Raw genomic sequence first — 116,400 nt, forward strand, 5'->3', positions numbered from 1 at the left:
AGGTTGAGAAAGTGTGAAGTCGGAAGGGAGGTATAGATAGGCGCTCGGAAGGGATTTGTTTTGCGATCGACTTGTTTGCGATGGCTACAAGACAAATTGTGATACAACTTCCGTTGATATATTGAGGTAGCAAATGCGATTGCAGGGTAAGTAAGAACAGAGGGAAGAGGTTCTTCTTGCGATTGTAGTATGCATGTATGTATGTGTGTATGGTAATGAAATCGATTTATTCATATGATGTGTTGTTGTAAGCTAGAGTGATAAGAGAGGGTTGGAGTGGAGGTGGGACAGTTCTTTTGCTTTGCGATGCTTTGCAGAAAATGACTGGGGTTAGCTCTGTTGCTAAGGTGACAGTCATGGTCATGTGGGGAAGTGAAGTATGAAATTGAACCTGAAAAGAGGAAGGCTGAGGGTGTGGATGCGAATGAGGCAGCACCAAGCCTATCTGAGATTGATGAGAGAAGGCTGACAATGACTGTCTACCTTCTACCTACCTAGTACCTACTCATCCCATCTACTCGTCGGGAGCTGGAAAGTAAAATTGAACGTGCCATTATATATAAATCAGAGAAAACAATTATTGCTCTACTCAAGGAGGAGGTAGCATGTCATTGCCTACATAGGTATGTATATATGAAGATCATCAAACATCAACATACCAACAAATTTCTCACGTTTCTATTGCTTTTTCGTTGCTATTATATCACTGTGTGTGTGATAGCTATTATCTCTTTGCCTATGCTAGGTATCTCACGCACCTACCGGTATCATATACCTATTATTCATGTACGATGCACCTCTCTACCTAGCATCCTTGGCTCTCTTCAAGCTCGGACAATGGGACCCATTTGGGTATTATTTGATGTATTATTATGAACCATACATACCTAGGTATGCTATGAACCATCAGGGCTTCATAAGCTTAAATTGTGCATTAAATCCCTACCTGGGTACCTACCTACTACCTCGTAATGACCCTGTCTCAACCCGACTCAAGCCATGTCCTTCGTATGTAGCACTATCAATCAACCCTACACAGCTCACATCCACTGTACCTGCGAGCCTACCTAGTGCTACCTAGCTACCTACTAATCATCTCCCAATACCCATAACCCCCGAGCGCACCCCCCCCCCCACCTCAGACCATCAGTTCTCCTAATCAACGATAAATACCCACAAGGTAATAAATAAATTACCTACTATTCTCCGGAGAACTGAGCTTCTATGGCGATTGGGAAATGAAATTTTAATAAAAGATCCGCTTTATAAAAGCAGCTCTTGACACGGTCACTCAATCTATTATCTGTTGATCGGGAGAAGGAGAGAGAACCTTTAGAAGCCTCTTATCCTTTCGCAGATACTAGATACAACACAATTCGTGCCATCAGAAGGTAGTTTATCAATCGCTTTCCCCTTTCCTTTTCTGCGGACTTTGCGTACCTTGCGTTTGTTTACAGGGGAAGCCTGTTTGTTTACTTCGAGCGTCATCTCCGTTTTTTTTACGAATTCATAAAGCTCTGGCAAGATATGATTGTTGATTGAATATATTACTTTCACGACTACATTCACAAGCATGGACAACACTCCAGTCAACAAACCAAGGCCATCTGGTCTTCCCAGACCTTCGCGTCTTCCGCGGCCTTCAGCCTCGGGGGAAAACTTGCGGCAGCAACAGCAACCTTCGCGGCCTTCGAGTACTATAAGCAACCCACGTTTGCGAACCACACTGTCAAGAGATCAACTATCTGCACCAATATCCTCGAGACAACGTATCACAGCCCCTGCTGCCGGCCATTTACACCCGCGGCCAATACAGCCCAAGACAAGCTATAGTTCCTTTCGAAAGCCGCCAACAATTGAACAAGAACAATTTCGGCCAACTTCAAGTGAGGATGAGGATGTGAAGGAACACAGATTCTCTCCAGTAATAAGCGATGATGAAGAGCTTTTGAGTGGGAGCTCGTCTTCTCGACCTTCCCTATCCGAACGAACGATGGAAACATTACAGCATATTCCCCCATCGCCAGCTGTTCGGAGGAGGCAATCGAACTTTTTCAATCCCTCGGCTACTCCACGTTCCGCATCTCGCGCGAGTTCATCATCCAGACCTGGATCCAGTTACCAAAATGATGGGTTTATGAGACCACCATCTCGCCGTTCTGCCAGCTCAAGGCCAACATCCAGTGCGGATTCTGCTCAATCAATTACTGACTTCCGGTCAGCTTCGGGCACCTTCCGACCTCCACCTACGAATTATCAAGCTTCTACACCGATGAAACGACCAAGTCCTGCAAAGGCACTCAAGACGCCAACGGTTCGAAGTAGCTTCAGTCCTGGAAGCATAGCACAGCTTCCATCCCCTGGTAATGCGTTACAAAGATCTCCAAGTCCGGTCAAAGCAGAGAGACTGCCTACAATAAAATCTGGTAGCAAGACATTCAGTGCCCGATCAGTGAAGGAGCGTGCCTCTGTAACTGGTCTGTTTCGCAAACCATCAATGCCTTTAATGGACCAATCGTTTGAGGCGGACAGCATTGGTTTTGGTTCAAGGAAGAGGTCATTGAATTTCAGGGATATTCCTCCTCAGTCTGTCACATCGGCGCCTAGTGAAGATGCTACAGAGAAACGCACTGCCATGGACAACATCAGCCCCATTGAAAGAAAGAGGTCAATGAACATTAAGAGCATTCCTCATAGACCTGTGACATCAGCTCCCAGTGGATCTGCTTCACCCATCAAAACGGAAGAATCTGCTGCGCCGAAATCATCTTCATCACTTAGAGATCAGATCGCGAAAGCAAAAGCAGCAAAGCGAGCGGCAGCAACCGCAAGTGCCGCGAGTAATCATGAAGAAGTACCTGTAGTTCCCACGGCGTCTTTTGATTTCGGCCTTTCAGATGACCCTTTTAATCAGCGTATTGATCCAAACGCCAGTAAAGGCCTCCTCCGCAAACGAATTTCTGCTGCACGTACCGATGGACGCCTCAACATCGCTGCCATGGGCCTCAAGGAAATGCCTGAGGAGGTCATGTCCATGTACAACCTTGATGCACTTGGGGATCAGGGTGGATCATGGGCTGAAGCTGTCGATTTGACTAGATTTATTGCCGCTGACAATGAGTTTGAAAATCTTGGTGACAACATTTTTCCGGATATCGACCCACGTGAAGCCATGGAAGATGATGATTTCGAAGGCAACATTTTTAGTGGCCTTGAGACATTGGATCTGCATGGCAATCTGTTGAAAGAGATTCCTGTGGGTCTACGTAGACTTGAGAATCTGACATCTTTGAATCTGGTATGTTGATTAGCTAATATTTGATGCACTAGATTGATCAGTTACTAATTATCAATAGGCAAACAATAAATTAGGCAATGAATGCCTCCCAATCATTACACAAATCAGTTCTTTGCGGGAACTCAAAATAGCAAACAATGGTCTCTGTGGGACTTTAAGTCCAGATATAGAATGTTTAAAAAACCTCGAAGTTCTAGAGATACAACACAACGCTCTTGATACGTTTCCGGAAACGCTATCACAATTAGATCGATTGAGGATTTTGAATATCACCGAAAACAGATTTCAATCATTACCTTTTGACATTCTTAGCCGTCTAAACCTTATTGAGCTCATCGCTGTCAAAAATGGCCTCGTTGGTATTCTCGTAACAGGAGCTGTGAGAAGCCTTCCACAACTTCAAGTTCTGGATGTCACGAGTAATGCAATTACTGCTCTGTGCGAATCAGAGCTCGAACTACCTTCACTTCATCAGCTGAGCTGTTCCTCAAACCGCATTGCAACTTTTCCAGATTTGACTTCTTGGGTATCTTTACGTACACTTACAGCTGAGGACAATAATCTTTCTGAGCTGCCAGCCGGATTTGTCGACCTCCTCAAGGTCAAAAATGTTAATTTTAGCGGCAATAACATCAAGGTTTTGGATGACAGAATCGGTCGAATGGAAAGTCTTGATATCTTTCGAATAAGTGGAAATCCACTGAGAGAAAGAAAGTTTTCTGCAATGTCCACCGAAGACCTGAAAAATGCTCTACGAGCCCGAATTACACCAACTGAGCAAGAGAAAGACGGGTTCTTGTCTGAGCCAAGTACCCCAAGCATCTCCAGCCGACCTTCGTCTTCTCATTGGCCTGTAAAAGAAGGGGGGATTCTTGATCGATCTAGCACGACTTCTCACTCCCTCAATCCAGTGATAGCTGCAGAGGTGGCTGCACGGGATACAATCAGAGTTTTGCACTTGCAACATAACCAATTCAAAGAGATACCCAGCTCCATCGCTTTCTTTGCATCTACTCTCACCTCCTTGAGTATCGCGCACAATGAATTGACGAGCGACACGTTCCTAAAGGACGACTTAGATCTGCCTGCACTGAAGGAGTTGAACCTTAGCTCCAACACCTTCAACTCTCTACAACCACTCATACAGCATCTGAAAGCACCCAATTTAGAGAAACTTGATATCAGCTTTAATCGTCTAACTTCTTTACCTGTTCTGAAGCCTCATTTCCCTAGCTTGATATTCCTCATGGCATCGAACAATACGATCCGCGAATTGCTGCCGGAAGCAGTTCAAGGCTTGAGACATTTGGACTGCAGTAGCAATGAAATAAATAGTTTAAACTCGCGAATTGGGCTCATGGGTGGACCAGATGGGTTGCAGACTTTGAATGTCAGTGGGAATCGATTCCGTGTGCCAAAATACACGATATTAGAGAAAGGTACAGAGGCTACACTTGCATGGTTGAGAGATAGGATACCCTCTGCAGGTATGCCTTTAGAGGAAACTAATCCGACAGATGTCGATTAGAATGTGATTTATTGTATTAGTCTAAATTATCAAGGTACTTAAATGGGCGTTGAATGATATTGGGTGGAGGAGTAATATTCCCTTGTGGATGGGGAATTGGTTATCATATATCGTATAGTTTTGTAATCAAGATTGTCCTATGGACTATATGTATGTAGTATTTCAACGCTCTTTCAAATACCTTGTTCATCTCAAAATCATGTTCATGGCCATACATCTGAGAAGTAACCTCCGAAATAGGTCACAGGAGAATAGCAGGTAGGATTCTCGAGAGGCGACACGTGACATCGTTGAATTTTGGGCCCCAATCCAATCGCGACTGACTGACGAGCACCAGCTGTCCTCAAATCAACCCAATCCCGAGAAGAAAGCAAAACCACAACTTTCCTTACGAACCACACTCCTTTGCCCACCCTTGAGAATCTGCCAACTCATACACGCATCACACACCCCGAAACCCTAACCTTATAAAACACATCAACCCCGAACCTGAGCAATCGCACACGGAATCGCAAAGATGACGCGCGCACAGCAAACTATCTCTATTGGCTTACTCGTCACTTCGGTATGTTCTCTGCCTCTGATTGTGTGAATTGGTCATCATGTGTTGGGATTATTCTGTGTAAATTTGCAAACACGTAGAAGGATGTTACGACAGATTCGGGGGGCGAGATTGGAATTGGAAGGAGAAATGGACGAATTATCACTGATTCGAGGGATTCACTTAGTTATACCTGGCAGTTTACTTGGAGTTAATATCTCTTCCTGGAAAGGTTTCTGAGGAGGTTATTCCTGTGGTACGTTATGTTTGCGTTATTATTTTATCTACACCCTTCACCTATCCTCTTTTCTCTTTTTTCCCCTTCATGAGCACGCACCGAGGGAAAGGATATGGCTACTTGTACCATAACCATAACATCTCTTCCCGCTCACGATGCCGAACTTCCTCTTCCTGAGAACTGGGAGAAAGTTCCTCTCTCCCCTCTCATAGGTGATTCGACATACGAGTCCTTTCCCTTCCCTCCGCCCGCTTCTCCCTCCTCGACTTTGTTTTCCCGTCGTGATGGCTCGATCAAATCGATAGCCACAATATCCCTCGTCGCCCACATCAAGAATATTATCGCTGACTTGGTATTGTTCTTGCGCAAATAGTTGCCATTCTGGGTGTTGGTTTCGTTTGGAGCGTATCTTTTGGGGAAGTTGGGCTATGGCGTTTTTACGTTTAACGATGTGCCAAAGGCGCATGCGGAATTGATGGAGGAGATTGAGTTGGCGAGGAAGGATCTCAGAACGAAAGGTGTGGATGTCGATTAGAAGGTGAAGGACGACGTGTTTCGGGCAAGGAGAGGCAGCGCGAATGGATATTGAGTGTCATATTGGCAGCGGGTCGGAGTCGGAAGGTTGAATGGATGGAGTAAATTTGTCGAATAATTGAAGGGATATTCTTTACATTGGCGTGCTGTTCGTGAAGGTGCCGAAGAATAAGTGAAGAGTGTTCTACAAGACCAATCCGTGATTGAACAGATCTATCTACGGTATGTGATATACAGACACCAATGAGATCTACCGCATTCCCTTATGCGTCTGCGCTCTGAGCGTCTGGTTCTTTCTCATTTGTACTCTAAAGAAGCATCTCTATTTGCTTCAGGTGTATCAATATTCTTCTAGTACTTCCTGCTCTTGTTCTTCTATTTGATACCATCTAAGTGGCGGAAAACATTGGTCTCCATCTATCCCCCTCTCCAAATATCCATTATCCCGTCGTGCCTTCTCTTTGATGCTTTTCCTTCAACTTCTTTTCTTGCGCCATAAAAGCTCTTATGCCAACCGGAATTCCCTCAAATAAATTGTCGCCATTCCCTTCCCCTCCTATATCCCAATTTCCCTCACTCCCACCACCATCATCATCCATACTCGTAGCCGCCTGTGCCAAAATCCCCGGACTTTCTTTCCTATTTTCTTTCTTCAACGCTCTATCCGCATCTTTCTTAGCAGCAGCCCATTCCTCTATTTCATCCCGATAGCGATCCCAAACACAATTCACACACCCACTCATACAACAATTATCTGGTTCTTCTGGGCGCGGCGGAATGAGTACTCCTGCAATACGTTGGCTTTTGCGCAAAATTTCAGAGCGTCGTTCTAAGGGGGAGGATAAACGAGAGGAGAAGAGAATTGCGGGTTCGGGGTCTGCGGCCGATTCTGTAGGAGGAGGAGATGCAGTTATGGGCGGATTCGAGGTAGAGGCAGTAGTGGGGGGCGCGGACGATATTTCTGGAGAAGAAGAGGAGAGGAGTAAGGAATAGTAGTCGCCTACAGGGTGCGCTTGGTGGGCTGGCTTATTGGATGTAGATTCGTAGCGTAAAAGGGAGGGGAGCTGGCAGACTGAGGGTGGAAGTTTGAGGCGTTGTGCTAGTCGGAGTAGGGTTCTTTGTCCCATGTTGTATTGGCCGATTGTTGTATTGAGAGATATACTCTGTAGAGTAATTGGTAGACTTTATTTTATCGTGAAATCATTAGAGAAGTAGTTGGATTTTTAAATGGGCTGTTAATGTTCCGTAGGTGAAGAATCGTGTGGTGGGTGCATTAATTATTTTTTGGGATTGAAGCTTTGGAAAGTTTTTGAGGAACGTCATCGCTGTGAATTGGAATGGTCAGCATCCGCAATAATATTGAAACTTCACTCCACATTCACGCAGCAACATTCGTTCCACGTTTAAAATTGCAATATCAATTATGAGTGTCTTTCAAGAATTGTTATAACCCGAAAAGACGATATGAATTTATTAATGTAACCATATCTGTTTAGTCATGATTGTAGTGAAGTGGTAACTTTATATTTCTAGCTATCTCGCAAAACCCCTCCCGTCGCGTCCTCCCAATACGCGATCCCAATTAAAATAAATATTGCATCACAACAACGTATTTTTCGCCAATTGGGACAGCAATGGGATAGCACAAGACACCCGCGGATATGGCAGATAACACCCCTTCACGTCGTTCGAAAACTCCAATTCCAACTGCGATTGTCCCACCAACTCCGAGTCGCATCCCCGTCCTTTCACAATCGTCGCGTTTTCCTTCATTTGCCTCTCCAACGAAGGCAAGCTTAGCACGCCACAATCCTCAAATACTCGCGAGGGCTACTTCTACAGGACCGGAAGTCGGCAGATCTCCGAGTAAGGGGAGAGTACAGAATGTTTTCAATAAAGCGCTGGGAAATACACCGCAACGAGAAAGAGGAAGGAGCGTCACTGCTGGTGCAGAACGGTCAATTCCAGGGTCGACTAGGGATGGAGGAGATGATGCGATTACTCGGACACCCACGAGAGCTCGATCGATTGGAGGTGGAATGGCATCGAAACCGAGGAGATTGTCAAGATCTCCGGCCAAACGACCAATTGCAAACGAAACTCCAAGGAGCAATTTCAAACCCGCGGCAGAATTTGAGAATATACAGGGAATCACAAATCCATTCAAAAAGACGGGATTAAGAAGATCACCAGTACCGGAGCAAAGCAGCCAGCCTACGGCAGAACCGCAAGAACAATCGCAGATTGATTTCAATCCTTTCAAGAAAACTGGGCTGAGGAGATCACCACCTGCTGCGGTACCAGCTTCAGGAACAACTGTGCCTCAAACATCCATAGAAATGGATGAACCTGTTTCTACCACTCCAAAAGATACAGCACCTCTACCTGTGTCTACTACTCCAAAAGATTCAGCTCCTTTACATGCCTCTACTACACCAAAGGACCCAGTACCTGTATTCCCTTCAACGACACCCAAAGAGCCGACACCTGTATATGCTTCAACCACACCGAAAGATCCAGTACCTGTTCAAGCTTTGGAGCCTTATCTAAGGGCTCCAGAAGAGGTGGTCATTAGGAGCCGAGGTTCAAGTCAACTTCGTTCTTCTCAAGCTTTTGGGTCTATTAGTGTTCCAGGTACACAAGTTGCACAATCAGCTGAATCTGCTTTGCCAGCGAGCCCCGCCGAAGCATCTCATGCTTCAGAAGAGGAAGAGATTGTGCCTGACTCCCAAACCGCAGATCAGGTTGTTTCTGCAACTCCAAATGATCCTGTACCACCTCAACCACGGACCTTACAAACAAATGACCCTTTCGTAATTGATGTGCCTCAACAACAGGAACCAGAGGACGAACCTAAAGTTCCCCAGCTTCCAAAGTCTGATGATGTGAATCCATTGATGAGCGATGACTCTCCCACCGAGCGTAAAGCGCGGCAATTATCTATGTCTAGGCCAACACAACGACCACTATTTACATTTTCGGAAAATACATTTCTATCTCCATCCAAAGCAAGGCAGAAACCAGCAACACCAGAAGAGCCAGACTTGCCGCCAACACCCACGCAGCGTGGTGTCGCAGACCCAGTCGTCACAACACCACCAGTTGGAATCCACAATACCCCAAGCAAGACTGCCAGAAGGAACAAGGCACTAGGCGCAAGGATGAAGTCATCTCCATTGAAACCACCTGCAGAACCTCCGCGAGAAGCAGAGATATTAGAAGAACCGCCGCCTAAGAGACGAAAGTCGGCTAGATTTTCAATTCCGCATGATCCACATGCAGCCAAGAAGAAAGTGAGAGATGATCTTCTCAAAGAATTACAGCAGTTACAAGCCGATGTCAGTTTAGCTAATCAGGAGAATGAGAGGATACGTTTGCACTACGAGTCAAAAAGTACAAAACCGCTAAGAGCATCAAATCCCGAAGAGATACTAGATTTACTTTTACGATCAACTGCTGTTGAGAAACAAGAGATACCAGAAAATGTAAGCGCTTTGAAAGCCACTAATTTTTTCTTGCCATTTTCTGGACGGCGTAAAGCCCGACAAACGGTTATACCACCAATCCAGAAGCCTCTTCCATCCCATCTTCCTATAGCATTGGAAGATCCACTTCCGCATTTGCAACTATTCAGTCATCTGACATACACATCGAACATTACTCTCCTTCCAGCTGCACCCATTTCATCTAACGAATCTACTACGGAACTTCTCGTACCGATCTTACAACACCATCAAATCTCTGCATCTCATCCTTCTGGACTCTTCAGCGCACGCCTTTCTATGATAGTCGATACATCTTCTCTGACCATATCCTCGCTTAACGTGGATTCATTAGATCCTAACGCGGAGCCCGAACTCGGGCCATTTGTCCGGCGACGAGCAAGTGGTGATGGGCCGCACGCAAAAGATATCGGTACAGTGTGCTGGGCGATGGGGAGGTGGACCGAAGTATCCGTGGCAAGAGCGAAGTTTTGGTGTGACGCTGAAAGAGAATTTGGAACTGCGGAAGCTAGGAGGAAAAGTATAGAGAAGCAAGGGAAGAAAAGAAGAAAGAGAAAGGCAATTGGAGATGACGAGGTAGATGATGGGGAGGGAGAAGAAAATTCTAGAAAATGGACGAGAAAGGACTTGTTTCGACAGATGGGACGGACGAATATCGTTCTTGATGGGGATGATGTCCAGATTCGAGTGGGGTGGAAGATTGGTTTTGACTGGATCGGTGATGTAGAGAGTCATCTGGATCTTGATATAGGTTTGCCAAATAGCTGTAAGTACCATTCTCCCAGGCATCTCATCGGTAATTTCGTGATACTAACACTCGTGTAGGGCATAAACAAGACGATCGTAAGAGTTTGGGTAAGATTAAAGATATGTTCGGAAAGCTAGTCAAGGAAAAGGGACCACTGGGAGCTCTGAGAATTACTGTAGGCCTTGTCATGGCGGAGTCTTCGTGATGGTAGGAACTGAAATTAATATTATCTTTTTGATACCCTACTGATTGATATGCAATACTATTCGACTGATAAATTGAGGGGTTTATGTGAAAGTCTAGAATTAATGTCTTAGAAACCTTTATGGGGAGGAAATAACATGCTAGTTAGTGAAGTAAATATACTTTGCAATGACTTCCAGTGAAGGTCTATAAAGTCTGCCTTTAGTGCCTGTGAGCATGACATATAATTCCAGTTTGCTTTAAATTTGATCGCGCTTCATAAACAAAACTCCGTATCAAAATGGGTGGACATAGGTTACTTGTAGTGCGGGCTTGTATCTGGCGATGTTCATGATTTTATTTATTGTCTTTTAGTCTTTTAACGTTACAGTATTCTGCAATTGTAAGTTTAGTCTAATGAATAGTCGAGCTGTTGAACACTGAGTTTCACTGAATCATAATTTCTAACACATAGCTACTTATTGTGCTCTACATACATGACACAAATGACTCGAGGCTTTTTAAAATTACAAGCTGAATTTGTGTATTGATTTGATTCGAGTTTATAACTGCCAATTCTAAACTTCCTTTAATCTAGTATAAAACTCGCTTCCAGATTTTTTAACCACAAGTCTAAGAGAACCCTATGATTTTCCTAGGTTGATACAACTCATCAATGCTCGCTATCTCTTCCTTGGTTAACTCAAAATTCACAGCATCGACCGCCTCTTGAACCCTCTCAATCTTTCCTATTCCAACGATAGGCGCGGTAACATACTCCTTGCTCAAGCTCCAAGCCATCGCCACAATCGCCATGCTAACTCCTCTCTTCTTCGTAATCTCCTGAATCTTCTCATTAATCTTCAGGTCCGACTCGTTCAACTCATTCCCCATGAACTTCCCATTCATAGCCTTCCCTCTGTCACTTTCTGCAGCCTGATCGTGAGGTCTGGCTAAGTAGCCCATCATAATCGGACTCCAAGGAATCATACCCATACCAAATTTCTTCAAACTCGGCACCATCTCCCTCTCTTCCTCCCTATAAGCCGCATTGTGCAAATTCTGCATACTGATAAACTCCGTCCATCCATTTAATCGCGCCGTATATTGCATTTCCAACAACTGATGCGCATACATACTAGACGCACCAATATATCTAACCTTGCCACTTTCCACCACATCATGCAGGGCCTTCATCGTCTCTTTGATTGGCGTGCGTGGGTCAAATCGATGGATTTGTAGTAGATCGATATACTCCAGACCCAAGCGCTTCAAACTCGCATCCACGCTATCGAAGATATGTTTGCGACTCAATCCATAGGCATTAACATATCCGTTTGCATCTCTATCCTCAGGTGTCATCTGAAGTACATTTTCCCATCCTTCTTCCTTTCTCTTGCCAACCGGCGCACACAGTTTTGTGGCAACAACGATGTTATCACGAGGAAATGCATACTTCTTGATGGCGGCACCGAGAATCTCTTCGGATGTTCCGTTGCTGTAGACATTTGCGGTATCGAAAAAGTTGATACCGGAATCATAGCAAGCTTTGAGGATAGGGAGAGCCTGGGCTTCTTCGACAGCCCACGTTTTGAAGCTTCCGCGACGATCGCCAAAGGTCATGCAGCCTACGCAGATGCGGGAGACTCTGAGGCCAGATTCACCAAGATTGGTGTATTTCATTAAGTTCTTGGCCATGTTGGAAAAGGGGTTCTTTTGCTTGCTGATATCTTGTGTGCAGCGATGTAGAATGAAGTACTCCTTTTACATGGAAACTGATGCCTTTATACACACTTGTGATAGGCAAGAGGACTTGACGTCACCCGGAGTTTAGACTTAAGTCCAGGCTTTAGTGCCCAAAAACTCCAGTTGTATGCAGGCTGGCGGGGGCAAGGATTCCCCGAGTAATGTCAATTACGGTAGATACCAAAAAACACATTGGAAGATTGTTTTGACGGCCAGGTTTTTCATGAAGAATAGTCATTTCACACGAAGCTTAATTTTAACACATCGTTTTGGCCTGCCGATACCTCACCACTGCGAATCTCCACTTTCCAGTCGATAAAAGAAAATGGCAGGGACAAGTATGGAGTTAGGTTATAATATCTTTGAGGCCGAGAATGAATAGAGTTACAGGATATATTCTCGTGTAACAAGATCTTCCATTGACAAGAGAACAAGGGGATTAGTCCTATTCATTCCGGCGACTAGTGATGTACGGCGCCAAAATACAGAATAAGCATGTGTCTGATAGAATCAAACAGCAAATATAATGGTAAGGTCGCCCAGTGAGAAAGATGGAAGTCGCAGAATATAATTTTCCAGCATAACTTTTGCTCAATTATTGTAATTGCACCAAGAATAACGGTATTCTAACCGAAGGAGAATATAAAAACTACGCCACCCGTATAGCGCCTAGTAAACTCCACGCATTTCATTCAGTCTTTGCCCGCTAAATCAGCGATAGTCCCTAGTTTCTTTCCGACCTGAGTAGCTGCTCCAGCTCTTCCACCGGGCGTTTTTGCTGCCGGTGCAGCAGGGACCTTGTGGATATTGAATGGTGAGTTCTCTGCTGCGGTATACGCATCAAATGAGAACAGGGAATAGAGGTAGAGTCCGAAAAATGCAATAATATCGTGGAGTAACCTATCAAAGCTGAATTGTCTTGCCATCGTGGAGCGCGTAGGCGCAGATCCGCCCAGTGTTTGTCCTGGGCTGGAGAAGGATGGCTTTGGTGCACCGGCAAGCTTCACAGCATTCTCGATGGCGGTCGTGAGCTTACGAACATCTGCGCCTTGAATGGTTTCGATGACCGCGCCGGATCGAAAGATGAGGAAGGTTGGCATGCTAGTAGGATTATGAGAACGAGCTCTAGTAAGTATCAAAGGGCCTTGCTTACGCTCTAACTCCATATCGCTGAGCTATGGACTGCTGGTTGTCTACATTAACTTTCGTAAATGTAACACGATTTGGCTTCGAGTGCTTGGTAGCTAAAGATTCATAGGTTGGGGCGATGGCTTTGCAGGGTCCGCACCAGTCCGCATAAACTGTATGTATTGTTAGTGATATGCATCTATTGCATTGGGGGAAGTCAAATTACAATCGGAAACAACTATAGTTGATGAGCCCAGCAGTTTGCTAAACTGCATGGAAGATTCGATATGTACCGCCATTTTTATCTAGTTATACTGATATCTTGCAAGTTCTGAAATGTCAAGTAAGTTAGGTCGTAGGAATGTTCGCCTTGTTGCTTCAAGTGGAGATCTGGTCTGGTCTAGTTCTTTATCGGGCTCATGGACTATCAGATTCTGCCGCTTTATCGGGACAACCTTTGACCGCCTACATATATATTTCGGAAAGAAATCCAAAGTTTCCAGATTATTTACAAAAATGGGTAGAGGAGAAACAAACGCAAAGGTATGTTTTCTTTGATATCACTAATTGGTAAATGGATACTGACGAATTTAATATTAGAAGCGGAAGCGCCAGGCCGAAGCCAATGCCACTGGGAATGCCAATTCCACTGTCAATGGACAAACTTCTAACGGGAAAGTGACTGCTCCTGATGCGGTTGATACTTCTAAACCTACAGCTGTATTTCAACCCAAGAAGGGTCGAGATTGGACAGTTAGCGTTGCTTTACCGGGAAGTATTATTGCAAAGTATTTTACCTCTTCGAATAACAATGAATAAATCATGCTAACTTTTTCAGCGCTCAAAGCCATGATCTAAAAACATCTATGGCGGGTCATATTGCCCGCGCCCTCGCAGTTTTCTGTGTCGACGAAGTTATTGTTTTTGACGATGGCAATGCTCGTCCTGCGAAAAAGCCTAAACATCCACCCACTCATTCCCATAGTTCTCAGCAGAAGCCGCCTCTGGAAGACGAGTACACGGCAAAATCAGATCCCGATCATTTCCTTACCCATTTACTCAGCTTTCTAGAGACACCTCCAAATTTACGAAAGCTTCTATTTCCAATGCACGAGAACTTAAGAACGGCAGGTGCATTGCCTAGTATAGATTTACCACATCACTTGAGGGCAGACGAATGGTGTATGTATAGGGAGGGCACTACGTTACCTGGCGCAGATGAACACGGAACATTTGTGGAAGCAGGATTAAGAATACCAGTTACAGTGGTGGAGCAGATACCAGCAAATAATAGGGTCACTCTAAAATTTGACGCGGAAGGGGAGAAGGCCGCAAAAGATAAATCCCGTGAAGTCATTACAGCAGAAGCTGTGAGTCCAGAAGAGCCAAGAGAAGAGGGTGGCTACTATTGGGGATGGAATGTTAGGAGAGCCGGATGTCTAAGCGACGTTTTCACAGAATGCGGATATGATGGCGGCTATGATATGACTATTGCAACCTCTGAGCGAGGCGTTGATGTCCAAGATCTATATGATGATGAAGAACAAAAGGTAGGGAAGTTCAAGCACCTGCTAGTCGTATTTGGCGGCGTTGCAGGCCTAGAAGTGGCTGTGAAGAATGACAGAGAACTCCAGAAATTGGGTGTTGTGGAAGCAAAGGATGTCTTCGACAGATGGATAAATGTTTGTCCTGGTCAGGGAAGTCGAACTATTAGAACCGAGGAAGCTGTTTGGATAGGTCTAATGGGCCTGAGACGATTAGTTGTTAACAACGAATAAAGTGTAATTCAATACCCAAGGCCTTTTGTTCATGGCCTCAACTATCGATCTTTGTTATCTCAAATTAAACATTAGGCGGAATTGTGAATACTCTACGGCGAAAATTAGAGGGATCGGAATCTTGAGTCTGCATCATAGGACTACTCTACTTTTAGACAATCAGACTAGGGGCATGCTCATCGACCTTTGTCTTTCTTTGTCCCCTATTTAGAATCTTTTCGACTTGCACAAATGACTTGTGAAGCTTGTTCCCTTGCTTTATCTAACAACAATCTTCACTTATAAATTTTTTGATGCTTTGTCTAAGAGAGAAAGAGGAGATTCTTTTGACAAGACTTCATGCCTTTGTTACTGCTATTGCTATATAGGACCGCTTGACCTGGCAACATCATTTCCAATTCCACCGAAGCAAAAGTTTCAAAATCATATACATACTTCAAAACTCCGTTTTCTACGAACTACCTCAAATTACAAAAACTGCTCATCACTAAATCTACCACAATGCAACTCATCAACTACCTTCAAATCTTAGCCGTGCTCTCCCCAGCACTCGCCCTCCCAGCTCCAGCCATCATCTCCACAAATCCCAACACCCTCACCCCCATGTGCATCAAGCAACTCGACCCTAAAATGTGTATCCTCAACTGGAACACCAACACCATGGCCGTCAACAACGATCTATCCAACCCGAACAACCTCGTTGCTTACGCCCGCGCAACCGTTTACTCAAATACCTGTACCACGATCGCAGCCATCAGAAACGGGCTCGTCCAAAATGTCTTCATCGATGCTCAGGGATGGAGCCAATCGCTGATTCTCCAAAATGTCTTCGATGAGGTGAAGGGGTTTAAGGTTCCTCGCTGGAGCTTCAATGGAAAGGCGTACACGGTTAATAACTGTGCTTGTTTTGATGGTCGTTTGTTGGGTGAGCCGGAGGATACTCATGTTTGTGAGTGTTCATTCGAATGTGCATAAATCTATCATTCATAAGATGGTTAGTTGAAGAGTAGACTTTGAGAGTCTACTCTTGCGTTTTCTTTCCGCTACTTCATTTCTTCATTTCTTTCTTTCTTACGTTTTTTTGTACTTCTTTATCTGAGAAGTATATCACACTCATTTGGCTTTCAATTTTCTTTTCTTTCATATATTTTTTCTCTCTAAATAAAATATTTTCAGTCACTTCAATCTATACTCTCATATCGTGACCTTTTCTCAGTGAGACTACAACTGCTTCTTCTCCCGTTGTATTTGGTGATACTTCTTTCCTTCTCGGTCTCTGCTCATAAATTCCCAATAAATCATACACAAATCTAGTTGAGCTCAAATCTACTCTTTTCTAACGAAACCGGTTCATTACGCTTGCATTCAATATGCGAGTTTATGTAGATAGTAGATGGAAGTAAGCGTTCCTACCATAATACACAAACATATAGTTTAGGTTCTTAAATCCGTCCGACCCATAGCTACTCAAGTGGACCCCAGACTTAGTAATATCCAAGTTGCTCGGATAGATATAGCGACCAAACAGACATTCACAATCAAACTTCATATAAGGAAGGAAGATGCTCCTCAATAATCGAGGTAGATTGCATTGTCTAAAAGTACTATCACGATCACTATCACGATCACTCTCAGAATTCAAATCACAAAGATAGAAGACGGACCCGAGCCATAGCATTGCAATGATAAATCCAAACACAGAAAGAAATCTTCACTATCGAAGAGGCTAAAGATTGAAACCCTCATCTTCGATTTCCTCATCTCAAGCTTCCTACATATCGATAGCCGTCTAAGCGAGCTTTATTTCTTCACCTGCCCCTTTCCCACGTAACCTATATCCAGGAACGAAAATGTGCCCTGCGAGCTTGTAGACATTTACACAGGCAGTTATAGATTTGTGAAGCCAGGTCACAAATTCTCTCCAGCACCAGAAGCAATCTAAATTCCATACTCATCCATCCATCCATCTCCCACCCTCCCTCCCTCCCTACCCACCAGAAACATCTCTCTACCCACCAAGAGCGCCACCCATCTCAATCCCCCCGTAGCAAGTCCTATAAAACCCCAACGAACTCTCGTTATAAACACCATCAGGATTCCCACAAAGACCCCCCTCCTCTAGCTAGCAAGCTCGTCAAGTGATCAAAGCAGAAACATAAAGTGACGTTAAAACCTAATCATAGTCTATCTCCCATATCCCGAGATGAAAAGAAAAGACCCTACCAAACTCCCTAGCAAAGATAGCAAACAAGACAAAAATGAACCCCTCATCCACCCCGTCCCTTGCTAGCATAATTCTTCCAAGTCGTTCGGAACACTTGATCGCAACTTCCTTCCTTCCCCAAGCCGTAGCTACATATTGAGCGAGCTGACTCATCGCAACTACCACAAACAGAACAAATCAGCACTTCCACATTCCGCTTCATCCATATCCCATTTCACCTGCACTTCTTTCCACCCCGTAACTCCTCTCCATAGCCGCGCATAAAGCGCAATTACAGTGAGAAAGGGGTTGTCGAAAAGAAGAATCCAAGCCGTTGCGCGATCTTGTCTTGCTCAAGAAGAGTTCGATCAAGATCGCCGACTAGATACTGGTCTTATATTTCATCTTTCTTACCTGAAAGGTTGAAAGAGAATTCCTAAAAAGTTTATCAGTACATCACACTAGGAGTTAGTTTATTGAGTTGCAATCAGTATTTGTTTTAGGACAGCATAAAAGAATAATAAATTTGTATTTGCGCGTAATGTAATGTATTCGTATCATGACTGTAGAGATCGATAGCGCCTCGTCTGTTTGTCATTGAAGATCCATGGCATTTTGACTTTGACTTCGTGTCGATCATCTAGGGTAAGGTCAGTGGTCAGTTGAGACAAATCATCAGAACCGGTCCAACTCAAGTCTGCCAAAATAAAGAGAAAATAAAGGAAAGCAAAGGAATCTGCGAAGCTATTTTACAAGTCAATGACTTTTCGTGCATTGAACGCCAATTGGGTATCTTGATCGACTTTAACCATACGCCTTGATAATAAAATAACCACCCCTTTGTACTGCATACTCGGCGACCTGGAGAAATGCACCGAGAAATGAACTAAGTGTTACACGGCTCTGGGCCTGAAGATTACGTGAACTCATGATTACTCATCTTCAATTGGACCAACTATTTGTTCATGTAGGTGGGCAAGGTGGTCTCTCTGAAGCTTGAAGGATTCGTAGTTCCCACCAATGATACATCGAAGAAGACTTTGGTTTTGACGAGTTTTAAGGTCAGCGTGTTGCAATGTGTTCATGCTCTGCTGCAAAGCAGAATAGGCCGCAGAAAAGCATTCTTGAATTGCAGGGGTGTTTTTTGAACCACCTGAGATATCATTGTCGGATCTGTTTGGGTCGATTATAGAGAATTTCGGACTATCAAAATCTCTGTAAAGACCGCGAGGAGCTGAAGACTGGTGATAAATTAGTATCATGACAGAATCGATCGAGAGGATTACTTACTTTCGGGAAAAGTTTCGGTGGGTTAACAGAAATGGCAGTGGTACGCGTGTTGAACTCGTTGCCATACAGGTCGAGGAATTCCATCAAGATCTCGCCGAGATTATGCTCTGGTATCATAGTTCCACTCTTCACCTGTGGCAAGTTCTGTAGAAGACTCACAACAAGACAAGTAATAGAAAAGCCTCCTATGCCACCATTGACAGGCTCATTAAGACCTCTCATTGCCAATAAATGCTTGATAATGGTAACCAATATAGGCATTGCAGGAAACTGAGCCTTCCACTCTTGAAAAGTTTTGTTTGCGATGAGGCCTGTGTCGTTTTCAAAAGACATATCAACCTTCAGTCCTGTAATAGCATCGACCCATTTAGCAAGAGGCACTTTAGCACTGGTGATCACGTCGATTCTACCAGTATTCAGACGATCTCTTTCAATGTTACTCTTGACCCGCCAAATATGACTTTTGCTGCTATATTTAGGCCATCCACCGTCCATGAACTCATCTGACACCATAACGACATCCATGTCAGCGGTAGGCAGATAGAGACCTGCGGGGAAAGAGCCGAAAGGTAAGATATCAGCATCGGGATAGTATCTGCGGAAGTTGTTCCTTAAGTCAATAAGTAACTTCTGTCTGATTACCTCTTCAAATTTGCGAGGTTTTACATGATAGTAGAAATCCATTATCTCTTTATGTAGCCTTGAAAGTAGTATTAGCTTTGAAGTGTCTTTTGTTGGTAGATGAATCACTTACCACAGACCCATGTTAGAGGTATCAGAATGGTCTTGAAGCCAAGGGACTTCATCCACACCAGGTCCGGCACGCCACTCTTGAAGAAGAGTTCCACTGGACTTGGGTGGTTTACCAGGAATCAGCTTATTCACAAGTGGTGGAGGCTTGATCACATCGTTGGCGGTACGCTTTCTGCTGCCTAGAGCGGGATCGGTTGATAGATCTAATGGTTTAGATGATCGCTGGGGAGTTTGAACATCATCCTTGGGCATGCTATTTATGCTAGTTGATTGGGTAGCGGTATCTGCTGATTTCTGAGGCATGTCAAACTTTCGAATGTTTTCGAGATGACTGAAAGATTTGGCTGAACTGGGTGCGGACTGCTCGAAGGGGTGAGGCTCGTAATCATCCTCTTCACTATCAATACTTGCGGGCGCATCGAGGTCAAAAGAAATGAAGTCGTCCTGAGTAGCATCTACTTTAGTAGCGCCTTCTTGACCAGTTGCGACACGAGCCTTCCTAATAAGTTTAACGACATCCTTCTTCTTTCGGTCAGATTCACCTGGTGGTGGAAGGGCCGTGTACGGATCGGGATTTGACCATTTTGGAACACTATCGCCATCTGCAGCCTTTGCACTAGTTCGAGCAATCTTCTTCTTAGGTTGATCGTCATTATCGTCATTATCCGACATGTCCATCTCAGCTTCGTCACTATCAGATAAGTCGCCGACATCTCTGTATTTGACATCAGCAGAGGCATTTTCGTTCATACCTGGCATGAGTTCAGGCGTAGGCGAGCGTTTTCCTTTCAAGAATACTCTATCTGCTGCCAATCTTGGACCACCTCGACCGCGATAGCCGCCACGTCCTCGATTGTTGTCGCGTCGATCTTTTTCGCGACGGCGACGAAGATGATCATCATTTCTATCTCTATTGCCGGCAGAGTTATTATTGCGACCTATCCCATTGGATTGAAATCTATCTGAGTTTTCGAAATTGATAGACTGCGGTGCATCATAACGGAAGTCGAAGCTGGGTGCCGGGGGTGGAGCGCGATAACCATCATTCATACGGTAAGGATCTCCAGCTCCAGAAGGACGACGGGGAGGTTGTACACCAGGAGCATAATTTCCATAGGCTGGCGAAGGAGGATTGTGACCACTAAATTGGTACATGTCGCGATCGCGGTTTGCAGAGTGGGGAGTATAACTATCGTATTGAGGAGCAGGAGCAGGGCGATAAGAATCACGACCCATGTCGCGACGATTTCTTTCGGGTGTATGATAATTGTTGTTTCTCTCATCTCTATCTCTTTCCCAGAAAGCACCAGGAGGTCGAGGTGGAAGGCCATTGGGGAGAGGAGGTTGACGCGACATTTTCAATTAATATTTTGCAAGTAAAATGACAAGGTTGAGGTTGAGGATCGAATTGTTTGATGGAAAAAGTTTCCTATGAGATTGGGCTGGAGCGTCATTGTCTTATTATTAATTTTTGAACATTCATCGGTTAATAAATTGTTAGCACCTGACGATCCGACCAATCAGTTGTACGGCAATCTGCCTAGCTCGAGCCTTCAAGGCGGTGCGGGGAGAGGGAGTGATTAGGTAATCATGATTACCTGAGGCTGATGCGTCCTACCGAGTCAGCTCAAGAAAGTATATTACGATCTAGCAGCATGCATCAGTGGTGGTGGTGGTGGTGAGTACGATGTACGGTAGAAGTGGTGAAACTCTATTGTATGGGTATAGACACGAAATAGAATTAACATAAATTTGGAATCAGGTCACTTATTATATGGCTTCAAATCCTTTCTTCCCTTCTCCAATGCACATATATCAGTCCTAATCTATACCTCACTATAATGATTTGGGAGTCTCGTTCATTGGCTGCTGGTGCCGTTCAGCGGGATAAAAAGAGATGCGTTCATGAAGTTGATTGATAGTCCATATTGATTGATATTCAAACATTGATCATTAATTGATCACTTATTATTAGCTGAGAACTGGTGACATGTGATTGTACCGTACCCCAGATTTCGAACCGAGTAGAGCGCTTTTCATTCCTTCCATTGTTCAATTGTAAGTCCTCGCTCATCTATTACATTTCGACTCTCCTTCCTTCAAAACTCTTCTTTCTACTGTTCAGTCGTGAATACTACAATTTATCAAATCATTATTTCCTTTTTGGGAAGTTCTAACGCAGTCCGTTGATCTTCCTCCAACATTTCCTTCCCCTGGTACAGCCTGTGAATAGAAATGACGTTGTTGTAAATAAATGGCTGCGTTCGTATGTCACCAAATCTTGCCCCATGCTTATTAGCCTTCTCCCAACAATCCGCCTTTCGAGATCTTCAGAACCTCACATCTAACCAGATCAATAGGATACTCCTTGGTTGGATCAAATGTCTGGTACTCCAAGTTTAAGAAAAGATGACCATGGTGGATCCATAACAACTCCTTCTGATCCGAATCCTCCGACAATAGCTGCATTCTCTCCAGTTACTCTATCACATGCCTCATCCGCGAACAAACAGAGATCAACTATCCTGGTTCATCACAAGTCCCCCTTATTACTAGCGACTCCTCCGCAAATTACAAGAGCTTTAGCATACTCGCATCCTTTTCTATTGCCTCTCAATAAACTTGTAGGGTTAATAACATGGACGAGTGGAGATCCGTGGGAGAGCTTCTTGCTCGTCGCTAGTTTTTGGGCATTTGTACTGTATGGAGATGTTGTCATGCGATTTGCTGGACCGTTGGTAGTGGTTATTGGTTTAATACTGGGGATGTACTCAAGACGATATTCCCCTTTATCATCAACGAGCTGGACAGGAGAGAAACAGAAGAAGGCTCACAAAAGGGTCGACTCCGAAATCACAAATACCAAGCACCAGAAAACTTTGGACGAGATTGTGGAAACCTTGAAGATATTCACGTCAAGATGCAATGTGCTTTTGGATCCTCTTTTACAATTGACGGATTTTCTATCGACTCAGCGAACAGCAACATCTGCCACGACTCGCCCGGCACTCACAACACTTTTAATACGAATCCTTCTTATCACACCCGTATGGATTATTCTTACTTTACCTCCTTTACAGGTTATCACCACGAAACGTATCGCTTTGGTAACGGGAACAATTTTCTTGACTTGGCATTCGCGTCCGAATCGAATAGCAAGAACGATACTATGGAGATCATCCCTCGTTCGCCGCATATGTACCGCTTTGACTGGTCTACATTTAACAGATGAGCTATCACCAAACACAAATGGGGCCAATTATAAGCCTCCTCTACCACCTCGTACGGCATCTTCATATGCCGATGCATCGTTAGCAGCGAACGCAGCTATAAAGAGAAGACCAGAAGCACCAGGGGTAAAGTTTACATTTATTTTATATGAAAACCAGCGTAGATGGGTCGGACTAGGATGGGCAACATCATTGTTTGCATATGAGAGGGCTGCATGGACAGATGAACATTTGAATGCTGTTACTCCAAAGGAATATTTTGAATTACCAGATGTAGAGGGTGGCGGTGCAAGATGGAGGTGGGTTGAAGGTAGTCGCTGGCGTGTAGAAGGAGCTGCCGAACATGATGAAGGTGGATCTAAACCAAAAGCTGAGAGCGACGGCGGAACAGGGTGGATATATTATGACAATAAGGTGTGTACAGTCATATCGTCTTTACTTACCTTTTACATGTAATGCTGACCTTCTACAGTGGCAAAACGGTCGCCGAGGCCAAGATGGATGGGGAAGATATACCCGCCGCAGGAAATGGTACCGTGACGCCGAGCTTGTCGAAATAAGCTCGAGCACGGAAATAACGCCCTCGCCAACCCCTACCCAAGCATCCGCAAGTCTGGATTCAAATTCTGCTTATACACGACTTTCATCGTTCTCAGGTTCTGGATCGAGAAGCCCCCCGCCAGAATATTCGGATCGGGATGATGCTAGTCTGAGGAGTAACAAAAGTGGCCGGCTTAGCAGCAAGAAAAGTAGTTTGAAGAAGGAATACTTGGAAAGGGGAAGTAGACAAAGTAGCGTGAGCCTACAATCGGAAGCGGATGATGAGAGGCCTTTCACGAGGCCGAGAGCAACGGACTGGGGGCTAAGTGATGATGCCAGGATGGGACTGGAGTAGACGGATGGTAGGCGGCGGACTTTCGGTATGGGTTTTGGAGTAATTGTGAAACTGGGAAAGGCATCTGGAAGGGGACAATCGGGTTTCTGACGGGGGATTAAGGGATAATTATACCATAGCGTGTGTGAATTGTAATCATTGTATCCTTGCGATATTGTATCCTTGAAACAAGTTGTAACTGATTTGGGCTCGGGGAATATATTTTTGTTCTTTGTCTATTCATTTGTTCGCTTCGGCTATCCACCCCCAATGCTTTTATCTCTCAAACGAGTACTTTGAGTTGTGCTGTACAAGTAAAGAAGAACATATTGTACAGATCCCAGACCCAAACCATTCCGTACCATCCTTCTGACCCACCTGTTCCCTTCCATTCCATACACCATGTAAATTACCACTCGAGCTCTTTCATCCCGTGCCATTTGTAAACCGCGACTTTCCTCCCACGCGCCTCTGGATATACAGAAATCGTCTTCCAATTCCTTTTGTGTATTTATGCTCCCGCCACTTTTCCCAATGTTCCAACCCCCCTGCTTGAGAAAATACCCATAATTCCAAAGCCAACGTAGAATAAGGCTAGAGGATAAGCGACTAGTCCTCGCATCCCCTTCATTCTGCCGACTGCACAGAACATCCCACTACTACTGTATGTACACCACACAATGGCCAATGTGGTTAATACATACCCAACTAGTCCATCCATTGGCATGATGATTCCCACTACGCTCGTGAGCACTAATGGCAATAAACAATAACCCAGAACACTAGCACTTCGTGGAAATGTAAGGGTAGAAGAGAGATGTGAAGGACCGACCGGTTGCTGAGAATTAGGATCCGTGTTAAGAGGTGGTGACATGAGAGAAAGAATTAGGTGGAGCGAAGAGGATCCGAGAAGCGCCAGCCCGTATATGTATCCGAAATGTACTTTTCCGGAAAAGAGGAGGAAGGTTCCAAATAAGAGGAAAAAGAGAATCGGTCCCGCGAGATCAGAATCGTCCATTATGTGTTGATCGATATGCGCAAGGGGATTCAGTACTGCCAATGTCTATATATTCAAATCAGTATCTGCGCATTCCATAAAAGCGAATGATCATAGGAAGAATAACCATACCTTACTCCTGATATGCCCGAAATTCACTCCCAATTCTTCCAATAGCGGTGGTTCCCCATCGTAACCCTCGGTTCCAAAGGCAGCCAACCACCCCGTTCTCAATCCACCACTTTCTCCCATCCGCCCACTCACCCCCGAGGGTACATTTCCAGGGAATCCAAATCCGCCGGCTCCAGCTCCGGGATATGCTTGTGCGGCGGGAGGAACTCCATATCCATATGCAGCCTGTGGTGTTGCGTGACCGGAGACGGGGCCGGGAGCGTATGTTGAGGGGTAGAATTGGAGGTTTTGAGCTGCGGTATTGGATGCGCCGTAGGGGTTATTGGGGGGAGGGGAGGAATAAAATTGCGACATCTTTTACAAGATGGGACGATATGAAGCTCGAAATTTGTATTGAAGATTGATCGATATAAGATTTATAGAGTTAAAGAGCCGGTGTGGAATAGGAGAAGCATTTGTGATTGTTTTGGTTACTTGCAGCGTAGGTATCTTAAGGTGTCTTTTTTGGGGGTTCCAGCCAGCTAGAGGACTGATGACCGTTACTAGCCTTATTAGGCATCAATCGACTTCTTGGAATCCCTGCCACTTCGGCCGATGGCGAAAGTTTATTCCGGGGAAAAGTCTAGATATTCACATTATCTCTCGACTTCTGGTGAAGAGTGAGTAAGTGACATTTCCACACCATAATTTATTTTCCAATTGTCTGGGTTCTGTTGTTGACTGTCGCAGTTCCATCGTCATGGTATGTATATAATGAGTCTTTTCTCACAAGCTGCACGTACATCTCCAAAGTGCAATTGCTCCAACTATGCCACTCTTTCCCTCCAAATGGGAAAATCCTATAACTGACTCAATAAAAGGCCCATCGCATCATAACCCAAGTTGTCATAACCGGCTCACGAGTTCTCGGACGCGCCCTCACCGAATCCTGGAAACAAGCGAAAGCCTCCTCAGCATACCAGAAAGCGCAACAAAATGGTTCTGCCTCGGGTGGTCCAACTTTCTCCTCCAATGGTCTCACATTAGACGAGGCCTGCAAAATTCTCAACGTAAAACCACCAAAAGAAGGCAAAATGGACATGGAAGATGTGATGTCGCGGTTCAAGAAATTGTTCGACACGAATGATCCGAAAAAGGGAGGAAGTTTTTATCTCCAGAGTAAAGTGCTGAGGGCGAGAGAGAGGCTAGAGGGCGAAGTGAGGGTTAAGGCGGAAGCCTTGGAGAGGGAGGCCGAATTGGAGAAAGGGTGGAAACCGAAGGTTTTTAAGGACCGGTGATAATTGTTACTGAGGCGCGGGGCTGATGGGTGTGTAGGATGGATAAATTCGAGGGCGGCAAAACGGTCGAGGGACGATAGTAGCTCGATACAAGCTTGAACTGATGGACGACGTCGAACAAACCCCGAATGAATCTTCCCTGTGGATAAATGGATGTGCAAACTCTTCCCTCTTGTATTAAATACATAGCATGGCGTTTTGGGGTGGGAAAGATTATGTGGGTATCCTGGTCAGCATTTCTTGCGTGGATATGAGAGGTTATGTAGATACTGCATGCGAAAGACGGTCAAATATGAACAAATGTTCCAATCTACAATATATATTGTGGCAAGATTGTTATTTTGGTTTGCATCTTCGAGAGGGGCGGTCTTTACTTCATCTCGCCAATTACTATACTACTTCTCTGTTTAGATCATTCTACCATTCAAAAGTCTCCGTGAATTTGTTCCTGACTAAAGGCCCCCTTGCTCTGTCACTTCTATTATATGTCAGTGTCACTCGTCTTCCCTCCTCGAATTTAGGATCTACATCACTAATTCTGGCCGAATCCGGAATATCGGCTGCTTCCCTCACATTTTCTATCCCATACTCTTCGAGTTCCATTACCTTCCTAGCAACTCTTGCCGTCATACCAGCATTCCAAATTCCTTCTTGAAGACTGGGTACGCGTTCCATTAAGGCAACAGCTCTCCTCCTTACGACCGGGTGGCGACATGCGCTTACGACTTGATAGAGAGGTCCGATGACACCCATATCTATTTGGAATACAGTCGTGGTAAATGCAGGATTGGAAATAACCTCTTCTGATAACACGGTGATTTTCTCAAAAACGGACAGAAAGGGATCCCATAACATTTGGTTATCTCTGACGTCGCGCGGTACATGCGCATTCATGTATCCGGAATGGCTTTGTATTTGTAAAATTGCAACGCCTATTCTATCAGCTTCGGAAAAGGTATCACTATATTTGAGAATGAAGGCTTGGAAGGCGAATATCCATTTGTGGGCGAATTGAATGGTTTCCATTTGCCAATTGTGGAAACGCTGGTTCAGTCCCGGGGAGTCCGGTTCGGAGTTGAGATTATCTAGATCGGTCCGGAAACGAGACCAGAAGAAATGGAGCGTGTTGCGAGCCTGGGAAAGAGAAGTAAATATTACTGGAGGGTGGGCTGTGAATTGAGAGCCTTTGAACTTGTTGTAGAGGGATTGGTCGTAAGTATTGATCATCTTTCGGAGGACTTATTAATATTCAACCATTATATCCTCTGCAAGGGAACGTCTCAAACTTACTTGAGTATAAACAAAATCCGAGCGCAGATATAATTCTTCAAGAAGTGGCATCGGCAAGTATGGGTAGTTGGAAGTCGTGAGCGAATCGTGATAGTATTTCTGAGAACTTTCATCATATGTGATCTCGCAAAGTATCTTACTTCCACTTTCCTGATGTGCGGCTCCATGGCCATAATTACCTTGCATCATCTACAATTTATGCAAATTAACATCGATACATCAGCATCCAATAGAAAGGCACTGACCTCAAAAGCAGAAAATAAAACGCAATTGATTAGACAGACATCCATAGCCTGTCGTTCCTTCTTCGCAAAAGTTTCCACCAAGCATTCAATGGCTCGATTGTACTCTAAAAGGGGAAATTGTTCTTCGGCAGAAGAGAACAGGTTATTCGATGAAGTAGACCAGGAACTTCTTTCTTTGCTGTGATGTAGAGCACCCAACGCAATAACTGCATGACGAATAGAAGGCTCGTGATGTGCAGCTCGAGGAATCATTTCTGACCAACAGCTTTCCTTACCAAAACCGCCCATCATCGGAGCCGTTATATTAACAAAGAAGTGAAAAGCCTCCCGCTCTCGGTCAGATGTGAGCATCGCTGAAGACGAAGGTGATTGTATAAGTACAGTACTCGCTTCGTGATCGTTGAAATCGGAATTCGAGCTTGTAGGAGAGTCACTGGACTCCTCAGCATAGCCGTCACATTTCCGGCCGGTGGATGCACATCTTTGACATGATGGTCGTCCTTCATCACATTTCACTCTTCGGACTGTGAGAATTTCAGTTATTTACATATTCTATCTACACTAAGATGCGAGAGAATCATGGTTTCTTACTTCTACACAATAGTTAGATATATGACATAACGAATAGCATTGGAAATACATACTTACAAGTCACACACCCCGTCCTAGTCTTCGGTCTATAGGCACGTTTTCTTTAGCCTAGAGCAACTCTAGGCATGATGATTTATCTATTGTGATGTTTTTTGAAGAATTGTGAACACAAGTTCGAGAGTAAACGCGATTCGACATGTTGTCGACGGTTAAATCAGGGAGAAGTACTAAAGTATAAAGTTGACGGAAGATGACTTGAGGCTGTGAGTGGGTCTGGGCTGAGTAAGGTTCACCTGGTGGTTGAGGATAGAAAGCATATGCCAAATCCCTGTGATACCTTTTGGCGGAGTAACCAGGCGAAGAGCATTTGGAAATACCGAGTAGAACAGCATAGATAGTATCGAACTCGATCAATATATCATCTTTATGCAGCAGAGAATCTGTAACAAAAGTTATTATCACCGTTGAACTTATACAATGATCCTAGTATATACTAACCATAACTGGTGTTAGATATATACCGGTACATAAATACACCCGCTAATTGAGCATAAAGATAAGGTTAAAATCATACACTGTAAATACTTGCATTTTAACATCTTACAATGATATTAAATTATATCGAAATCCGAGCAGCATTATCTTTATATTAAATTAACAGTTTCTAAATTCATAAATTAAGGTTTTAATTCAGAACAATGATTTTTTGATTTGATGTTGAGTATTGAAAATAGTGTACATTTTTAATTACCCAAACTTTTCATTCCAATAAGCTTTATAAAGTTGAGAAGGAATTTGCACTTGTCGTTTGTCATTGTCACCATTGATGTGGTTCATAGTTCAACTGACTGTCACCATGTTGACGTACAATAGCCTGTTGAAGATATACTTCTCCTACAACAAATCCTGCTTGATAATGAATACCAAGGATTCCAAAATGATACAATATACAATCTTTAATAGTATGTAGTTATGAATAATGCTCTTGGAATAATTTGTGTTGACACACTGACATGTAAATATCGATTTGACAAACATGACATATACATACATTACGTATTACAACCCAAGTTTCCATCCAATCTCATAAGTCTATTTCAACTCCTGAAGGGTAATCAACCTTCCCTCCTCGAATGTCTACCTTTGGCCTGGAGGTATCTTCCCGCAACGTGTCGAAAACGAGACCCAGTGACCACAACAACGTATGTCAATCGTTCAATCATGATAGTAACTCCAATTCAACTTGTGATCTCTATATTCCAACCCCTCATGCAGCCCTAAAGGGCAACGCGAATCCTCTTTCTCAAGTCGGGAAAAATCTATTTCCAATTCCAAACCTTGAACTGTTCATAACAACTTGAAATATTACACCATCTGAACTTCGTCAATGTCGCTATTTCCAATCTTCTGCATCTTTGTTCTGAAGTCGACGCCCTTCCTCTCTTTCCTCCCTGGAATACTTGAATCTTGACCCGCCATGATGCGACCAGGGTGAAAGATGTTAAGAATAACGAGAGCAAAAAACATTGGTACAGAGTCGAGAGAGTACTGGAATGCTTCGTGATTGGGAATGCTACTTTTGAGGCCTTGGGAGTATTCAGCAAGACGGAAAATAATTCTGATCTATGAGGTAAGTTAGAAAAGGTATTCGAAAAACTGGGGGAGGGGCGTGCCCTACAGTAATCAGTAATATGACTGCATATAAGGCATAGAGTAAGGACCATGCTTGTCGTGGAGTATAGGAGTTTCGACGGGACTGGTCGCGAAGTGTCTGATGAAACTTGAAGGCGAAGAAGAGGAAAACAAAGATGAAGAATTGCTGTATTCCAACACCAACCATATAGACATGAAGGCCTAGAGCAATGTTAGCTAGCTCAAGTAAATGGATTCTGCGGAGACCACACACCATCTAAGATTTCACTTTGAGTTGCGGTGTCACTGGACGCAGACGCAGCTCCATAAACTTGAATGAGGAGTGCTCTGAAATCTGTGTTAGTGCTGGATTAAAACTTATAGGGATTTGACTAAACATACACAATATCTAGAATCACAAAGTAGAGTCCAAATCTCCATGCCGTTATTTTCCATATCGTAGCATCTGTGATATAGTTCCAGATCATCCTTCCCATGACCATATATGTGAAGGCATTTGTGAAAAGTGGTGCAATCTAGACACCTAGGTTAGTTTTGTCAATCAATGCTGATTGAGGGAATCACTCACCAAAATCAGAACAAACCAAGCTGCATAATCTCCAAAACTGGCAGGACTTTTTATACTAGCGACTCTGAATATATACGCAAGACTCTGTGCTAGTCCTGATGCTACAACGACCCAACAGTATGCCTTTCTATAGAAGATAGCTTGAGCCAAGTGAACTAAAGTGGTGAGAAGGAATAGGACGGTAAACAAGTAGGCGGCACCGATGTTGGGACAGAAGCTCCATTTTGTATCAGGGGTATAAAGGGCTAGATAAATCAGGACTTGCGAGTGATGGAAGAAAGGGACATTTGGGGCTCACCAGCACAAGTTCCGTTCATTTTGGACGACTTAAATATGGTACTCTGTTATGAGTAATGTGTACAAAAGACGAAAGATGCAAAGATACAGATCACTACAGATACTCTGGACGAACTTTCGGATGAGATTGAAGCCGATTATGATAGTGAAGAAGTCAATTGAAAAACCATTTCATGTTCACCTGGCATATCATACTAAGTTATATATTTTGAACTTCGAAAACCATCCAACCCCATTTGCACTTGTCGCTGAGGTGCGGACAACTTGCTCGTATGGTCAATCATACTGATCATAACACTACTAGAGTGTCTAATGCAAATATTGGCACAGAATCTTTAATATGATTCGGTGATTTCGTAGAGTAATTCCCCATAGTCCTTGCTAAGCTTGCTGAAAGGCTGATATGGAGTCAGACACAGGGACACGTTTGAGAAGGCATGATTCGTTGAATCGTAGGGACGTGTTCATCGGATCAGACTTCGCAATTTGACGTAGAAGGAGTTGAACTTGTTCAAACAATGGCATGCGTCTATCCTGCCGCCTGGGGCAATCACCTCGTTCGGACTCCTGGGCGAAGGGCAATAACCGGGCCTCGACTCTTTCGCCAGTATTCCATTGGTCTGGTCGTAGGTACACCCTGCTTGTGTCTGTGCTTAATCCTTTGTTCGTTTGACACTCTCGCGAACGACAAAAAAAGCCGAATACCAAAAACCTTCGGAGTTTACGATATACAGTACCTCGATCGAAATTTGATATCAAAACAATGAATGAATACCACTTCTTCAAACTCTCGACAATAATTATTTGTTTGATATTGATTCGTCAAATATAATTTTGAAGGATTTGATATATGAAATCAATTTGAAAATCAATTTTGAAGAAGATTTATTTTAAGATGTTCATTAACTTTTGCGAGTTCGGTGTTCGGGGGTTTCTGTCCTGGTTGACCATCAATCATACACTCCATGGCACAAATCACTTTGAATCCTCCTTTCTACTCGAGCAATTTCCTGGTAGTCTGTTTGTATTTCTGTACAGCTCTGCCTTTGCTACTGGCCAAGGCCCTTTCTATCATAAGATCCATTGCAAACATTTTCTCCAATGATTGGAACAAAATATTAATATTCCTAAAATCACTATATTCTCAGCATCTCTACACTTCCGAACGGTAGTCGTTCGCCATTGAATTCAAGTTTCGCAACCAAACGAAGGGTGACGGCACTTTGAATATCTATGATCATACCTATGAAAAGTACAGCATCAATAGCTACAAGATTCGAGTGGGTCAGGTAACTTGCAATGCCGTGTTGAATGAGGCAACATTGTCGGCTGTAGCAGACACAGAACAAGAACTCAGCAGCGGAGTGGTGGTGATATTGTAAGAGCAAGATAGACCATCTGAATTCGACAGATTTACAAAAGTTGTTGGGCAGACTTAGTAAGGTGTGTATACACAATATGTATGAGTAAAAGGGTTGTTTATTTCTGTCTACCCTCTTTGTACAAAGAGGGAATTGCTATATCTATATACGTGTACTACCCCCACTTACACACTTTGTACGTATGTGAGGTAAAGCGTGACATTACATGTCACGCCGCTGGTCACGTGTTCCGACAAAAGTACATGAACTCATGCGTTTTTGACGATAATTGACTCTATCTCAGACTTCATTTCAAGAAGAACATCCGAATCTTTGGACTGAGTGATCAATATTGGCTGTGGTGGTCGCAAGATATGTTATCAAGCAAGTACATCTGATGTTGCAGACACTCCTATAACTGCACATCAACTCTTGAAGCACAGTATTTATACTCCAATACAGGCCCGTAGGTTTCGTGTTATTCTTGCTGTTAAGAAATGGTGTGTAAGAGGACAGCTTATGTTTCGCATGGTGCACATGTTGTTACGAACAATCTCTCTAGCAGATCCGAGTGATGAAGTTCGCTTCCATCTTAGCTCGCCCCCTTCCCCCCAAAAGGCCGTCTCGGTCTCGCAGCCGAAATAGCATGTACGGCCGACTTCCACCTCTCTGATTAGGCAACTTTTATTACAGCGGCTTGTGTTCATGAAAATGGTTGTTGGGATAATCATTGGATTTGATTATTAGTTTCATTTTTTGGGTAACGTGGAATCTAATCTAGATGACACTACGCTGGAAGACCTTTGGGAAGCATTCAAAGCACGAATAGTCATGTGGTTCAATGAATGTGCGAGAATTTCAACAGGTAAGGTTAAGGAACAATAAACGTTATTACAATAAAGAGGTGATTGCTATTCAATAACCTATTCCTGGGCTGGATTATTAGATTTCCGACATTTCCCTGTAATACGCAAAATAGACCAGACGATGTAGGAAAACCCACTCATACGCCATATTTTTCTCCTATCCCTCGAGCCGAAACAAAATTTGTAGCAATTACTAAAAAATGAAACCTTCACGAACTCCCAAATATCAGATTGTCAAGAATCAACCCAAACCCACTCATCTCAAACCACCACTTCTAGCACTCTCCCCAACCCTAACGCTCTCATCTTCCTCCACATCCTTGTTCCTTAAGCTATCCCTACTCCTTCCAATGCTCACACTGGCCGACGTACTAACACTCTCACTTCTTGGTCTGTTCAAACTTGCATCACTCTGTCTTCTATCCCTTATCGTCCTCTCCAACTCCCTAATCCTCTTCTTCAACGCCTCATTCTCTCTCTTTACATTATCTAATTCCTGTCTCTGAAGTGCTGCCTCCTCATATCTTGCTGTTGTTGGCACGCTCGTCGCACTACCAACTTCACCCGCAGTACTACCCATTGTTGGTACATTGCCCGATGAATAGTCACGGTGTGGTAGCATACTAGGTCGTTGTTGGTGATAGAAATGCGAGAATTGATCCGCATGTCCATAACTGCCGCTCAACGGTGCAGGACTACTAGCTCCGGATCTGTGAACACTAGTTGTAGAGTTTTGGCGACCGAGAGAGATAGCTTGAGGTAGTGAATCGACACGTCGAGCGGCAGGGGCTGCGATTCCACTGGTCGTGCTGATACTACCTGCTGTGGCAGTAATGCTTCGAGTGGAGGTGCTGGAAGATGTGCGGTGATGGCGACGATGTGAAGGAATGGGGTGATTGGGTCCGGATAGGAGATGGTTTGAGTTATCTAACCCATCAGGATGACCTGCAGAAGTGGATGAGGCATTTGAGACGACGGAGGCATTTTGAGCAGCACGGAGCATGCTCAGTTCACGGGTTAATCGATTTACCTATTATAGTACCATAGATATTAGTATAGATAACCAGAATGCAGAGTTTCCATTATCTGAAGGATTACTAGACATTTGATAAACTATCGGAATGTACATACGACAGCTTCTTGTTCTTTCTCCAGTTGTAGATGTAAATCGGCAGCCGTCAAAGGCCTTGGGTGTCTTAACGGTCCAGGTCCCATTCCTACACCGGTATTATCTCCTGAAGGAATCGTGCCAGTTGCAGATGTCAAAATATTATTAGAAGGCGACGCCAAAGGAGGTGAAGCTGCAGCGACAGCACTTTGGTTCGAAGGAAGAATATTTAAGGATGAACTCGATAGATTATTTGGGGAAGCCATTGCTTGGGAAGTACGTCGGGAAGGAGTACGAGACGTAAGTTGTGGAGATGCTATAACCTCCTGAGGTCTTGGAGATATAGGTACTGAGTTTAGATCTGGTGCCATCACTTTCACCGAAGTGAGCACGAAGTGGATTGTAGACTTTCGAGCGACAATAAATACACGTTTATGTGTTGCTAGGTTTCAATAGTGCGGGACCATATTATACATAGGAGTAGAATTAGAATAAGTTTGGGAATCAATCAGTTAATCTAACTGTGACAGAAGTATAATAAGGCTGTAGCACTATTGTTGAGGACGGTTTGATAACGCATAATTTATAAAGCTTGAGGCTACCTAGGTAGTCTTGGCATGTGGCTTTTGACTGGTGGCTGATGCCCGAAGCATGTTTTAATCACGTGATTGCATCTGAACCTTGAAGTACCCAAAAGCCCCGAGTTCATGTCACAGGTGAAGGGGTGAAGTGGGGGGGGGCAACTCTCTCTATGACGTATGAAGCTTAGAGGGGTATATAGAAAAGGAGAAGCTTGTTTCTGTCAACCCTCATATCTAAAACTATACACAACTTTACCATCCATCTATCAAACTCAATTCCTCTTCATCAATGTGAGTATACTTGATCACTTACATATTCGACCATTGCATCAAATTAACGTCGTTGTTGCTTTCGCTTCGCACAAGCTAATCTCACGTCCTATTCTATCTCCCATCTAACAAAGCTCAAATACATTCGTCAGGCAAACTAATTCTCTATAGAACTATATAAACACACATACACACATACATCATGCCTGAAGGACGTCAATCACCACCACCTGAGACCCAATCCGGTGCTCAAAAAGGTGCTCCCTCCGATGCCAAGGGAATCAGCCAAGGAGGCAACAACCAACAAGACAGCAAATCTGATATCGAGGTACGTAAAATTCATACCTGCTCGTTGATTAAATAATAGACCAGATCCATTACTAACACTCTTTTTACAGAACCTCTCCTCAAACCCAAAGGGACCTCTCGAGGATCACTCAAACGAGACTCGCTCAAAGACTGAGAACTAAATGCGAACCGATATGAGGGTGTTCGGGATAACCAATGGAAGCATGTATATTAGTCGCACTTTCAGAGGAGGTGCACGTATTGATACGATATAAAATGATATGATACCGTCATGAAATGGGAGGAGTTAAATGAGACAATGAAACAAATTCGTTATGAAATAAAATCTTCATGAAGTAGCTCTAGTGTGATGCTGGTTTAATTCTATTGTAAAAAATGTGTGATGTGTATCAATATTTGCAAATATAATGCAGACTTTTGGAAAAACACCTATCTTCACCCATTATTTGGTTCAATGAACGACACAGGGGCTCAATATTCATGGACGTTCTTGTTGACCTGTATGCGGATCTACCTATCCATATCCCAACAACAGACTAGTACATAACTTATAGCCATCAACAAAATATTGTCATGCATCAACATCACCGTTTCCTGAGTAATTATGTGGACACAAGTGCCACTTTCTACAAAAACTACCAGTTAAACAATATTCTTTACCGACACCAATAATTTCAATTCAGGGAGGCACGTAATTGTTGTAAGAAACTTATGATATTTAATTCGCAAATTGATCATTAACCTTCATATTCCCCCAACGCATCGCTTGCAAACAACCGTCCAACTTAATCTGATAATTCATCCCTAATACCTATCCGTTTTCTGTAGCCATTCACACCAATACCAAAATTGCCACTCTCATAAGAAAGATCAAAGTCCCAAAACGCTCAAGCAAAGGTTGACTTCTCAGATTGAGGATCGAGAGGTGCAACCTTGGTTGAGTCCACAATAGCTGCTGAATCAGCTGATTAAAGAGCTAAGTCAGCAGGTAACTAATGATACAATTTGATTTCCATGACCAGCAACGAAATAAACATAAGAAATTGATCTATTTGCAACATCCAATGCAAGCACATTGACCTTCCGCGCAGGGACAGTCTTTGCTGTCTCCACCACACTTGCATGTAGTCTTGTCGCTACCAGCAACCTTCTCTGTTTCGGCCTTGGGACAGGAGTTGCAGCTGCACTGACCAGGAGCACAGCCACATTTCGAGGTGTTACCGCCGCAACCACAGGTTGTTTTATCAGAACCTGGAACCTTCTTGACATCGGACTTGCCACAGTCGCTGCATGCGCAGGACCCAGGGGCACAGGGACATTCTCCAGAAACTGAACCACACTTACAAGTTGTCTTCTCGGTACCAGGAACCTTTTGTGGGCCTTCTTGCTTCTTGATATCTGCCAAACGGCGAGCCTCGGCATGGATATCCTGGACTTGGCGAGAGGTTTGTGTGTAAAAGTTGACAAGCTTTTGACCAGTTGGAGTTCCAGCGGCCTTCTCGTAATAAGAGGTCAATCCAGAAAGGAGAGAGCTGGCCTTCTGGGTAACACCATAAGATTGGTCGACGCCCTTAGCTTTCTCAGTGGCATGGTACTTGCTGTCGAGACTGTTCAAGGTGGCGAGGAAGCGGTTAGATACTCCATGCTTTTGGTCCAGATCGATCGCACGTTGAGCAGCAGTGTCTCCAATGGCGTATCCATGGGCAAGATATTCTGCGATGATACGGCTTCTTGGCTTCTCCTCCTGGGTAATATCGTCGCTGTCACGTTGTTCATTGGAAGTATAATGGCTTCCATCATCCTCGTTGGATCCAGATGCACTTGTAACCTTAACTTGAGTAGATCCAAGTTGAGTGTTGTCGAGTAACAAGGCAGTCTTAGCTGCGGTTTCCTTCTCAAATTGAACGGTGGCGTTTTGTGTCTCTCCAACGGATCCGACCTCAAGGCTGGTAATCTTTCCACTAAATTGGTGTTAAAGTCTTGCAAAGGAAGCTGAAACTCAAGGAATGGGATTGAAGCTTACCAGAAGCTGAAGAAGTCTTTAACTTCTTTCTCGCTGGTCTGCGAGGAGATGTTCTTGACGTGTACTGTGTTGGCAGACATGATTATGAGGATGGATGAAGATGGATTGTAATTTGTGAGTTTGCTTTGCTGTGTTCAAAAAAAGGGTTGGTTGAATTGTGTTAAGAGTAGAAAAAGTTGATGGAATTTTGTTGAACTGTATCGTGGCTCTTGGAATGTATTTGTAGCATGCAATGAAATGGGAACCAGGGGCGAAAAGTGGGCAGATCAATATGACCAAAAACGAGAGGGGTAATAGCGTACGTCACTGTGGCGTATGTGGCTTGTGTAGGACAGCAATGCTAGCTCACCTTATATAAGCAGTGGCACCCAATCAAAGCTCACTGTCTGTCGCCTTCAGTCTCTGGTAACCTACTCCGTGTGAGGTAGGTAGCCAAGGAGAAACCACTGGAATCTTCCTGCCATTGTTAATAAAATTTCTACCATTTTGAATATCATCCACTCGCGTGAAGTTTGATATAGAATATTGGCATTCACGGTATCAAGAGAAGTAGGGGAACGAGAGCGTAGTAGTTACTAGTTACCTTACGTAACACAAGAACAACAACATGGGGAAAGTGAGAGAGTACGTACCTATTTATCGGCACATAGCAGAGGTCTATTGACATTGGAACGAAAGTACCCGGACGTGAACGGAAAGTACATGCCACTTATCTTCACTCATCGCAGGAAACTGCCAGATGAGAAAGCATTGTTTTCTCAACGAATAATAGCAAGCTATTAACATAGGAAAGTGCGATTGCGAGAGAGTGTAGATAGAGTAGAAGACGCTTGCTTCATGAATATCACGAAATATGACAACAACTTATAACGCACAATAGACCCTATCACGATTCTAGTGAGGTTATCATTCTATCGGCCCCATCGACAAACAGAATTGGTTGGTTAACGCGCACCTTCAACGTTGCTCATTATGGGGTTTCAACTAGACTTGGCGGCTGCCGAAGACGCAGATATACTTGCGGATATGCATCTAAACGCCTTCTCTCGAACGCTGTTGCAACGTACTTTATTTCCAACAGAAGAAAGTCTTGCAGGCTTGCGTGAATGTCTCAAACAAGATGTCCTCCTAACCTTGAAAGAAGGAAACGTTGAGAGAATCAATTTGGTAGTGCGAGACACAGACGACATGAAAAAAATCATTGCAATAGCCAAGTGGGATTTGCCAGCGAAGATCTCACGGGCTGTTTGTCCTCTTGCTCACATATTCCCTCCAAGAGATGCCCGCCGGGACCTTATCAAAGAGTACAGTGCGAAGCAGGAATCTAATAAGATAAAGGTCATGGGTGATGCCCAATGCTATCGTAAGATTATCCCGATCTTGTTCATACTAGTAATTCCCCATCGCTGTACTCTGTGTTTGAGTAAGCACTCAGAAGCATCTGTTTATTGAATCTTTCAGGTTTCATTTTTGGCCTCAGATCGTATCCGCCACTCGTTCTGACATCGCAAGATAGGTCTCACTTCAGTCATCACTCTGCCCCAATATAGGAGGCGCGGAGCTGGAACTTTGCTGACTAACTGGGGACTCTTAAAAGGGGAGAAAGAAAAAATTCCAGTATACTTGGAAAGTCCCGTTGCTACTGTGTCTTTCTTTCAGAATTTGGGCTTCATCTCTGTGAATAAGTTTTCAATATCCTTACCCCGGAACCGAGCCTCTGTCTTTATTCACGAAGAATCATGTATGATCCGAATATTTCGAGAATGTGATGTTCGAGAAGAAGAAATGGACTACTGGGACTCAAGTCTCGATATTGAAAGTCTAATGATCGATTACAAAGCTGGTGTCAGACCTCAACTCGTAGTGCAAGCTATTTATGACCGCATCGAAGCATATCGAAATATACAACCATCTTTGTGGATTTACCTTCAGCCCATTGAAGATGCTATGGCTTCAGTCAGAGATTTGTACAGGCGTTGGCCAGATGAATCTAATAGGCCGCCACTGTGGGGTGTACCTTTCAGTGTCAAGGATAGCTTTAACATTGCTGGGATTCCCACCACGATTGGATGTCAAACACTTGCATACACTCCTAACTCTTCATCACTAGTCTATCAACGATGTATCGACGCCGGTGCACTATTTATTGGGAAGACAAACATGGATCAGCTAGCCACTGGCATGACAGGTTGCAGATCTTCATTTGGCACGCTGCACTCAGTTCTCAGCCCAGATTACGTTGTTGGTGGATCGAGTAGCGGTAGTGCCATAAGTGTTGCAGAAGGCTTAGTGTCATTTTCTTTGGGCAGTGATACCGCAGGCTCGATTCGAATTCCCGCAATGTTTAACAATATTGTTGGATTCAAACCCACCAAAGGAACTGTTTCAGCTCAAGGTGTTGCGCCAGCTTGTCTTCATCAAGATTGTGTCTCTTTCCTGGGTGTCACTTCGGAAGTCATTGAAAAAGTTTGGAGGGTAAGCCAGGGATTTGATAAAGAAGACTATTTTGCCAAACCTCCACCATTCCATATCTCATCACGATTATACTCCGAGGATGCAAGAGATTCTGAAGATACTTTGCCATCTTTTAAGTTTGGTACACCACCGGACTCTGCGCTTGAAGTGTGTCACCCCATCTTTCAGAAGCAGTTCAAACTTGTAATTGCAATTCTGGAAGAGCTGGGCGGCCGGCGAATAGATATAGACTGGACGCCTTTCGCATCCGCGAACGAGCTTCTTTACGGCGGTACGTTCGTTCTGGAGCGACTTACAACACTACCCGATGGCTGGTTCGACAAGAATAAAGACACACTTCACCCAGTCATTCGCTCTGTTTTCGAGAATGCTCTTGCACGTAAGAGCACGGCCATTGATGTATTCAAAGATCTGCAAAAGCAGGCAAAATACAAAAGAATGGTCGAAGACATTCTCACGCTAGATGATTCTCACGAGTTGACTGTCATGGTAGTTCCCACTGCACCTTTTCACCCCACCATTAAAGAAGTATCGAAAGATCCCATTCGCATCAATGAAAAACTTGGCGCCTTTGCTCATTTTGCCAATGTTCTGGACCTAGTAGCTGTAGCGCTTCCTTGCGGGACTTATAGGGTTGAAATGGGTGACACTGAGTTCTTGCCGTTTGGTGTGACGATCCTGGCAGGAACGGGACTAGATCGTCATCTTCTGCATCTGGCTAAAAGATTAGAAGACCCGTTGAGAGATATTGAAGACGATTTTGGATCAAATACCTCGCTGAGAGGGGCCGAGGAAGATGCAGCAAGAGCTTCTGAGGAAAATGATAGTTTGGACAACACGGTTACCGATATTGAGAAATACGCGCCGGCAAAAGTTGAAGTAGATGCGAGAAAAGGCGTCGAGAATAATAGCAACTTGGAGGAAGTGTTGAGGAATATCGAGGACGAAATGTTGAAAGCTCACTCGGACAGTGATGAATTGGAGGAAAAGCTGAGAGACGCCGATGAAGACGTAATGAAATCTGCTAAGGAAAGCAGCTTGATTTAAAGGATACATCAATGGCAATCAAAAATCATCCGGTGGAAGCTAGACGCGTATATGGTATATTGCAAGAAACATCGAAAGAGTTTCGAAGCAGAAGTTTCAAGGTCGACGAGGCAGCGCTGATTTTTGATTTGGATGCGGACGAGGACGAGGACCTTAGCTAGATTCACATTCTTCGGATACGTTATTCCAGTCTCGGTTCCTGCAGGCGAAGCTAGGCCCGTGTAGCATTCTATTGACAATCCTGCAATTGTAGACAGCCTTGAGATATTGATTGAGAGGATTCGAAAAATTTGCGCTAAGTGGGAATGAAATAGATTGGTGTGGTTAGGATCTAGATAAGGTTGCAACCCATTCATCAATTCATTTTTAATGTTCACATCCAGTTATATTAGACACGAACTTTGGCTACAAATTCTATATCCAAATATCAGTCTCTGCACTCAGTAATACACTAAAGCAGACGTCACAATTCAGAATTCGATTGAGTATGCAAGCATCTTCCGTATACAACTTATTGCGTCCGGGGATCATTCGCCTTTCGTGGAACCTATGCAATTCATTAAAGGAAATAATGATATCCCATTTTGTTCCACTCGGATACCAATAGTGCTGTGCATTATCGTACCAAATAACTTCAACCTCCAAAGGTATCAATCTTCAAACACCGGCGCAGATGCTACCCTGAATGCTTAATGACAATCTTGAGAGGGAAAAGGGCTGCGTGGATGTCGTGTATGATTTGTGTGATATAGGTTTAACATTTCTATATGACGGCAGATCTAGCCAACGGTTTTGCGACATCATCAGTTGTGGCGGATATCTTGTCCGGCGGTACTAGTCTTGGAGCCAAATTTTAGCTTGTAGGATAGGGTTGACTGTATCTCAAACCATGAATCATAAACATGAAGACAATATTTGAACGGAAAGCAATGCTCTGAGGTAATGTAACTTGATCATCTTTCCTCTACAACACGAATACCGTAAAGAAGATCGCTACATTGACTCCATTGAAGATACAAAGTTGCTTCCGTAAAACTCAACACACGACAAATAACAATCACTGCTAAATCCAGAATTCGACCCCCCTGTCAGGTCATCTACCCTCTAGCAGAACAAAGCCGCTTCTTCCCTCCATTCGTGCATGTGCTATCTCAATCAGCGAGAGCACAATTTCCAGCATCTCCATTTACTTAGCTCCAAGTGCTAAGAGTGTATCGTTGATCCCGTCAACAACAGGCTCTAGCCCAAAGGGAGCCAAGAATGTCCACAAAAGTTGACGTGCTCGGAGAGTGACTGATGTGGATGCAACCCCCTAGGTTTACTAGCGTGTTAGAAATGACTTTCTAGTTATGTAGATAAAAGTGAGCGGCTGTGGGGAAGAAGACTTGCATCATATTTGTCATTCTGTTGGATGACTTGAGAGTTCTTGTTCTGGCTCGCGGTATTCTAAGGTGGTTGTTAGTACTTGGAAGGTGTGAGCATGCTAATCAAGACTTACAGCGATGGGAGCCGCAATAGCGAGTGGGAGAACGATTGCTGCGATGACGAATCGTTGGAAATGCATCTTGAGGGGCTGGACTGATTTGTTTATGATGACTGTAGGCTGTAAGCTAGGAACTTATATGTTTGGAGAGATAAATGGATTGGATTGAGGGAATAATACCGTCAGCGGGGGCCCTTTATATATTCGTCTCCCAAGATTGTTACAGGATGAACCAGATTGTCATTTTCACCTTTCAGCTTCCACGAGGTCGAGCAAAGAAGCGTCATCTACGATGTTAAAGTCCAGGAGGAAAGGGGACGCGAAACTATCCAATCTCTGTACATTCAACGAAGAAAGAACAACGTCCAATAATGGGGCTCTGAGGACATTTCACATGGGTTCCTGGAAGAAATAATGGTCCCGCCATCGTGGTATTCAGTGACATTGAAACGATCAACTCGCGCCAGCGATCTGAGGCTTTCATGGAAAGGGTTGCAAACGCTTTGTGTATCTGTTCCATTAATTAAACGTAGTTGGCAAAACTTACCAATATATTTATCCCAGGTAATGTGATGGACCGCCAAGACGATACATTACCTTGTTGAGGGGTGTTGACTGGCTAGTTGAACTACTTGGGTGATCATTTTCTAGTGATTGTCAGAGGAAATTGTTAGTTTGAACTCATACATGAAAGGATTCAAGAAGTCAACGGTCGACAAGCTGATATTGTCAGTCGTCACAATTGATCAAAATTCGTAAAGATACGCTGATGCAATATTCTGAAAAGAACACTGAAGTTTGACAAGGTGGTAGCGATGTTTCATTCCTCGAATAACCATGCCACGAGCAAGGGCCAATTTTGAGTTGGTGAAAGGAATATCATCCGCAAAGAGGTATGTATCGGCTTGGAGTTTTCGGCCATTCCGTGCCGACGTCACACTCATGCTATCGGCCGGCAGCACTATTACAAGCCGAGATCAACAGATCAAGAAAGTTTGCAAGACATGAGAGGACTATGAGAACAGTAAGTGTATAGAGTGACTTCAGATCTCTCGCGTGTAAAGCGCATCCCCAAATAAGATTGACGGAGCGAGCTCCGGACGGACGACTTGTCACAGCATCATAAATCAAGACAAATAATCTGCTAGTGCACCCCCAAAGAAAATTATTTGCACGAATGACGATAAATCGGTCGAGATTCGCTATTGAGTGAGAAACTTATAGGGCGAAGGACTCGGAAGGAGGAGCCGGAGGTATCTCTCTAGGCTAATGTCTGTCTACCTACTGCTCAATCCAGTAAACAGAATATGATATACAGACTCCATATGATACGATGCACAATCGTACAATTTGCGCATAATCTCAATGTCGTGCTAGTCGAGTTGTACTCCTCCATTGCTGATGTTGTTGTTGTTGTTGTCGTTCGTTATTACGAACGCCTGATGTAACAGAACAACTCTTGTCATGCCAAAAATTAGTGGGGATGAATGGCATGACGGAGACATCTCCTGTTCATCAAAAGCGTGACGTAGCATTGTTGTCTGTCTCTAAGTTAGGTAACATTTATATATGGCAACAAGAACATATGTTCCATACGCAACATACCTGATCTGTATATCTGAATAATCTTACCATTTTGCTCTATCTCTAGACTGTTTTCCCTTTAATCTGTAACGAAGATTTGTACTCTGTACTCTATATTATATGATCCAGAATATCCTAATTGCCTACCTCCTCTCGAGCTCCTCCTATCTACCTCGTATACCTCGTATGTCTAGTACGACCACCCCGCCTGGGCAGAGGTAGTGCTTCTATGAACAACCTTAGAATAACTAGATGTATGACATTGTGATGTCACCGCTATTCATTTAGTTCTTGCTTTCGTCGTCATGAACTCCATTAAAATGTCATTAAAATGTCATTATCATTGATGATAAGCCCTCAAAGAAGTCAAAGATGGTAAAGAAGTTAATGGATTAATAAGAACTATTCAACTTCGCCTCCTTGCCCTCTCGCCATTCCATGTTTATGGGCTTACTCATTGCTTATGTAACGAAGCTAAGTTGAAGGAACCCTTTTGTTCCATATTACATAAAAGAGAACCATGTTCTTTCATTGAATTAGATTCAAAATCGGTATAAATGCCTTCGGAGGCGGACATCATCACCGGTGGTGTTCAACTTGATCAATCTCCCATGTTGTTTGATCGGAGGCTTTGATCGGAGGCATCTCCACAGAATTCAGATCCCTTTTATGCAACCTTGCAATTTGGAATAAATATGATAGACGAATAGTCAATCCGTCAATTCGTTTTTGTGATGCAATTTATACATAGTAGTCGTCGCTAAGCCCGAATATCATCACATTTTTTCTTTTGACAAAGCGAGAACAAAGTTTATAATCCTTTTTGGGGAGAAGAATCACTTTCGCATATCATTATACATGTTCCCATCATTTGGGTCAATTCTTTCGAAAAAGTAACCCTGAGTACTAGGTACCCGGTGTCTAAATGATCCAACAGCGACCGTGGATAACGAAAGTGGCAGCAATATCGACTATAATATCAGCATCAAATATAACTTGGTTATCCAGCAACGATTCCATAAAAGGCAGTCAAAGAAATTCTTTTACAGAAGTTATAGCGCTATGCTCTATCCTCGTTGAGCGGACTGGAAACGAATGCGACACAACCCCGAAGGGATACGATAAACCACCTATCAAGAACACATCACATAATCCTTTGCATCCACGGAACCCCTGGGCGAAAGAAATAAGTTCCAATGAACCAAGACTCTGTATCTAGTTCCACTCCCGGGGCAGCTCCAGTACGGAAGGACAGAGGACCGATCGCGAGCCAGGTTGGTGCTTTTCCATTCGCCACATTCTTCATGCGCCCTTTCTAAGAAATGCCTAATGCTATGACACCTGTGAATGTATTGTGTTATTCTATTGTTGGAGGACGGCTGACGTTTGACTTCTCAAGGCTTGTGATGTCTGTCGACAACGGAAGCAGAGATGTGACGAGAACCGCCCAAAGTGCGGTCTTTGTACGCGCTTGAAGATAGACTGCAACTATAGGGAGCCCGTACCGACAAAGTAAGTGCTGCAAGGCATACCACGGACGATTCGATACTGCGAACGGAATTTGAAATGTTTTAGTCTTCTCATCTGTATTTGACCTGACTGAGAGCGTCATAGGAAAGACAAAACCATGGTTGAGATACTGGATCGAGTGAAAAATATAGAAAGTATACTCGAACAATTTCCTCAACTCTCGATGGGCATCCCAGAGTTCAAGCCAAGTCAGACGCCACATACTCAATCATCATTGAACGAACCCCTTAGCTTAAAAGCCGAGGGACATGCGTTCGCGACCTCGTTCTCACACCCAAACGAAATAAATACAGGTCGAATACATACAAACTCTATATACCGTCACCATACTGCGTCTCACAAGGTTTTGTTATGGCCAGCTATACAGCAACTTCTTCTACAAGCTGCGCCACCAAACAATGGCAGCGGCACATTTCTGGAAAGGGGGTCAGTATTCATGGTCAGAACACAGGCCCCAAGACCTCCACTGTCCTTAGATATAGATCTACAAGAGAAACCATTTGTAGGCATGCAATCGTTGGCGAGTAGAGTTGTTGGAGGCTCGCGAACAACATTTCCGGGCTTGTCCCAGGAAGCTATGCTTCAACTGGCGGTGTCTTATTTCGATACGTTCAATTTTCTATACCCTTTCATGGATAGACAAACTTTCCTTTCTGATACTTTAGTGAAAGTGGTATCTGAGGGATTCGATAGAGATATGGAATCCGTTATTGCCTTGCTAATATTCGCGCTTGGAGAAGTAGCGCTTGAAGGATCTTGCGGCTCCCCTGTCGATATCTACCAAGCACGGCCTAGTGGCATCAGAGGCGGGTCGGGGCCGTCCAAACCACCAGGACTATCCTTTTTTAATGAAGCGATGAAAAGAATTGGCTGTGTCTTGACAGAATGCAGTCTTGAGAATGTGCAGATGTTTTTCCTGACAGCGTGCGTTTCAATTTCAATTGATATGAGTTTGTCGAACTCGACTAATTTAATACTTGACGTAGACTATATTACCAATCCTGTTACCGCCATCTGGTAAATATTGGAACCAAAAACTTGAACGAGTGGCAGTTGATGTAATCGTAGGACTTTTGGAGGACGATGGTTTCTGCTTCATCAGCATGTGATACGCTTATCACGTCGTCAGCACACCAATTCTCCTTCCTTCTCAAAGCTTGCTGACCGAACTATAGGGATAGCTTTGACTGGAAATCTCCGAAGGGCGACCTTATCAAACGTGCGTATTGGCATTGTGCCACCATGGAGACGTGAGTGCTTTGATACTTGAATTTCCTTTCATTCTATTGAGAGATAACAGGACTTTACACCTCGACATAGATTTGCCGCTTACCTCTATGATGAATCTCGAGACGCACATGGAGATGCCACTTTTTCCCATGCCGTTTTGTGAAGACGATTTAATGGGGGACCAGGAATCCAACTGGCAAGCACATAGTTCTTCAGTGCTGGCATTACGAAGAATTTGCGTCCAGATGCAGAATGGAATTTCCGAGAGTAAGCACGCGATTCGCGAACTTTTTTCACCATTTTGGATAAACTGACTCCTCAACCAAAGTGGCCAAGATGGACGCCAAATCCTCTTGCTCAGAAGGCTACACCTTCCTAACCGCAGCTGGAGTTCGGCAGCTCGCATTTCAGCTAACTCAATGGCGCGGCCTACTCCCCACTGCACTCCAATGGGCAGAAGATGAACCCGCGAGTTTTCCTTACGTGCAAACGCCTGAACGAGATATCGGGAATATTGATCCAAATTTTACATCTCCAATATCACAACAAACTCCTCGTCCGGCTCTCTTCTCCACTGACATCGACGAGGAACCGGTCAGGTATCCTTATGCATATGACATACAAGTTGCAACACTTAGGACTAGATACTATTATGCCAAATATATGGTTTATCGACCATTTGTGTATAAAGTATTACATTCTCCGGAATTGGTGACGCCGGAGGATGCCCAAAATGTCGCGGAATGTCTACGAGTATGTTATCTCTACTTCCATCTTTCTCCCTTTCCATTTTACTATCACCTTTGTCTGCGTTTCGCCCCTATTAACAACACCCACCAGTCCTGTCTCCTGTGGCCCATTCTCCTCTCACCCCCATCCCGTTGCAAACGTCTAATACCCTACCTCTTCACCTGGTCTCAGATATTCCTTAGCATCTTACTCATTGTGCATCTGTCGAAAGGCAACTTGATGCTCAAGGATATCTGTGATAACATGTGTGGGGAGCGGTACCATGCAGAGATTGATGACACTGTGAGCTTAATGTTGGATTGGATTCGGGACTTGAAAGACGTTGGGGATCCAATTGCGCTTTGGTGTTGGAATATGTTAGAGGGCATTTATTGGTAGATCCCTGATTTACACTTTATCAACACTCGTCGGTATAGGCGATGGTGGGGAAGAAAACTGAGTTTGGGTGTGGCTTGGGGATTACGTATGACCCAGTGAATGAAACCTTGGAAGGGAATTGGAGGATGCGGCCGCGTGCTTTTTTATGATGTGGCGGAAAAGATCAAGGCAGGTATTCATAATGGATGATGCGATGCCATAATGATGTTACGATCATATAGAAGCTAGAATAGACATCGGAACCTGGTAGTTAGACGAGAATCGCCAATTAAAGACCCAATTCGGCCAGAATACAAAATGTCTATCGCATTACATGTCTCAATCCCAATATAGCAGCTCACCACAGCGTGCAGCGTGTACTGTAACCCCGCATTTCACAACTTCGACTCCTTTCTTCGCACGAATGTATCGTCTAGTAAATAATCGGGGTATCTCTTTGCTCCCGCCATTCCTCCCGGGTGCCTCCCTATTTAAACTCGGTTAGTAGAAATAATTCAGCGAGGGTGAATGAAGTGGATGGGGGAATGAAGTATTAGGAAATAATAAAACGTACAATTTCCTCCGTCAATAACCAAAACTTCACCATTGACAAAGCTGCCTGCATCGCTGAACAAGTACACAGTACCATCTGCAATTTCCTTTACTGTGCCATATCTCCCCAATGGATTTCTTCTTTGCGCATCTCCGCTAGCTTCGCTCTCCTTATCGCCCAGCCTTGCCATTCCCTCCGTTCCTTCTATGGGTCCTGGAGTAATCACATTACTAGTTATTCCCCTTGGACCGTATTCCAAGGCGGCCGTTGCAGAAATAGCGTCGACGCCTGCTTTTGCTGCTGCTGCGTGTCCCTGAAGTGCCATTCCAGTGAAATGGAACGTGGCAGAGATGAAAATTATGCGGCCTCCAGTGTTGGGGTTAGAAGCTTTGTTTGGATGGGCAGAGGCGGATTTTATGAGGTGTGGGAGAGTAGCTTTGAGGGTGTTGAAAGAGCCGAGAGTGTCGATTTCAAGGACAGTTCGGAAAGCGTTCGAGGAGAGACCTTCGAGGGGTGAAATAAAATTTCCTGCTGCTCCAGCGCTGTTGGCGTGGTCATGTTAAAACACGTCATTGATACAAGTGAGGGAAAGGGGAATGGGTTAAGCAATCGTACATAACAAAGTCAATGCTCCCTAATTCCTTTACGCATGTCTCTACCGCACTCTCCAAATTCTTTATGTTTCTCACATCCACACCGCCGATTCCAATGACTTTCGATCCGGAACGTGCAGTCTCAATGGATTTGGCCATAGATTCAGTCTTGGATGGATTGCGTCCGATAATACACGCGTTGGCGCCTAGGTGAACCATTGCGCGCACTTGAGCGGAACATATCGTACCTGCTCCGCCAGTACAGAAGACGACTTTGTTGTCTAAGGAAAATATGATTAGCGTGCGCAAATAAAGCAGATTGCGCTATCTGTGAGAACTCCATACCGAAGATACCGTCCCGCCAGACGTCGGAGAGATATTCTGATCGAGGTAGAGCCATGTTCGTTTATATCTTTGAGGATCAAAGGGGTTTGTTTGGAAGTTTGAGGCAGAATTGATGATATAAATGTTTGGTTCCTGAATACACAACAGCTTGTGATCAATGGGGAAAACTCAAGTCACTTGGATTACTGAACGAAAGTAAGACATGAGCTATCTACGTACAAAATCCGGGGTTTCAAGCCTCGGTCCAGCGGTATTCATTGACAAATTCCGGAAGCCAAAATGTGATTACATAATGCCATACTTCTATTTCCACTAAGCTGATTAAATAAACACCTAATCGAATCAACAACTTATAGATCCCAGTTTATTTTCATCACACTATCTTTGTGTATTGAACAATCCTGCGGTAAGAACATATCTGAGAAGGATATTAAATCGGTGACAAGATGTCTACAAAGTCTGTTTCGACTCTGAAGTTTGTGGGATCGATTTCCCTTGGCCTACTTACTGTAAGTTGCTTGCATCACCCCACTATAGCTTGTCATTCCAGACTTCACAGCTTGTTCATATCTATTACTCTATTCTCATCTCCTATCCTCTCAGTCCATTGTTGAATTCAGTAGACTGACAAATTTGAAAAACAGGGCGTTTCTTATACCCTTTCATCTCTCACGATTCCAGCCTTCCTAACCCTCCCCTCCGCCACTCTCGCATCTCGTTCCTACAGCTCCCTGACTACTCTCGCCACAACACATACTCGTGCGCTCACATTCATTTCATCATGGTCTTTCCTTCTCGCCTTTTATTTCTCACCTCGAGGACAAAGACATCCATATCTCCTCTGGACCTCACTCTTCGCCGCCTCAAGCTCAATCGTTGATAAACTCATCCCACTTGCCATAGGCTCCACAGGTCCAAGACGCATTGCACAGAAGAAACGATCAAAGAAACCTATGAGCCCCAGACAAATGGATGCAAGTTACGAGGTGTTGAGCAAGAGCGCGAGGGATTATGAAAGTGCGGGGTTGGCGAGCAGTGAAGAGGAAATGGATGATAATGTCAATGGTGAAGAAGTGAGAGAGGAGATGGAGGGCTTCATGGCCAGCCAAGTCGTCAGGACTGTCGTTGCCGGCTTGGGCTTTGCGATGAGTGTTGTGGGTATTTGGGGAGATGGAGGGTTCACTGAGGTCGTTTTAGTGGATGTTGTGTAAGTGAGGATGAAATGGGTGGGTAATACGATTGTGAGGCGCGCGATGTGAGGGAAATATAACGAAGCATATGAGATTGACGAAAGACGAGAGGCGTTTTTGATGCGAGCCCTGGGTTAGCCTTGAAGCTTGTGGGATGGGGTCGAGAGGTTCATAGGGGCGCGATGGGGTGGCATAGTAATAACCTCCCCTTCTTTCGTTATATATGAATTTTGAAATCTCTATTGATCATAAAACTTGCTCTTATCTTAATGTTTGAAGTTTAGGCCTCTTTGTCAATAATCTGACGATAGTCCAAGAATTTTGGGGGGCAAATGATTGAACGCTGTCTGTTCAGTGTACTACGAATATTTCATGAGAAGTTGATGTTTGAGGGAAAGATTCTGAAATTTACTTGTTGTTATGCTACTACCGTTCCTCACCCCCTAATTGCCTCTTTTAGTCATTTCTCTGTAGAATTTCTACCAGTAAAAAGTCATTTCAATAGCCACCTTTATGTTACATTTCCACAGACTTTTGAACATCGTAAATCTTCCGAGTGTGTGAAGAAATGGATGTGAATACATTCACATTCCATCTGCTTTTAGCTATTTACTCAATACCTTTCATTCTTTCTCATAAAGAGCCGATGGAGGTGTGTATGATAGTGGTGCTTCCGTACTTGCGTCAATCAAACGCCCTTCCCCGAGAGTATCATATAGAAGCTCGTCATGGATCGCTTCTGATATATTTCATGTCATATACGTATATATAAATTGAACATTATAATTAGTATTCCTCTGGGCGTAGGGCTTAGCAGATGTTAATTGCAAAGCATAGATAGGAGTCCCGTTACATTGTAGTGCAGTTTGATGCCCGATGCTTCCAGATTTGTAACGCAACTGAATGATTCGATTAGTTTAAAATACTGCATCCATTTAGACTGTTGTTTCACTTCTGGATATCGAAGCTCATAACGGGTCGTCCAATAGCTCGGACTATGAGAAACCTTGAGTGTAAGGGTATATGGATCTGATTCCAGAGTGTAAAGGACAGAGAGAGTTAGGGGTAAGGTAGGGAGAGCGTCTGTCAATTGACGAGTTTACTTTGATACAAGCTTTTAGTGGATGAACGAATGATCAAAAGCGTTATGCTGAACTTTAGAAAATCTTTTTGATGAAAATCGTGAGGAGAGTATGTTTCAGGACTCTTGCGACCTACCAATGGATGTTACTTTATGTGCAAAATGATGTTGATAGAATTGAAAAACTTGTCTCCATAATGAATGGAATAACGAGCCCGGTTTTATTTGCATGAAAGAATATATGTACTAGAGTAAGACTCGATAATAATCTCTGAACAAGAACCTGACACCTAATCACAATCTTTAGACTAGCTGCAACTCTCATCGCCCCCGAATACAGGGCTAGCCCAGCACGACCTTCAATACCATATCCGAAAAATACATTTTGCAACACAAAGACCACATCACCAAATTTGAACAGACACACTCAATCCGAACAGCAAATCCACGTCAACGAAGCCACTAACACCAAGTTCTCATCCACTTATATTGTATCGTTTGGGCCGTATATGGATCCTCAGTTGCCCCCATGTCATAAGGACCAAACGACTTATAAGGTGTCTTATATTCAATCAGCTTCGACTGCGCATTCGGTCCCGTCTTGATGAATATTGTTGCGCTGTAACCCTCATCACAGCCTGTGAGAGTAAAATTCTTCCCTGTCGTTGCATCGGGCACGACGTCGGAGGCAACCCATTGATTATAGCATCGAGGCCAGGAATTGTCCATAACGATACCTTGCCAGCCTTCGATCAGCCATTCGGAAAGTACGGTAAGACAAGCGTTGGCGGAAAGGATAAGAAGTGGGAGAACTGTGAGGAGTTGTGGTTGGATTTTCATTTTGAGAAGGATGGAGTAAGTCTATGCGATTGTGGAAGCAGAAGAGAGGCTTTCGTGATGGTAGAATGACGAGTAATGACCTCAAAGAGTAGAAGAAGAGTTAAAACTCTAATGAGCGTAATTTGATTCTCATTCACCTACAAGTTGTGGAGCAATGATCGATATATATCTTCATCGCAGTACACTTGAACGAGCTTGGCGAACAGGAAGGGAACTCCCCCGATAGCGCCATCCTATTTCCGCCCTGTAGACTACCACTAGACATTTCCTCATCACTTCATCCTTTTGAAGTCTGTTATTGACATTTAATTCATGTTCAGACGAGATTTAGGTTGGGATAACGGGCCATGTCTGGCGGTAAATGATCCTTCGCGCGAATACTTATACGATGTAATACCCAAAAATGGGGTTAAAGTGAGGTAAATTCTGCACTTGAAGCAATCATCAAAATGGATTATTAATTGCTGGGGTTTTGACAGCATTTTAATATTTAGATTGAAAGATACAGTGTTGTGCTATGCTTTGTGACAGAGCAAACTAGACGCCTTGAATATTCTAGACCACTTTAGTTCCAGGGTACAATGTACACTTTCCATTCGACTTCGAATGGTGAAGAGATGCTTTTCTATAAAGCCCTAGCAATATAGCCCTAGAAAGCAATCATTTATTCCATGTAGCGCGATGTTCAACGTTCGGATGTCTGCGGATTGTGTGCGGTAGTTGTTTGAACAATGCCGAGGAGTATGCAATCAACTTTCACCATAAAACGTGCAATAGACGACATTGCCTTGTCCACACTAGATTACCTAATTAGTCAGCAAGAAAGTGGTAAGCTGGTTTCGATGTAGCAAGGGTCTTCAAATGCTTGGGTTCTTTCAACTAGTTGAAATCCGCTAAAATGATAAAATAGCGTCAACTCGATGCCGCTAATCAGCTCTGATACGATGAACTTACAGACCATGAGGTGCTGCCGTGTATTCCCGTGACACATTGACTCGGTATGAAGAAATATAAAGAAGAAAGCCATCTTTCAATGCCTCAAATGATTGTCCATCATATTGAAAGTCGACTTCGTAAAGACATCTCAAGAATATGTAGGTAGGTATTTTTGCGCATGGAAATGTTCTTGCGTCTGACTGCCTGTAGATGTTTGAGCTCGACAACCACACACCCACTGTAACCTCGCCAACGACCCTTCAATACGGACACGAGTAGCGAGTACCTAGATACTAAATTAGGTGTTTAGTGACTACCAAAGTAGAAACATCGTCAGTGTGCGTATCGTATATGTCTTCTTCTTCGTTCTTTCTCCTAACTTTCCCTTTGCTTTTTTCGTTTCTCCCTTTTCTATATTTCCATGCATTGATGCATCGACATTCTAGTCACTACTACATGGCATGGCTCTCGTGGGTGTATACTAGTGATCATATTTTGCCTGTTCAGAACCACTTCAGTCTTTGGCTATCTTCAGTTCGGCTTTTAATGCATTATTCCATCAATGATCTTCCACCTCTCCAGCTCCAAACATTCTTAGGTGCTGGTATGTATGGTGCGGGATGCGACCGGGGGAAGTTTCTCTGTCAATCTCCGATCTTATCATGATTCTCTTGGCATTCCTGCATGCTCATACTTTTGCAGCTTTCGACTCATCTGAGGGTCCTTGGGGTACACAAACCACTGCCCATGAATGTTACTTGACGAGTGCCACACCATTCTTCCATATTTTGGATAAAGGGCATTTGCAATTATCTCGTTATCTTGTCAGGTATGCAGTATTTTCTACGTCCTTCGAAGCATCCTTTGCTATATTGTAGATTCGTCACCAAGAATTGGGCTGCATCTATAGGTATTTCGCAGGCCAGCTTCTCGCTGCCGTCTGATACTGAAAATACCCTCCAAATCCGGCTCACACATGCTAACTCCCTCCTCAATCCTTTCCGCATCTTTATGTGTCTGTCTCCATAGACTTTAACCTTACTTTCCACTATTGCATCTCACTCCCTGCACATCTGCATCATGCATGAAAAACGATTCAACTTTAAACCCTTCGGGCACGGTCGCAGAAACTATTCGTCTTCTCATGTTACATGGGTCATGTGATCTATTCATCCTTATTCTCACGATAATGTGAACCCCATCACCTCTCTAGAAGACTCGGTATGCTAGTGAACCTGTTGCACTTTCTATCTTTACATTCTAAGTTTTATTCAAAATTTAGATAATCTATGAACAAATGTGTATCTTTTTGACAAGTTAAAAAAACGTGTATGGGGTACGTATTCAAGGTTACTTCACAAGGAATTCTATACCCGGGATGGAAGGTGGCGGTTGCATTGATACGTGACTGATCCGAAGAATCCTAACAATGGATTGAAATCGTAGTAAGTTTGATTCAACCTGTCAAGTTATTTTAATGCTAAATTAGCGATGCTAACAACATTCTAGGAAGCATGCTTCCGTGAGTTTCCTATGCGGAAAACAATGGCCTTCTTTCTACTCACAATATACATGGATTTTGACCAAGAGGAAATGAGAGAGTTCATCATGGCGTTTGGTTGGCAAAATAATACACGCAAGGAAACCTTGGTGGCCGATGAATATCCAACGGCCCAGCATCAACGATCTTTTCTTAGAATGTATGTTCTTCTCCTGTCGAAGGAAGCGCCTCTCTCTGCATATCCGGGAGAACAATACTTGTATTCTAGACAGCTTGCAAAGATGAATATCAGGGGAAGTATTGGCACTCGGCTCCACGCGTGAGATCTAGTATCAAAATTTCCCTGTCCATCTTATCACAACGATGTGTATTGTCGTATTTAACGGGAGTCGATGAGAACGTGACATACACATTATCAGCCTCACCCTTCCACCAGATAGAGAGTCGTCGTCAACCTGTTCGTTACAATGTCCCGAAGCATCAAATTGCCCTATGCAGAGTTAACTTCTCGTAGCATGAGAACTTTTCTTATGCTTGGCATAAGTGAACGGGTCCGTGAAGTCTATCACAAAAGTTCAAGTTGACTCTGTAGCTGCATCGTGAACTTTCTGTCAGGTCTCTTGGCGCCTGGCTAATGAGTATTGGGAAGGAAGTTTATCGCCAAAGCAGCAAAAATTGCTTCAAGTGACAAGTTTACGCTTCCTACGAGATAATCTTTGAGCGCGGTGCAATACACATTGCTTAAGCAATATTAACGCACGAATCAGCCAAAGTTTGACCAGCATAGACACACATGAAGCAGGCCCCTGTGGATGCTTGTTCTTTCATTCATCTGACGATCTAGTTGTTCCAACCACAATAGGTTCACGAGGTATTGTTGCAATCGCAGCTCGTAGCGCCGCGGGAATAGATGTATGGCGTTTTCCAATATGATACAGGTAACCCCTCTCGTTACCCCTTGCGCTAACATGAAGTAAGCTCTGCATCTACATGGCTATCAACACCTTTTCTTCAGAACCTTGGGAACTCAATCCTACTAATATATCTCCAAATATCATTGCGTAGATGTTGCGTAGACATTGCGTATACGGCGAAGATCTTCAAGTTGGTAAACTATAGAATTAGGTGAGATGTTCTCTGAAATTTTCGAAAGTTTTGCTTCCTGAGAAGACTATACTGAACGTTCTCGATGACAAGTGAAATTAACGGTTTTTCGTCAATAAAGTACGAGCTAACCGCGCTTACATGAGCCAAAACTTAGCTTCCATGTTGCCAAAATCCCCGAGAAGTGCAACCTAAGATGCTAAGATGGAACTTCATACTAACGAAAATATGCAGCTCGCATCAGTGTACGCCTATTAGCGCCACTACTTTGAAAAATCTCATTTTGATATCCATTCTGGAAGATATCACAAGCATCGGTTAGCTTCAATGTTATCGACATCAAGGGTTTCTAATCAGGTACAAATTTCGATATTTCGCAATGCACACCCCAAGCCTTTCCACTGCATTATTGAAAATACCACCTATCAAATGCTATTGAGTTTTGGCTTAATGGAGCTCATGAAAGAGTTTACTTTGTGTGGGAGGGGGTGACAACCTCGTCTGCAATTGCGAGATGCGACCTTCTCCCTTCGACGTACAGACGTGGAGACGAAAGATGAGGATATCGTCGTAGTATCCGAGGTTCTACTCATCTTCACAAGGAAAGAAATGAAAATTGGTAGTTTATCGGTGATAGTTAAGCAGACAAGTAGCATCTAGTCGACTACATAAAGAGTGTGAATGATGGCGTTGTCTTCAGTTTCCAAATCAACCAGCTCTTTCTCTCTTCTCCCGAGTCTTGTCGAAACCCCCTTATATTCATGATGAAGAACTCATTCTTTAGTTCAATGGCAAAGTTTGCCTCACTTTCTTTAGCTGTGGCATTGCCAACAGCAGAAGTTATCCCATCCGCTCTTGAAGCACGTCAAAGTTGTGCCAATATTGCAACAACCAGGAGTTATTGGGGACAGTATTAGGCATCTACAAATACTTACACTACTGTACCACAAACAGGTGTGACTAGAGGGGTAAGATTGACAACTTGAACCTTCTTCCCTCAGGGATCATAGCTCATTGTAATGTGTAGTACTGGCTGGTCGTCCAGAACACAACTCTCAGTGCTGATGGAGTTGCTTGCCCGACTCTTAACTTCGATGGTACCACCCCGGGACCTCAAATCACGGCAGACTGGGGTGATAATGTTATCGTCCACGCTACGAATAAACTCACTGACAACGGAACATCGATTCACTGGCATGGTATCAGACAGTTGAACAACGCTCAGTATGACGGAGTTCCAGGTAAAAATGGCCATATTCCATTCTAAATCATAAAATAACAATCTCCGCAGGTATCACACAATGCCCAATTGCTCCTGGGGATACTCTCACATACAAGTTTTACGCAGGCAACTATGGTAGCTCCTGGTATCACTCCCATTTTATTCTTCAATATGGTGATGGATTCTTCGGCCCACTCGTTATTAACGGCCCTGCAACCGCCAACTACGATGTTGATCTTGGTATGCTGTTTTGGAATTACTGGAATCACGTACCTGTTCAATCACTCTGGGACAAAGCCAAGACTGGAGCACCACCAACACTCTTGACTGGTCTTATGAACGGCATCAACACATATAATGGAGCTGGTAAAAAGTTTCAAACTACTTTTAAATCAGGCATGAAGTACCGCATCAGAGTGGTCAGCACAGCTGTCGACGGCCATTTCCAATTTTCTACCGATGGCCACAGCTTCCAAGTCATAGCAATGGACTTTGTACCGATTGTTCAAGGCACCGGAGTCTATACCGCTACCACCGCACTCAATCTCGTGAACCCACCCCGTCGCGACGTGATGACACTTCCCAACGGCGGACATCTAGTCATCGCTTTCCAAATCGATAACCCTGGTTCTTGGCTCATGCACTGCCATGTCGCATGGCACGCATCTGAGGGTCTAGCTTTACAAGTTGTCGAGAGCGAGGGTAAAATTCTACCGACGATTGGAACGGCTGGTGTGTCTACCTTCCAAGACACGTGTGCAGCTTGGAATGCTTGGACTCCTACTGAACCTTTCCCACAAGATGACTCTGGAATTTAAGTTTTCCTTCTGGAAATGAAGGATTTTGTGGCGCGGGGCTTGTGGATGGTGGATGGTGGAGGGCTATGGAGGGGCAGCGGATGAACTTCAATCCATGCAAAGTTGATATGGATTTTTCTTGATACAGAAGGCGGGGATTGGTGAGGTAATATACGAACACTCTCCAGGATTCCTACTTCGATGCATTTTGCAGTACAATGCTATTTGATGGTTCACTTTTCTTCTTATTTCTTTCTCCGCTGAAGGACCTTTTGATTTGTGGGTTTTGAGGTCGCACGATTCGTGTGTTGACTTCCATTTGAGATTGGGCTATCGGTAATGAGTACCGTGATTGTATGTAGTTCAGTTCTTGATTTGTGGATAGTTATTACTATGTTCGGAAAGTTGTTCTTGTGTTGTATTGTGAATGAAGTCGGATCACCGACCTCTGACCCCATGCATCCTGTATTACTCTTAACTATTCCATCCAACTACACATAAGATATTTGTTCTTTCGATGCTTGTCATATTGCCCGTTCTTGGTGCTCTCGAAATGCAAACCCATCAGGTCTAACAAATCCAAGATTGTTTCAAAACCTTCACGCTGGCTTGATGTTTGCTGTATCAGAGACCCCCTCACGAACATATGCATACCGTGATTAAATCATGAACGAAACGTCATAGTTTGTGATATTATGGTGCTACAGGCGGGAGATCTACAGATCAATCCTAAGAAGGCTGGTGAAGTCATGTGACGATTTTGGAGCGCCGATGATCACATACCTTAACAATCAGTGGCACAATTCGCATAGGCAACACCGGGCCAGCTTCATTAGATATTGCAAGTCTCCTCACACTCTCGGCCGAGAGGAGAAATATCCAAGACTATCATACCATTTATATATCTATTCATCGTCCACTGATCTGCTATCCCTCGCCTAAAGACAATTCGCTTATGGATAGATAGCTACCTAAGTAGGTATCTTCGCTCCCTCGCTTCTACTGAGAATTGATTAACCATGTATGGTAAAGACGGTATGTTCAATTAGGAAAGCAAATTGTAAAACAAATTAAAGGATATCATCATTTAGCATTTATAGTGAGATCCCAGTCTAAACCAATTTTATCGTATAGAACTAGCTTTTACCGCAACGATTAAAGCATTTTGTTTCTGTCGGACACTTTCGCTAGTCATATCTAGATATAAGTAAGTTCATTGTAGACAAACTGGCCTATATCAAGATCTGCCAGTATTGTGAGGGAGTCGATTATTGGCCGGACTTATTTTGGAGGTTTCCTTCTGGCTCGAAACTTTAATCGAGGAGGGCTTGCTGGGAAAGAAAGGTGTTCCATGAAGTATTGATCAGTATCTATTAACGGAGTGGAAAATGCCTGGAACTAATTATGATTTAGGTCTTGTTGATGTATCGACGTTGCTCTGACTGGGGGGGTTGAAGCTGACTGAGCTATCACTACTGCAAAGATCTCCTAGACCTGTGTGTCAAGCTTGCTGGTAAAATGAGTAACTGCTTAGATATCCCCCATGATCAATCCTCTGCCCTCTGAGCAAGATGGATTGGTTTGAAATCCTGCAATGAAATAACTTAATAGGTGAAGACAGCGCACACTGGACCGGAAACTTATGATTCGAATCTGAAAAATGTTCTTCGCAAAGGCATCTGAGAAGCAGCTTTGTATATGATGACTGATCTTTATCGAATGCCCTCATTGTACTCTAGATATTGGCCTTGGCATTGACATCTTATACGCCTGAGTTGATATCAGCCTATCATTTGGCTTTAGATGGTCTAATGAAACTAGCTCACCACAAAGTATGAGGAATATCCAGTGCTTATACCACTGGCGAGTCAAGGGGAGGCTCAAGTACTTGTGCCAAATGATACCTTCTACTTAACCTCTAATATTAAAAATTCCTTGATACAAGTGGATCGGAGATAGGTGTCTAAACATGTGTGTCTAGATGCGCTTATCTGTAATATGAATCTCAGATATAAATGTACTAGAAACGAATATCTAAACATGTCTATTCAAACATGGTTACGTAGAAGTCAATCGGCAGAATTGAATGACTAAATAGGACTCTTTATTTAAAGAGAATAATAAGTATTTATAAGAATATTTAGATGAATGATACACACATATCGTATAAATTCCATAATCAATCTTAAGCTTTCATCTGATAGATAACAACGATTCTCTTAACACAACTCTAAGCGCTCAGCGGCTACCAATCATAGCACTTAAGTTGGTTATGCACTGGTATTTTGTGATTACGCTAAACTCTTTATAGTACCAAGATGCTTATGTAATCCCTCCTAAATCGATCAGAATCAATGATACACAACACTCAATACATCTCGCACCACAACTGACATTCTGGTTCGCACTTCAATGCCAATAAACAATTTCCGCAATTCAATCAATTAAATTTTAATCCTTGTATCAAATCTCATTTTCAAATACTTCCCCGAAAATCTCAGCAACCACGTTGTCCAATACGCAAGGAGCCATCGACGGTCCGTCCGTTGGGCTAGATAATATTACAGAAGGAGAGCACGAATTGAAGTTGGAGGAAGAGCTAGATCGTACTCAATCACCACCCCCTAGATACCCTAATTCAGAGCCATCGCATTCTACGCCTTCTTCACCACGACCCCCACCCTTTTCTTCCCTTTATACTTCAACTGCCGAAGCTGTCGAGGCTTACAAGGTTGCCGTCACTGAAGCAGGCGCATCTCTATCTACATCTCCTGCTGCTCCGGAATACGTACTTGTCGCGTCCGATCAAAATCGACAACCTCACGAAGCTTCTACTTCCTCAAGAGACGTCGAGGCGGAAACAAAAGCTGCACTACCGCAGGACACTAAAGGCGAATCCTCAAAGAAAGACGAAGAAAGCGAACCACCACCTGCATATTCGGAAGGTTCAAGTCCACTCGACGGATTCACATATCTGATGGCGGCCGCTGGAGGAGCTGCGAGTATTATTACTCAAGTGCAGCAAGGTGCAGCACCTATAAACACTCTCGGAGGTAGGGTTTGATTATCATCAATTGTTGGATGAATCAATTATTGACGATCTCTAGATGTCGGCGCAGATGAGAATATCACCATGGACCTTCGGTAGGCTATACATAAAATATATAAATCAATTGTCCGCATCTACTAATCTCATAATTTAGGGGCACTCGCTTTACGTTGTCTCGAGATGAGCTCTTAACACTTCCTGAATTCGTCCTCCTATCTCTCTTTCCCAATGGTTTACTACCGGATGGCCATTTAAGTACTTACCACGAAGGGGATGCTTTCCAGGTTGATGTCCGTGATACTCTATTATTTATTCGCAATATACTGTCAAATTTAGACATGCATATAGCTGACCTTTTCTCTCAGTACGATCCTGCATCCTTACAATACATGCTTGAATTCTTTCGCAACGTGGCGCAAACCATTCCATCGGGTTCGAACTCACCGGGACCAGACGCAGACGCTATACCAATTGAGCCAATGGCAGGATCCGCTAGGGAAATGTTACAGGATAGAGCCGGCATAATTGTTTTGAGGGAAGACTTGGACTTCTATGCAATTCCACCGAGACCTGATATCGAACAACCGGAGATGATAGAGGTGAAGAGAGCGGCTGGGAAGGCATTGTTGAAACAAGATGGTATATTTTCTGGATTAAGAAGAAGTGAAGAAACAGGTACCACGGAACAACATTTGATTGAGATGTTGACTGCTGGGTATGTTTATTCTTGATAAGAATGCCTATAGACTTTCAACTAATACAGAAATAGAGGTTTCAACCATGACGATCATTGGGGTCACCGAGCAGGAGAACCAAACAAGGCTGTCATATGCAGTCTCGCATTAGCTCGCCTCCGAACTGACATCCGTGGCAACGAGATGGGTAGTAATGCTGTAGGTATGGCACAAAAGCTTCTGCTTTTCTGGAGAAAACCTGCAAGAAGATGTTGGTGGGAAGGTGTCGAACTGGAGAACGTAGAAGGCGTGGAGGGAAAATTAAAGGTGTGGATTCGAAGAGTGTGGACGTTGGAGATGAGTGTTATCGGCTTACGTTGATAACATCTTTCTCAAAATAATTTCCTTTGTTTTCATACCCTACAATTTGTGTTTTTTCATCCAGGGAGTATATTCAGTTTGGTTTCAGCAACATACATCCACTAGGCAATATTTAGTGGACAAAATATGAATGACCGGCGGTAATTCAGAAGGCCGTTGTCAAATAATGTGTTTGGCTGCCGAACTTTTATAGTTTCCTGTTGCTTTGCAGCATTATCTTTTTCCTTATAGCGATGCAGGTGTTCGATTCATTGGGGAAAAGGGCAACTTGTGTATGGAATTAGCATAATTGTTTTCCATCTTACGATTTGGCATTGGTTTCATTAGTTGTTTGCTGGTTGTGGCCCTTGTGGATGAAAATTGGTTGAGTAAATCTTGCATAAAAAAGATTACTAGTCGCATTGGAGGACGAACGGGATGGATGTGATCTAAGTAGTAGAGGGCGGAGTGTTTTTGAGGAAGGAGGAGAGGGAAGAAAACTGTACACGAATGGAGCAGGTTGGTTGCAGTGAATCCGTAATATAAAAAAATGATACCTATTTAGTCGCAGTGCGAGCAGGTACAAATGCGTCTACTTCTCTCTTCACATCACTGGCTGCACATTTATGATCTGTTGATTTGCTTTATACCATCACTAGTGTCTCAATTTCACATCATGGGATTCAAAACTTCAATCGTCACAAGGAGGGATGGCATCAATCTCATGCATTTCCGCTGACAGTTTTAGGCGAAGTGAGATGTTGTGTCAACGCGTTATCCTAAGTTCAACCATTTTCTAATCCTGAGAAGCTCGGAAATCCAGAAGATTCTTGGGATAACGAGGAAACCTTTCAATCGGAAAAATCTAGATGTATTCTACTGTCCTATTTATTCGTCTATCATGCAATTGCAACAGTCACGCGCCACCTTTCATTCGCATACTTCCAGCCATCTGGGAAGTCTCATCATTTCAAAAGACAAATTGAATCGCTTATGTTCGATACACCTACATTACAAGACTAATCGAGAGCTGCTTCCACTTTCCAAGCTTAGGCAATCAATTTGTTGTTCGCTTTCCTTTTGGTTTGGCATTTACAGAGTAGTGAAGGGGTTTGATTAGTGACCTTTCTCTCCGGAACGACAAGTGTAGATTGAATTGCCTGTTTCCACAGGGTTTCAAACGGCGATACTTCATATTTTCGAGAAAGGGGTTTGGAATAGTGGATTTAACCATTTGGAGGAGATCGGTGCCTGAATACTTAATATCATACTCTTCAATATCTCATTCCGGATTTGATGATCAAAGTATACTTCGACCTTTGGATTTTCGCTGCATCACAATATATTTTCAATGATAACATAGTCGTCAAGGTCTAGCTAGATTAGGTGTGCCGTCCATTTTACCTCTCATTTTCTGAGATTGTGGCGTGATATCACTCGATTGTTTCCTGGTGTGGTTCTACCTTCTCCATGACCCAATTCGCAATTTCAAGTGTGCTTCATCGTTTAATGGCCTTCGAGTTGTTGTATCGAAGAGTCACCGGAGTCATAACCGGCAGCGGTAACGAGGAAAACTCGAAGATCGCGAGTGAAGGTAATCCTCTCAGCATCGAGAGCCAGATGAGTTCGATGTATGATGTGAGATTACCATAGGCTTTATTGGCATTGAAGAAAAATCGTAGCTAAGTAAAGTTGTATCATTTATGAGGGGTCAAGCAAGTATGCCATTTCTATTTAACTTTAGCATTATGTTTCTGCTGAGCTAACTGCTATGGTGGGAGAGATTGTGAGTGAGGTGGTAGATATGCAAATGTAGATTGTGTAAAACTACATATTCGAAGCCGTTGGGAACTTATCTTCTCCATTTGACTAGACATTGATGTTCACTGTTGAATCGATGCCCGAGCAAATCTCCCATGTCAAGCATTTTGCTCATTGTCACCTTTTTCTCGACTCTCAAAATTGATACTTTTCATGCTCCAGATATCACAACTCCGGTTCCTTTTTCAAGATCATTCATTCCGCTCTTCTCGTGCGCTCTCTTCTATATCCACCTTGTTAACCACAACTCAAGTTTCCTCCGTAGCATCACTATCTACGAAAGATCTACTAAATACATCCAACGCCGCAACTACAGACTCACAAATCACCATGGAAATACGAAGGCCTCTATTCCATCTACCAGAAATATTAGTATCTAACCTGCAGCCGCGCACTAACATCAAGTCTCAGATTCCATTTTAACCACGGTGAGGGATTCTGCGATTAGGCTAACTTCTCAGATGAGAAGCTCGTCGGAGGTGGTGAGGTTGTAGGGAGTGGACTCGGAAGTGATAGGGCGAGGGTGAAGGATCTTGTTGATAATATCCCGTGCATAAAGAATCAGCTTTAGTGTCTCTATCGAAAGCTATACCGCGAGATAAGAGGGGTTGTTTGTGTGTGCTTAGAGTGTGTGGTAGAATCGTCGCTGGCCGCTTTGAAAATTATCGGTTTGAGGGTTTCTTGGATGATGGTGGTGTGGATGTGGAGGTGCCGTACTGTTTCCACAGTGATCTGGTTTGTGCTTTCTACTGTACTGATAGCTGCTGTGTAGTTACGTGTATATATTTCTTAATGAAGCATGCGGAGTTTTACTATCATTGCTTAGAGTTCTTCTATGGTTATGCTATAAGTACGATCTTATATTGGAGCACTACATCTTCACCCCAAACACATTTGTAGCAGAAGAGAATCCGTATAGAACTGTAGAACTGAAAACAATGATCTTTATTGGGTTTGCAAACAGGCACTTCCTCCATCGATCCATTCTACACGTGCAATACCCGCTCCTTGTTGGAAAATCAAGGGCGCTCTATTCGTATCGAAGATCATAGTACGGGGTGTCGTGAGATTTTCAGAGACCGATTGAGTTGAGCGCCCTGTGGCGATGGATGGAGTCGGATGTGCTGGTTTTAGTATGCTTGGACAAGTACCTAGGACTGGAGCAATCACGTTTCCTACGAGGGGAGGAGGGCGAGCCAATGTATCAGAGCTCTATGGTGAGAATTAAAATGGGCTTATGTCATTTGGAGATGGAGTATCAAATTAGAGTTTCAGTTTACAAGAAATGCATAGCGATACACACAGTCTCTTGATATTGAAAATAGAATTGGCGGTGTGCATTATATTGGTAGTATGAGACTTCTCACAATTACATATGTAATATCTTACATCGTCACAACAGAATGTAATAAATGGGATTCGAACCACAATGCATATACCGGTATGCTTATTAGAGACAGACAGACTTGAAACTACCACATTTTCAATATTGATGTGTATCTTCTGAACTCGATTGACTTTCAAAAGGACATACATATCCTGAATTTAACAAATTGAATTTCGAACATCTTTAAACTCGTTCACAGTTTGAAATAACTCTTCACCATGCGCTCATGGAATTATTCGATAATACCCATTCAACTGTGAATAGGCAAGGGAAATCCATGAATATAATAATATCATGGCAATCTCAATATCCGATGCCTTAATCATCGACATCTCGATCTTCATCTACACCGCCATCTCTTTATCTTGCACCGAGCCTCGAGAAACCATCCCTCGACAAATCCAAAGTCAAACCGAAACAACCGCCAGTAGTTAGCAGCCCCGTCTGAATTCTCTAGTAGCAGCACGTCAAAGCGAGAGAGAAAATTTCCCCGAAAAATTAATCAAGACACAGCCACTACCTAAAGACACTAGCTACCGGTCGCTCCCATCCGTGCACAAAACATTCTCGAACTTTCAGCCTCCCCATAAACTGTGTAATCACAATTTAGACATGGGCAATTTCACTGCAAGGAACCTCCTGCCTGTGACCTCGCAGACAGATGCAATGACGACGTTTTCACCGCCGACACAATTTCCGCAGAGATGACAAAGGAGATTTGGCATATCTAACTACCGTACTCTACATGCGCGTCAAGTGGTCTAGTCCAAGCCACGCGAATTGAACATGCGGTGTTTGGAATGCCATGTTTGCGCGAGAACTAGATTGTGAGAGAGAACAGAGTATTGGGGGTATGGAACACGAAGTGTATATTTCGTGGGTTGGGATTTCTCCGAGAGGATTCTCTGGCTGCAGATTGGTGACGTCTTGAAGGGTTTGGGGCCCGGAGAGTTAGATTTACCTGGTAACTGTAACGAGTGTTGCCCGAAGAGCCCGCAGGGGGAGTGGATGTTAGAACTCCCGGATTTGGGTACGAGAAGGATGGAAGAGCTGATTGGGGGCTTGTGAGACGTGGGACTGAGCTGAAGTAGATGGGGTTGATGGTTTGAGGGAGGGAAAAGATGTTGATGAGTAGAAGGCTGTCTATCTAATTGGGTTCAGAAAATTACAGCAAGAGAAACAAATAAAGATAGAAACCAGGAGATGGAACAATCTTCCCATGGATCGTAAAGATCGTTCTCTGCAACAAATTGAAGGGAGTGAAGTATAGATATAGACAGTAGTAGTAGTAGTAAATTCTTAATCGACTCCGTCTATCTATAGCTACGCTAAGCTACGCTGACTAGATATAGATATAGATATATCTACCTTTTTTTTGTAAAAATCACCTTGTAACCTTTCTTTCACCTTTCATTTCCATTACATGCCTGTGCATCCCATCAATCTCACAGTCCATGATCCAGGGAAACAAAATGTGAACATGTCCGAAAAATACAAAATGGTGGTAACATAGCAACCAAGCATAACATTGCCAAACCGCGGACGAAAGGTCCTCTGTCAAATCCAAAGCAGTCGCACGTGGTAAACAATCATGTGATGATAACACAACATTGCACAAAATACATCGGTACATACGGTGTAGGTATGAAGGTATCTTAGTGCTGTCTGTCTGTCTATCTGTGTGTGCCCGGTTGCCAAGGTAAAAAGCCCACTTCCGTTTAGACTTCCTGAATCCCGGCATGGCCGATATTTGCTGTGTCTCTTGTAAGTTGTGAAGGATCATTTTTAGGTTTGATTGGATGTGGAGTTGTTTGAGGAGGCTGCTCCAAAATCTTTGGAAATGCGACTCTTCAGCTGATATCAAGTTCCACGGGTAGGTATATGTAAGCATATCTTTTCTGGTCGGACGATGCGATTTAGCAAATCATAATTATCGATTGGAGAAGAGATAAATTGTCCATTTCATGAAGTTGAAGGAGCGATATAAATCAAGTCTTTGCTAATTGACTAGCTAATCTTCATTCATTGTCTTGGTCTTCCTTTCCTTTCCTTCAATCTCCCTCGTTTATTTGATTCGTTTACACTCCTTACAACGGGTCGGCGGTAAAATAATCTATTCTCGCAATCCGGCAGAGTCGAGAGTCTCGACCCTCTCCAATGTTTGACACGTTGATGAATGGTAATTTTATTCTTCTCTTCTACCTTGAATGATTGACCTTTCCCATGACAACGGTGGAGTACAGTGTACATGTTCCCATTTTCCTTTCCCCAGAATGCAATATGTTTTCTCTTTGGAGGATGGGGCCTCGCGACCAATCACCATCTCGCAGAGTCCATAAATGGGCGGAAACTAATGATTCTTCGAATGCAAGGGAGAGGAGACAGGTACCTTGGTAGATGCAGATGCATATCGCCCTCTTATTATTAGAATAATATGACGCAATTCGCAAATCCTGATTGGTTTCGTGAAGCTGCACGAACTCTCATACTGCATGCGTAATCTGAGGTATTGGTTGGATTTCAAAGGGAGAGAGAGAAAGATACCTTGGAGAGAGGAAATTGCAGAGGCGGTGATGGATGCAGCGAGTTTGTTTGCGTCGGGACAATATGGTTAGTTTGGCCTTTGAGTACAGTACAGATAGACGGCACGATATTGAAATTCATAACGGCGATATACGATTTCATGATATGAGTAATTATTGTCTCATCTGAAATGTTCGGATGGGAATGTAGATGCATAGGTATACGGTATAGTTCTACGATGACCGGTTCGAATGAGAGCGCCGTAAGATGAGTAGTATATACAAGAGACAAGTTCATTCATCGCGCATAGCATATCCAAATTCCCTTGGACACGAATCTAACGCGTCGGCTACTTCAGATCGCGATCTCACTCTCTCATGCTCTCATGTATGTAGAACTAAATTTCGGATTCGGATATCACAGCAAAATCTGTAAAATGTGAAAAGTGACCAAGGAAGAAAATACCACAAATTTAGTCTGTTTACCTGGTCATCCCAGATGCAAGGTAAATCTGTACATAGTATGTCGCCGAAGCCCGTGTCTCATTGCGTACGATCCATGGTTCTTGAAATCTAGGTACCGCGAGAAAAATATACGGTAGCGATAATAATAGGTACGCTTCGTACCAAAGCAGTTGTGGGAAGAGGGGTTGCATATGCAGCTGCGGATAACCTCATGTGTGCGGTGCGTGCATGGAGGATAGCGATAATGTTCCCACGAAAGCTGGAATGGGAATTTTAGAATGTTGTGTCTCTGGAGGAAATCTAGCCATCGGAGTCTCTCCCTCCACTAAAGAATCCACACTGTCAAACAGGAACAGGAATAACCAGTTCGCAGTTCCGATGGAGCTTCTGAAAAATTCCCGTGGCGTACGGAGTTTGCTGCCGGTAGCAAAGGATGATGGATGTATGTAGGTGTGAGTTGTCAAGTGTCTAATTCCGGGAGGGGAAGATCTGGGAAGGGGTAGACCTAGCTCGGCGGCAAAAAATATACAAGGGGAGCTTTTTTGGGGGAATGTACCTAGGGACCTGGGAACTTTTCTGATATGTGAGGAACCGTTTTCAGTACCTTCCCTGGTGCTTGCTGTACGTACAGATCTTCAAGGCTCGGATTTTCATTCTTTCATTTATAGATGGTGATGAAGATGAAGATGAAGATGGATGCGCATTGCGCCGGACAGCAACTCGGTCACGAAAATCGTAGGAATGAATACCATGTTGGGAGGAAGAAGCGGGCAGTGGGCTGTAAGAAAATGTCTCGCTATTGTGGAAGAACCTGGGCGATGATCTAAGCCGTCCTTGTTTGCTCTCATATTATGTGTTATTTCATATTATGTATTATTTACTTTTTTACGTTACATCTTCTTTTCGCTTCACTTATCTCCGCTGGAACGCGTAGAAGGCCAGAAAGACAATGAAAAGCTTCCCTTCCATGATCTATCACTTCTCATGTTATCAAAGCGTCTCCATTATAAAACCAAGATATTGTTTTGTACATCGCGAAGCGGATCAATCAAAATCGATCAGCTGAAAAGCCCGGCGCATCGTATTTCATACATGTCCAGGTAGGCTGCTCTAATTGTTACCGATCAGGGAACGAAATCTTGGTTCGAAAGATGGCGACATGCAAGCAGGGACAGGGTTGGTGAGAAAGCTGTACCGCAATAGATCTTATACATTCCTTGATTGGACAGTCACACACGCGAGTCTATCAACAATGACGGGGAAGATGCTTTGTGATGGTACGGAGGAGAGAATCCTCCAATGTAATGCGATGCAAGTAAGGAAGAAAGCAAAGCAAAGCAAAGCGGAAGTAAGAGCAAGGAAACACGGTCCAGTGGGCATACACGATATCTATCGCGCATTAAACAGAATTGTATCATGGCCATGGCATTTTCACATACCTATTACCATAGAGGTAGTACTTTTAACATTCGGAGTTGACGCCGATAGCATCTTTTTTTCTTTCGCCTCCCCCTCATTGCTCAATGCTTTCCCATGATGATCATAACCCCTCGCCAAAAGAGGGGTTGGGGTTTTGTTTACCTTGAAGCCCGAGCGTACCTACCAAAAGCAACTAAATGATTAGTTTGTGCATCGTAACCCGTTCGATGTATAGCATCCAGCCATCCAGCCATTCGCAATCGTTGAATTGAGCCATCCTAGAACCCCTGGTGTGGCGGCTCTGAGCCTTTCTGAAAATGTAACCCATATTACTACAAGAACCATTGTCTTCGGATGATGCTTACTTTTTCCATCTCAGCCCTGTTGGCAGCAGATACTTTGTTATTATGGTATTGTCATCCTTTCATTGAGAAATCAATAATAAATTCTCCTTGACTGAATTATTCCAAAAGCGCTCTGCCGGATTTTCATATTAGAAAGCTCATAAGATGGCTGCATAATGTTACCGTAGTGTTCGTCGGCATTTGAAACAAGCATACTGTACTATCTATCAATCACGTCTTTTTCCATGTTCCCCCGCGAAACTTATGATTGCACAGAGGAGATACGGAATGGACGGTGGTATGAAGACTTCGGATGACGACCAGCTAACCATAAAGATATAGTATACCGAAGCTGACCGCAGTATTACGGATTGCAACACCATCATAACTCTATATGATCTTGGCGGGAAGATCTTTATGTTTGTGATCAGATATAATAAACATGTGTGATTTATTCCTATCTCCAAAGAAGAGGAGGGGAAAGAAACGAATGCATTGTATATTGGATGTGGTCTCACAATATTCTCGTTGACTCGTGAACCAGATCTATACCCATGATATCCCGATAATCCCAGAATATCCCTCGCTTGTTTCAGGATGTAAACATTGTCGAAAATTAAAAGGCGGAGATCATGTTTCTTCCTGTCACAAGTAGACGACGACTGACACTGGCCCGCATGTGTGTGTGTTGTGAGAAATTTTGGTGCTATCAAGGTTTCAAGATATTGATATTTCCGATAGTTAAAAGAGTTGTGAGGCTGTGAAGTATTGGAAGATTGAAATAAGTTGTGGCGTAGTAACTGTAGTTGTTAATGTGATCTCTTCCAAGTTCCCTTTGATCTGAGCGACTAGCTAAGGCTAAGCTAGCTGGGTCACATGTTATCTACATCGTACATCCGTTTTGATAATTGTATTCATGGTAGACCAGATTCGGATGCAGGACTACTACCGTATATATGAGCTCTCCTTGCCCTATACAGTAGTCTTGAAAGTATCGAAACTTCGGATGCTTATAGACTTTGGCTGGCTAGGTACCCTGATCGTCTTACTTCACACTCAAAAGCTTCTCTCTTCCTTGTTTTCTAGAAGCCGGCCAATGGCAATGGTACAATGAAGCGAAACTAACTAAGATGAACGGGCACTTGAGGTCATTAGTCTTTTCCCACCCTCTTTACGGGACGGACCACAATGAATCTAGGGTGTCAGGGCACGCAACTAAGAGGGAAGCGGAAGTAAGTGTTGGTAAAGTCGTATGTTATTTTGAAAGTGCACAGTGAGCATCTCGGACTTATAGTCAGTAAGAACTTTTCTAGAATAAGATGGTATAAAGGTATAATGTATAACGACGATTAAGCTTCCTCATCCTAGGGGGTATGATCACGTTGTCAGGGTCAACTGTTACATGAAGCATCTGAACTCTGTATGATGTACGTGAAGTGTGTATGGTATCGATGAACTACCTCCACCTACCTACCTACGTATGGCCTCTCCTCCGTGCTCTATGTGTGAAAATGATATGTACCAGGTACCCACAGTTCATCAAGATCAAGCAACCTAGTACTTCCCCGATGGAAGTGAAAAAGGGAATTCCACACGCCCTTGACCAATCACCATGAGCATGATATCTCTCTTCATTCATAAATAAATGCAGGGGAAAAGCGAGCGACTTTGAATAAACGCGGGTCAGCACTTTGTCGATACCTAGTAAGAGATGGAACTCTCAGGTTTGCTTAAGTTAATGCTATATCTCGATTGGATCCACCTAATAATGAGTTGCTGGGTTTAAGTGTTGAATGCTTGGTTAGCTCCAATGAAGAATCCACCACGATCCCAGAATTGCGATTTAACCTTGACGGGAAGTTACAAATTTACAACGAATGGAGAGAAAAGGTGGTAAGAGTGGTAAGAGTGATAAAAGTGGTATAAAGTGGTAGTGTGAACCTTGGATGATTATCCCGCTGCAGCCAATCAATAGAGTCAAAAGAAGCAGACTTTTCCGTTTCCGACCTAACTTGGCTTTTTTTACTCTCAAAAGGTCTTACTCCGTAGATCAGAATCCAGCAAACCAAAAGCCTTTCGCATACCGCACGCATACCGCATACCCATACCCATACCGCATACCTACCGAATGCCATATTATCGCAAACTGAATTGTGCTGGGTGCTGGTGCTGGTGCTGGTGCTGGTGCTGGTGCTGGTGCTGGTGCTGGTGCTGGTGCTAGGTAGCTAGGAGTAATACCTAGCTGGTAACTTGGGTTCTTCATATTATGTTCACATTAAGTCTCATGCTCACTCATATTATTCTCATATTATCCTCATATTATACGACATACCATCCGATCTGATACCTGATACCTTTTTTCTCTTCTTTTCTTTTGAAAGGCTCTCTTCAATCACACCCTTCTTTGCCCATCCAACGCGGGGGGGAGGCTTTTATACATTCAATTTCATTTCCATTCAATTCACCGGGGAAGATTCACGATTCACTACGAGACTTCACTCCTACCACCCTTCGACGCCGTGGTAGCTTTGGACCGACCCCATTACACACTCCTTTCATGACTGATACTACCGGTACTACTCTACCTACATACTCACATACCTTCCTATCTACCTGCCATCTCTACCGTACAGAGGAATCGACTTGACGCTCAAGACAAACCACATATTTTCAGAACATCCACATCAACTTCAGACCGTATTCTCCAAATTCAATTCCTCCCTTTTTGGTATCATTCGAGAAAAAGCAAAGAGAATTGTGTACCACATTTCATATTACAATTTGACGCCTTTTCGATTTATACCCCAAATTTACTTTACAATTCATTACTTCCAAACATCGAAAAAGAAAGAACTTTTATCTTTCCAAAATTTCTAGTGTTTATTTACCCTAATCTACGATATTGGTGTTTTGGAGGACTTCACCCCCCAACCCATTCCTTCTAAAAAGATACTCTCCACAACACCACCACACTCACTCACTCACTTACTCACTCACTCACCACTACCTACCACACCATCTCTAATCACAACCGCATCCATTACCCAGAAAGATACACTAAGACTTCCTCTTGGTATGGAATACTTACGATACTCATGAAGTTCTTGACGATTACGATATTTCCTCCGTTACTTCTTTCTCCTTCTTGGTAGTGGTGTAAGCAATATAAGTGAAAGATGAAGACCATTCCCAGTGTAAGTTCTCCAATCTACATTCTTAAAAAATCAATTGATATCTTGTTCCTCATTCGACTTCCCTCATTGGTCTCCCTGCGCAAGTCTCAACATTCTATTTTACATGATTCATTTTCAATTACGTTCTGTCTTTCACCACTAATAATTATTTCTCCTTTTTATAGCTTGTTGCTTCAAGTACCGTCGGTGTCGCAGCTGCTGGCCTGGCATTGGGAAGTCCAGTCCAGTCGACTCCTCCCTCTCGCACACTTTCGAAAAGAAGGAAACCTGGAGATATCGTTACAAATGTCGACAATTCTTCTAATCTAGGTTCACCGTCTATCGTCTCACGACCCCCTACGAGTTCTACCATGGCCACTCCAGAAAGTCGCAATCCTTCTGATGCACCGACTTCTTCATCTGCCCCTGGCTCCCAACCTTTAACAACATTCCTTCGACGTTCCTCGAATGCTAAACTCGACTCTCCCACATCATCACAAAACGGCGCGGCGCGAAGGTGGTCATTACTACGATCGAGTGAAGGACAAAACGATGTTTCGGGGGAGGAAGTGGTGAGGGATTCTTCATCATCTCGCAGTTCTTGGATTCGGAAATTGTCTATACCAGTGTCGGGAAGTAGCAGTCCTAGATCAAGTATCGCACCAGAATCGCCTTCTCTCGCGCTCTCCCATGGCTCCGCGACACCTATATTGTCGTCCCCGCGAGATAGTCCCACGCAATTACCTCCGAACAAACTGGTCAAGAGGCACACATCGCAGAGATATCATAGGGAGGCAGACTCGAGTGGATCAAGAGCGCAGGTACCGACCTTACGGAGACCAGCTACCAGTCATCAACGTTCGGCTACGCTGCAGCAACGATTCATTGATGATTCTCCAGGAACGAAAACGCAAGCGCGTCCCACTGCCCCAAGGCGGTCAACGGTATCCACACATGCTACACCCTTGAGGAAATCTAGTGAATCACCTCGCAGCTCCTGGCGTATGTATTTCAACTCCCGACCAACCAGGTTTTTCAGAGAAAGATCCGCTGGAAGATCAGGAGATGGGCATGTGCATAATTTTTTCTGGACCTCAAAGCGGGTGATGCCAGATCATACCGTTAGACCGACTTTGGTCAAACCATATTTAATCACTGTTTCGACTGAAGAAATGGAAGGGCATTACGACGAAGGAGGGCTTCTCTGTGACGGACCAATTGATCGAGATACAATGGAAGACACCCCTAGCTCGCCTATGGATGAAGATGATTCAGAAGATCAGAAGCCTCTAAGGCGGTCACTTTCAATGCACTTCAATTCACCGACCACATGGATACCTCGGACAGGAAGCTTAAGGAATAAAAAACGAAATTCAGATTCTACGCAGGGTGCCAGGCGTCATGTATCTGCACCTCTACCATTGGATACAAGAAGAATATCGATTTCTGCAAGTGGGCCTGCCCCACATCACTCTCGGCCATTCATGGATCAATTGGTATTCCAGAGAGAGCCTCGCTCTCCTACCGAAGACTTCTCCCCGGTGTCACCAACGGATCCCTTTGCCCATTTTAATTACGCTCCCCGCAGGAATACATCATCACCATTACCGCCTCTCAACCGACTATCATCTTTCAACCTCGATTTGGCTCGTTTGGGCTTATCGTCGTCCTCTTCGTCGGTCCCTCTTCGAAGTCCTAGTTCACCTCTGCCAATGTCTAGTACTGCTGCGACTTCTTTCTCTTCTACAATTCCTGGATCAACAAATGGTTCATCGTCATATCATACTACATTGAGTTCGAAACATGGCTTGTCAGAAGTGGGAGACAGAACTTCGACTTTGATTGGTTCAGATAATGAGATGAGAGGATTTGCATCTGGTGAAGATGAAGATTTGGATTTTCAAAGTGAAACCGTCTACGATTCACTGAGATCGGGGGCCACAAGTAGTTTACGATCACAAAATACGCCCCTTGACTCAATGTTTGACGAGTCCCCTCCAAATATCGCAAACGCCAACGGACATGTAAAGGCTAAGAGGCTTTCAATACATGATCTGATGGCGAATGGCGCCTTTGGTGAAATTGAACATCGTATAGTTGAGGAGGATGAAGGCCAATCAACACCAGTAAAGCTTCTTAACACTTCTTCCGATGTCGCCAAATCGACTTATGATATTGATGCAGAAGAAATTGTCCCCTCTTCGCCACCAAGCTTTTGTATCGCTTCAAAAGATTTCGCTACACTTAACTTGGATAACGAAGAAGAAGACGAAGACTGGACTCGAGATGAAGAGAACGAAAATATGGAAGGGGGAAACCAATTGTCACCGCCAAATAGCTTGTCTTGTCGTCGGGTCAGTCCAATCAACAGAGGAGCCCTTGCAGATGTTACCCTTAGTGGTTCCACAAACGGTAATCATTATGCTGAACGACCCAAGAGCAATTTATTTGATTGGTCTGAACCATCGACATCGGAGAAAGATCTGCTTGGAAGTTCCGCTCGACCTAGGACAGCACATGTGAAGCAACTCGCGTTGAATGGACGAGGTGGGCGAACTGTCGGACGAAAAGGCCCCACCCCATTGCATATCAGAAGTCAAAGTGTTCCTTTAGTTCCCGATCTCATTAACCAGCGTGATCACACAAAGCTGACACCAAAATTTGGTACTTGGGGTTTGGGCGCAAAAGGCGTAAGTGAGGACTGGGATAACGATTTTGAGTTCGAGTCAAATGATGAAGCTGGACTTGAGGATGGCAATCTCAAGATTGAGACCGGTGTAATGTTCGTCCCTCTCGCAATTCAAGCCAGCCAAGCAAACGTCGTTGGTCATGTTGGACAAATTCGAGAAGTGTGCTTGCTGGTCGAAGATCTTAAGAGGTTGCGTCTTTTGGCTCGGGAAAAGGATTTGATACATGGACCTTCAGCACAACTGTGGAAGGAAGCTGAAGGCATTATTGCTTTAGCTGTACCAGATGAAGAAGATCCTACTCTATCGCCTCCTCAGTCGCCTACATCTGTTTCTTTTGATCAGGACTTTGGGGATAAGTTTATCGATCGCGGTCTTGATGCTGAAGATGTCGCTATTCCAGATGTGCCGATGGAGGTCTTGGATCGTTTTGGGAAACCCTCGGGGTATGTATATGATGGTAACACTGTTCGACGACGTTCAGTATTCTCACCTGAAGATGATATCTTTGGAGCCGGAGCTGTCATTCACAACCCTCCTGCCAGAGATAGTCTCCGCCCTCCAGCAGTTCCTGTCCGTTCTTCGAGTGCGAAAACTGCGGCTGAAGTTGCCCGTACAGTCATGGAAACCATGCATCAACATCGTTCTACTTCAGATCCTTGGTTGTCAGAAGTGGTTGAGCAATCTCCAAACAAAATGCCATTCGACACGACCAGTCTACGCGACTTAGTCCATCGTGCTTCTGTTTTGAGTCGAAAATTGGCCGACATCATTCGTGAAACCGACGGTACTATTCAAAGTCCGATTTGTACACCTCATCGCGATTCAAGCCCGGCCTTCACTCGCGTTTTCACTGACCCAATGTCATCACCTGCTTCAAAACGCCTCCCTCGAAGTCATAGTAGCAACTCTATGCTCAGTGGCTCAATGAACTCCTCACCAACAAGAAGCTTGGGCCAGAGAATGCATATGATGACTGTTGTATAACAAACTACCATTCTCATCACACAACATGAGCGTTTCACTTTGAGAATTTATTCTCGCCGACACGAATTCTTGTACATACACGGGTCGACTAACAATGGCCGTAATTTCATTTCTGCATAGCGACGGGTTCAAGCTGCCACGAAACGTTCTGTTATTGACTTTTTTCCTTGGTACTCACATACATCTCCTGGATCTTTTTTGCCAACCAGGGAATGCTTCTTCTAATGGCACAAGCCTTTCATACCATTGCATTCATCACTTAATTAGCATATGTCATTTCAGCACGAATGCATTGAAGAGATCAATTCCGACGACGGACCGAAAAATCATAATGTTTTTCTTTTACTTTTACTTTTTACCGGATTTCCAAATGTATCGACGGATTCTCTCGAACGACATACACGACAAGTACAAAATTCAAATGGACCTCGGGAGATGGGAACAAATTCCCGTCATTTCTCAGGCCTTTTCTTGATACTCTTACCATTTCACATCAACCTCTAATTTCTGGCGGTAGACATCAAACCGACACAAGATAGTGCACGTTGGACGGCGTTAAGGATACAGATAAGAGATTCTGTGACCCTGTATGAACATATTACATCAGTGTACGAAATAATTTGGGAGATCAGACGAGATGATGAGAGTTGGGTGGCTCTTTCCGAAGCAGGCTTTGTTTGAGTCGATTCTTTTTTTTTTTCTTGCTTCTTTATTTTATCTTTTTTGTTGCGAGGAATTTGCATGGATTATTACAAGGCCTCAATGGCTACGGTCCGATTGTGATAGGCGCCAAAAGCGGGGGAGTTTGGGTTTTTGTTAAATTTTCTATTGTGAGATTGGAAAGGGATTGGAGAGGGTATGGACGGGCGTTGACGATTGAATCGGGATCAGAGTGTGGGTACTGGATAGCAAAGTAGGCATCAAGATGATGGCGAAGATGGATTGGACATAGGTATTTGGTAAATTCCATGATGTGTATATCTTCCATGCATGTTGAGAGTACACGGAGAAATTAAAGAGGCCCCATGGGATACACAAAAGGGGAGAGCAACAAAACGTGGAGCTGAGAACACAAAAGAAATAAGATAGGATGAAAGCAAAAATCAATATACCAAAGCTTCTTAGAGCCATTTACATGTTCAATTTGATTTATTGATTATTGGTTTATTAATGTGTGACTTGTAGATGTGTGTGCGTGTATGTATATATATATATGCTCGTGCGCCTGTGCTATCTGTACGATGTGTGTGTCACTTCCAAGTACCGACCAAAGATCTAGATGTGAAGCCTCCAACACTAAAAATCCAACAAATGATCAAACGAAAACGCATGAACAAGCGAAGCACTAAACTTGAGGAATCGGGATCATCGGCCTACGGGTCTACTAGGTTATTGTAGTAGCTCGTCGCAGGTCAAGGATACCGAGGCTGGGGAAAATTTAGAGTCCTGGTTACCCCGCATATGTGAAGGACGCTAGAAGGCTGGAAGGCGAGGAGGGCGAGGAAGGGTAGTGGGATATCCCGCTTGATTGATAGATGGGTGGATGGGTGGATGGATGGATGGACTTGTTATATTCTGCTTTTAATGTTTTGGGGGGTTGGGATTTGTATTGAAATGGGGGAGAGGTATAGGATGGATGAGATGGATGCGGCGAAGTGAGGTGAAGGGAGGGCTAGACTGTAGGATGTTAGGATGTCAGTGTGTCAGTGTATGGTAGTATGTCATAGGATGTCAGTGTATTTTAGCATCTTGGTAGACTAGTAGACTAGTAGACTAGTAGCTTAGTAGACTAGCATATTTATCGTGTCGTATCGTATCGCAGAACGGACCTTTGCTTCTTCCTCTTGTCCGTGGAGGTGTGGTGGTGGCTGAGAGGTGGAGAGGAGTTTGGGGTTTGGGGTTTGGGGTTGGAGTAGTTGGTTTGATTTGATGGATTTGCTTTGGTGGATTGAGGGATTGCGGTTCGAGGGTTGAGGGTTGAGGGTTGAGGATCTGGGGAGAGGAGAGAGAGGAGAGAGAGGAGAGAGAGGAGAGAACGGAATAGTTCCATACTGGGGGTTTGGGGGTGGTTGAGGGGTTTGATGTTGGGTGAGTTGCGGGAGATTGAGATAATGAATTTGTTTGTCTGTTGTGGATAGTTATATAAATATTTTATTTGATGTGATGTGATGTGAAATAATTTAACCACGTAGTTATCTAATCAAGTGATCCAGTAATCCAATAATCAGATAACACAATAAACCACCACATACAATACAATACGACGACATCCATCATTCCATCTCTATCTCCATCGACAAAACACTACTCACTGTACTCGAGTACAAAAAACTCAAACAAGAAAAAAACCAAACCCAATTCCCAAATGCCAGTTTGACTTGCCACTTCTTCTTTTCCTTTTTCTTTTCCTTCTCCTTCTCCTTCCACTTACCCATACTATCCCTTATCTCCATTCCGCGTCTTCGATACGTAACCGTATACGCTGGGCATACGTGACGAAAGTAAAGCAAAGCAGAGTAAAGCAAAGTAAAGATGAAAAGAGGGGTTATTACCGAGGCCGATTTAATCGATATAACCTAAACCCCAAAAATAGATTTCTATTTAATGAAAAAGTATATTTAGTATTCAGAAGTATATAAATAAAAATCAATATTACTTGTTATTATATCACTTTTATAATTCAATACTTTTTTTTTCCTTTTAAACTTTATAAATATTAAACTTTCTTTAATTTTTTTTTATTCATTTTATATGATTTTATTTATATAATTATAATAATTCAATCTTAAATTTTATTAACTTAATATAAAAAATCAATTTATAAATAACATAATAAATAATATAATAAATAATATAATAAATAATATAATATTTATAATATTAAATAATCTTTTTTTTAAATTCAATATTTAAATTGCAATTAGAATTATTAATAAATACTTTAATATTTAAAGATTTAATTAAATGTTCAAAATTAACTATAATAATTTTATATTTAAAAATAAAATAATTATATATGATTTTATTCTATTATTTAATAATAAAGAAATAAAAGAGCTTTTAAATTAATAATTATAATATATTTATAAAATATATTAGAAATATATATTTATTATTTAAGTTTTATAAAAAGTCTTTATTAAAAGAATAATATAAATAAGATTAATGTTAATTTAATATTCTAAAAGATAATATGAAATTAAATTATATTTAAGAATATAATAAAAGATTATTATATATTTATTTTTAAATAAAAAAGAAGTTTATTTTATAACATAATATTTATTTTTTTAAAATTATAAAATATATTTATATTAATATTTTATATTTATTTTAAAAATATATTATTTAATATACTTTAAATTATAAATTCTAAAAACATTTATAAATATATAAAATAATTTTAATTTATTTATAGAAAATATTAAATTTTTAAATCAAATAACATTTAATTAGTTAATAAATTAGTTTTTATTAAAATCGAAATTTATATAGATACTAATATATATTTCTAACTTATATATATATTAAAATATATTCTTTAATATATATATAGTATAAAAGAAAGATAAAGTTCTTATTATATTATGTAAAAGCTATTTATATATATTTAGATATTCTAATATATTAATGTTAGTATATTATTTCTAATTTATTATATAATATATATAAGTATTTTATTAATAAATATTTAAAATCAATTATATATTAATATTTAATATAATACTTTAAAAATAATATAATATTAAAGTTTTTTAAAGTAAATAAAGAAATAAATTTCTTTTTTATAAAGTTATTAAAAATAGAAAAGAAATTAAAAATTATTAGAAATTTAGAAACAATATTAGAAATTAATTTATCAAGAAAATATATTAAAAATTAATAATAAAAGCTTTTTTAAATACTTATTATTATATTAATGAAAAATATATTTTCTTATTTCTTATTTTATTTTATAAAAATAATTGAAAAACTTTCTTAATTTATTATATCTAATCTAATTTTTTTTTAAAAATTCTATATAATTAATTACTAACATTATTTAAAATTATTTTGAAAAATTATTAAAGAATAAATAATTTATAAAAATAAATATTAAAATTAGATTATAATTCTTATTATTATATTATTAAGCTTTTTATATTATATTAATATTAAATCTTATATTAAATCTTTTTTTCAAAAAACTTTAGATAATTTATATATATAAAATAATATTTTAGTTAATAAAATATTAATAAATATTATATAAAAAAATTAATATATTGATTTTTATTAACTTTTAATAATTTAAAGAATATAGGCTTTAATAAATTATATAAATATTTTGAATTTAATATATTAAAGATTAATAAAACTAAATGTTATTTTATTATATTAATTATATAATTTAATATTATTAATTTTCTTTAAATTAAATAAAAGATTTTTAATCAAAAAGTAAATTGATTTAATTATTTGTTTATATTAAATATATTTATTTATTATAAGATTAAATATATTAAGATAATTTTATAAGCTTAATATAATCGATAAAAAGTAAGCTTTATTATTTAAATAACTTTTATAATTTAATAATATTATTATAGTTATTATATTATTTGAAAAATTAAAGATATATTATATATAATTTTTATAATGATATGTAATAAGATTACGTTTTGTATAATACAAATATTTTTTCTAAGTTTTTTATAATTATATTATACAAATTTTAGAATTTTTTTTGTTTCAAACAGAAATCTATTTTTGGGATTTTAGCTATATCGACCAAATCGGCCTCGGTAGTTGTATTATGTTGGATTGTTAAGCGAGGCGTGGTGAGGTATGCGTATTAAGGTTAAGCTTCCTTGTCATCCTTACCATCCTATCCAATCCTCTCATCGTATCTTTCGCATCTTCGCATTCATCCTAGAGTATGCACATTGCATGCTGCATACAAGACATTAGGTAAAAAATCCCCGGTAGCTACATGTAATTTGATCCAAGGTTCTGGGTCGAGATGAGAGAAACCCCTCTCTCCTTTTGGGGGATAGCTGATCTGTTTTGGGATTGGTGATGTTGGGGAAGAAAAGGACTAAGCTGGAAATGGAGGATTTTCCGTTGTTTCTCTGCTAGTGTACTGAACTGCACTGCACTGTGCTATGCTGTGCTGTGCTGTGCCGTGGCGTAGGAAATGGAAATAAGGATCTCGTGACGGGAATCGTGTGAGTTGTTAGAAAGGAGGGGGGATTTTGTGTGAAGGTGAATCAGTGATTGGTCTAGATATTGCTTGTCGAGATTATTTGCTAGGAGAACAGGTACTAGGAAGTAGTTGATGTGGAAGCTGCAAGCTGGATGGTGGGATCGTATGGTCTTGCAGAAAGTTCTCCAGATCTACACACCATGTATGGCGTTTAGACTCTAGAGAAGACCGTCCGGGGGAGGGGACGCTATTGCGGGTTTACGAGACGCAATCTGGGGAACGCACACGGGAGAATCGGGGATGGGGCGTGCATGGCTCGGATCTGCGCGTGGAGAGTCGAGCCATTGTTGTTGCAGACCATAAATTCGTATTCAGTTGGAAATGTATATATTAACAAGAACGCCGGGTCTTGTGTTTGGGGAAATTTGCTTTTGTATTTCTTCTTCTTCTTCTTCTTGAGTAGGGAAGCTAGTCTTTTTCTTTTCTCTTCTCTTCTAATACTATTGTATTGTGTTTCAGCGCTTTCGACGGTTGATAGTCAGTCGTCTTGATATCATCTTCTATCCCATCTCATACTCTTAGCTTTCACCTAGGAAAACACCACAATATATCTAATCATGTCTTCACTCGATACCTCACACGATGATATCCATCATGATAAACCATACGTGCAACACGTGGCCGGTGGACCCGATCTCTCCCGTCAAATAACTCTCCAACTAAACGCCGATCAATACGAACGACTATTCTTCCAACCCTCATCCGCCAAAGGTGATCTCGTCAAACGACTCGGTAAGTCTCCAACTCCCTTTCCCCTCCCCCTTCCAAACCCTCCTGATCCACTAACCCACCCAGGAAACCCCACCCTCCTCGGTCTCCTCGGCTTCCTCGTCCCCTTCTCCTCCACCGTCTTCTCCCTCCTCACCTTCGAAGGCTCCTCCACCTCCTCCCTCGTCTCCATCGGCGGCTCCTTCTACATGTTCGGCGGCATCGCCATGATCATCGCCGGCATCTGCGAATTCGTCCTCGGCAACTCCTTCCCCTTTTCCGTCTTCATCATCTTCGGCGCGCACTGGGTCTACAACGGATTCCTCAACGATCCCCTGCACGGTGTCGCCGCATCCTACGCTACGACCGTCAATGGGGTCACGGTGCCCGGTGCGTTGAGCCAGGGATTCAATGCCGGACAGGGCAATTACGCCGTCGTCATGGCACTCGTCTGTTTCGTTTTCCTCTGTGCGAGCTTGAGAACCAACGTCCCGTTTGTAATTGTCTTCTTCACGTTGATATTCGTTTTTGGTTTCTTCGCAGGCGGGTACTATCAATTGGGATATAATCCTTCCGCAGCAGGCTTGGAGAATGCAGCAAACAAGTTTAAGATTGCGGGCGGGTTTGGATTCGTGACTATCATAATGGGATGGTAAGATTACTTTGTGACTTTATTCTATGTCTCTTGTCAAGCTATCCCGGATATGCAATGAGCAAAATGCTAATTCAATTTCACAGGTATTTGGCCATCATCACATCATGTGCATCGACAGGCGTACCATGCCCATTACCGATCTTTGATTTGAGTTCCAAGGTCTTTTTCCGCAATAGGGAGGCTGCAAAGACAGAACATGCGGGTGCTGTTAGGACCGATATGGTGTAAGTGCGAGGATAAAATGCAGGTCTGTTTGAAATGAGAAAATTTATTGAGCGGGTGTGGCCTGCATTGAACTGTATGATAATACATAAGGATTATAGGTTAATGAGAGGACTAATGAAGGTTGGATGTATGTATATATTGATAGTCCTTTTTTGTATTCAAAATTGACCCATCTTGAGTAATAACATAAATATATTGATAATCTATTTTAATCAGAAAATCGTGCATAGACTTCTTGATGTGTTGTAAATCGTTACAACTACGCAAGTCACCTTTCATATCCTTACGCTTTACGTATCTTGTTGTTTGTATTGTCAGATTTTATATTTCTTTTGACAATACTCATGCCACAGTAATCGGGAAAAACTATTTTGGTGTAATAATCTGTGGCAAGAATCACAAAAGAACAGACAGTGAGGAGGCCAAGCAATGATCTGGCTATTAGATGGATCAATTTTCGGTCCAAAAATTGTATTCAGAAATCCAAAGCAATGCTAAACTATACTAGATATGAAGTATGCATTGATCCAAATTTGGATCATCCAGAAACTGCCAAAATGACTAGTTCGTCAATGTAATAAACCACCACATGTATATCTAGTATGGAAGAGATGAAAAACCTCCATGTATATCCTGTCAAATCGTAACCTAAGGTATCGTATCCCAAAAAGCACCCAAATTCGATCCTGTAGTCAAGTCCCATATACACCTAAAGCACCGCTGTATCTGACCCAATCGAAGCAGTATAAATTCCGCCTTGAATATTATCCAAAGTATATGGTTCTCTTAATGAACTCTTCAACTTTCCAGACCCCGCCCTCCAGCTTGAATGACCAAAACACTTCCTTTAACCCCACTGCTAATGAGTGCCTCTGCCGCCACTCCTATGGCCTTCCTCATTTCCTTTCCGCTATCTCCACTGGCGCTCTCCTCATTAATTAGCGCCATAGCAAGTGAGCTTTTACTTCTACCTGTAACGATCAAGTCTCCTGCATTTCGAGGACTTTGGCCCATTTCCACCTTTGCGTGATGTAAACAATCGGTCAATGGAGTTGTAGTCTTAACATCGACAAAAACTACTCTATTCGTCAAAGCTGGAGGTAGGGAGTCTCGTAATGTGTGTAAAAGAGCGGTGTCGGACGCAGCTGCATTGTAAAGATCCTCAGTATCGACACGTTCCGTGATACGTAACGCCGAACTAGAACTACCACCATGTTGAGAACTAGTAGCAGTGCCTGGACGAGAGCTATGCTTTACTTCAAACGTTTTGGGGCTATGAACAGGAGTGATAAAGTGAATGATGGTTGCTGTGATGTTACTGTTTTGTGCAAGTTGAAGAACAAAACGGAGAGCGACACGATCATCAGCGCCACCAAAGAATGGGAAATAAACATGGTGACTGCGATCTGCGATAGGTGCAACTCTCTCTGCATGTTGACTACTGCGAAGACTGAGTCGACTAGCACTCGATGAGAGATTGCGAGGCTCTCTCATGGTTGGTCCACCGAAGCCACGATTGATAAAAATGGCAATATTGCAATTGGCGATCTCAAGCGTCTTCTGGATAAAAATATCCTGGAGGCCGCTAGAAAATGAATCATGATGGGCTTCGTTGACTGGTAGATTACTAGGTTCGGTCCAAGGGATGAGAACAAGATCTGAAAAATTATCTGCTGCTTGTGTGGTCAAAGCCTCGGCATAATCCGACTCGGGAACGACGGAAACCCCACCGGAGACAGCAACATTATTCAGTTGAGCAAAGGTGCGGAAGGCATTGACGACTGGATCGCGATGTGTGTATTCATCCACTTCAGCCATGACTGAAGATGTACGATCGGTAAGTTCTAAGAGGCGAACACCATGAACTTCAAGTGGCTGTTTCTTAGGAATCGACGATGAAGGAGTATCATCCTCATCTACCGTTTCCAACTCGGCTTTCGACCTGTGGACTTTGGTAACCGTACTCGTGTTATCACCACCCAATAGTGCAATGAAAGTGAACAAGCTAGGAAGACTATCAAGTCTGAGGTAGACAAGAAGTCGTCGGACTTGAGTAGATTCCAGCTTTTCCAAGGAGCGGTCTGGGGTATATTCATCACTCTCGGGATGAAGTCTGTTTCCTTCCCAATCAATTTCTCCTTTCTTCCAGGCCTCAAGTTTCTTCTGGTACCAAGGAGGGTATAGTGCGGTTGTTAACGGCGTTGTGGCAACGGTTGTAACAAGTGCCATCACAACAAATATGGTGAAAGTCCTTGTCGACAAGATTTTGGCTTGTAAACCAATATTCTGTTTGTGTCAGCATAGCCAATGTAATCGCTTTCACACATGATCAACTTACAAGGACAATCAATTCAACGAGACCTTTACAACTCATCAAAACTCCAATGCTAAGACTTTCACGCCAGACAAGCCTACAAGCCTTGGCCGCAAGCGTACCTCCAATGATTTTGCCTGAGAATGCAACAACAATGATTGCAATAACATATCCCCATGTAATTCCATCGTTCAGTAGACCAAGGTTGGTGCTCAATCCAGATAAGGCGAAATAAAGTGGTAGAAGTAGCACTGCAACTAAATCCTCGATCTTTTCTGTGAGATGAATGGCAAAACCACCTTCATGGGGACATATGAGTCCAGCGAGGAAAGCTAAGGTTAAAGTTAGCGAATGTTATTTCGCACATGATTCAAATTGACCTTACCTCCAAAAATAGCGTGAACTCCAATGATGGCTGTAAACCAAGACGATGTCAGAACAATTAGTATCGTGAGAGCAACCATTCCCTGAGAGGGGCCATTTTCGAGACTTCCGTTGCGGCGAAGAATATACCTGAACACAGGACGAACAGCGTACACCAAAAAAAGACACCAGCCAACACAAACGAGCAACACCCATAAAGCTGCAAGCCCCGATCCATTATTAACCAATGCAACACAGAGGGCTAAAAGAATCCATCCTGTCACATCATTACCAACTCCGGCAGCAAGGACTGTGACTCCTACGGGTGTAGCGAGGAGGTTTAACTCGGTAAGTATTCTACAGAGGACAGGGAAAGCTGTGATCTATAGCGGATATCAGTGATTTTTTCAAATATATGGAGTTTGAGCTCGTACCGCAAGAGCTGTGCCGACGAATAACATATAGACCGGGAACGAGATAGGGACAGTTCCCGGATCATGTCGAAACTCATTATACAGACCGTAAGCAACGGCGCAACCCAAGCCGAACGGCAATATCATTCCGGCCAATCCTACACTCAGGGCTACTCTCCAGTTACCGAGGAAAAGTCGCATATTAACTTCTAGACCAACAAGAAAAAGAAAAAGTATCAATCCGAGATTGGCGGCCATGTTTAAAACTGGCATTGAGGCAACGGGGAATATAGTTTCCTGAAACCCAGGGATGCGCATCATGACTGAAGGACCCAAAATGATTCCACCTATTACTTCTGCAATGACTCGAGGCTGTCGAAGTTTGGACAAAGGGTAGTGAAGAAGGCGACAGAAGATAATGATGATACCTGCCTGTAATCAAACGTAAATTAGCTAGATCCATTTATGATGCGCAAAAGGTCGTTCTGTTTATGCAGTGGATTTTATTGTGTAAATTCGACATTCTGTAGGTCTCTCTGCAGTGACGGCATAGCGCTCTGCATGAACGACCATACGTTCCACCATCGATGCTTGCAGGAGAATGCGCAAATCAGTAAAAAAGCAGCATACCTGAATGATAAACAGAACAATGGGATTTGAAGGATTGTAGACAGTAGGGTTCCCTCCTTCTAAAATTCCACCCTGCGGGGTGGCGCGATTTGTAGAAGTGGCGCTGGCAGTACTACTGGCTGCTTTGACGGTAGTCGCAATCGTCGAAGTGACAGTCGCGATCGACTCAGTCAGGGTCGTAGTGAGAGTCGCCATGATGGCGGTTTGAAGAGAATATGGTCGTTATCAGGGAGTTTTTTTGATGAACGAGATCAAAGCTAGAAAGGCAGAAGGATTAGAAAAAAAATGTTTGACGAAGTCGTCAATTATTAATATGAATGCTAAGACGTCAAGGTGAGCTAAGTTTTAGTTATTGAGCTACCAAAGTATATTAGTAGATGGATACATCTTATTAGGTACTTTTGACAAAGAGATGAGGGGACATACCTTTTTAACATCTCAAGATTCAAGGGTCTAGGATAATCTTAAGCTTGAATGATATGTTTGTTTGTGAGTGTATGATAGCTCTTGGCTTGCAGGATCCATTTTTGAGGATTGGAAGCATTATGATTGGAGGCAGAGGTCAAAATCCTATCATCAGTGTAAGTTTGTTAGTGAATTGATTTGAATTGATAGTCTGTTTTGACAATTGACGCCAATTTGGAGTGAATGTGTGTTAGTGAGGTAAGAAAAGAATGGTTGAAATGGCGGGGGATTCTGGGGTTCGGTTACCACCTACCGTAAGGCTTACCACGAATTGTATTGGTTACAACCCAAGAAAGAGTGGACAAAGTCAGAGATGAACAGGTACGGAGTGGAGTCTTGGAGACTTTCTAGACCCTTGCTTATCTGTTATCACGACGACGTCCAGAAGTATGATCTATCTAGCAGTTAATTATCGACAATTACTCGAGTAGGAACCAGTGAAATTATTTCAAATGTCTGCTAAATGAGCAGTACATTCTTGTTCAATGAGAACTAACCGAATGAACCATCATTTAGCGGTGGAAAGGGGCTGTACAGCAACTAGAAAATATTAGAGAAACTCCCCAAGAAATCCAGAAATGGGCCTAGACTCTATTCCTATTGGTTAGGTATCGCTATGTGGCATTTCTCATCTGTGCCCTTCCTGTCGGAATCCCACCTACCTACCTAGTAGCTCTTAAATCTCTCAACCTGACAAGCCCAGCCACTTCGAAACAAATTGTCACATTTGCAATATCACATCATGAATCTGCAATGCATGTGTGGCCCACGTGCAATACATCTTACCTCAATCTCATAGTATTGGTGAGAAAATAAAGCAGAGCAGTGATCTTGTCTCATGATCACTGACTCTGAGTCGCGAAGCTTGTTCCTCGTAAAGCGTTTGGAGTAGAGGGTTGTCAATGAGCATGGCCGCATTGTGGCGATAGTAGTAGCCCAAGCCAAGCATTCAAGCCTCAGCAAAGAAATGTCTCTCAATCTTTTATAGAGAAAATCTTTGAGTATCGCGGCCCGCTCGCATTTTCGTCAGTGGGATGCATTGTGAGTAGAGGTTTATTGTGAGCTATGATGAAAGCTTTAGGGCCGTATATCTCACTGACTTGGTATATCAAAAGCCATCGGAAGAGTATTGGCAAGTTCATCTATTCTATCATCATCACAAGGGGAGATTCAGCCTATCATCTTGTCAGTTCGTTGTACTCAGTTAGGGAGCTGGGTTTTTAATCTGCGGGAATGTTTAGAAATAGATAATAACAGTGGCGACGACCAACCAGCAATGATAGAAGAAGCAGCTCCTCATCCTTGAAAGCAACTTCTCTATCAATTCGCCCTCCACATCTCATGCTGGGTAACGAGCTGGCGTGCCGCGTATTGCCGATGTTTCAGCCGCCTCTCCTGATGAGATTATCCCCATGATCATTCTGTATAACTATCAAGCTTTCGGGCTTGTGAAAATGAAGTACACAACTCATGGACATAGGGTAGACCTGTTTGAAAAGATACTTCGAGGTCTGGCGAATAATGTATGCAAAAGAAAGTTTCCAGCAATACTTAAAGGAGGTCTAATATTGGGTACCAATACAACCACACCAGTGCGGGGTATCATATTTGATATAAATTGTCCTACCGAATGCAAGTCTCGTGTGTAACACTTGACTGCAAGTTTGGAGAAGTCTCCGATACTTCAAACTTATTCCCTATGTACGTCGAGCACTCATATATCAAGATTTCTCGGAACTGCATGATGTCGATGATTGCAGACCATGCTAGTATTTTAAAGATCTGCGAGCATTTTGATATAATTGGTTCACTGAATATTTCTGGAATATAAGGATGGTGCCTGCAATTATTTTCCCTTATGAATAGTAAACCTGTTTCGAAGCAGGATGACAAGAGAGACGGGATACAAGGGCTTTTCTTTGCGCACTCCAATCTCGTGGGCGCGGGGTAGTTCATATATCTATATCAAATAGTTCCCGAACCCCCACATCTATGGACTCCAAGAATATTCGGAGAATAACTCCCAGGTTCGTGCTACCACACTCAATTCTGAAACACTAGGTCTTTATGAAGCCAATGGTAACACACACTTAAAGTTTATATCCAGCCCTTGGAATCGGAAGTCATGTGGAGTGAGCCCAAATCAATATCAAATTATCTATATTCCTCTTGTCAACGGTTGAGATCGTACTAGGCTGACAAACCAACTGGAACCAAACCAACTGCCCTGATCAAATCTCATACGATCCTTCAGAAACCAAAAGCCGCATATTATGTGAAGTCATCCCACAGTCCTTAGTCTTTCGAGAGGCTCAAGATTTGAACAGCTCGAATATCCCACGATTGTAATATAACACAATAGTCGCTTATGATGTAGACCACAATGAACCTAACTGTATGAATAAAACATAGCCATGCGTTTTGCATCCATGGGCACAAATATGCTTACTTGATACCGTTACCTTGCTTGAATTCTAGATGTACCATTGCATAATCTACGTTCGAATGGTAAATTTTAGCATGATAGAAATTAGGTAGTGAGCTTTACTGTCACATCACGATGACATTCAAACCATAACCTACCATTTCCACCTTTGAAGATCATACATCCAAATTCCCTCGATACAAACCCGCACACAAACACCACCCTCATTCCCGTTTATTTAAGAATGCCATTGTCAACTTTGGGCTCTCCTTGCCCCCGACGGCAAGATTTTGGTGCTTTACTTTCTTTTCCTCTCTCTCTCTCTCTCTCTTCATATATTAAGGAATTCTACGTGATTACGAGTGGATAACTTCTTCACTTCATTAAGTTCGAATTTAGATCCTCAGAGCTTTTGACAAGCGAGTCGAGAAATAGATGGGAACTCAAAGAGTCTAAAAGAATTGAGCAAAAGTAATCACCTGATGCGATATCGACTGATCTCAATCTTTAGCGTATGTAGGGGATTGAGATGAGATTGTTGAAGATGGGGATATTCTCTCTCTTGAGAAGAGAGTGAACCATGATTTAGGGAAGCGAGTGAAACATCCCAGTTCAAATAAAGATGATATCTATTCCCTTGAAGGTAAGAGCATTGAGGAGGCTTTGAGAGCTGGGGAGAAGTACAGGCCAAGGAGTGAATGGTAAGATGTGCTTTCGAATTTGAATAGAAGTATGTAGTCGAACTCAATTGTCAATTGTTATGTATCAATCTAGATAGAGCTTTGAAACTTTGTAAGTGGAATGAGTGTTGGAACTGGATAGATGTGCAGGAAGTTGAGCAGAATCAGCAGAAATCTCAAGTATTCTCTGCGCCCAGTTCTGGTTTGGTTTGCTGAGCATCTTTTAAATAGAAATTTGAGCTGGTCCTTTAGTCTTCAAGAGAGCAATTCACAATACTTTGACGTAATATCTCTACTGATTATATACCAAAAATCTATAGTATTCAATCCTTCACAGCCCCCATAAAATCCCTTAAAAAGAACCATCTTCCTTTTTCTGCCCTTCCACTTTCTCTAAAGCTATTCGTATAATGAGGAAAGAAAGATACTACGTCTTTCAATGTTTCATCATGTGCCATAACAAGTAATACTTCATCCGATGCATCCATTTCCATAACTTTTTCAATCTTTGTCTCCGCCTCGTCTACATCATACACTATCGCTGTTCCATCATCCCTTCGTGCTATTGCGTAGAATGGTCTGTTCCTGCCATTACCACGGAGAAGGGGCCCAAAGAGCGAACCTGGAGAGTTTGTCCCGCAACTCGACGAAGGAGCTGGTGTGAGAAATTCCGGAAGAGGATGATAAGGTGAAGGACGAAACTCGCTTCCGTGATGACACGCATCACCTCCCTTGAATACGTACGAACTTGGATTCGTTTTTACCTTAGCTAACGCACCCATATGGCCGATAGTATGCCCCGGACTATTGAGCAAACAGAAAGAACTATCTCCAAAACAATCAAATGCTTAGAAGCAGCCAATCATGAGACCAGAATTGAAAGCCATTCCACAAAATTCACGACCGGTATAATCGTCTTCAACACTAGGGGGATGGAAAAGTGAGTGTGTTCGGAAATCGCGGGGGAAATAAACTCGGAGAGGGGAGTACTGGAGATGTGGGTAGTAGTATCGATGATGCGGACACTTACCGTGGTGGAATAGGGGGGAATATTAAGATTTGGAGCTGCTTCAGGCAAACTTGCGAAGGACGCAATAAGTCAGGAGTTCAATGTATCAGAAATGTATATTTTGTAGATCTCGCACAAACTGTTGTGTGTCAAACTGTGAATAGTAGCAATAAGTGCGTTTTTCGTGATCGTTCTGAATTACTTCCGAGTTCTCTCACTAATCGAAGTTATGAGTCCCGAATATGATCTACCTCTTTACCAATTCAGAGACTGAGAAGTGTTGTCTGATGTCATGACTGGCAGGAGACTTTTAGAATGAGGAATGAAAGAATGTAAAATATACCGGTCGGAGAAAATTTACATAAACTCTTAGCATTCGATTCGAGGTGGTATTTTACCTAAAAACGGACGATTGCCATGATGATTCACGAAGATTTTATCACATAGATGAGATACAAGGAATGAGGAAAGCATACCTAGTAGATAGGGAACACTGCATCAGTCAAAAATGACAGATGAGGGTTTTACTCGTGAATTACCGCAGCAAGCCTAGTAATTACTCTAAAATGGGGTATAAAAGGCACACAAAATATCATTGTTCCATATGTAAAGGCTGGAGAGAGAAACTGAGACTGATACTGCTAGGTATCCAATGATATACTCACTAGAATTCTTTATTATCCTACATTCAATACCGGCAGCAAAAATCTATCTACCTAGTGAATACAACCAACCATCTGTGATATAGCCAACTAGCAGGTGTGAAATTAAAGATTCTGCAGCAGGCGAAGTCCGCTAGTTTATCTAGCTAGTTAGCACGGTATTGTATGCGACCAGTGACTCCCCGGACACTGGGATCACGAACTTTTGAATAATTTTATTTTCACGACTTTTAGGTAAACTCCGGGTGTTTAAGTTCAATAGAAAAAAAAATCTCGGAATAGATTCATATTTTCTTCGTCAAGTTACACAGATCTACTTATCACATAAAAATAATACCACATATCATATTTAAAGATGGTTGTCAAAGAATATGTGACCTATAACCAGGTATGCGCGCACACAGAAGCTCAAGATGCCCCTCCTGACCTCATATTACCCCTCCGAGCAAAGAAGCACCACTGACATCCTTTGTTAGGTCCACAAACTCTGTCAAGAGTCCGCACCACGCATTCTCGAAGATTTCCAACCTCAACTTATGATCGCTATTGGTGGTGGTGGATATGTTCCTGCGCGTATTCTGCGATCGTTTTTAAAACAACCCGGAAGTCCTAATATTCCAATCCAAGCTATTGGTCTTTCGCTATACGAACAGCTTCCTCCTACACACCCCTCGGCTTCAAACACTCCTGGAGAGGTTGAGCAAGTGGGTACAAAGGTTACCAGAACCCAGTGGTTGGATTTGAACAGCTTGGGTAACATGGAGAATTTGGTTGGAAAGAGAATTTTGATCGTCGATGAAGTTGATGATACACGTACCACTTTGGAGTATGCCGTTAAAGAGTTGGAGAAGGATGTTGAGCTTGCCAGACAGAAGTTGGGTGGTCAAGGAGACAAGACTGTCTTCTCTATCTTTGTTTTACATGTAAGTGATTCATCGATTTTTGCTATGCGCGATCAAAAAGGGAATTTACTAATGCGTTGAAATCGACAGAACAAGAACAAGGAAAAGAAGGGTACGCTCCCTGAGGATATGTTGAAGGAAGATAGATATCTCGCCGCAAGAACTGTTGAGGATGTATGGATCTGTTATCCATGGGAGGCCCAGGATATTGAAGAGCATGATGAAATGGCTCGCAAACAACCTTCGCAATAGATTCTCATTTAATAGATTTAGGTTTCAAAGAATTGGAATAAAGTACAACTCAAGCATCTTCGATATTGTTTCATGACCTTCGAACGAAGATTACCGAATTGACTAAACATCGTGATCCAATATCAATCTTTCCGTCATCCTTGCATTGGATTAGCAACTCTTCTGCTCTGTTACAGAATCTCACAGAATCAGATGTAATCTTATATCGTGATAATTGAGCATCTTTTTGTCATTCACGCATGGAATCAGAAGCCTATCAGGAAATTTCATGCGACTTCTTATCTTATCTTAGCGCCGAAAACCTTGAGAGGTGCAGCGGGGTAATTGGATTAATTACTACTCTCAGCGGGTTGTGACTGTACCACAAAAATGCTCAGATAGACACGAGTGCTCACTCGATAAAGACGAATGGGTGCGACTTCGGTGAGCACCCAATTTTGGATGATAAATCCAAATAACGTGATTTATCAGTGTGCGGGTCATATCAGTGTGCGGGTCATTTTCACCTCAATTCACTCTATTCTCTTTCAATACGCGTTTTTATCAACAATCCACAATGGATTCGAATAATCAAGAAGCCCGTATACTCCTCGCTATCGAAGCTATTCAAAAAGACAAAAAAACAAGTATTCGAAAGGTTGCAAAGATATATAATATCTCGAATACAACACTACAGCGTAGAATTAATGGTATTACTTCCCGTTCCGAATATCGACCTAAATCTTATAATCTTTCAGAACTAGAAGAGAATATCATTTCTGAATATATAATTGATATGGATTTGAGAGGATTTCCACCTAAATTAAGAAATGTAGAAGATATGGCGAATCATATTCTTGAATCGAGGGGTGCAAAGCGCGTTGGGAAGCTCTGGGCGCATCGATTCGTAAAGCGTCGAATCGAATTAAAGACGCGTTTTAGTCGTGTTTATGACTTTCAAGGAGCTCTCTGCGAAGATCCTAAGCTTATTGAAGAGTGGTTTCGATTGGTTGCGAATATGCGAGCGAAATACAGCATTTTGGATGGCGATTTCTACAATTTCGATGAGACGGGCTTTATGATGGGTATAATATGCCCCGGAATGGTAGTAACTAGTGCTGAACGGAATGGCAGAAGCAAGGCAATACAACCAGGCAATAGAGAATGGGCTACAGCAATCATATGTGGCAATGGGGAGGGTGAAACTATACCCCCATTTCTAGTGGTTCAAGGACAGGTTCATCTTTCCAATTGGTATACCGAAACCGATTTTCCTGCGGATTGGGCTATTAAACCTACATCTAATGGATGGACAAACAATGAGACAGGTTTAGAATGGTTGAAACACTTCGACAAGCACACTAAGAACCGAAGAAAGGGCAGGTATCGAATGTTGGTACTAGACGGGCATGAAAGCCATGAATCAAGAGCTTTTCAAGCATATTGCAAAGAGAACGATATTATATGCTTAAGTCTACCACCGCATTCAAGTCATTTAACTCAACCACTTGATGTGGGCTGTTTTAGCAATCTGAAACGTTCATATGGTGGTCAAATTGATGGATTTATCAAGGCACATATCAATCATATTTCGAAGGTTGAATTCTTTATAGCTTTTAAAGCTGCATATAAAGAATCAATCATCTCTCAGAATATGAAATCAGGATTTCGAGGAACAGGTTTAATACCATTTAACCCTGAAGCCGTACTTTCGAAGTTAGATATTCGAATTCGTACACCTACCCCTCCCTCTTTCGATCTAGATCAATGGATCTCTCAAACCCCTCACAACCCAACTGAAGCTCTTTCTCAATCAATTTTAGTGAAATCTCGAATAACCCGACATCAATCAAGCTCCCCTACACCTATATTTGAGACTGTACTAGCTCTAGCTAAAGGTACAGAGAGATTAGCTCATGAGAATACACTTTTGAATGCAGAGATTCGTACACTTCGAAAGGCAAATGAGGCATTAAGCAAGCGTCGACGCGCGAAAAAAACCCAATTACGTCAAGGAGGAGTACTTACTGGGCAAGAAGCTCTTGATATATTATCTCAACAAGAGGTTGATATTCAGATTCAACGCGACGAGCGTCAAAAAGGGAGGAATTCTAATGAAGAAGCATCTTCTAGTCGATGCTGTAGTAAATGCGGAAAGACCGGACATAATGCAAGAACTTGTCAAGATAATATAATAGATCCTAGATTATTATAATTTTCATAGTTTTAATCAATTGATTCAATGGTTGTTGAATAATATGAGTTTGAAAGAGTGAATTGAGGTGAAAATGACCCGCACACTGATATGACCCGCACACTGATAAATCACGTTATGCTTTTCTGATAAATATCCACTAATATCTCTCCGTGTGAGATGACTTACTTTTATTAACGTATGGAATACTATTACGTTATCATCTCGTTCTGATCCTATCGTCTGTAAGCTCGATATATAAAGCTTTGTTGCCCTTTTTCGAGCTTCTGATATCGATTATCTCTACATCTTATATACACAATTGCCACTGATCGTCTAACTTTATCTACATCTACAATCATGGGCGAGGTTCCTCAAAAACAAGAGCATATTTTATGTCTTCTCCCTTTTCCAGAAGATGCCACAATTTTGGATAGGTTGAGACAGAAGTATAACGTGGAGATTACATATAAGCAGATATTCTTTGGCGTAGGGAAAGCATTGGAGCTTGCGGATGTGCCGGATGGTAAGTTGCTTGTCCTGTCAATTCCCTTCTCGTTTCCCAATATTCCGGGTATCGGGGTTCTCTAACAATATCATTCCACCTTTCAGAAACCTGGCATCATGCAACGATACTCGTTACCCTCTCATCCTTTCCCCCTTCAGCCGAGAAAGCGAAAAATCTCAAACTCATTCATCTTTTCAGCGCCGGCACAGATAGATTGAGCAACTCTCCCATCTGGAAAGACACCAAAATCCCAATTACAAACTCGTCTGGTGTACATGGACCGCAGATATCAGAATGGGTTATCATGCAAATCTTGAGCCATTCGCATAAGGAGAAGATACTGGTTGAGTGGCAGAAGAAACATGTTTGGGGAGATTACAAAGAATTGGGTTCCATGAGAGATTGTGTGGGTCAAAGATTGGGCGTTCTAGGGTATGGAGCAATCGGAAGACAAGCTGCGAGAATCTGTAAAGCTATGGGAATGGATGTAATAGCCTATACGGCATCGCCACGCACGACTCCTGAGTCTAGAAAAGATGAGGGTAAATACATTGTCCCCAACACTGGCGATCCAGATGGCACGCTTCCGTCTGCCTGGTACTCCGGACTCGATAAGGAGAGTCTGCATAACTTCCTTAAGCAAGATATCGATATTCTCCTGATTTCCGTTCCCCTGACACCGCAGACTCATCACTTCCTGTCCGCAGCCGAATTCGAAATACTGGGATCTAAAACAAACGCTTTCATCATAAATATTGCCCGGGGTGGTATTATCAATCAAGACGATCTGATTACATATTTGAAGAAGCCATTGAGTGAGGGAGGTCTGAGAGGAGCTGCATTGGATGTTACGGACCCAGAACCTTTACCTCAAGACAGCGAGTTATGGGCCTTGGATAATGTGGCCATTACACCACACGTCAGTGGGCTTGGCACGACCTATGCGGAGAGGAGTTTTGCAATTTTGGATGCAAATTTGCAGAATATAGAGAAAGGGAGGGATCTTATTAATTTAGTGGATAGGAAAAAGGGGTATTAGGCATGCTGTGACCGGTGGGTATATTGGTTTAAAAAAGTCTAGAAATGGAAGCATTATATGACTTGCAATTTCAGACTTGAAGTAGGATAAGTCGACAAATTATATTTATTTGAAAACTTCCTAATGAGCCTGCACAACACCACTTGCATCTGCCTGCGCCGTAATTCTCTTCTTGTACGCCTGCACATCTCCAGGGAATTTCTCCACTGTCCCGTCATCACAAACCCAAAGACTTGTGCATACCGTTTGCAACATTGTAACGTCGTGACTAACCATCAATACACCACCTTGAAATGCATTCAATGCTTGACTCAACGCATCCATAGCTTCAATATCCAAGTGATTGGAAGGTTCGTCAAGAACCAAGATATGTGGGTTTTGTAGAGATAGACAGGCGAATGCGACACGAGATTTTTGACCTCCAGAAAGGAGTTCCATCTTCTGAAGGCCAGTCATACCGGTGATACCGAAGGCACCGAGGTGGCGACGATATTCTTCGTCGGTTTTACCGGGGTAGGTCTTGGTCATGAAGCCGACGGCGCTGGTGGTTAGATCGAGAGCATCGACGTGATGTTGTGCGAAGAAACCAATGCGGAGTCGAGGATTTTGAGAAATAAGTCCTCCGGTGGGAGAGAGCTTTCCGATGAGAAGTTTAAGAACGGTGGTTTTACCAGCTCCATTGGGTCCGACGATACCGATTCGGGAGTCGAGTTGTACGTCCAAGTCGACATTGCGGAGAAGGGGCTTGTCGGGAGTATAGCCGAAGGATACATCTGTCATTTGGACAATTGGGGGAGAAAGTTTTTCCACCTCGGGGAATTTGAAATGAACCGTGTAGACTGATTCAGGGGCTTCGAGAATCGGCATCTTTTCCAACTTCTTGATTCTGGATTGGGCTTCGGAGGATTTGGCGGCGTTGTAACGGAACTTGTCGATAAATGCTTGGAGATGCGCACGTTGGACCATTTGGTTCTCGTATTCTCGTTGTGCTGTCTTGCGGCGTTCTTCCTTTGTAGCATAGAAAGATTCGAAATTGGCACCCTTGTAGTAGTCGAGACGTTCGGAATGTTGATGGATAATATCAGTTGCAACTTCGTTCAGGAATGCTCTGTCGTGAGAAACTACCAAAACGGTACTTGGATATCCTTGTAGGTAATTGGCAAGGAAAGTGATAGAAGGAACGTCCAACATGTTAGACGGTTCATCAAGAAGTAGAAGATCAGGTTCACAAAACAGGGCTCTAGCCAATGCCAAACGCATACGCCAACCACCAGAGAATGTCTTAGTAGCAAATTGTTGTCGTTCAGGAGAGAAACCGAGACCTGCCAAAATGGTTGCAGCTCGAGATTCGGCTTTGTCAGATTCCATCTCTGCAAGCTTGCCTTGAATATCACCCAATGTCTGATCGAGACCCTCACGCTCTTTGTCAAGCTTCTCTGCTTGCTCAGAGGTATCGGCCATTGACGATCGTTCTGCTTCCATGTCTGCGAGTTGTTTGGAGATTTTGACTTGTTCTGCAAGTAAATGTTTTCTCCATACGTCAGCATCAAGTACAGCTTGTAATGCAGATGTATCATCTCCACTGATTTCTTGCTCGACGTGAAGAATGGAAATGTGGGTAGGTACAGCCAATTCTCTCCTTGCCAAAGCTCTCAATAGAGTAGACTTTCCGATACCGTTCTGACCAACCAAACCATATCTTCGGCCATAAGCCAAGGTCAAATTTGTATCTGACAAAATTCTCAAACCACCAATAGACACATCGATATTGTCCACCTTGATGTCCTTGCTCTTTGTAGATTGGCCCGATCCCAATTGCAAAGGATTGACAGCCATGAAGAACTCTTCATATGACTGGGCGTCATCGGGTTGGTTGATAAGTTTAGATGCTTCATATTCAACGGCCTTGAATTCCTTCTTGCTTTGTTTAGCAGCAATCTTTCTTTCTGCTTTCTCCAACTTCTTTTTATCAACTCTCGACTCCACTTTTCTAACATTTGCGGATTCCAAATCAACCCCTCCAAGAGATACACCCAAAGTAGACGACATATTCCTCTGAGCCCCAACTTGGATGGCTTGATCTAGTCGTTTGGCAGCGGAAGAGAGCTGCTTATTTTGCCCACTCCCATCAAATTTTTGAACCCATTTCTCTAATATCTGATTGATCTTTGACTGATTCTCCGGACTCGGATCACCAGAAGCTGATAGTAAGAGCGCGGAGATAGCAACCGCTGCTTCTGATAATGGCGAAGGACCATTTTGGTCTGCCTCGACATATGCATTTGATGCATGGGTGAGGTATCCAACTGAATACTCCGATAGAACGGGATCGATGTTGGGTAAGAAAGCTTTGATTTCGTTTTCCATGATGATTAATATGATATGGAAGTTAAAATATCAATTCGTACCGTCAACAAAGAGACCCTCTACATGTATCGGCTGCGAATTGCCTCACCATCCGAAAGTTTATCCTCACGTGATAGGCGGTTTCTCAACGTCCGATATACTAACCCATTGAGTGAATTCATCCCCACTAGTGTTTTATTTGTTTACCGATTACTCCTGCCTAGCGGTGAACAACAAACTCCACTATCCACAAGGACATCTCAGCAATCCTTAACCTCTTAATACTTCTCTATCTACCACCTCGACTTTTCGACTTCTCAATACCCAAACTCCCATATCTCAATACCTCAACACAAGAACCTAAATCATCAACCTTCAACATGCGTGAAATCGTATGTATTTCTTTCTCTACATCTGCAACTTCTACGCCTTCTTGCAAGAGGCGTCGACTTTACCCCTGAAAAGCACCCCACTATATTTTTTTTAAAGTAACATATCGCTGACATGTAACTTTTCGATCTACAGGTTCATCTTCAAACCGGCCAATGTGTAAGGCAATTCATCCAAACGTATCCTATGAGTCTTGCTGACAATCTGCTCAGGGTAACCAAATTGGTGCTGCTTTCTGGTACGAGATGCCGACTCTGCGAAAGCTCTGCTTCGCGACAATCTCAGACGAAAACTAACCATATCACAGGCAAACTATCTCTGGCGAGCATGGTCTTGATGGTTCCGGTGTGTGAGTAATATTGGAACTTCTTGTCTCGTATCTGGAACGTTACTGACATTGTTTGTTTACAGCTACAATGGTACCTCCGATCTCCAACTTGAGCGTATGAACGTCTACTTCAACGAGGTATATATACAAAAACTCGACTTTACGAAAATCGTCCACTAACCCCTATAAGGCTTCTGGCAACAAGTATGTTCCCCGTGCCGTCCTCGTCGATTTGGAGCCAGGTACCATGGACGCTGTCCGTGCCGGTCCTTTCGGTCAACTCTTCCGTCCAGACAACTTCGTTTTCGGTCAATCCGGTGCTGGTAACAACTGGGCTAAGGGTCATTACACTGAGGGTGCTGAGCTTGTCGACCAAGTTCTTGATGTTGTCCGTCGTGAGGCTGAAGGCTGTGACTGCCTTCAAGGTTTCCAAATCACCCACTCCCTCGGTGGTGGAACTGGTGCCGGTATGGGTACGCTTTTGATCTCCAAGATCCGTGAGGAGTTCCCAGATCGTATGATGGCTACCTTCTCCGTCGTTCCATCGCCAAAGGTTTCCGATACCGTTGTCGAGCCATATAACGCAACTCTCTCTGTCCATCAATTGGTTGAGAACTCTGACGAGACCTTCTGTATCGATAACGAGGCTCTTTACGACATTTGCATGAGAACCTTGAAGCTTAGCAACCCATCTTACGGAGATCTTAACCACTTGGTTTCCGCCGTCATGTCTGGTGTTACCACCTGTCTTCGTTTCCCTGGTCAGCTTAACTCAGATCTCCGAAAGTTGGCTGTTAACATGGTTCCATTCCCCCGTCTCCATTTCTTCATGGTTGGATTTGCTCCTTTGACCAGTCGTGGCGCACACTCTTTCCGTGCTGTCACTGTTCCAGAGTTGACTCAACAAATGTACGACCCTAAGAACATGATGGCCGCTTCCGATTTCCGTAATGGTCGTTACCTGACATGCTCTGCTATTTTGTAAGTTTGCCCTATAACCAACCTGCCAAAATCTTGTAGAAACTAACAGTTTTCTTAGCCGTGGTAAGGTTTCCATGAAGGAGGTTGAGGACCAAATGCGCAACGTCCAAAACAAGAACTCATCCTACTTCGTTGAGTGGATCCCTAACAACGTCCAAACCGCCCTTTGCTCCATTCCTCCCCGTGGTCTCAAGATGTCCTCCACCTTCGTTGGTAACTCAACATCCATCCAAGAACTCTTCAAGCGTGTCGGTGATCAATTCACTGCTATGTTCAGAAGAAAGGCTTTCTTGCATTGGTACACTGGTGAAGGTATGGACGAGATGGAGTTCACTGAGGCTGAGTCCAACATGAACGATTTGGTTTCCGAGTATCAACAATACCAGGATGCCTCGATCTCCGAGGGAGAGGAGGAGTACGAAGAGGAAGTCCCCATTGAGGGCGAGGAATAGATGTTTAAGGTCATTCCTACTTTGCTTCTTTGAGGAAACGACGGGCTGGTTACTGATCTTGCATTAGTGGCAACACGATGTCGAATCATATTTATTGATAGCAAGGTTGATAATTTCTCAAGTGTGGTTTGTTTTAGTGTTTTTGTTAATTAGGAGCGAGTGGTATTGAGGGCGGAGAGCGACTAAACATCGTCGATACCCTATAAAGTAGTTCATCTTGATGGATTAAGAAATCAAGAATATTTTACAACTTGACGCCTGCTGCAAATTACATGGTGATGTCAAATGTGCTATCTAATACACTATCTAATATCGAAAGAGTGTACTAACTAGTAACTATCTAGGTAGTTTGACTAGTATAAGGTTTCACCTGTCTCTTATCGGGGTGGCCTGTCTGGGCATCTATCTTCTCTACATTCATTTTGAGTGGTTCATGGTCGTCAAGTTCATCACTTGAATGCCACGTCTCAATGCCTCAATGCACACAAGAAGAGTCTTTACTTAGTCAATTCAAGCTGATCAGAATTGCTCCACTCCTTAAAAAGTATTATATTCTGAATTCAGTTTGATGTGCATTGAGTAGGTACTTACATAGACGCACCAACGGTCAATATCGGGAGTTTTTGAGTTTCCACTTCCAATACCTGCAACACTGCATCAGTCACGAAAATTCTTTTCTTGTCTTCTGATAAGGACTTACGGTCATGTATTTTGGTCAGAATGTTTCAATTGGCTATCCTCTCTTTAGCTGCCACATCTGACAGGGGGAAAATGGTAAGGCTGTCAACCTTGGGAATTCAAGTAACCTCATTTGGTTATCTTTGTGGCTGAAGAGGTGAAAATTTTGGTCTGATAAAGAAAAACATTCAAGGAGAGCGCGTAGTTCAACCCCACCATTTCATACACTATTGTTGGGGCCCGTCCCTCAATTGAATCCACAACTAGTAATTACTCATAACTTTCCCAGAATATAAACAAACTTGAAGTTCTCAATCACTCCTCATACAATTTCTACATATACAAAACTTCAAAATGGCAAAGGATAAGGTAAGATCTAACCTCAAATCTGTATGGGATAGAACGGTATAGAGCTTGAGCTGATGTTTGTTGATTCCAGGTCTGTCTCGCATACAGTGGTGGTTTGGATACCAGCTGTATTTTGGCTTGGTTGATTGAGAAGGGATATGATGTTGTCTGCTTCATGGCTGATGTTGGTCAAGAGGGTATGATAATCTACATTTCTAAGAGAGTAAGACTTTACTAATGAGAGAGCAGAGGACTTCGAAGCTGCCAAAGCTAAGGCTATGAAGATCGGAGCTGTTGCATGCTATGTTGAGGATTTGAAGAGGTATGCAAACTTACTCGTTTTTATGGGAGAACTCAATTGACATTATCTTCAGAGAATTCGTTGACGAACTTTGCTTCCCTGCTGTCCAATGTAACGCCATCTACGAGAACGTATACTTGTTGGGTGAGTCACACACATATACTATATAAGAAGACCGGAGGAGAGTTTCGAGGCTAACTGGGACGGCAATCAGGTACATCTCTTGCTCGTCCAGTCATTGCTCGCGCACAAATCACAGTCGCCCAAAAGGAAGGATGTATTGCCGTATCCCACGGTTGCACTGGAAAGGGTAACGATCAAGTTAGATTCGAACTTGCATTCTATGCTCTTCAACCAACCATCAAGGTCATTGCCCCATGGCGTCTACCAGAATTCTACGAGCGTTTCGCTGGCCGCAACGATCTTCTCGAGTATGCTGCTAAGGCCGGTATTCCGGTTAGCAGCACAAAGGCAAAGCCATGGAGTATGGACGAGAACTTGGCACATTGCAGTTACGAAGCTGGTATCTTGGAAGACCCAGATGTCACCCCTCCAGAAGATATGTGGAAGTTAACTGTCGATCCATTGAAGGCTCCTGATCAACCAGAAGACTTCACTCTCGTTTTCGAGAAGGGTCTCCCAAAGAAACTCATCACAAATGGCAAGACCATCACTGATTCAGTTGAGCTCTTCCTCGAATCCAACGCCATCGCTCGTCGCCACGGTGTTGGACGTATCGATATCGTTGAGAACCGTTTCATCGGTCTCAAATCCCGTGGATGTTACGAAACTCCTGGCCTTACATGTCTCCGCTCCGCCCACGTTGATCTCGAGGGTTTAGTTATGGACCGTGAAGTCCGTGCTCTTCGTGATCAATTCGTCACCTTCAACTACTCCAAGATTCTCTACAATGGTCTTTACTTCTCTCCTGAGCGTGAGTTCATCGAGGAATCTATCGTTGCCTCCCAGAAGAATGTCAATGGACAAGTCAGATGTCGTGTCTACAAGGGTACCTTTAGTGTCTTGGGTCGTTCCTCAGATACCGAGAAGTTGTACGATGCAAGTGAGAGTTCAATGGACGAAATAGGTTCATTCGCTCCTGCGGATACTACTGGTTTCATCAGCGTTCAATCTATCAGATTGAAGAAGTATGGCGAGGCTAAGGCTGCTGCTGGTGAAAGACTATAGATGGATGGATCTTGATACCTTGATAGCTTGAACTTAGTCTGAGTCTTGGTTTGGACCTGAGACATCCGGGAACTTGCAACATCGCACAGAATGCAGATGGTGCACTGATTGTCTCCGGTCCTCGGAGTGCAGATGGGGATGGGAATATCACAAACTGAAATGCTACACAAAATTCGCATACAAATGAAAACAAACCAGCTTGTTCTTGCCAGTGCCGCTTCAATTCATAATGATTTATGTGTTTGTTTCTAAGAAAAGACTTGATGATGATTACTAACAGATATCTGGATCTGCTCTTGGTCATGTACTACGCTTAACCCAAGTATTCCCCCTTCTTACCTGTATTATTTCATCTGATATCTCTGGTGTCGTTGCATTTCATCTCATTTCGTTTCGTGTTTTTAGATAGATGCCGAGATGTACAATGCAGAAGTTGCATATGTATGCATGCGAGACAGTTGCAGAGAACCGTTTGGGGATCTTAGTTCTTTGGTCCCTGAGTTCTGGTAAATAATGTGCAGGGCTTGTTGAGGTGGTAATGGGTCATGGGTAGGGTCTATGACGGGGGAGGATGTAGGGTTGTACATCATTTGTGTAGATGTATGAGGTAAGTTCAAGGTAAGATAAGGTAAGGTAAGGCAAAGCAGAGTAGAGTAGAGGGGGTGGAAAGAGAAGGGTGGAATGGGGAATGGGAATGGGTTTACGCGATTTTAGTAAAGGTACACAGACGGATGTATTGCTGTTTTAGTGGAAGGCTACCTTCTCTATGAACAAGCTCCCATGGGAAAGTGCATGCAACCAATGTACCCAAATACTTCGTTTAAAGGATTTCTAGGCGCAAAATCTTTGCTTGCGATTGTTATTTTAATTGACAGCAAGATAATCAAAAATTGTCATTTAGAGGTGATGAGCGTTAGGGTGAGAAGTAAGGGTAAAAAGGTGGGTTAGAAAGGCGGGTGGTATTCACATACAGAAACACATTCTATCCAGAGAAACTCTAAAATAATGCCATGTGCCGATGTTGCATTCTGGAATGCATGCAGTGTAGAAGGAATACTGTATATGTATTCTGCAAGGAACATAGATGGATGTGGGATATGGGGTGTGCATGGAAGGAACTTGGGAGCTGTGGTTTTGACGAGTTGTTGGGTATGGAGATTCTCCTTCTCTTCGCTCTAAGGGGAATATGTTTTCTGGGAGGGGGGGGGCTAAATTGTGAAGATGGGGAGGGATAGGGATAGCTAGAGTATTGATGGTTTACACTGCCTCTTTTTGGCTGATAATGGCTATTGTATGTTATTCTATACGTATATGTGGAGGTAGTTAGTGGTGTAGTGGTGGACTCTATCCATCATTATTTTGTTTCATTTTCTTCTCTCCTTTGTTTGATTAGTACGGTATAAACTATGTACAAGAAACCATGTATGTATGTTTGTGTGTACGTATGTACGAAAGTATGTCATCATCTCGCGTTCTTCCCAAAACATAGCACGTTTTTCGAGTCGGAGATATATAAGACTGTATGCTGCAAATATGTAGGGTGAGTGAGGAAGGCGGTGTGGAATCTGTAGTGGTGTGTTAAAGGGAGGGGAGGGGAGTGCAGAGTGGTATTTCTCCTACGTAGGTATATATGATAGGGCTTGGTGTATAAATGGGACGAGGGGTGCTAGCTTGAATGGGGTATACTGTATGCTGTATGCTGTATAGTGCATAGTATGCGGGCAGGTGTGGTGGCACAGAGATATAAGCGGCGCGCGTTTCTCCCGTTTGGGAATATCGGGATGGAGAGTTATGTCGGGTAGAGATAGTCATGGGATAGGGAAGTTCAAGATCGGACAAGGAGAAATGGATGGTGTTCTATTTTTATGGACGACTGCAGAGGAGAATTTCTGGCTGCGGCTCACGTTCGTATTTTACAGGCTGTAGCTGTGCTCGGCTTTTTTGTGGTACTATGAGTGACATCTGTCTACAGAGAACACACCACATATATCTTCTTCACCGACACCATCAAACATATTGTGAATGTTTTACCGATGTATCAAATTATCGTGAAGCAACAAAAAGAAATGAGGAAACAGAGGAATCAAAAGAACAAGACGAAACACAGAAAATCCCATCTGACATCGACGGCCCATTCTCAGCACCGGAACAAACTTGTACCAGCCAGCCCAGCCTCGAAGATCGAGTATGTACTGTAAGCCTGCGTCTCGTACCTGCACGAATATGCGGTATTTTGCAGAAGGGACTTGTACGGTTCTGGAAGGAATCAATCAGATGAATGGCTCCGTGTGTACGCGTTCGTACCTGACTGAACCTTTGGAGCGGCAAGGCGATCTGGTTCGAAGATATGGTAATACCCGTCTTACCTCATTTTCGACCGATCGACTTATTACTCAGCGATACACTAATTAATGTACTCTCCAATATTTATTGTAATCAAAAGTACCTAATTATGCAACGATCGTTTCTAGAAGTTTTCCAATTTCGGAACATCCCAGCGAAATTGGGGTTTGTATATTTTTAAAATGGTGGTAGTCTAAGATGTAAGTTAATAGATATTAGATGAGTAGGTAAAGCAATGGGGGTCGAGTAAAACGTGGGTTCGAGTGGACATGTGATGAAGGAGTGCATGACGCTCTCGTATAGGTACTGTGATGTCCAATGAAATTTCGGTTGAGCACCAGTGAGTAGTACCTAGTAGGTAATAGGTAGGTATGGTACCTTTTCATCTACAATAAGGGTTATAAAACACAGGGAAGAAAAATGGACGAGCAAAGAAGGAGGATTTTGAATTGGAGATAATCGTATGCATGAGAATGGGGGAAATGTCCCCTTGGGGTAAATCGTATCAAGCCCAAGTGTCTAGACTCTAGATTCTAAGGGACGATCGGTACATCCGGAGAACAAGGGTAAAAGGGAAACTTGGGAGATATAAATAACCTTGAAGTTTGGGGTGCCTCGCGGTGAATTAACAAAGTTTAGTAGGAGGAAGGTAACGTATGAGTCGATACTCCACATTATTTAATGGAAATTGTAATTAATGAGTTGATTGTAACATTAATAATTTATGTAAGATCTAGAAATTTGTTTAGCAGGGCCTAGTGACTCGCTTCCTCTCCACCAGCCCTGCTCTGAAAAAGAAAACAAAACTGTATGAAATCATCACCGCGAAATAATTCATATAATCAAGAATAAATTCAAAGGCCTATTTCTTGGGGGCTGTGCCGTATATCCCGAAACAAAAGATTCAGGGCCAATATGTTGTACATTTGAACTGGCAGATATGGGATTTCTCTAGTGATTGATAACCTTCACCCGTGCGTGCCGTTTGTGGAGAATTATCTTCAATTGAGACATATCGCGCGAAGGAGCTGAGGGCGCAAGACGAAACGAAACGAGCTACTATATATCGTAGTAATCATCGTTATGGGGCAGAAACAGTGTACTCGGTAGGATAGTATGCATGGATATAACAAGAATGAGAAATAAAAGTGTGGGTGTTCATGAGATGTTAGACAAGGGGAAAACGTGGAACCTTCAGCTGTCAGGGATGATTTTAGGAAGGGTTCGTCGACGTATCAGGAAAATGGAGTCAACTGTAGGTGTGGGTGGTATTGCGGCGTAGAGCACGAGGATACAGGGTTTCTCCTAAGTGTGACCAGGTTCGAAACTATATCGCGGTAAACAGAATTGGGAAGGTTGACAGGTTGAAGGAATAGCATTCGACTGAACAAGTAATTCGTAAGATCTCAAATCAAATGTGCCGCACACAATGTAATACTGTTATACAATTAGATTGCTTCAAGAATGAAGAACGTAGGGTACCTGACATTCAATCAGATGAAATTTATGTAGTGCTTATTGCAGTGTGTATACGAATACTACACTGCAGCATGGTAGTTACGTGGTTCAATGAAGCATATATATGTATTTAACAAATGCGATGAATGGGATTAAAGCGTTGACATCTTGGCAATTTGGAAAAGACACATGTGACACTCCAGGATAATTCCGCTGGATGAAGCCCTTTCTTGAGAAAGCCTTATTTCGAGTAGTACCGTACATCCGGAAGGAATGAGAGGGTTCCTCGTACTTGTGTAAACATGGCTAGCTCAAATTAAATTCGGTCCGAGGTAGCCAATGTCTCAATCATCGACTGTCAACCGCAGGTGTTTTGTGGCAGTTGTAAATACGGCACAGAATGTTCTGTTATACTTCCGCCCAGGAATCTTTAACAGACTTTCTCAGTAAAGAATAGTGGATCATTCTTCGCATTTGCATGAAGAAACCGGATAGGATAAGCATTTGACTTCCGGTAGTATCCAATGTTGATTGGCTAATCACCAGAATTGACATGGTGTTTCAGACGAACCTCGTGTGAACAAGGATCGAAGCGGGGGTGGATATACCGTGGCGCGATGAGATTGCCGCCGGAGTCACTATGGAGGCCAATCACGTATGTACCGGTCCGTCAATTCCTATGATACATTGCACCCAAAGAACCAGGCAATCCAGCTCTGCCGCGTTGTCGGGGTTTCTTCGCCCTTTCTAGAATCTAAATTTGTGTAGCCTTTCTCACTGGGATCATCTCGATATGGTGTATCGATATTCTCCTTATCTTCTACGGCGGATATCGAAATGATATCCAGGGAAAAGTCCCCTTCTTGGGTTCCGAAAAAGCTTGTCAAAGTTAGTAAAAGTGGTATCGATTTGACTGACATAATTACCTTCGCATCATAATACTAAATCGTTTAATGTGATTTAAATCTAAAGGGACGGCATCTTTCTTTTCGCGTCCCCTATAAGTAGGTTTCAGATCTGTCCACTTTATAAAAATCGATGAATGATCTGCAGGGCCCTCGAAGTCAAACTCCCAACTGATCGTACTTTGTTCTCTTCCATCGGGACTTTTTGGAAGTAATTCATCTTTGAGGATGAAGGTGTACATTTTTCGATCACTCTTTCCTAGATCGAGTAAAATTCCGTCGTACGCTGAGAGATCCCACTATAAATTCAGCTGTTAGCATGAAGCCCAACGCCACTTGATACATTTCTGCTAAAAGGCTTCGTAGAACCACCCAAAATGTATATTCGTCATTACTAGGAAAAAGAAAAGGCGCGTCTGTATCCAACTCCACAAACAGATGTAATTTCCGGCCGCCATACGACATAATCTTGCGTCTGACTAGTGATACAACTCTGTACCTAGCCTTATGCAGAACAGAATTTCATGATGGTGCAATAGGATTGGAAGCCATGTACGTGTGTAGTATTCTAGATCGTGTACAGACAAGCCCCCGTTGTCTCTCAACACGCATGTTTGATGTTCTAGTCGAAATGAGACTCCGGAGGTAGCTTTGAAAATAGCTCAGAGAAGGCCATGTAAAACTAGCAGGTAGTATTGGACAAATGTGACGATAAAGCTTGATCTGTGTGGAAAGCAAGCAACCTATTTGGCGTGTATGCTAAGCGCTTTATTGAGTTCACTTGAACCACCGGGATGGTTGAGAAAACTCATGCCTCGTCTAAACCAACTTACAGTGTGATCTGCAGTCGTCCTTTGAGATGCAAAACCTGCACCTCCCAGAGTTTTAATGTCCAGTGTACCCCTGAATGTAGCTATAGAGGAAGGCGGAGAACATTCAAGATAAGATTGTGAAGCTCCACCTCGAACTCTATCATCACTTGAGGTCCAGTCAAGGGCCGACCAGGGTCTTGGTAAATAAGGCGTTAGTAAAAGGTTGGCCAAATGCTTGTGCGGAGATTTTATGCTTACTTGGAACCGCCAAAAAGATCCATTACCGAAAGTGATACTGATTACCTCTGCTTGGATCTCTAAATACTTCGACTCTTCGGAAATATAGTGTTTTCGATATTATCAATGGTAGTGTTGCGTAAGAACAATGGTTCGATTGATGTCGGATGAAGTTCAAGATATTACCTAGTAGGCTAGTACTAGGAGAAGGGAACTTCCGTTCGGTTCTGTACCTAACTGGTAGATTCCTTCTATGTAAGGCAGGCAAGCTTTTAGATTTAGATACTTATCATTACTAGGTACCAGTATTTACCTACTTGCCATTGAAGATAAGATAGGTAGATGATAATTCCAAATCTCATCCCGTATAAATTATCTAATAGATTTGCAGATATTAATTTTATCTATATTTATATAGCTTACAGTCATGGTCATATAGTTTTATACCAATTCTCTGGGAAATCCTCTTATCACCTAAGCGCGTTTAATGATTTTCTACACTGTATTATTGTCTGTGCGTTCAACGAAGCAATCGCAATTGTGGGGGTAAGATTTGTTGGTGAGTGCCCCATCTTGATATACTTCTAAATGCTTTCCAACAACTCTACCAACAAAACAAACACCAACAGTAACACTGGCACTTCAAGGATGAGAACCGTTTATTTACAACAAATCATGCATTAACCGTACGACTGCGGCAATCTGGTGCTAGTATCAGAATCAATTTCGGTCATGGTCCTTCAAGGAGTATAACCCGAGTTGTACGAGGAAAGAAACTGGTCAGTTACGGATCCTTCGACCGAGAAGCTCTGGCTTTATCCTTCCGTTACTATACTCCAACTTTTATGGTTCCTAATTCCACGGCGTATCTTTGGTGTCTGAACCGCAAATTCAACTGTTGGAATGGGGACGGGTGTCCGCGCAGATCAAATCTCAATGTGTAAAGAAGCATATGTGTACGCTGGTGGCTGTGAATATGTCTATTCTGAGTGTGGCATCTGGTGCACAGCAACCAAAGCCTCTGAAAAATTGTTTGAAATACACATCACAGTGGCATTAAGAATAGTGGGGAGAAATTGTGTAGAGAAGTCGTTTCAGATTTTGCTATACAAAAGAATGAAAGAGAAAAACACTAATCGTACTGGGTATTTACATTAGGATCGTTCCTTCATTTCTACCAGCAGTAAATCAAACTCCGTACGCTCCTGACTCCCATTGATTGTCCCTCCCAATCTTCCGTCATTTCCAAGCAATGCCCAATCCATCTAAAGCGAGTGTCGAGCACTTCGAACTCTGTTTCACATATCCCAAGCAAAAGAACCAAATATCCTGAAATGTTATTTTGATACCCTCTCTCATATATGCGTCATCATGCGGGGCGAGGGAGGCATAGAAAGAGGAGTAGTAGGATATTGATATCCGGACTCGGAGCATGTGGTAGAATGCTCGTAAGAGTGTGACAAAGGTGGCGTCTGCATATATCTGTTAGGACCCAGTCCAAGTGGCTTTGCAGCTTGAGGGTGCCTTACATGAGGATTATCATAACCGTGATGAGAATGAATATCGATCGCTGGCAAGCCTTGGTAGGTCATATTGTATGGGCTCATGGTGTCTTCAGGTTCCCGCTTGATTGCATCGTTGAAATGCATCATGGAAGGTAAGGTAACTGGTACTGGTGCCATGTAATGCTGGTATGCCTCTGATCGTTCACTGTCGGAAACTGCGCGGTATGGCTGCGAATGTGGGTATGGTGGGTAGGAAATATCCTCTGGCGCAGGGTATGTATGATATGTGAATAGAGGTGGCGTTCTAGATTCATCACGATCAAAGTTTTGAGAAAATATGATCTCGTCATCGCTGTTCATTGGAGGTGTGTACTGGCTAGGCAAAAGTCTTGGGGAGACTTGTCGTTGCACATGTTCTGGGCTTCTTCTGTATTGTTGATTCTCGTTTATGCGTTCTGGCTGTTGGTGAAGCTCCGCATGCGCTTGAGGTGGAGAAGCTGAAGATGAACCGGCTCTGCGCTCGAGATCTTCAAGACGTCTCTTGAGCTTCTTGCCTAGAAGTAACGAATCAGTGGCTGTTTATGATTCGGGACCTTGTATGAATGGCTTACGGTAGTTTCTTTGAGCAATACGATTCTGAATTCTTCTGCGCTCAGCAAGATCAGAGATCTTTGTCCAATCTTCATCTGGATTGGCAGAGCTGCTGAAAGCACTGCTGGTGCCGTGGGTTGTCATATGTCTGGCGTTGGTAGCCGTAGAGTATGTGTAGCTGTGTCGAGACATGTTGATAATTTGTTCAAAGTGATGAAAGTGTACTGATTCAGTATCAAAAGCAGAAAAGTTGAAGATATAGTCTGATCTGAGGAGCCTTGGAGGATCTGAAGTTCTGTTACTACAAGGTCTTGAGATGCCCTACACTGGGGAGGCTTCCTCCATATATATGTGAATGTGGGATAACCAAACTGACGCAGCTATGCGGAATTTCCAAACCACTTGGCCCCGAATCCTGGCGCACTTCTTGCTCAGCTACTCTACAACACAAACGACGAAACCCTGTTGAAAGACCCTAGAAGAGGAAACCCCCTGCAATTACTTTGAATACCCTGCACAGCATGCCCCCCTTGTAAGCCACTTTGCGCACCCTGTTAAAAACGGCCGGGAGGTGCGCCGTGCAGCTGGGGCAGTCGATTCTGCCACAGAACACATAAACACACACACCATCCTTCCATAGACACCGAGTCCAAACCTAAAAAGGGTACATTCATCGACATGCATGTATGAGGCGTGCTAAAGATCCAACTTCGTAGTCAAAATTTCCTTAATTGGAAATGTGGATTAATTAAGGGCCATTAATAGATTTCCGCCATATCAATGAGTATTATGAATGTCTATCTCGTAAAGCAGCATCCAACCATCATCCCTCAACCACCAACCGGAGAAATTCATCCAGAGAGGTGTGTGTATGTGTGATGGGAAATGTAGGTAAATTTAGAAACATTTCACAATTGATCAGTTTTGACTAATCTTTTCATTCCAGAGATAGAATCAGCCAATATGTACCTAGGGGTGAGGAGAAAAAAGCAAACTCTATTAACAACTCGCCAGCCCTATGAGCACACATTAGGCGTTGATGAAGCACAAACCCAAACCCTATTTTGAAGCCTTTATCAAACCATGAACCATGCCGTTGAATGAATGAACGCACAAACGAACGAAACACACAGTCGACTAACTGCTCCTAGCCATTTCAAATGCATTTACGTCTTTCCACTTTTCCTTATGAGGTATTCTTTTCGCTCCTGCCTTCCCTCATGATGTAAATGTTAATTATAGACGGAGGACTAATCACTTGTACACTGGGTACTGTATCCATCCTCAACTCATAGAAGTAAAGTACGGTGCAGTGAGTACTACTGTGATTGATGTGTAAATGATTCAGTTTACTCCGTACTAACAAGGCAAGGTCGAATGGTTAGTGATTAGCAACGGCGACGGTAATCTAATCGGACCCATCTATCCGATCGTGGTAAATGGGGAAAATATTTGCACGTTATGACTAGGTAGATTGGAGATAGTTACCATAATGTATCTTTGCTGCATGTTCATAATGGTTGCCTGAAGACTCACGGGAAATGGCAACCCAGTAGAAAATAAAGACCTAGAGACCGATAGACGATAGCCGAATGCGATGGACATTATTCACTGGATTAGTTACGAATTACGGAAGCATTCTCTGAAAATCTCGAGAACAGTCTTGGTCTCTATTCATGGAAGCACAGTTTTCTGTTCTGGGACTGGGAGGCTCCGTTTTGGTACATCGGAAGCCATGAGTAAACATTTCCATCACACACCTAACACCTAACTAGTAGGCTTTGAGCCCGCTCTTGTCTTGCTTCCCCTCCCCTGTTACCATTTTTCTGCCCCAAGAACAATCACAAGATTCTTCGAGGTCGCCGATTTATTAGCATGGCTGAAATATCTAATTATGGCAATAATCGTACATGATACTGAGCATTTACTATAGCTAGCGAGTACTATTTACGAAGTCAAGTTTAAGGGGGGCTTTAGATCAGTAGGTATGTACGTAAATTTGGGTTAACTAATGGGGGGCAAGACTCCCTATGGGCCTGATCTATGGAGTGTCTTTGATGGCTTTAATCACCATCGTCATGCAGTATAAACCATCATTTATCTTGGAAAACACTTAGCCAATTTCCACGGGAAAATGATTGCGGATGTCGCGATATTCTTTAAATATTCTAACTGGTCTTTATTGTTCAAATATAATTCCTTCCCTTACTCCGTCTCAACTAGTGGTGAGTTAATTCGTTACAAACAAGTTAATATCAGTCAAGCCAATCAAGCCAATTAAGCCAAGAGATATCTTCAGCATCTTGGAATTGTCATCGCCGTCTATCACAACTGATCAATAGGCAATTGATTGCGATTTGATCCCATCTAAAACCCTCATACCCATGCCGTGTCATGTCTAGCCCTGGAAGTACACGTGCTTTGTCATATGTTTATTTATCTCGACCGCCGATGAGCATGATGCCTGGGACGAGATAACATATTGATTGGGTGACAAAACGATGATGAACAAGGTAAAATACAAATGCTACCATGATTTTTCTTGGGAACCACTCCACACCACTATCACATCAAACCCTGGAACACACAGACACCCCAACCTCTCCGCCATCAATTAAAGTCCACACCGCAGGAAAATTGGATGCATGGAGCAGATAGAGCCCTGTCATACAGTTTTTGACCAATAACCATTACAGATTCATGCTTAAGCGAGCGAAGTCGTAATTCAACGACGGTGAGAAAGACAAACAGTAGCGGAGTGCCACAATTTTATGCTCAAGTTACGAAAGGGACAAATTCTCGCATCGTTCATTCCGGTACGACCGAAGAACGCATTAGATGCCCAGGTGGCCTTGTTGCGCATGACACCATTGACCGCTCAGCCCTACCCGGTCGCCATCTCCCCTCTCATCTTTACAGATGCCAATTAACCCGAAAGTATAATGTTGTTTTGGCTTTCAACATCATGTACCGTACCAAGGACGAATGGTATTGATTTCCGCAATCATTAGACCTCCAACACAACGATAAAATGACCATCTTAGGCATTTAAAGGCGTCGAGATCTACTATACGAGTTGGTTCCAAACCGGGTTTCTAAAGAATGGGGGCGATCGAGACCGGATTTAGGAGACTGTTACACAATGCTTTGCGGTGAAGACTAATTCGTTCTTTGCCATGAACGATCGACAATGAATACCATACGGATTCTCGGATTTACGACTGAAGTGTTCCAGATTTCATGGCGAAATTAATACCTCCTTTCTCTAACGATATCCGAGTCTTGGATCCGGGTTTATCAACCTGATGAACCCGTTATGAATATTGGCAATGACGAGCCCTGCCTGCCGCGTTTGTTTTTCTTGACATTCCCCTCTCTTGATGCCGAGTGACTCGCACGGAAAATCTCCACATATGTTTCCATTTCTTATTCCCTCGTTATTCTAGTCTGTTTTCGGTACCACAATGGTCGCAGAGTGCTTGCTTCTTCGTATCCTCAACCACTGCCTTTTGAGTACCAAGCGAGCAGACTGAGAGCAAGATATCCATACCAGACTACGAATCTAGTGATGACTGTTCCTGGATCAATCAGCGTATCAAAGCTGACAGAAGCTTGCTCGTGCTTGGTATCCAAAAGCCACATCGGAGAATTAGTCGACTGGCACATACTGTACCTTCAACAGAGGTTACAAAGAGAACCGTTTTCAAGGAGCTTAGCTGGATTTATCGCAGAGATACGATTAAAAGGTTCACGAGGTTCATCGTAGAGGCTGGAAATTACGCTTTCTGAATCAAAAGTATCACTGGGCTTGTCTCTCCAATCTACCATCTCAAGCTTCCAGAAGCGGAATCTTCGTCCGAGATGCACACTCTCAGAGAAAATCTGGCATTCGACTAATGTTTTTGATCCTGATGATTTTGAACCCAAAGTATTGTTTGTGGATGGCCGAAGTTTTTGATAATCTTTCGTTGGGTCTCTCCACATGTGGGTTCTCGATGACCTCAATCTTGTAAGAGAACAAAGAGTATCAGTTCACCCCAGGTACGCCGAGATCCATACTTTTGGCTCCTCTTGCAAAGTGGGAAAATGCCATTCTCCCAAGTCTCCACCCCAGTGAGAATAGTTCATGGGTATCTTATTCCATTTCCCGCGTGGCTTCTAGGATATCTTTGCGGATTACATGATACATGCGAAACATCTCATGTCATTCCTTTCATCAC

General features: G+C 42.9%; 37 protein-coding genes across 37 annotated transcripts; 19 read left to right on the forward strand and 18 right to left on the reverse strand.

Annotated features, from left to right (window-relative positions):
* Positions 1 to 1,219: 1,219 nt before the first annotated feature.
* On the forward strand, positions 1,220 to 5,016 carry EAF01_005993 (uncharacterized protein). The gene is made up of 2 exons (XM_038914247.1): positions 1,220 to 3,298; positions 3,357 to 5,016. Exons 1-2 carry the CDS (start codon positions 1,574 to 1,576, stop codon positions 4,824 to 4,826), a joined length of 3,195 nt encoding a protein of 1,064 aa, XP_038770696.1. The 5' UTR covers positions 1,220 to 1,573; the 3' UTR covers positions 4,827 to 5,016.
* A 30-nt stretch (positions 5,017 to 5,046) lies between these two features.
* Positions 5,047 to 7,391, forward strand: EAF01_005994 (uncharacterized protein). Its single transcript, XM_038914248.1, has 4 exons — positions 5,047 to 5,084; positions 5,164 to 5,391; positions 5,555 to 5,623; positions 5,979 to 7,391. Exons 2-4 carry the CDS (start codon positions 5,344 to 5,346, stop codon positions 6,138 to 6,140), a joined length of 279 nt encoding a protein of 92 aa, XP_038770697.1. The 5' UTR covers positions 5,047 to 5,084; positions 5,164 to 5,343; the 3' UTR covers positions 6,141 to 7,391.
* On the reverse strand, positions 6,580 to 7,266 carry EAF01_005995 (uncharacterized protein; the record flags this gene model as incomplete). The annotated part of the gene is made up of 1 exon (XM_038914249.1): positions 6,580 to 7,266. One exon carries the CDS (start codon positions 7,264 to 7,266, stop codon positions 6,580 to 6,582), a length of 687 nt encoding a protein of 228 aa, XP_038770698.1.
* Positions 7,392 to 7,554: 163 nt separating the features above from the next.
* EAF01_005996 (uncharacterized protein) lies at positions 7,555 to 10,721 on the forward strand. Its single transcript, XM_038914250.1, has 2 exons — positions 7,555 to 10,408; positions 10,468 to 10,721. The coding sequence occupies exons 1-2, from the start codon at positions 7,801 to 7,803 to the stop codon at positions 10,593 to 10,595; spliced, it is 2,736 nt and encodes a 911-aa protein (XP_038770699.1). The 5' UTR covers positions 7,555 to 7,800; the 3' UTR covers positions 10,596 to 10,721.
* Positions 10,722 to 11,206: 485 nt separating this feature from the next.
* EAF01_005997 (uncharacterized protein) lies at positions 11,207 to 12,271 on the reverse strand (the record flags this gene model as incomplete). Its single annotated transcript, XM_038914251.1, has 1 exon — positions 11,207 to 12,271. The coding sequence occupies one exon, from the start codon at positions 12,269 to 12,271 to the stop codon at positions 11,207 to 11,209; it is 1,065 nt and encodes a 354-aa protein (XP_038770700.1).
* An 87-nt stretch (positions 12,272 to 12,358) lies between these two features.
* On the reverse strand, positions 12,359 to 13,816 carry EAF01_005998 (uncharacterized protein). Its single transcript, XM_038914252.1, has 3 exons — positions 13,674 to 13,816; positions 13,473 to 13,620; positions 12,359 to 13,420 (listed from the first exon to the last, which is right to left on the reverse strand). The coding sequence occupies exons 1-3, from the start codon at positions 13,744 to 13,746 to the stop codon at positions 13,012 to 13,014; spliced, it is 630 nt and encodes a 209-aa protein (XP_038770701.1). The 5' UTR covers positions 13,747 to 13,816; the 3' UTR covers positions 12,359 to 13,011.
* Positions 13,817 to 13,963: 147 nt separating this feature from the next.
* EAF01_005999 (uncharacterized protein) lies at positions 13,964 to 15,225 on the forward strand (the record flags this gene model as incomplete). The annotated part of the gene is made up of 3 exons (XM_038914253.1): positions 13,964 to 13,990; positions 14,048 to 14,235; positions 14,286 to 15,225. The coding sequence occupies 3 exons, from the start codon at positions 13,964 to 13,966 to the stop codon at positions 15,223 to 15,225; spliced, it is 1,155 nt and encodes a 384-aa protein (XP_038770702.1).
* Positions 15,226 to 15,726: 501 nt separating this feature from the next.
* On the forward strand, positions 15,727 to 16,200 carry EAF01_006000 (uncharacterized protein; the record flags this gene model as incomplete). Its single annotated transcript, XM_038914254.1, has 1 exon — positions 15,727 to 16,200. The coding sequence occupies one exon, from the start codon at positions 15,727 to 15,729 to the stop codon at positions 16,198 to 16,200; it is 474 nt and encodes a 157-aa protein (XP_038770703.1).
* Positions 16,201 to 17,941: 1,741 nt separating this feature from the next.
* Positions 17,942 to 20,827, reverse strand: EAF01_006001 (uncharacterized protein; the record flags this gene model as incomplete). The annotated part of the gene is made up of 3 exons (XM_038914255.1): positions 17,942 to 18,669; positions 18,719 to 19,418; positions 19,473 to 20,827. The coding sequence occupies 3 exons, from the start codon at positions 20,825 to 20,827 to the stop codon at positions 18,361 to 18,363; spliced, it is 2,364 nt and encodes a 787-aa protein (XP_038770704.1). The 3' UTR covers positions 17,942 to 18,360.
* An 898-nt stretch (positions 20,828 to 21,725) lies between these two features.
* On the forward strand, positions 21,726 to 23,596 carry EAF01_006002 (uncharacterized protein; the record flags this gene model as incomplete). Its single annotated transcript, XM_038914256.1, has 3 exons — positions 21,726 to 21,737; positions 21,832 to 23,115; positions 23,174 to 23,596. 3 exons carry the CDS (start codon positions 21,726 to 21,728, stop codon positions 23,594 to 23,596), a joined length of 1,719 nt encoding a protein of 572 aa, XP_038770705.1.
* Positions 23,597 to 24,086: 490 nt separating this feature from the next.
* EAF01_006003 (uncharacterized protein) lies at positions 24,087 to 25,058 on the reverse strand (the record flags this gene model as incomplete). Its single annotated transcript, XM_038914257.1, has 2 exons — positions 24,087 to 24,638; positions 24,705 to 25,058. 2 exons carry the CDS (start codon positions 25,056 to 25,058, stop codon positions 24,087 to 24,089), a joined length of 906 nt encoding a protein of 301 aa, XP_038770706.1.
* Positions 25,059 to 25,443: 385 nt separating this feature from the next.
* EAF01_006004 (uncharacterized protein) lies at positions 25,444 to 26,027 on the forward strand (the record flags this gene model as incomplete). The annotated part of the gene is made up of 3 exons (XM_038914258.1): positions 25,444 to 25,446; positions 25,565 to 25,963; positions 26,019 to 26,027. 3 exons carry the CDS (start codon positions 25,444 to 25,446, stop codon positions 26,025 to 26,027), a joined length of 411 nt encoding a protein of 136 aa, XP_038770707.1.
* Positions 26,028 to 26,398: 371 nt separating this feature from the next.
* Positions 26,399 to 28,305, reverse strand: EAF01_006005 (uncharacterized protein; the record flags this gene model as incomplete). Its single annotated transcript, XM_038914259.1, has 5 exons — positions 26,399 to 27,208; positions 27,272 to 27,460; positions 27,517 to 28,040; positions 28,176 to 28,215; positions 28,294 to 28,305. 5 exons carry the CDS (start codon positions 28,303 to 28,305, stop codon positions 26,399 to 26,401), a joined length of 1,575 nt encoding a protein of 524 aa, XP_038770708.1.
* A 1,167-nt stretch (positions 28,306 to 29,472) lies between these two features.
* Positions 29,473 to 30,645, reverse strand: EAF01_006006 (uncharacterized protein; the record flags this gene model as incomplete). Its single annotated transcript, XM_038914260.1, has 6 exons — positions 29,473 to 29,730; positions 29,786 to 29,961; positions 30,014 to 30,087; positions 30,142 to 30,275; positions 30,329 to 30,573; positions 30,627 to 30,645. The coding sequence occupies 6 exons, from the start codon at positions 30,643 to 30,645 to the stop codon at positions 29,473 to 29,475; spliced, it is 906 nt and encodes a 301-aa protein (XP_038770709.1).
* A 2,463-nt stretch (positions 30,646 to 33,108) lies between these two features.
* EAF01_006007 (uncharacterized protein) lies at positions 33,109 to 34,331 on the reverse strand (the record flags this gene model as incomplete). Its single annotated transcript, XM_038914261.1, has 2 exons — positions 33,109 to 33,882; positions 33,984 to 34,331. 2 exons carry the CDS (start codon positions 34,329 to 34,331, stop codon positions 33,109 to 33,111), a joined length of 1,122 nt encoding a protein of 373 aa, XP_038770710.1.
* Positions 34,332 to 34,786: 455 nt separating this feature from the next.
* On the forward strand, positions 34,787 to 35,548 carry EAF01_006008 (uncharacterized protein). The gene is made up of 3 exons (XM_038914262.1): positions 34,787 to 34,832; positions 34,983 to 35,139; positions 35,210 to 35,548. The coding sequence occupies exons 2-3, from the start codon at positions 35,014 to 35,016 to the stop codon at positions 35,279 to 35,281; spliced, it is 198 nt and encodes a 65-aa protein (XP_038770711.1). The 5' UTR covers positions 34,787 to 34,832; positions 34,983 to 35,013; the 3' UTR covers positions 35,282 to 35,548.
* Positions 35,549 to 36,007: 459 nt separating this feature from the next.
* EAF01_006009 (uncharacterized protein) lies at positions 36,008 to 37,223 on the reverse strand (the record flags this gene model as incomplete). The annotated part of the gene is made up of 3 exons (XM_038914263.1): positions 36,008 to 36,084; positions 36,216 to 37,081; positions 37,144 to 37,223. The coding sequence occupies 3 exons, from the start codon at positions 37,221 to 37,223 to the stop codon at positions 36,008 to 36,010; spliced, it is 1,023 nt and encodes a 340-aa protein (XP_038770712.1).
* Positions 37,224 to 38,115: 892 nt separating this feature from the next.
* Positions 38,116 to 40,665, forward strand: EAF01_006010 (uncharacterized protein; the record flags this gene model as incomplete). Its single annotated transcript, XM_038914264.1, has 2 exons — positions 38,116 to 38,506; positions 38,660 to 40,665. 2 exons carry the CDS (start codon positions 38,116 to 38,118, stop codon positions 40,663 to 40,665), a joined length of 2,397 nt encoding a protein of 798 aa, XP_038770713.1.
* Positions 40,666 to 41,851: 1,186 nt separating this feature from the next.
* On the reverse strand, positions 41,852 to 42,229 carry EAF01_006011 (uncharacterized protein; the record flags this gene model as incomplete). Its single annotated transcript, XM_038914265.1, has 3 exons — positions 41,852 to 41,977; positions 42,055 to 42,111; positions 42,164 to 42,229. The coding sequence occupies 3 exons, from the start codon at positions 42,227 to 42,229 to the stop codon at positions 41,852 to 41,854; spliced, it is 249 nt and encodes an 82-aa protein (XP_038770714.1).
* Positions 42,230 to 44,306: 2,077 nt separating this feature from the next.
* On the forward strand, positions 44,307 to 47,799 carry EAF01_006012 (uncharacterized protein). The gene is made up of 7 exons (XM_038914266.1): positions 44,307 to 45,006; positions 45,132 to 45,244; positions 45,347 to 46,279; positions 46,331 to 46,512; positions 46,583 to 46,759; positions 46,821 to 47,245; positions 47,333 to 47,799. The coding sequence occupies exons 1-7, from the start codon at positions 44,929 to 44,931 to the stop codon at positions 47,618 to 47,620; spliced, it is 2,196 nt and encodes a 731-aa protein (XP_038770715.1). The 5' UTR covers positions 44,307 to 44,928; the 3' UTR covers positions 47,621 to 47,799.
* A 195-nt stretch (positions 47,800 to 47,994) lies between these two features.
* Positions 47,995 to 49,145, reverse strand: EAF01_006013 (uncharacterized protein; the record flags this gene model as incomplete). Its single annotated transcript, XM_038914267.1, has 4 exons — positions 47,995 to 48,086; positions 48,174 to 48,694; positions 48,768 to 49,026; positions 49,091 to 49,145. The coding sequence occupies 4 exons, from the start codon at positions 49,143 to 49,145 to the stop codon at positions 47,995 to 47,997; spliced, it is 927 nt and encodes a 308-aa protein (XP_038770716.1).
* A 391-nt stretch (positions 49,146 to 49,536) lies between these two features.
* EAF01_006014 (uncharacterized protein) lies at positions 49,537 to 50,301 on the forward strand (the record flags this gene model as incomplete). Its single annotated transcript, XM_038914268.1, has 2 exons — positions 49,537 to 49,599; positions 49,735 to 50,301. 2 exons carry the CDS (start codon positions 49,537 to 49,539, stop codon positions 50,299 to 50,301), a joined length of 630 nt encoding a protein of 209 aa, XP_038770717.1.
* A 1,522-nt stretch (positions 50,302 to 51,823) lies between these two features.
* On the reverse strand, positions 51,824 to 52,201 carry EAF01_006015 (uncharacterized protein; the record flags this gene model as incomplete). Its single annotated transcript, XM_038914269.1, has 1 exon — positions 51,824 to 52,201. One exon carries the CDS (start codon positions 52,199 to 52,201, stop codon positions 51,824 to 51,826), a length of 378 nt encoding a protein of 125 aa, XP_038770718.1.
* Positions 52,202 to 56,506: 4,305 nt separating this feature from the next.
* On the forward strand, positions 56,507 to 57,782 carry EAF01_006016 (uncharacterized protein; the record flags this gene model as incomplete). The annotated part of the gene is made up of 4 exons (XM_038914270.1): positions 56,507 to 56,639; positions 56,697 to 56,710; positions 56,770 to 56,983; positions 57,034 to 57,782. The coding sequence occupies 4 exons, from the start codon at positions 56,507 to 56,509 to the stop codon at positions 57,780 to 57,782; spliced, it is 1,110 nt and encodes a 369-aa protein (XP_038770719.1).
* A 998-nt stretch (positions 57,783 to 58,780) lies between these two features.
* EAF01_006017 (uncharacterized protein) lies at positions 58,781 to 62,453 on the forward strand (the record flags this gene model as incomplete). The annotated part of the gene is made up of 6 exons (XM_038914271.1): positions 58,781 to 58,796; positions 60,263 to 60,814; positions 60,869 to 60,905; positions 60,965 to 61,100; positions 61,176 to 61,525; positions 61,580 to 62,453. 6 exons carry the CDS (start codon positions 58,781 to 58,783, stop codon positions 61,863 to 61,865), a joined length of 1,377 nt encoding a protein of 458 aa, XP_038770720.1. The 3' UTR covers positions 61,866 to 62,453.
* A 9,734-nt stretch (positions 62,454 to 72,187) lies between these two features.
* EAF01_006018 (uncharacterized protein) lies at positions 72,188 to 77,781 on the forward strand. Its single transcript, XM_038914272.1, has 2 exons — positions 72,188 to 72,996; positions 73,161 to 77,781. The coding sequence occupies exons 1-2, from the start codon at positions 72,979 to 72,981 to the stop codon at positions 76,647 to 76,649; spliced, it is 3,507 nt and encodes a 1,168-aa protein (XP_038770721.1). The 5' UTR covers positions 72,188 to 72,978; the 3' UTR covers positions 76,650 to 77,781.
* A 666-nt stretch (positions 77,782 to 78,447) lies between these two features.
* On the reverse strand, positions 78,448 to 78,699 carry EAF01_006019 (uncharacterized protein; the record flags this gene model as incomplete). The annotated part of the gene is made up of 1 exon (XM_038914273.1): positions 78,448 to 78,699. One exon carries the CDS (start codon positions 78,697 to 78,699, stop codon positions 78,448 to 78,450), a length of 252 nt encoding a protein of 83 aa, XP_038770722.1.
* Positions 78,700 to 82,451: 3,752 nt separating this feature from the next.
* On the forward strand, positions 82,452 to 83,485 carry EAF01_006020 (uncharacterized protein; the record flags this gene model as incomplete). The annotated part of the gene is made up of 3 exons (XM_038914274.1): positions 82,452 to 82,626; positions 82,690 to 83,254; positions 83,341 to 83,485. 3 exons carry the CDS (start codon positions 82,452 to 82,454, stop codon positions 83,483 to 83,485), a joined length of 885 nt encoding a protein of 294 aa, XP_038770723.1.
* A 795-nt stretch (positions 83,486 to 84,280) lies between these two features.
* Positions 84,281 to 87,397, reverse strand: EAF01_006021 (uncharacterized protein; the record flags this gene model as incomplete). The annotated part of the gene is made up of 5 exons (XM_038914275.1): positions 84,281 to 85,768; positions 85,821 to 86,128; positions 86,182 to 86,542; positions 86,594 to 87,004; positions 87,203 to 87,397. 5 exons carry the CDS (start codon positions 87,395 to 87,397, stop codon positions 84,281 to 84,283), a joined length of 2,763 nt encoding a protein of 920 aa, XP_038770724.1.
* A 3,698-nt stretch (positions 87,398 to 91,095) lies between these two features.
* EAF01_006022 (uncharacterized protein) lies at positions 91,096 to 91,554 on the reverse strand (the record flags this gene model as incomplete). Its single annotated transcript, XM_038914276.1, has 1 exon — positions 91,096 to 91,554. One exon carries the CDS (start codon positions 91,552 to 91,554, stop codon positions 91,096 to 91,098), a length of 459 nt encoding a protein of 152 aa, XP_038770725.1.
* A 1,244-nt stretch (positions 91,555 to 92,798) lies between these two features.
* On the forward strand, positions 92,799 to 93,597 carry EAF01_006023 (uncharacterized protein; the record flags this gene model as incomplete). Its single annotated transcript, XM_038914277.1, has 3 exons — positions 92,799 to 92,831; positions 92,920 to 93,366; positions 93,436 to 93,597. 3 exons carry the CDS (start codon positions 92,799 to 92,801, stop codon positions 93,595 to 93,597), a joined length of 642 nt encoding a protein of 213 aa, XP_038770726.1.
* Positions 93,598 to 96,130: 2,533 nt separating this feature from the next.
* Positions 96,131 to 97,317, forward strand: EAF01_006024 (uncharacterized protein; the record flags this gene model as incomplete). Its single annotated transcript, XM_038914278.1, has 2 exons — positions 96,131 to 96,296; positions 96,383 to 97,317. The coding sequence occupies 2 exons, from the start codon at positions 96,131 to 96,133 to the stop codon at positions 97,315 to 97,317; spliced, it is 1,101 nt and encodes a 366-aa protein (XP_038770727.1).
* A 120-nt stretch (positions 97,318 to 97,437) lies between these two features.
* Positions 97,438 to 99,684, reverse strand: EAF01_006025 (uncharacterized protein; the record flags this gene model as incomplete). Its single annotated transcript, XM_038914279.1, has 1 exon — positions 97,438 to 99,684. The coding sequence occupies one exon, from the start codon at positions 99,682 to 99,684 to the stop codon at positions 97,438 to 97,440; it is 2,247 nt and encodes a 748-aa protein (XP_038770728.1).
* A 359-nt stretch (positions 99,685 to 100,043) lies between these two features.
* Positions 100,044 to 102,095, forward strand: EAF01_006026 (beta-tubulin; the record flags this gene model as incomplete). Its single annotated transcript, XM_038914280.1, has 8 exons — positions 100,044 to 100,055; positions 100,189 to 100,212; positions 100,266 to 100,291; positions 100,361 to 100,402; positions 100,465 to 100,519; positions 100,572 to 101,362; positions 101,421 to 101,823; positions 101,882 to 102,095. The coding sequence occupies 7 exons, from the start codon at positions 100,044 to 100,046 to the stop codon at positions 101,812 to 101,814; spliced, it is 1,344 nt and encodes a 447-aa protein (XP_038770729.1). The 3' UTR covers positions 101,815 to 101,823; positions 101,882 to 102,095.
* Positions 102,096 to 102,846: 751 nt separating this feature from the next.
* EAF01_006027 (uncharacterized protein) lies at positions 102,847 to 104,329 on the forward strand (the record flags this gene model as incomplete). Its single annotated transcript, XM_038914281.1, has 5 exons — positions 102,847 to 102,861; positions 102,932 to 103,037; positions 103,090 to 103,162; positions 103,215 to 103,285; positions 103,356 to 104,329. The coding sequence occupies 5 exons, from the start codon at positions 102,847 to 102,849 to the stop codon at positions 104,327 to 104,329; spliced, it is 1,239 nt and encodes a 412-aa protein (XP_038770730.1).
* A 3,085-nt stretch (positions 104,330 to 107,414) lies between these two features.
* EAF01_006028 (uncharacterized protein) lies at positions 107,415 to 110,357 on the reverse strand. Its single transcript, XM_038914282.1, has 5 exons — positions 110,106 to 110,357; positions 109,869 to 110,043; positions 109,057 to 109,334; positions 108,160 to 109,009; positions 107,415 to 108,109 (listed from the first exon to the last, which is right to left on the reverse strand). Exons 1-4 carry the CDS (start codon positions 110,126 to 110,128, stop codon positions 108,808 to 108,810), a joined length of 678 nt encoding a protein of 225 aa, XP_038770731.1. The 5' UTR covers positions 110,129 to 110,357; the 3' UTR covers positions 107,415 to 108,109; positions 108,160 to 108,807.
* Positions 110,358 to 111,160: 803 nt separating this feature from the next.
* On the reverse strand, positions 111,161 to 112,518 carry EAF01_006029 (uncharacterized protein). Its single transcript, XM_038914283.1, has 2 exons — positions 112,201 to 112,518; positions 111,161 to 112,143 (listed from the first exon to the last, which is right to left on the reverse strand). Exons 1-2 carry the CDS (start codon positions 112,370 to 112,372, stop codon positions 111,440 to 111,442), a joined length of 876 nt encoding a protein of 291 aa, XP_038770732.1. The 5' UTR covers positions 112,373 to 112,518; the 3' UTR covers positions 111,161 to 111,439.
* Positions 112,519 to 116,400: the final 3,882 nt, after the last annotated feature.

The sequence above is a fragment of the Botrytis porri genome (assembly GCF_014898465.1).
Source record: "Botrytis porri strain MUCL 3234 chromosome Unknown BPOR_007, whole genome shotgun sequence".
Classification (NCBI taxonomy): Eukaryota; Fungi; Ascomycota; class Leotiomycetes; order Helotiales; family Sclerotiniaceae; genus Botrytis; species Botrytis porri.

Coding starts and splice junctions, on each gene's coding strand:
- EAF01_005993 (XM_038914247.1), top strand. CDS start 1,574: ATGGACAACACTCCAGTCAACAAACCAAGGCCATCTGGTCTTCCCAGA. Junction 3,299..3,356: donor ATCTGACATCTTTGAATCTG/GTATGTTGATTA, acceptor AATTATCAATAG/GCAAACAATAAATTAGGCAA.
- EAF01_005994 (XM_038914248.1), top strand. CDS start 5,344: ATGACGCGCGCACAGCAAACTATCTCTATTGGCTTACTCGTCACTTCG. Junction 5,392..5,554: donor TTGGCTTACTCGTCACTTCG/GTATGTTCTCTG, acceptor GGATTCACTTAG/TTATACCTGGCAGTTTACTT. Junction 5,624..5,978: donor CTGAGGAGGTTATTCCTGTG/GTACGTTATGTT, acceptor TTGCGCAAATAG/TTGCCATTCTGGGTGTTGGT.
- EAF01_005996 (XM_038914250.1), top strand. CDS start 7,801: ATGGCAGATAACACCCCTTCACGTCGTTCGAAAACTCCAATTCCAACT. Junction 10,409..10,467: donor TATAGGTTTGCCAAATAGCT/GTAAGTACCATT, acceptor ACACTCGTGTAG/GGCATAAACAAGACGATCGT.
- EAF01_005998 (XM_038914252.1), bottom strand. CDS start 13,746: ATGGCGGTACATATCGAATCTTCCATGCAGTTTAGCAAACTGCTGGGC. Junction 13,621..13,673: donor AACTATAGTTGTTTCCGATT/GTAATTTGACTT, acceptor CAATACATACAG/TTTATGCGGACTGGTGCGGA. Junction 13,421..13,472: donor CAGCGATATGGAGTTAGAGC/GTAAGCAAGGCC, acceptor TAATCCTACTAG/CATGCCAACCTTCCTCATCT.
- EAF01_006008 (XM_038914262.1), top strand. CDS start 35,014: ATGCCTGAAGGACGTCAATCACCACCACCTGAGACCCAATCCGGTGCT. Junction 35,140..35,209: donor ACAGCAAATCTGATATCGAG/GTACGTAAAATT, acceptor CTCTTTTTACAG/AACCTCTCCTCAAACCCAAA.
- EAF01_006012 (XM_038914266.1), top strand. CDS start 44,929: ATGAACCAAGACTCTGTATCTAGTTCCACTCCCGGGGCAGCTCCAGTA. Junction 46,280..46,330: donor AATCCTGTTACCGCCATCTG/GTAAATATTGGA, acceptor ATGTAATCGTAG/GACTTTTGGAGGACGATGGT. Junction 47,246..47,332: donor ATGTCGCGGAATGTCTACGA/GTATGTTATCTC, acceptor AACACCCACCAG/TCCTGTCTCCTGTGGCCCAT.
- EAF01_006028 (XM_038914282.1), bottom strand. CDS start 110,128: ATGGATCTTTTTGGCGGTTCCAA. Junction 109,335..109,868: donor GGACGACTGCAGATCACACT/GTAAGTTGGTTT, acceptor CTGAATTTATAG/TGGGATCTCTCAGCGTACGA. Junction 109,010..109,056: donor TTTAGTATTATGATGCGAAG/GTAATTATGTCA, acceptor AACTTTGACAAG/CTTTTTCGGAACCCAAGAAG.
- EAF01_006029 (XM_038914283.1), bottom strand. CDS start 112,372: ATGTCTCGACACAGCTACACATACTCTACGGCTACCAACGCCAGACAT. Junction 112,144..112,200: donor TATTGCTCAAAGAAACTACC/GTAAGCCATTCA, acceptor CGTTACTTCTAG/GCAAGAAGCTCAAGAGACGT.